The sequence below is a fragment of the Lutjanus erythropterus genome, chromosome 1, assembly GCF_056507025.1.
Source record: "Lutjanus erythropterus isolate fLutEry1 chromosome 1, fLutEry1.hap2, whole genome shotgun sequence".
NCBI lineage: Eukaryota > Metazoa > Chordata > Actinopteri > Lutjaniformes > Lutjanidae > Lutjanus > Lutjanus erythropterus.
In genome coordinates, this window is record NC_139317.1 from 37,204,569 (window position 1) to 37,343,986 (window position 139,418).

Genomic DNA, 139,418 nt, shown 5'->3' on the forward strand with positions numbered 1-139,418 from the left:
CCAAAGCCCTTTCCATCTGCCTTGTCATGTTGTGTCAATAATATCAGGCTTTACAAAGGCAAAGACATGAGGGCTTCTGTGAGTGGTAAAAATGCTTTCAGTGATTTTAAGAATTCAAAAATCCTTAAAATGCTTTTCACGCTGTGGGCCATTTGTGAGCAGTTTCCCTCATTGTTATCTACTCTACCTCCTGCTCTCAACAGCAATTAGACTACTGCACCTACGCAGGTGTCAGCAGGTTTTATCAATGGAACTATATTTGGCATCAAGAATTAATACCTCAAAGGGAACTGGATATGCTGTACACTGAGCTGACTTCATTCATAATGAGTGACGATGAGTTGGATCTTAGCATTTAAACCCAATAATGTAGATGCACACACTGATGTCAAATCAAGATAGTGCCTTTTGCTTAAAGACAAAAGTCACAACTGGGAGAGTATCTCCCAGTTTCAGAAATGTTTAAGCCTGACTGTCACCATCTGACTGGCCGCTGGACTGCAACATCAGGTTGCAATTCACCAACAGTTGATTCGGCTTCAACTTTTTGCCACTGCAGGGTTTTTTTTTTCAGCATCCCGTGCCTAAGAGACTGCATCTGTTCAGGAAGGCTGAGGAAGGCTTTGCCATTGCAATGTTTTGACCTCTATGTCAACATCAGCATGCTAACATGCTCAGAATGAGCAGGAATAATTTGTACTGTGTTTAACATCTTAGTTGAGCACAGCTGAGGCTGATTATGTCATTCATGTTGTATGTATTTGATCATGAACCAAGTTCAACAACTTTAATGGTCCAGATTTCAGATAAGATTTTCAGGTTTATTGGCAAAATGTGCTACAGCAAAAACAATATTCGTAAGTATGTTTTTCTTAGTGTATAATCACGTGAACATAAAAATTATTGTGTTTTCATTACCATGGATTGAGCCGTTTATATCTGCAGAGGGTGAGTGTCCTTTTCACCATGCTGCACTGCCGTGTATGTACAGTAGCTCAGAACGGACAAACCAGCCACTGACTACCATGATTCCTCCTACACATTTGGAAGGGGAGGGTGAAGAAAGGTGTTTGCAATCTGCAAGCTCATCCATAGATGCCACTAAATCCTACACACTGGTCCTTTAAAACCAAATTTCATGGCAAACTATCCAATAGTTGTTGAGCCTTTTCGCTCAAAACCACAATGTCAGCCCCTGAGAGGAACTAGCAGAAAAGTCAGGGGACAACAAGCTGTCAATATGGTCACATGAGTCATCACAGCTTAATTAATTAAGAGTTTATTTCAATAACCCAGTGTTTCAGTGTGTCCACATTTGCAGCAAAAGTCCTACATATACATATAAGGGAGAAAGAGAACTGGAAGAGAAGAAAAGCAGAATGGAAACATACTGTGAAGAAACGTCCTTTGGAGAAAGATTCTTCCTGGAGAGCTCTTTGTGTGATATGTGCCAGACGTGGGAAAATTGCTATCATGAAAAATGAACAAGCTGTGTTATGGTGTGAAGCAGAAGAAAAAGCCCAGAAAAATGAGTTTTAGAATGACCCTGTAAGAGACACTACAGTTTCAAACTTATTCATATACCTAGATCAGGGGTCTGCAGCCTTTACGATCAAAAGGGCCATTTTTGGCCAAAAAAGGGAGGAAAAAATCTGTCTGGAGCCGCAACTATTAAATACTCTCCTCAAGAAGATGAGCCACCGTCACAGTTTAGAGGAAAAGAGACCGAGCCATAGACATAGTTTTTGAAATTTTAGTTGATAAAATATTAACACATTTTTTAAAATGTGGTGGACAACATACTGCGATAGATTTTTTGAGTTTTGTGCCCAACTCAAACGTTTACAACCTTTCTGCTGACCTTTAACTTTTACTATAAATTTATCTAAGGAAGAATAGTAAATTACCTGGAGGCTCAGGTTGTAGACCCCTGACCCAAATAAATGTAATGAATTCCAATACAACTGCTCTGAAAAACAGGATGTATTCCTGTCTACATGAAATTTCTCTTATTTAGTTTTCATCAAGAGGGCCACAAACTTAAGGGAGCCACATAACTAGTGTGACTTTTTGTGTTGAGCGCTACAAAAAAAATTAAATGTAATGCAGCGAGACAGGGTGGGAGAGAGAGAAAGTGCACATGTAGTACAAGAAATGGAGTCTGTGAATATGGACAGAAGTGTTGACGTGATATAAAACCTAATGTAACTCTACAATTCTGCTGTTTACACTGCAGACTGGAGACTCTATTATCAGTGACAAACCGCTTGATCTGCCTTATATACCCTCATCTCTTCTATGAAATATCTGCATTGTCTGGTGTCTTTGTCTGCACTGTTGTTCATTTGTTGTCTCTTTCCATGGAGGACCATTTCTGCCAATGTGATGAAAAAACAGAGCCTGGCCTTACTGCCCTTGCATTTGGCCCTTTGCTCTCAAAAAATTGACAACACCTAAGGCCAAACCACCTTGCCCCTACAATGATGAATTTCCACGCCTGCCCCTCACACTTTGTACGGTGTTAAGTTGACTTGTAGCCATGGTAAAGCATGTTAGCTAGAAAGCAAATAGCAAGAAATCAAGCTTGTTATAATGACAAATATTTCAGCTAAAATGAATAAGACAGTAATTACTTTCTAACCAGCTTAAAATTATTGTGGTTAATTCATTCACTCATTCAAAATCAATTCCTGACATAAAGGTGGACAAAATAATAGTCATATCTTTCAAAAGGCACATTTTTGTGGCCATCTTTGTTGCATTGTAGACAGATGGTTGAAAGAGGACGGACCAAGGCCATCTATGTCAAACTGGCACAACTATGCCTTAAAAGAGGAAGTGGCCAACAACAACAACAGGTTCTTACAGTGGTATCCTGACATCACTCCCTGGAGGGTTTGTCACAGACTTTCACAACATTTTTCATCTTAAAAGGACAGTTGATGCCAAAATCAAAAATACATATTTTCCCTCTTACCTGTAGTGCATGAACTGCAGTTTTAGAGATATCTGTTTTCAGCGCTCCACGAGTGGTGCTCAAAGTGACAAAAAAATTAATTTGAAAAATTCAACACTGGTGTCTTTTTCCAGAAATCATGACCAGGTTACTCAGTTTATCCACAGACTTTGCTGAGAGCATATACGAACTTTCTTTCTAGTCGACTAAAAGTAGTTCCTGTAGATTCTACAGCAGAATCAAAGTAGTTCCCACATGAAACTGCTCACAACAAGGGGATTATTTTGAGCAACAAGGTGGTGATTTCTAAAAAGAGATACTGTTCTTGAGTTTTTTAAATGCATGTTTTGGCACTTTGAGCAGGATAAGCCAAGTGCCATTTGTTGCCAATCTCTTCTGTCATTCCCTCCTTCTCCCAGTTTCTCTCACTCATTGTCTCTCTCTGCCCCCCCCTCCGTTGCATTGTACACAAGCTGGTGCACTGTACGACATGTGGTGCAGAGAATGAGTCAGACTGCCCACCAGCTGTGAGCACGGCTTGCCAGTGGGGAGGAGTGAAGCTATTTCACGCAGGGCAGGCAACAGCCGACAACACTGGTGCGGGTGATTTACAGGGATATTAGGATGGACGCCAAAAACAAGCTACGAAAAATGGAGTTGAGGTGCAGCCTACACAGAAATATTCAGATGATTGTAATAACATGCTCTCAGTTAAACACCTACATATGCTCTGGCGCTACAAATCAACATCAATGAAACCAGCAACTCTGGAAATAAACGCCTACTTTTGCCTTGGACGTCTTTGAACAAAAAAATAATGAAGAAATAAAAAAAAATCAAAGCTTGCTTTCAATTTTATGTTTGTGTGGTTTCACTGGTCCTAGAGGCAAAGAGCAGGGCCATAACTACCAGCTTTGAGGACACTGAGGTCACATCCTCTGTATAGATGTTTTTCACAGCAGCCATTTTGAGATGAAGTAGTAAACACAGGTGTTACCAATGATACTTAATTAGAATCATTGGTAACACCTGTGTTTACTCTACTATTTCGTATCAACATGGCAGCAGCAGGAAAAAAAGGTCTATTGTTTCTTGGAGTTTTGAGAGTAGCACTGGCTTCAGCATGAGTTTACAGATTACAGTTACACACAAATGGCACTTTTAAAGGACCAGTTTGCAGAAGTTAGTGGCATCTAGTGGTGAGCTTGCAGGTTACAAACCCCCTACCCCTCCAAGTATGTAGAAGAAGCTACGGTAGCCATGATAGGGCAAAAGTAGAGCCAGTGTTTGGTTTGTCTGGGGGTATTGTAGAAATATGACTGCAAAGGCTGACTCAGGCTTTCTGAGGAGTGGAAAAAAACACACAAAAAGGGCACCAGTGCAACGAAATTCAAGATGCATTTTTGGTGAAACAGTTCCAGTCCCTGTGACTGTGTGACATAGGGAACTATTTACGTATTTTGCTATTTAGAGACAGGCCAACTAATTTTCTAACATTTCTTGCATAGAAATGCTAGAAAATTAGGGGGGGCAATCGCCTGTCCCAACCACCCGTACATTAAACTTAAATTAGAACCACTGTTGTCTGTCTACTCAAAGTTACTTGGGCAGATTCAGTGTTGTGACAAAGCATCTGTGCTAATTATAGACGTAAAACAATGCCTCGTCAAGTTTTGAAAGCCAGCATCCTCCCCCTCATTACGCCTCACAATGGTTTGGTCAACTGCCTAGCTACAGTCATGAGTCTCTTTTTACTGCCAAAATATTATATGATACATTATAAGATATGGATGAAGTGACTAGTATCAAATCTTGTAAGTTATTCAGACCATTGGGGGAAATGTGAGAAGTATACACATACCTATTATTTTGTAATTCATTCCTATACATGCTTTATTCTCAGTCAGAATTCCTCTGGCAGAGATTTAGTAATTAGTTACAGTTACTTGTTACTAATTGGATACTGTTACTTGGTTACAGTTACAAGTTGTTACTAGTTAATACTTATCAATTAGGTTGTAATTGGTTACAGTTACTTGTTACTTCTCTCAAAAGTATCTGAATTTCTTTGCCAATTACTGCATATAAAAGCACTTAGTTATTTGGGAAAGTACTCTTTCTACCTAACACGCCTTACTTTTGTTTGCTTCAATTATCTTTTTAATGCACACGTAATGCAGCGATATTGTTTTATTCTATTGTAGCTATATTAATGTAGTGTAGCTGGAATGTAGCGAAACCCCATTATAGCTACAACTAGGACATGTTCATACACTGGTGGACTTGGGGGGACCCTCTATATGACCTTCTAATCCTCTAGGTACCTTTCCAAAGGAGACACCAATGCAGTGCCATATAGGTTGCCCTATTTACTAGAAAATGATTTGGCCTCCATTGCCTTTAAATAGTTAAATAGTTCCTTATGTGTTTTCATCACAGAGTTGTAGTGGTTGTTGTTCAGTAAAACAAATTTAATCTAAACCAAGACCTGAAACTGTTTCACTTTAAATACATAATGATTTTTGCCCTCTGGTGCCAAACCACATGCAGGTGAGGCACCAGCCTTCTTTAATGTGTTTTTGCCCCTGCCCCTCAGACATCCTAAGTCCACCACTGTGTTCCTGATCCACCACCAATAGTAGCATGAAATATCTGCCCTTGATTGATACAGTTGAACACAGATGAGTAAACTTTTAGCCTCATTTCTAAGTGGATGAACTGAATTTACTGGAGTTTATCTCCTACGACGCGTCTGTCTACTTTCAATTCCTGGTTTGACTTCTATGAATACCTAAATCTAATCATGTGTTTTAACCTTTCTTCAGGCACACTTGCACCACTTGCGTGCTATCAGCCGCTGAAAGCATATTATCCAATTAGCGGCGTTAGAGAAGGGGTCGTCCTTGGCACGGCAATTTTCTAATTAGGCCCGAGAGGAGCACGTGCATTTGCTCCCCTACTTAGAGACGTGTAAACGGGACGGTCGTGTCTTCACAGAAAAAAAAAAAAAGACAACTCACTCTGTGTGTAAAATCTGTGTGTGTTTCAAAAAAAAAAAAAAAGAAAAGGGGAAACATGCACGCCTTAGTGAACGCCTTCATGCGCTGCCTCTCCTTCCTTTTGCCTCCCTCTTGGCTTTGTGTCAGCTTCTGCTTGTGGGTTGGGAGCGAGTGCGAAGAGACGACGCTGCCGCGGCCCAATCCCAGAGCTCGTTTCAAAAGCAGAAAGCCTCTTACATATGAGGAAGTAGCAGCAGCAGCAGCAGCAGCAGTAGAAGCCCGAGGAGGCTCCAGCCCGTTGGTCTCACCAGCTCCAGGCTGCGTCTCGCCGGCTGCTACAAGCCCCGCTGCTCCTCAGGGCCCTCCGTCGGGTCGGATCTGGATCGGGGGTCTCTGGCGAGCCGTGGAGCGCGTCTTCGGAGCCCCCTGGGTCCTCCTCCGCCATCGCTGGTGCCCGAAGAAACGTCGTGCGGCAGCTTTACGCACCCCGTATCCTGTCTGTGCCTTCGAGTCGAGCGAGATTAAAAGCTTCCAGGGAGGCGCTGCTGCTGCTGCTGCTACGACAGCCGAGCGAGGGAAGGGAGCGGGCGGAGAAAGGAGCGGCTCCACTTATCCGAGGAACATGAGCGGGTCCGTGGGGATCCCCAACCCGAACCCGGCGGAGTGCGCCTCGGATGCGTCAGCGGAGCGGAGCATCGATGAGGTAATCACCGTGGATCAGCACTCGCAGGAGATGGGGACGGTGACGATCACAGTGGCCATCCAGGCGGCGGAGGACGAGGAACCCGAGGAAGTGTCATCCAATAATATTGACTTTCTTGGAGGCAGCTGTAGTGAGGACGAGATCGGAAGACATGACAAGTCAAGGTTTGACTCATTTGATACTTTGTGTTAGTAACATTTGAGGTCATAACACCGTTTGTAAACTATAAGTACGAGTCAGGTACGTCAGTATTTGGGTAACAAACAATTTTCTTTGCCTTTGCAGACTTTTTACATTCACAAAATTGTCAAATAAATTGCGTAAAGTCCGTTCCGCAAATGCCAAGACAGGCAGACTGGGTTCATTGAGTTTGAAGGGTGAATGAAACGTTTGATATCAAGGTTGTTGGAACCCCTCTAGTCTATTTCTGCCTTGGATTTTATAGCTACTGTATTGGCCCGTAACCTGAGTTGGTGAGCTGCCAGCACACGAGCAGCGTGGGTACTGTTGGATTGTTTTGTTTCACTGAAAGAATGCCAGCTGTGTAGAAAGACACTGTACAAATGGACTAGAATAATCCTGTCAGGTGGCTCACACACAAGACAAAAGGCATCACAATGCGCGGGGAGGATAATAGATGACATACTTGAGGGATATTATTATTATGATTATGTTCTGGGTGGGATGGCGGGCTGGGGAAGTGTTGAACCACCTGTAGGCTGTATGACCAGACACCTGAGAGAGCCCGAGACAAAGATAAAGGATGGCACCTTCACTTTAATCTAATTCCCCTGCGTCATGACCTGCTATTTTTATCCTCTGGCCTATAAGTTCCACACTCGGACGACGTGCGCAAAGAGTGAGTCAGTGACAGGAGGAAGGCCAAAGGGGAAAATAAATCTCCATACCAGTCATTGTTTGCTTATAGATTACACCTTCAATGGCTCTGTGGCTTAAATAAAGGGTGTCGGTTTCACCTGCGCAGGCCGGTGCGTTAGACACGTTTTTCCACACAGGATGCATTTAAAGATCTTTAAACCTGATATGAAACATGCTGGGAGCAAGAGAGTAAAGTGCACTTTGTCAGTTGTCTGTACATGCTGTAGTTTCACCTATGTAGTACCTCAACATTCCTTCAGAGACTTGCAGTGTACTACTTATGGTGACTTGAGAAGAGTCAGACAGATATTAGTCAGCTGATACTGTCAGCCAATATTGGCTTGAGACATCTGTATCATTTATATCTGTACTGGTGTACATGTCTTTACACAACACAGTGCAAATTATCTTTTAGTTTTTGTGATTTTTGGGGGGGTTAAAAAAAATCTGAAATCGATATATTGGCCGATATTCTTATACAGAACAAATATAGTATACTTTAAGTGCATTTTGCGCAGTGAACCCTCAAATGTCGTTATCAAACATTACTTTATTGTCCAAAATGACATCAGGTCACCCAAACAGTGACTTTTAATTGGTATTTTTAATCATTGTAAATAACTATAAAAACAAAAATATGTATGTATCAAACTTGGGTTAAGAAGAAGATGCATAAAATGTTGCCTATAAAGTTAATGAATAAAAACGATTTGCATTGTTCTGTTTGAAAAAAGAAAATATGCTGGAGACACATGCTGATACAGAACCAACCAATGCGTCCATTGAGCTCTAGGTTTTTGTACAATTTTATGTAAGTTTAGTCTTTCATTTCCAAATTAAAATGTCTAAAAATGCAAACAATTTTCAAACGCAAAGAAATTTATTCAAGGTAACTGTATGTTTCCTGCTAGCCGTTGGTAGCTAGTTGCTACAACTTCCAGGAAAGCATGAACTAGATCAGAGAGTGAGAGAGGAAGTCTGTGAATGTAACTAAATATAATGTGAATAAAATTTAATATTTCCTTGTCCGTGAGAATTATTTCTGCTTGCGTTGTCAGATTTTCATCAGTAATGGTGGTTGTTAAACTGACGAAAACAGCTCCCATAATGCCACACTACTTCACGTCATCAAACTATATCTGTTATTATATTAATTTGAGCGAGACATCTAGTAGCTAACTAACTAACATATTGTGTTTGATTCAAGTGGTATTTTTTTTTTATTTATGGTTATTAAAATTGTCAAATAGTAGTGAAAGTTTCAGTGCTGATCATTTTTATCATTTTGTATTTTAAATAGATCAATAAAGAATAGTGGCCACTATATACCAAATTTTTTACTCTCTAATATCAGTATTTGCCCCAAAAATCCAGGCTCTACTTGAGAGTTCACCACAGCCTATTTATCTTTTATAAAATGCTCAGTATCCCTGACATCTCTGCTGTAATTTCTTACATTTACATATTTAAACGTATGCATGTGCAAACAGTGACAGTATTCTCTTCTGTAAGTGCAGTTTATGCTCGTCTGTGTCTGAAGTCGTGGGGAAGCAGTGGGCTCGTGCCAGCTGTGCGGTCAGCCTGCTGGAAAGCTGTTGACTGAGGTTGTGCAAGGGAGGGAAGGAGGGGAGGAGGCTGGAGGAGGTGATGAGTCATCCACAAAATTTCATTCAGACCCTCACTCTAATCTGCAAGGCTACCTGACTGACTGTGCCGCTTCACAGCGTCAGCCAGGTGTCTGAGTGAGAGCAAATTGTGCCTAAAAGCCTCAGCTAAGCAGTGCTGGTACCATTTTTTTTTGTAAATTGCGTGAAGCTGACTTGTTTAGCCACCATATTCTGTGTGGGAGGGAGAGCCTGTGACTCTGCACCCTTCAGATGGAGAGGTCTTGGCAGTTCCAGGATGGTGGGACACTGGTGTCGAGGTCTGCCGCTGAGGCATGGCTGGAGAGGCAGCTCGTCAGCTGCAGAGAGAAATGGCAGGATGACTGGGTATTCCTGCCAACAACTTGTAAGCCTCTGGCTTATTGTATTAATGAAAGTGAAATGTGTAACAGTTGTAATTTTGGCAGTTCAGAATATGAAACACATTGCCGTTTCAGTGACGTACTAGAGAATCTCTGTTGACTGTGATGCGTGTTGTCTTCCCACACACAGCGGGGCAGGGACCAGTGGAGGAGAGTTGGAGGAGGAGAGCTGGCAGCCCCCGGATCCAGAGCTCATCCAGAAGCTGGTCACTCAGATCGAGTACTACCTGTCGGATGAGAACCTGGAGCATGACGCCTTCCTGCTCAAACATGTCAGACGCAACAAACTCGGCTTTGTCAGCGTCAAGTTGCTGACTTCATTCAAAAAGGTAACTAGTGCTGCAAAGCACATGGGTATAGTCTTTAAACATAACGGGAAATAATCACAAGTTTTATCACAATATGATGTTATACCGATTCTTTGGGTGTCTGTCTGCAACTACCAATTATTTTTAGAATCTATTAATTTGTTTGTTTTTTTTTCCATTAATTGATTAATTGTTTGGCCCATAAAATGCCTGAAAATGGTTAAAAATGCCCAAGATGACATTCTCACATGTCTTGTTTTATCCATAAAGATATTCAGTTTACTGTCAGATGAGTAAAAAAAACACATTTAAGACTCACACACACTTTTTTTTTTAACTTTTTTGCATTTAATTGCTTATCAGAATAGTTTGCAATCAATAATCCAGTAATCATTGCATCACACCTTTAACTATTGTGCAGTTGACAAAAGTATAAAATTCGGCTTAATAACTTTCAAGGGTTATAGGGGGTGATGTTGTTTTTTGCAAGTCACCATTATTGGCTCAAGCCTATGACATTCTACAGTGCTTAACTTAGCCTACCAGCTAGCAGCCTTTTCCTCTACCCATAGCTTAAGAAATTACAAGTATTCAATGCGGGACTTCATTCACTGCATCTCCTGACAGAAAACGAGGGTTGAATTTCAGACTGCATGTACCTTTTTTTTGTTTTTTCAGCAAAACACTGAAACAGAGCAGCTAATGTTGCTGCAGCGAGAGCAACAAGTTAGCGGACAAGTTCTTATCTTGAAGATGGTGACATGAATTAATGTTTTCACTTTCGGCATAGATGATGTTGGATCACTAAAGTGACGATCCAGATTGCTGGATTGTTAGAAAATTAAAGCGAGGCTGAGGAAAATTGGTTTAAAATGGGAATCTGGATAAAGCTTCAGGCCATTTTTATTTCTCAGTGACGTTGAGGCTGAGAAACTGAGGACTGAATATCAATGACTGGCTCCTTCTAATATCAACATGACTAGTAGTTGGAGTGCAATGATATTCTCACATCGATTCACGACAGCTGGTGCTACTTTAAGCTCATGCATGCAGATTTGTTTTTCTGTTTATTCCACAAGTAATCTCAGTCCCCACGCTCCTTTTTATATAAACAATCCTTCAGATATGAGCTTGACAACACTGAGGTGACGCATTTTAAGCACGAGCAAATTATACAGCGGGGAACTGAGTATGCAGTGAAGTCAGGATGTTTGTGTGTTGAATCGGTTATAATCTCATCAGTACAGATATTGATTCAGGACGGAAAGGAAGGCAGCACACATTACTGAGTGAAATGTTTAAGTTATTGTTAAAGTGACTGTTCAAAACCAAATCAAAACTGCATATTTTTCCTCTTACCTTTGGTGCTATCAATCCAGATTGTTTTTGAGGGCTTTGGAGAAATCGGCCATAGAGATGTCTGCTTGCTCTTGACTGTAATGGAACTAGATGACTCTAGATTTGAAAAACTCAACACCGGTGTCTCTCCAGAAATCATGACCCAGTTACTTTAGATAATCCACACACCCATGTTGTGAACAGTTTCATATAGGAACTACTTTCTTTCTACTAGATGTATCTAGATGGATAAATGGCTCTATAGCAGGGCTGGCATTTGTCTTTTTTTGAGCAAGTAGGCCAGAAATTTACTTGCCTGGAGTCAATTGCTGGCTTATTTATCATCAGTTATCAAATAACAAAGATTCAAGCTAATTGTCATGTTTAATCTAGGGCTGCAATTCTATAATGTCAGAAAATAGTAAATAATGTCCATCCTAGTTTCTCAAAATCCAAGGTAATGTCTTTAAATGTCTTGTTTTGTCAATCCATAACATATAATAAACAAAGAAAATCAGGAAATCTCTATATTTGAACGGCTAAAACTAGAATTTTGGCATTAAAAAAATACTTAAACAATTATCGATAATCAAAATAGTTTAATAGCTTAAGTCTTTTTTTTCTTACCACTTGCCTGGTCAGGCAAGTTAGTTGCTAAATGTATGAGTCCGACATGGCATTTTACTTGACCCAGGCAAGTGGGAAATTCTTATTGTTGAGCCTTGCTACTGCTAGAAGAAAATTATGTATTTTTTTTATTTTGAGGTGAAATGTGCCTTTAAGCTTATTGTTGTTCAAAGAGAAGCTGTTGCAAGGATTAAATTTATAACTTAAAGGTCATGGGATGACCCTCTTAAACCACTTAACATCTCACCCATGTAACACAAGCATTGTCTCTTTGCAGGTGAAACACTTGACCCGTGACTGGAGAACAACTGCGTACGCTCTGAGACACTCAAAGATACTCGAGCTGAATGATGAGGGGCGTAAGGTGCGGCGTAAATCTGCAGTGCCAGTCTTTGCCAGCGAGTCCTTGCCTAGCCGCATGCTCCTGTTGAGTGATTTGCAGAGGTGGCCGGAGCTGGCTGCTCTCACTAAGGACAATGGAGCCGGCGAGGGAGGAGCCACTCAGCAGGAGCAGCTGATGAAGCTGTTGCTGAAGGCGTTTGGAACATACGGCACCATCGCCTCCGTCAGAGTCTTGAAGCCCGGGAAGGACCTGCCGGCCGACCTGAAGAGGCTGAGCGGCCGCTACACTCAGCTCGGCACTGAGGAGTGTGCCATTGTGGAGTTTGAAGAGGTGGAGGCGGCTGTGAAAGCCAATGAAGCAGTGGGGAGCGAGGATGGAGGGGCCAGTACGCTGGGGTTAAAAGTAGTCCTGATTGGCACCAAGCCGCCCAAGAAGAAGGTACCCAAAGAGCGACCACGCGAGGAGGGAGGGATGCGCAAAAGTCGCTCGCTCAACAGCAGAGTACGAGAGCTCCAGTACCATGGGGATGACTCAGCCTGCAGCTCCTCAGACACTGAGAGCAACCCCACCTCCCCTAGGCTGGCCAGGAAGTCCCAGTCCTGCAATAAGCTGAGTCCGACCACTGCGGGCATCACCTTCCAGAACAATCACCTGAGTCCTGCTATCTCCCCGCGGAACAGCCCCTGGTCGAGCCCCCGCGGCAGCCCCTGCCCTCAGCGCAAAGCTCCTCATTCCCAAAAGTCTCCTTTAGCCACTGAGGGCAGACTGAGCCCCGAGCCTGGCCGCCGCTGGGCAGACTACTCCTCAGACAGTAGCCTCACCCCTTCAGGGAGTCCATGGGTGCAGCGGCGCAAGCAGGTGGCGTCTCAGGAGAGCAGTCCGGTCGGCAGCCCCATGCTGGGTCGAAAGATCCAGAACGCCGACGGCCTGCCACCAGGCGTAATGAGGCTGCCACGGGGCCCTGACGGAACCCGGGGCTTTCACTGTGTCACTGTTGGCGAGCGGGGAAAGACTGCTGCCACTCAGACATGATATGTGGAGCGTCCTTATGCATTCCCCACCCCCAGAAATAAAATGATAGATGGGAAATATGCGCTGTTCTTGGCCGTGTCGCTCAGCCCCCACCCCACATTTGAGACTGTGTAGATATATTTTTGTTGGAGTGCATCAGTTTTCAGTCTTTGTTATATTTTTATACGATGTTTTGAGTTACCATGGTAACATTAGTGGTTTACTAATGGAAATTTGAGTGAATGTAAATTGATATTGCTTTGAAATGGACCACGTCATCTCCATTGCTGTCTGTTCTACATGGGGCGGGTTGGAGACGGAATTCCACTTTAGTTTTCTTTTTTTAAAATTGAAAAGTGTCCTCTGTCTTGTGTGTAAAAGCTCACAACATTGTCTGTGGATGGTGTATAAATGTGTACGTGGCATTGGCACATGGACTTGATAGAGATATCACCATATGCCTTTTCTGTTTTTGTCTACTGTGAGTTCCATTTTTACATGCTGTTTAAACTGAGGCCATAATCACTCCACTGCCATAAAAGGTTGGACAGTCAAACTTGGACATGATGTTTTTTAGTTTTTATTTTGCCTTTTTTAATTTCAGTATTTTCAGTAAGCTCTGGCATTTTGTTGGGAGGGGTATCCTCTAGCCCTGCAAGTGTTTGTTTGGCAGATAGTTGCTTTATTTATTTTTTTAGCTTTATTTTTATGTTGTTGTTTTTTTTTTTTCTTGGCATTATGTGTTTCCATCAGTCTAAGCTCGCAGTGAGGTTTGAGGGATCAGGTCAGGCAGAATTCTTGCATCTGAGCTGGGGCATTTGTACAGTGAGATTACAATTGTACAAATAAATCACTAAAATTGCAGTTGGCCTGACTTTCTCTTTTGTTTGTGACACATTTTGAGGTGTTCATGATGGTCTGAAACAACCTTGATCCACGCTTCCATTTTTTACTTCAGTATCTAAGCAAGATGTCGTTGCTTTGCCAAGACTGTAGAAGCTTCTCAGCCTTGTAAAGCAGACTTGGCACACTGGTGTGTTTTTGAAATGGAGTGCACAGATGGGTGGATGATAAGATTGTTGGATTATAAGATATATCAGCCCTCCATGAGGAACATACAACTGACAAAATGGTGGAGCAGACCAGTTGGCACAAATAATTAATTCAAATTTTCTGTATCTTAGTACAATGCCAAAAAGTGGTAGATACTACCCTTTGATTTGTCATGTAGAATATACTGTTAACTGTACGGCACAGTAAATGGTAATGTGAAAATATCTACAAATTATCCAGATTGAATTCAAATATAACACACCAAATAACTAGTTGTATAAGTAGTCAAAACTTTCAGACGATGTGTAGCAGAGGCGTCCTTTTGACAGCAGTTGCAGCTTTTAGTTTGAATGGGCCTGTGTCAGGTTTACACATCTGGACAGCCACCTATTTTTATTTTTCTCAACCCAGATTCTTGATTGGATTGAGGTCTGGGTTCTGAATTGGACACTGTCATTGTTGTGTTGAAAACAGTACATTCCTGTCTTAACTTTGGCTTTACGTCCAGGGTTGTTTTCCTGCTGGAAAATAAATCATCTTTCACAGTTCTCTTGCAGACTGCAGTGGATTTTGCTCAGATTTGTCTTGCATCAAAGGATTAAGTATGTATGATGGACAAAATCTCAGTTTTGGAGGGCTATCTTACTCTTTGTGTCAAAAGTCTCCCACATTCCCTCTGGAAACGCCTATCTACATGTGAGCTAGTTGCAGCTCTTGCCCTGCCATGTAATACTGTGGCTCCCTCAGTGTCCATAGACCTCTTGGTACTATTTGATAGCTTCACTGCAGACTTGTCTGGAATGACATACAGGTGATCTCCATTCAACTAATTATGTGCCTTTAAAAACAGTATTGGCTCCCGAAGTGCTGATTTTAAATAGCCACGTTTCCACCAGAACTTTTAGTGACAGGAACTCCACTGTGGTCTTAAAACCTGCAAAGATCAGGCAAAGTAGTCTGCTGATGTATGAAAAAGCGACAGCTATTTTTGCATTTTGCACACAACAACAACTATACAACAACCGTAACTCCATATAAGGTCAGTCCAACAGTCTTTTCTTTAACTCCATCACCATGTTTCCACTGCAGGAATTTTGCCTAAGGACTAAGATAGATAGGATAGTACTTTCCAAAAGCACAGGAATTTTGGGCATGGGGCTTGCAGTGCTGAACTTTTCTGATTGGTTGAATACCAACACAATTATCAGCATAGAGTTATGGAGGAAGTATTTAACAAATAGGCTGTCTTTAATAATTTTATAATTGTGTGCAAAACTGACTAATTTGCCTAATCTTCTCAGGTCTTTAGACTGTGATGGAAAAGCAGATGACAACAGGCTGAAGGAACCTTTTAGCTCATTGAAAAGTAGTTCTTTGGACCAAAAATTGTGAGTACTTTCGTTGGAGACATGATTGTTGTTGTGTTGAAGCACAATGAACAAAAAACAAACTGGTTTATGGATGCAGATTTTTAAAAACAACTGAAATAAAATGCTGCAAAAAAAAAACTATTACCCCCTGAGCAGGGACATCTCGAAGGTTAAAATAATGTCCCTGGAACTTAATTTAGACTCTGGTTTCTGCAGTGGAAAAACAGTTCAAGCAGAGGTTCCTAGTCTGTGGGGCAAGTTCGTGCAGTGGAAACACAGTGTAAGTCATAGCAAGGGCACTTACGCAATCAATCCTTTTGTGTTTTCTATTTATTCTTAATTTAGATCATAGTGTAGAGCTTTGTTTTCATTTAATCATGAAATGGTCCTCTCTGCTGATTACTGTCAAAATATTTAATGAGTCCATTGTGATTCAGTGTTGTGTTACGAAACAAAAAGCAAAGGTCCAGGTGTGGTGATCACTTTTTATAGCACTAAGATTTCTGTTGTGTCCTCAGGTGGCTTCAAATGCTCCTTAGCAACCATCCAAGTGGCGAGAGAAAGGAGCACACACTCGGATGCTTACAGAGTGGTTAGACTTTTGAATTCATGTGGTTACAGTATTGTGTTTATCCACTTCTTCTTGTTGGATATCTCCTGTAGGAGTGCTTATAATGGGAGGACACAATCTGTCTGGCACTGGTGAATACAGAGGGTCAGAACCGATGCTCCCAAATTCAGAGCTGCATTTGGACTAAGTGGGATTGCATAAGAGAGAGATGAATAAACTTTTGTTCTCTTCTCTGCATGATTAGCAATTCAAAATCAGGAAGTCGTGATACCATCTATCTTTGACAGACAATATGTTCGCTGAACTCCCAATGACTGTTCATTCTAACAGTGTGAATAACGACTGTTTGGGATAAATGCCACAAAATGAAATTATTATTCTCATCATACAAAGTGCTATGTAATTACCATTAAGGATGGTTTCATACGCACAGCAAATAGGGATATCATAAAGAGAGATAATGGCAAAACCAAATATCACTCTGGCCATTACTTATAATTTGGCAGTAATCACTGATGTATGAATAAAAAGTTATTTAGCACAGTAATTTAGCAATTTACTCCAGACTTGATATTCACAAACATGATGTGATCAAAGAGTAGAACCATCCAGCTTTGTGTTTGACTTTGGTATTATAGAAATTACTTAAAGCTTATACAAGGATTTTAACTGATAATGAATCAGTCTGAGTTTAATACTGATGCTTCTATATGACCTGCATAAGCAAACAAGACCATCCATAAAAGGAATGGCTATTTCTCTATGGTTCTTAATGGCTACCACTAGGTCAGATTTTCCTTGAAATCCGATGTGAATAGTACATTAGCCAGTTCAAAGGAAGAAGGAGGAGCTTTTTATTTACATAATTTTATATTTGCCATTATATTATGCTCTTATTATGGCAGAAACGTGATTGCTTTTTCCACAGGGGCCTCCAAAATCCTCCAACCCTGCTTAAATCATGGTTTAACCTTTATTTATGTTGTGCCAAACTTTTAAACTAGCTTGTTGTTAAGATTTATAATTTATATAGATTTATAATTATTAGTTTTTACGCTAAACATAGATGAAATGCAATTCTGTTGCACCAAAAGTTTAAACTCCAATTTAAAACATGACCCAGTGTTAACATTACATTTACCCTTGAGGAGTTTTTTTGTTGTTTAACTTTTGAAATAGCTGTCTTTTGACATGGATCGAGCAACATAGTTCTCTGCTGAGCCATTATGTGGACTTTAGCCCTACTGACCAATTTTAGTTAGCTAGCAAACAATGTTTTTTTTTTTTTTTTTTTAGCTATCTAGCAAACAATGCGAATTCTAAAGATCATGTAAAGAAAAAAGGGGGGTTAAACTGTTGGGCTGAGTTGTGGAGTTGGTCTGGTAGACTAGCATTCATGATGGCTATGGTCAGGATTTTTTGGGTGGGCCTGAAATATGGACTATATAAAACCCGTGAACCGACACATCAGCAACACCTCACCCTCCTTAATGGTAAGTTATGAATGTACCTTAATCGACTCACTCAGTCCAAATCAGCCAGCTGTTCACTTCAGTTCCAACAACCTGAAACAGATAAAAACAGTCTTGTCTTTGTCCTCTGGTTCTGGTGGCTCAAACGTCTGGATATGTTCAATAACAGAGCGTCCATGTTTCAGATCATTTTCAGGTCATAGTGGTGTTTGATGCTGAGACAGTGGAGCGGACACACCCCCAGTGTTTCAGAGCAGAGAAAGATTTTGAGATCTAATTTTATACACTTAATTTTTTTTAATCATTCAAATTTGGTTGGGTCGTTAGTAACAACATAATAATATGTCTCTAGTGTGACAAACTCAGAACACACAATTATTTTTGCTTTACACAATCTTCAACTGATTATGAAACTCAGTTTATTACTAATGCGTCTTTATGAACAACATAAACAAACAAGGCCATCCACAATAAGAGTGGCTATTTCTGTATAGTTATTCACCACTGGGTTGGATAGTCCTTGAAATCAGGTGAAAGGGTCAAACAGCCCACATTATGTGAGGTAGTTAGCCAGTTAAAAAGAAGCAGGGGAGGATTTTTATTCATATAAATTAATTTTTGCCATTATTTTTCATGGTTATGACAATGGAAATGCCACCGCTTTTGTTCACAGGATATGAAAGCTCCTTCCAGTAGCTGTAAGAAAAAAGAGGCAAAAAGTTACCTGTTATATATATATATATACATGTATATCATATATACACTAACTGTGTATGGATGTGGTATAATTGCTATGATTGCTCATTGTTGCACGGGAATGAATGCCATGGAACATGACCTCGCCATCCTGCGGTAAAAAAAAGGCGTAGTTGACACCACTGAGAAGTGGCAGGGTTCTGTTTTGAGGTTAATAAATTACATTGTATCAGATTGGTGCCTAGACTTCTGTACTTGCCAATACTGATATTGATACTGGTATTGGAACAACGCTCATCCCAACAGTACTTGAATTTATTTTTAATTGATTTGGTTAAGCAGGCATCTTCTATTTACAGCACTAAACATTAATAGTGTAACAGAACACTGCTCAATTTGAATGCTAGTTTTGCTAAACTCTGATTAGACCTAATCTAATCTAATTAATCGATTAAATTATCACAGTTATACTGGTGTAAGTACATGAAGCATGAATCAATTTATTCATATTTACATGCATATACACAGATGCAGCCTATGTACAAACACATGCATCAGAATGCATAAAATATTATGCCAAATGACACGTACTGCAAGTGAACGTGTTCATGCCAACACATAATCACACGGTATGATTCACACAAAGTGAGGTCATGCTGGGGCAGTGAGTGGCAACAATCACAGGAAGCATCTTGTGGATGCAGGATTACAAAGCCTGTTGTCAGTATTTAAATAACAGTCTTCCAAAAGGTGGAAAAAATCGGTTATGTCTTGCAGAATATAGGTAAGCATTTCGTGTCTCCTCCTCAGCTCAGAGTATATGACAAACACTTGCATCAGTCTGTGGGAGGGAGCTCTAGTGGCTGCGAGTGGGTGGCGTTAAATTTGAGGAACTAGAATTAGGGTGGAGTAAATATACAACAGTCTCAGTGAAGCAGCCAATTGGAAAAGTCGACACAAAAAACAAGAACTTACCAGAAAGGAAATGATTTTTTTTCCCTCGATTTCTTTTTTCCCTTCTTCGCATTATATAACATGAGTGCAGTCTACATGAATTGTTGAATTAAATAGTGCTGTTGTGTAAAAAAAAAAAAAAAAAAAAACTATAATTGATTTACTGAAATAACCAGTCAACTGTCACTCACTGTTAAACATGTCTAACCACTGTCCCTGGCATTTTCAGTGCCTTGTTCAAAAAGAGCACTTGTTTAGGAAGGGAGTGTTTCTCCTCGGCCACTAGGTCCTGACCCCCTTCCTCTGTCACACATCTGTGAGGAACATTGGCTTCTGGCACCACTCACTGTGTTCAATATGAGAAAAGGCACAGACATCTGTGAAAATGACCTCAGCTAATAATAGAGCTCTGAATTCCTGTCAGCTTTCAAGCAGAAGGCCCGAGCTCGTGACCCCGAACAGAGCACCTGTCCTGCACAAGTTCCCTCCACTGAGACGATGCTTGACCTCTGACCTCTTTTTAAATGTATTGATGAGACCTTTGGAGAGAGACAGAAAAAAGGGGAGGGGTTTTGAATGTGGAGTCATGGAAACAATTCTGCGCTCCTATCACAAACAGCCACATTAGTCATTATCATTTTGACCAGTTACGTCAATATTGCAACACTTTCCTGACTATGTGTGCTTTCACCACTATAATAAATGAATAAATAATTAGAAGCATGTGGATATCAGGGGTGTTACAATATACCTTTTAAAAATTACATACATAGAGATGTCATTTATCCGTATCTGTTCAACCAACAAAACGATCTGTCTCTGTATCTGTATTCGGAGGGACTTGAAGTTGGATGTGGTTTACACTTTTTGTACAGTTACAGATTCTCTCCACCTCCTTACTCTCGTAATTTGAGTGTAACTGTGTTTGTCAAAAGAGATACAAAACACACAGGAAACAAGGTTAAAGTTGAATCTGACTTACAGCATCATTATTATCTCTGGATGGATATTGCTATTCTTTTGGCCACGATAAAGATACAGTGAAAATCTCAAATGGTGGCAGCCCTTGTGAACATGATGACAAAATGGGTAAAGTCAAATAACGGAACAGCTAGGAAAACTAAGAAAACTAAATCCCTTTACTTTAACGCAGCCTTTAAAATCAGGAAATCATGATATCAAAGATCTAAGACAATATCTAGTCTCATATCATGATATCAATACTGATATATTGCCCAGCTGTACTTTTAGTATGTGGTTTCTCAACATACAGATCTAAGGAAAAAAAATGTGTTGAGTCTCTTCAGCTGATGGCTTGTTCAGTCTTTCTCATGCCTTCAAAATCCACTCTGGTCTTACTGCAAATCCTGACCAAATGGTGCACTGCACCAGTGTGAACCCATGAAAAACCACCATAAACCAAGGAGTCAATTCCAACATTTAGCCACGGTTCTTGCATATCCACTAACAATCCGTTAGTCCTGCAAGTACAATTAAATAGAGACATATGATATGTCACAGTTTTATTTACATAACTTAAAAAATGTCATTTACGGTGTTCAAACAGATTAAAGTGACCTGACACTGAAAACAGAAAACATATTTACATGGAGTGAGAGTTGAGACCATTGGTGTCACACAGTGCCAAGCAAAGATCTTACAGTGTTAGTACATGAAGATTTGTGGGTTGTTTTTTTTTACAATTTAAAGATTGATAATAAGTTTGAGGAAAAATATCAGTCGACTGCACAGGATATCTCCAATGCCTCCTCACGGGAAACCACAAGTAATTGCAGTTTGCTAGTGCAACACATTTGAGGTGCCGTGATGTTTATCATGTACAAACATACACTCACATACATACACTGTGCACATCCCTAAACTCTGACTACATGTTGCAGTGAGTGATGATGACAGAAATTATAGGTCTTGCCCCTGCACTTCTTTCTGGTTCTCTAAAAGCTCCAGTAGCTGCATGAACATAAAGTAGCTCTTACATATCTATTTATATAACATATGAATTTTAACAATAAACATTCATTTTCCAATATTTTTTGAGCTTTTGAAAAGCCATGGTATCATTTTTTCAACCCTCAGGGTAATGTTCTTACAGTTGTGGCCTGCACTGCTGACTCAATGTAGGAAAAAATAAAAGTAAAAACCGTTGGAATCATTCACAAGAACAGATCTGTTGTCAAAAAGATCAACTTAAAATGTTCCCTTCTGTGTATTCAGGACATAAATATGACCTTTCAGTGTGTCTATTGTGTTCAGTGTCACCATAAAAAGCTCTGTAGCTATGGTTACCATGTGACCCCCATTGATGCATTTACCTTGCAAAAAAGGGAGGAGCAACACGCGGCTCCAAAGCGGCAGGATGTCTGTAAAAGCGCCTCTCCACAGGAAGCCAAACCTATCTATACTATCAGCATGACAGAGCCTAACCACCAGTTAGGTCAAACCAACCAGACAGACATAATTACTGGCTCCTCATCCCCCTGCACAGCTCCATCTGCAGAATCTCAACAGGAGACAGACGCAGAATGATTGGGATTGATCTGATGGTTGTGTGGGTAGAGTCATCGTTGGTGTAATGAGGAAAACACTTCCTGTCTGATAGCAGATGGGATGCGGACGTGTTGCACAGCGAGCTTGGGCAGGCAAACGTGCTAAGAACACAGCATCTCAGATCTTCGATCTTTTGAGAGTGAGGCGGTGTGAAGCAGAAGAGGGCACAAACCATCCAGCCATGTCTCCAGAGCTTTGCTTCAGATGTAGAGCGAACCATCAGCAGGTCCCACGTAACCGACACCTATCAGGAGAACATCTATCAGAGTCCAAATGCCCAGGCCTCCGAAGCTAAACAGTTTGCCCAGACCCTCTCTCCACTGGCCCAGATAAAACCGATCTGCTCCAAAACCACCAAGTGTGATGCTACAGAGAGAGATGAGAGAAAACACAGATGATTCAAAAAGATTCTTTTAGATTGTTTCCAGCTTCTAAGGTGGTCAGAACTCCTGAGATACTAGTATAAGATTACCTGAGTGCTAATGCTGTCGACCACTTGTATCCACCAGTCCAGTTACAGAACAAACGTTTCTGGAAGCGTCTTTTACCTACAGAAGAAAAAGGAATTTGGTTGGCAAACAGTTGATGATGTTCAAAACATTTCCCAAAGAAATTAACAAAACTACAACCACAGTAACATTTCAGGAGAACAAATTAGCACAACTAAAGACACATTTACCTTGATGTACACAACATGTAGAAAATATTTTAAAAGTATTAAGGTTGTTATGGTTTGACTTTTTGATTTTAAGGTCACAATTCAAGTTAATTTTCTATTTTAATATTTTTTAGCACTGACAGCTACACCATTGTTCTGACTTGTAAATATGAACAGATCACTGTTTTATGACCTGACAATCGTTATTTATATTTCGAATTCTTCTTCCAAGCAATAGAAAAGTGCAGCTGCACACTAAAGTATTTTTAGTATTTAGTATTAGTATTAGTATTTAGTTTTACTTCTTCTCCAGACTCATAGAAGTAGGCAGGAGACAAAAAAAACAAAACAAACAAACAAAAAAACTGGGGGATTCCTCAGTCCAGCTTTTGTTTTAGATCATTTTTTTGATTTGGCAAATTTTAATCAATTTCAACTTGGAATTGAAATTTTGACATTATTTTTGTGAAATATTGTGTTTCTGGTTTCCATTTAGGTTCCAAGCTTGTGTAATATTGAACCTAATGAAATCACGGGCCAAAATAAAAGAAATACTTCAACACAAATGCTAGTTTCCTTCTAAGACTATTCATTAAGCTGCTGGAAGCCTCTTTAATGAAAAAATGCTCGGCAATTCTATCACCAAAGGCTTGTCTTTTTTTCTCATTCCAAAATTTACAATGTCTCCCGTGTCTAGTTGATGAGGGACAGGGGGGCAAACTCATAAAAATACTTACAAAGTACATAAACCGCTAGCAAATCAACAGTTACAATGTTAACTGTGATCTGCTTAATTAACATCTGGTAGACCTTAAGAGTGCAATTAGAAAGCATGTGGTCCTGTGGAAAAGGACTGAAAACAACACAGTAATCCTAAGTACTCTACAGTGTTACTTTTAGATATCACTTGGGCCGCGTGATATGGTAAAAAAAAGTCATATTGTGATTGTTTTGACTGAAATTGCAATATGATTAGTGAGAATGATCATTTTGCACCACAATTTTCATTTTTAGTGAAAAAAAAGAAAAGAAAAACAACCTAAAATCGTGATGATATAATATTTGTTGGGGTCGGTACCGAACAAGCATGTTTTCTTTCATCTGGAGAAGAAGGTTTTAGGCCACAGCATCTCTGCAGCACAGCAGTGAATCATTTTAATGCTGTTTTCTCACACATTTCACCTTTTTCACAAAAATGCAATTTGGTTGTGGTTCTGCAATTTGGATGCTGCACTTGGCCATATTGTGATTTTGATAATATTGCAATTAATTGTGCAACCATGATGTATTCAAATAACTATAAGGACAGAAGAACTCCATACATGTTGTGCAGGTTGAAAAATAGTTCATTATCACATCAATTATCATCCAACCAACTGCCTAAGCCTGCATAGAAAACTTAAAGGCAACCATGAATGGTTAGAATGATCACTTTTTCTTCTAGACAAAAAGGTTATTTGTAAACTGGCTGAAAAAAATCTGTAAAACGCCCTTTGCATAACAACTACAGTGACAGAGACACAGTTACCCCAGTGACAGTAAAGAAACCAAGCAGGTTTTACAGCAGAATTGTTATCGTACCTAAACAATGTACATGGTCTAACACGTCACAGGTGGCGTTGTAGCGCTTGCGTGGGCAGGACACAGTCATACAGTTGGTAGAGTTTGAGCAGCGGTACTGGGATGGGTCCAGCTGCCAGCAGAACTGGCAGGTGATGGAGAGAGAGAAGTTGGTTTGCTGCTGTCCAGACTCTCCCTGTAAACACACAAAAACAGCAGGTTAGTCATCAAAATAAAGCATCACAGCAGCTGATTAAACGGATAGTTCACCCAAAAGTGAAATTTCACTCCATATCTACTCACCCCTGTGCTGATGTGAGGATGGGTGAAGATCTCCAGTTCATAAAACACTCCTGGACCTTCAGCGGAAAACAGTGTTGCAGCCAAATCCAGAACAACTGAAGTGAATGGTGACCAGTTTTAAAATGTAAAAAAGAACAAACTACAGTATGTGTCCACACTGCTCATGTGGTGTAATCCAAGTGTCCATAAACTGCGACAAAAAAATCTGACCCAAAAAGACGCCATTTACAACATGTTTTTAGCCTAAATGTCAACTGTAGCGTCTCAGACCAGGTCCGCGTGCAGCCTCAGACAACTGAGAGAGATCTGCTCAGAAATAGTGACTTGTTACACGCAGAGCTGACTTTGCAAACTTTCAACAAAGAAGAAAATGTCAGAGGACTTTGACATAGAAAAGGAACATCATTTCTTTGCTGCATCCGCGCCGCTTCAGCAAGAGCCTGTGTACCTGCTTCAGGTGTGTGCATGAGGATCAGGTCTGAGAAGCTACAGATGGCATTTAGGCTAAAAACATGGTGTAAATGGCGTCTTTTTGGGTCAGATTTTTTGTCGCAGCTTATGGACACTTGGATTACACCACATGAGCAGTATGGAGACATTTGTTTTGTATTATTTACTGGCCACCATTCACTTCAATTGTACTGGATCTGGCTGCAACGCTGTTTTCCACTGAAGCTCTGGGAGTGTTTTGTGAAGTGGAGATCTTCACCCATCCTCACATCAGCACAGGGGTGAGTAGATATTGAATGAAATTCATTTTTGGGTGAACTATCACTTTTTTCTCTTGACAACAAACTATTTGTTTTTTTTTTTTGGTAGAAACTTCCAGTTTCTACAAGCACCATGTTTCAGTTCCCTTTTCAACAAGGAGCTAAAACAAGGTATAAACTAATACATAGAAATATTTCACTCTTACTCTACCTACGCAGAACAGACAATATGAACTGGTACTTACTATACAGTGAACCCCTTTTTTGGGTTTACAAGTAAAGGAGGCTGGTTTCTTGTAGGTGCAGTTATGGTGGTAATTGCAGTGAATGCAGTCAGCTGGCAGGCGACTACACAGACCCCCACTGGGACACTTGGACATGTAGCTCTCTTCATCTGCAGGAGACACTGCAGAACAGTAAACATGAAGTTATAGGAGTTATTTCTTTCCTGGTCTGAATAATCAAATCTCTGGCCAAACTGGGAAAATAAGGCTGTGGGAGGTAAATGACTAACACTGTGCCCTCAACAGAAAAGCCATCAAAGAGTACTTGAGCAAAGCCACTCCTGATTGCTTCATTATGGCTGCCCACTGGCGACAACAGAAAATTCTTGCAGCTTAGTTGGTATATTTTAACTACTGAAACACAAGAGTGATATTCTCTTAGATATAATACAGAGAAAGAAAGAAGAAAAGTTGAAAAACTAAAATATAAGATGTAGAAAATGCATTTAAAAGTTGATCAGTCCAAACTGAACAGGCAAACGCAGCCTCCCCAGTCTTGCTTACATGTTATGACATTGAAATTAAGTTTAAGAAAGATGAGGCCTAACTACTGAATCACTAAATTACAGTGGTGACATAACCAGATTGCCTGTATACAAACACACTGATTTGCATCTTATAATCCCAGACTATATATGAGGCATCTCTTTCTATAGGCTACTATAGTACCCCCCCCCCCCCCCCCCCCCCAATGTAGAAAAGTACTCTGGGGGTTATGAGCATTTATGCATGCTTTCAAATAAGCTAATCAAATCTGTGAAATTTCAACAAATTATTAACCTGAGACTTAGATTACCTACTACTCCCCTTGCTGCGTTATTTGTAGTTCTGTGCTACTACACAATCTAATACTCTAGTTTAATGTAATATTTAGGATCCCTGGAAATCATCATCACAGAGACACTGGCTTGAACATGACACATCTCCATCCTGGTACGCTCAGAAATAGCTGTATTTCTTCAGTAAACTTAATAAGAACTTGGTACAAGAATTTTGCCTTCTTAACTTTTACAGAAGAGCAATTGAAAGCATCCTGACTGGAAACTTCACAAACTGGCATCAGATGTGCATGGGACAGGACAGGAGGACAATGCAGCCGGTAGGGCTGGGTATGGGTCAGCAGTTTTCAATACTGGTACTGATACCTTTGCTTCAATACTGGGTCCAGGGTTAAAATGAAGCAACTGGTAGAATATCTATACCGTATTGCACTGTATAAAAAATATAAGTGCCTGTCAAACCATATCGAAATTTGGTATTTGATGGCAAGATATTTCTTGATACTAGATAGTATTGAAGCAGTTAAATTCAGTTTACTGTTTTTGAGAAATAACAAAGGCAAAGAATATTTACATTTAAGAAGCTGAAGTCAGACTTTTTTTTTTTTTTACATAAAAAATTAGTCAAACCAATAAATTGCTGATCAAAATAGTTGATGATTAATTTAATATGTGATTAATCGTTGCAGCTCTACAGTCAGTATTATTAATGTTGATTATTGACTGGTGTGTTTACCTGAGGCTGCAGCAGGGACGACGGGGCTGGTGATGACAGGTCCATGCTGAGCATCTCTGGTGTAGGGGGGCTCCTGCCCAACATGAGGAGAGCTCAGGTACCCTGACAATTAAAAAGACAATTAAGAAGGTATAGCACCACCATCTCACTCACCTGCTATGCTAATTAATGAAAAACCTACTAGCTTTATGCAATACATGTGCTGATTGCGGAAATAATGTACGTATTACATTACATTTAAGTGTCATGAGACAGACACAGTATTAACATAAATATCATATAATTGCACAGAATGTGTATTAAAACTAAAAATGCAGGAATTTATTTAATAAAACATCTTCGCTAATGTGCACATAACATAAAACATACTAACTGGCTCGAGACACTTCTAGCAAACTAGCAGGGACGGTTAGGTTCCTGTTAGCTCCTACAGATTGAAAATTAAACAATGGGTAAATAAATGCCTGTGATATCAGACAAACAACTGTTCAATCAGTGCTAGTCACTGTTTTAGATGCTAACTAGCTTAGTCCGCTAGCTAACCATTTAATGCTAACGCAGTGGGAGGAAGCTAACGTTAGTGCGCTTACAACAAAAGTAAACTAGCCAATACATGAGCCAAAATGGTGTAAATCCGTAACAACCCTCACAACCATACCATTAACACACTGTAAGACCATGTCCATAAACAATACGATAACAATTCCGTAGGTTTTGAAGCACCGTCCTCGGTCCGGTCTCCATATCTGACAGCTGGTAGCCATTGTTGCTGCAGAGCTAACCAAGGCTGCTTTCAAGTTCTGTAGGAAAAATGGAGAGTGAGCAATGCTGTGCCAGAGAGGCAAAGGAGGGGGGAGATGAGCGACTATAGGACTACTGTTTTTCCCTGTTTGTTTGATCAGCTACCTTAAGCACCCGAAGATGCCATGGAAGAAGTCCTAAGCCGTCACTAATTGCTAATAATACGTTTGTTACATTTTCCATTCATAAATTTATATAGCTTACGTCTTCTTATAACTAAGAACGTGGCAAAGTGACGTTTGAGAATAGATGTTACAGCAAAAACACTGCAATAAACATCAATCTCAAAATCTGTCATTTTGAAAATAACGGCATTGTTATTATGATTATCAAATTTTTATATTTTACCGTCAGTATTTTAACAACGTATGACATATATCACAGCTTCAATTTCAAGAAGTTAATTAAAATAGAGAACATCATCAAAAGCCTTGTTCTAAAATAGCGTGACTACACTTAACAAAAAGATGTGGAATAAGCGTTTCTGTGCGTTATCTTTCCCATGTCCTAGAAACATACCACAACAAGCAGCGTAACTTCCTGGTTCTCATCTTACCACGCCCACTGGGCTCCGCCCACAAAGCCCTGTGATCCGTATTGGTTTTTATTTAATGAAGTTTCTGGTCAGAATGTGAAATTCGGTGTTTGTAGGCCATAAATTCTGTAGACAACACTAACACTGTCCTCTCATAACCCCCAGAGCACTGATGTGGAGAAGAGGAACCATGGAGAAATAAATTTCACTGTGTGACACCGTTGTGTTTCCTTGGTGATAACTGTAAACCTATGCACTTCACTGGTAATCACTAACTAACAATTGATGCTAGGCTTAATGCAAGGACATTTCATGATGCAACAGTTCATGTTACTGAACTGGAATGAATAAACCATTCACGCATGACAAATTCCTGAAATTTTTCATGTCTCTACAAAAATATTTTACTGCTGTTTATCATTACATCTAGGTCTTGTTAAGACAGTCATTTTTCAGGGGTGAAAGACAAACAATTGCTCACATTCAGTAGACATATTTTATTTCTTGGGTTCCCCACAGAGCCCAACCATGAAAAATCAGTGCCAAATTCACATCAGCTTCATTGTGACAATGACCACATTGTTTCCTTCAATTATCCGGTTAACTTCCACTCAGACTGAAATTACTTTGATACAATCCAACACCAGATACAAAAAGCTGTCCTTCCCACATGATCGTGTGGGCATTTCACACCTACATTGCATTACTTAGAGTATCATCTCACCAGTTCCTTCGATATCTGCTCTACGTACATACTACACTTTTACTGTACCATTGTTACATGTGCCATCATTTGTGCCTTTACTGCTCATATGACTGTAGCTGAGGTATTCATATTGCAAGAGTCTGGGTTGTTGTTTGTATTAATTAGAACTCCTCTTCTGCATTTTGACAGCGGGACTGCTTGAGCAGGGTCAGGCGAGCCAGCACTTCAGCCACCGACAGTTCTCCGTGGACTTTGTTGTCCCTCGTGCGCACATTGACACCGTTAGTCATCTTCTCCTTCTCACCGACCACTGCCAAGACACAAGAAGACACAACAGGTTGACATGGGCCAAGTCACACCACACATACACACACAGCTACCCTAACACATTCCCCGCTTTGTTGTCACCGAACTCAACAACTGTGGGTGGTTAGTCAGCTTGGAGCTCTGCTTGGTTTATATTTAACCAGTTAAAGCTGTCGTAGGAAAATTGAACATGTAAAACCTTCAGCCTACTCTGTGCTGCCTTGTATCACTCTGTTAAGCTGGTCACACCAAATAACACCAGCTATAAGACTTACCACTACTGAGCCTTCTGACCAGCCCACAGTTAAAAAGTACCATAGCAATTTATGTTTAAACCCATTTACTAACAAGCCATACATTTTGTACATTTGTTAGCAGTGTAAAATATACTTTTGGAAAATGGATTAAAATGTTAAATAATTGGTATGGTCCAAAAAATTAAAATTGTTTCAGTTGCCTAATCGTCACTGATCTCAAACTTGGCATGGTGGGGTCCTTTAAGTTTACAGCCACTGAAACAATGTATAGTTTGCTGGTCTAGTTTGCAGTGCCTTCTAGAAATTACAAATAGACCACTTAAAATGAGTGGATTACCCAATCAGTTTTACCGGAGATAAAACTATTTGAACAATCTTAAAAATACAACAATAACCTTTTCAAAATAGATGAAAACATTGTTGGAGCAACCAGTTAAAGTACTTTTGAAGTGATTGCTGGCAACCCTCAGAGTAGCAAAAATGGGGCGAAATTGCTCTTATATCAATGCCAGTATGTGCTCACAGAGGTACAGCAGCCAGTAAAATGTTCTCACCCAAAATGAAGTTATATTGAGCCAACTGAGCATTGCGGATCTTTTTGTTTAGAAGACAGCTCGAGTCCAGGTCAGCATCTGCCATGAAACCAGCGTCTGAAAATTGCTTACACACCTGTCAGGTGGGGGAAAAACATGAGCATTACACAAAAATGAATGCCTCATATAACTGTACTGAAATGTGGTCAAGACGGGGAAGTGGAAGACTCACCCTCTTGGCATAATCCTCACAGGAGGGGTTGACAGGCACTAACATCGCCTGACGTGGAGAGAGCCACAGAGGCCTGGTGGAGGGACAGAGTATGTTGAAACAGTCTTCACTGTGATGTACAGATAATAACATAACCACCTCCCCTGACAAAAAGGAACTACTGGATGGTGAATAGTTTGGCATTTTAACAAGGTGTCCACTGCCCTAAAAATTGTACTGCAACACAAAATACAATTTTCTCCACTGAAACATCAGAGCAGAGGGCTGTGTGAGCATTTTCCCCATTTCTTAATTTAATTACTTTTTTTTTTTTTTTTTTTTTTAAATCAAATCTCTCAACAGCGAGCACAACAAGAAAGCACCTCACCATTTCCCTGCGTAGTTCTCTGTTAGAATGGCAATCATCCTCTCCACTGAGCCCAGGATGGCACGATGGATGATGACTGGTCGGGCTTTATCATCCCCATCTTTCCTGTAAGATAATGAATCAGAAATATTGAGGGTTCCTGTAAAATATGTCAGTATGAATGTAGGCTAGACTTTGTCTTGGCCGTTAATATTTATTATTATTTGTCTTTACAGGTACTATGTGGAATTTTTAGAAAATCCTTGTTATCGATGACACCGCTGGCCATTAAGTGAACTGCAGCATCAACCAAAACAGTGAGGTGAAATACTCTAGACTGAACGTGACTGAAGGACATCATGTTGATAGATGAGGACAGTAAAGTTAGGCTTGTGTTGTGGTGTGGGCTTGTTGTTGACATATGGACTCATTTCTAAGTTAATGTTAGCTAGTTTTGCACACTGTTGGCACTGGAGGGAAGCTGGAGTCTCACAGTAAAACAGAATTGGAGATATCACCACCTACCAATCATCTGGAGATTTCTAAACACAAGAAAGTTGCTTGAATGGTAGCGAGTACACCACTAACAAATCTAAACCCCTTGCACTTTTTCAACAACAAGCCTTACCAGACACAAGTCTCGCCCCATTTTTCCTTAGAAATGAGCACACGACTTCAGCATGTCACTGCCTCAATATAACAGACCACTCAAAAGACTTCGGACTGGTTCTGCAGTGCAATTTTTTTTTTCCAAACTCTTCAATTGTTTTGACCCAGTTTCACAAACAAAGGCTGGGAGAGATTGTCATCAGTCTCTATTAAAATCAGTCAACGGGAGGTTCTATGCAATCCAGAAAGATGGAGGTGGTCTCATTTTTTATGTTATGTTCACACACTGGTACTGCAAAACAATTAATACATGTGAATCGCCTAACATAGTGTGTTTAATGTAATTAGAATTTTTATTGTACAGCACCATTTAATACAAAAGAAGCTCAAAGTGCTTTAAATGAAAATAGTACGACATTTCACTATTAACACCACACTCACTCTACCTGTATCATCTGTATCTACCTTCTAGCTCAAAGAGACCGTCTGAAACCACAAGTCTCAAAATCTTCCTCACTTACTGATCTACTCAACCACCTCTTCCTTTTCCTTATATAATACTGGGCTGATTGGACTAAAGCACAAGCTGTAATTACTATTAACTACCTGCTGTTTACCGTGGTATAGGCTGTGCATCGTTTTTCCTGCTGGGTTTACAAATTCAAGTTCTCGGAGAGGTGATGAATAAATCAGCATGTCAAACTTGTGAAACAACTCTTCACCTCTAACAAAACATTACTCTGTGGAACAGAGTGCACAAGCTGAGACATCTTATTCAGGAGGGGATTAACATATAATCCTTGGTTCAGTAAAGCACATAGGCTCAGCAGTGTGTCAATGTTTTGATTAGGTGACTCACCCCACAAAGGTCAGGTCGAAGCGGATAGGCAGTTGGAAGTCCAGCTGAATGGTTGCACACTGGTGGTAACGTCCAATAGCATCTTTGATTTTAATGTCAATCTGGAACAGCACATAAAGTATTACAGTTATTTTCCAGACCCCAGAGAATTAAATTGATTTTGCTTTTGGCAGGAAACCTCAAGAAATGATCATCTGACCTTGGGTCCATAAAAAGCTCCGTCTCCAGGGTTGAGTTTCCATGGCTCCCCAAACTCATTCAGGCTGTTCTCCAGTTGCTGTCAAGAGTGGGGCACAGGTTTACATGTAATTTAAATCTAAACAATGGAAAGCCATTAACATGAAGCAGGCTGAGTCTTACTGCGGTACACAATTCAGTACAGAACACACAGTTCAGTCTGGACTTTGCACTGCCCCATCTACATTTACACTTTAAAAGGGTAGTTGGATTATTTGCAGTGGGGTTGTAGGAGAGAAGGAGAAAGGAGTCCCAGCACAGAAGCCATATGCTGTTACATATATACAGCTATGTACTGCTGAGGACATGGTCAGCAGCAAAGTGGATTTTAGTCACTTATAAAAGGGCCCAACTAAAAACAAAACAAAACAATATTTGTTTAAGTGTATGGTATATTTAGAATATTTTCAGCCAAATACCTCTGTTTTGCTCAACAAGACTCCACTGATGAACTCAGTACTGTGGGAGTTTCTGGTCTAGCGCTGCCATGATGTTTTATCAGTTAGGCAGTGGAGGACCAGCACTCTCAGATTCTGCAAGGCAAAATTACTAATTTTGACAATGGTGTCTGGTTGAGCGAGACAGCAATATTAGGATTATATAACAGCAGTTTCCTGTCAGAAGAGGTTGTCTAATGTCAAGTTAAATCAGTGAAATATAGCATACACTTAAATTAATTTTTGGATTGGGTCGGTATGCTTCTGCCTGTTGACTGGCATGTATTGTAGCTAATACAATGACTATCGATAACTGCCTGACGACCCCACTTCAAATAATCCAAAGCATCCCTTTAAGTGATGCCTTTATGCAACTTTAAACTGGACTAAAGTAGTAACAGAAATCATGTCAAACAAATGAACACGGGCTTCTATTGACAACACACCTCCTACAGAAATCCAAGGAACTTCACAATGACTCACAGATCTGATACTACTGTATGATCACACAGCAGTGAGCCAGCTCTTTAATCAACAGTGCCAAGTCAGTGTCAATATGAGTATTTATTTGCTAAAATTTAAGGTGTTGCAAAGTCCCTGCATTTTATCTTGAATGCCATCAAACCAGTGACTCACACTTTGAATATTTACCAGAAGTCAGCCAGAACATGGAGTTAGTTTTCCACCATACATCATAGCTACAATGCATGATGTAGTTTACCTTCTCAGCTTGGTTCCACACAGTGATGTTGCCCAGATACTTCTCTGGACGGGTGGAGAGGTGGAGCTGGAATGAGAATCCAAACACATCGTAAACACAGCGGAGGAAGTCGAGACAGCCCTTCATCTCTGATTCGATCTGTAGAAGAAAAACAAAAAGATGATTAAAAACTTGGGAAATGACTCATAATAAGTAGGTGCTTGTTTTTCAAAACTGTTTTTCACTTGTTCAAAGACCTAAAATTGGTGTGTGTAACAGCTGAAAACAACTGATGTGGTTACCTGATCCATGGTGCAGAAAATATGAGCGTCATCCTGCTGGAAACGCCGTACTCTAGTCAGCCCAGTTAGCGTTCCTGACAGCTCGTTTCTGTGGAGGACCCCGAAATCTGCCAGCCTCAGAGGAAGCTCCCTCCACGAGCGAGGCCTGTGACTGAACATCAGACTGCAGGGAAGCCAGAGAGCAGAAAATCAAATGACCGGGACACACGTTCAGTATTGCATGTGTTGTTTGATTTATAGCATTTGGGAAACACTTGAAATCTTTACTCTTAATTTACCAGTGCCCAGGGCAGTTCATGGGCTTGAGTGCAAAGATGTCATCTTCCACGGGGAAGGAGAACATGTTTTCGCTGTAGTGTTGCCAGTGGCCAGATGTCTCCCACAGTTTGCTGTTATAGATGTTGGGGGAGGCAACTTCCTGAAAGCCTCTTCTCCAGTACTCACCCTAGAAAAAACAACAAAACTACATAAACAAGCTCGATCTGCCAGTTGGCCGGCACAGGTATTTTATTTAGCTGAGCTGAATCATGACTTCTGGCTCGGGCTGCTGCATTGGAAATCCTGTGGGCTTTATTTATCCATTTGTTTTCCTTAAGAAAAACATTCAATGTCCAGTTGAGCTGTTTAGCAGCCAAAAGTAGAAGACTGGTGTTACTGGAAAGATCTCAACTGTGAATATGTGGAACTGTGAATATGAAACCACTTAAAAACATAATGTGTGCTCAGTCATCTTATCCTGAATTAACACAAATTAGTAAAAGAGAGACATAAAAACTAAATGTATACATTTGATTGATTAGATTTGGTATGCGGTGTGTGATGTAAGAGGCATGGCTGGTTGAAATAATCAGAAATGATGACGAACATGAAACACCCTGGACGTTAAGGTACAGTTAAAGAAGAGTAAATACATAAATGCTGTAAAATGTGACAGAGTGGAAGAGGTAATGTTAACTGTTAACTTTGTGATAAACAAAAAACTGAAAAACAAACCTCAAACTGGTAACATCATCTTCCATATGGTCAGATGATTCAGAGAAGTAGTGGTGCTTGAGTATACTTAAGTATGATTGATCTGCTGGTAATGTATACTTTATGATTCATTTGGTAACCAGTAAATACCAGTTGAGTATGTTACTATGGGATTTCCAACAGAGACAATTGACTGTAACACTTCCACTGCAGTCAGTATCCAGTATCTATAAATATAATCTGGGTTCCCTGCACAGCGACCTCTCACTGTTAGCGTGGAGGCAAATACGTAGCTTGTTTTTCCATCGCTTTAACCCCCTTCCTCCAACAGTGATAACAGATTTAGGTGACGTGATAATGATCTTGCACCATTTCTTTGCAATATGAGGTCTTCTTGGCTGGGTCTGGTGTGTTGGTGTGTGTGATGTGGAAGTCTTCAAGATGTCAACATGCTTCTCATCATCTCTCTTCAAATATGCCACAGAGATGAGTTCCTGTACAGTCACTCAACTCAAAAAGTTTAAGTCATTCTGAGAACTCAACTTTGCTCAACTTTGGACAAGACTGCCTTCGGCTCTTAACAGAGATCTTCCTCCTACTCTTGCCATCATTCAACCTAATTACCAAATATGGATATTTGGTGGTTTCCCAAACACTAGTTGTGTGTCTTTAAACCAGAATAACATTTAAGTTATTATCCCATGAAGCCAATCTGACAAATGATGTACCATGTTTAAGAAGACTGGCGAGTTGCTGACAAGCCCATTAGGACCACAAATCTTGACATTTTTGGTTTTGATTTTGACATTCAGGTTGTCACATATTTGGTGTTCGACATAAGTAAGCCCCCTTGAAAAGTTCAAGCCATAATTCAGACTTCATACAGCAGTCGGGACTGGCCCAAGCTTTTTCAGCCTTCTGAGGAGAATTTGAACCAACTGAGCTGAACTAAAATATTCAGCTCAATGTGAAACTAACATTTAATCTTTGAGTGCCTTGGTGATTGCGTGCTTTGCTGAAGCTAACGGTTAGTGGTCTGCATGTCAATGAGATGGCTATCACTGCAAGCACACCATCAGTGTTAAGTATAGCCTGCACCTCAAGACTCAGGTTGAGAGAGCTGTAAGTGTGTTTTTTGTGTTTGTTACAGCATCTCTGGAGAACTTTCTTTAAAACGATACACTATATAGATGCTCTTCCAATATAAACTGGTGCTCAAATTCCCAAAAGCAGTGTTTAAAAATGATAAAACAGTCAACATATATCACAATGTAATTATCAACCAAAGCTTACTATGGTAAAGAAATGCTTGTCAGGAAAGTTATGTTGGCATCAGTATTCTAAAACAATGAACAAACTGCATCTCTAGCATATTATAGGGTGGGAATTAATTAAGCACAAAAAATAGATGCAGATAGTTGCATGGTTATCAAAGTCTGGACCTCACAATCTTTCTTCTCATCTCTTGAGCTGTACTTTTATGTAATGTGTTATTGTAATGACATGGTAATATATTCAAATGAATATTAATATATTGCTTTTGGGTTACGGTGAAGATTTACCAGCCTCCAAAATAAGAAGGCGGCCATTATCTGAGGTTTCTGTAGCTTTTATCTACCAAAACTGAATGTTCTAACGAAAAACAGAATGGTACTTGGCAAACATGCTGTAAATAAAAGAGCCTCTGATAAGCATTTGGCTGCCACTCCTACCCTGATGAACTCTGTGAGTGTATTGTAGATGTGGGCTCCACGCGGCATGAAGAAACAACTGCCGGGGCTCAGATCATGGAAGAAGAACAGCTCCTGATCCTGTGAATCAGAAAAAGAAAATGTTTTAATGAATTCACATATTGTCGTTGTGTGGTGGTACAACTGAAAACAAACTCCTCCATACACAGTACGAAGCAGACCATCTGTCATTGTCTGACCGCTGAAAAAGCTCAATCAACTCCAAAAAAAGATACACATGGGTTTGGTGTTTTCTGGTAGCTGCAACGCAAGACAAACTGTTTCCTTGAAAGACTGAAGGCTTCTTATTCATTTAACCTTTTAAAAACACAGCAGTACAAGGGTGTCACTGGGTCCGGTAACTACTCTAAGAACCTTGAATGATAAACTTCACTAATTTTAACAGCAACAAGTCTTCTTGTGTATGAGTTTATAACACAGCCCCCCTCACCACTCTGTCTTTCCCTCATTTCATGCCACAGTAGTTAACAAATGAAGACAGATTTAAGGTAAGAATTCAACAGTCTGTCTGGCTCTTCATTGTCATTAGCCAATAAAATGACAAAAACCAAAAATCCAATTAATAAAACTGATGTCTAAAGACAAAACTGATGTGTGCAGTCACAAGAAGCACATACTACATATATCATATTAAGACTAAAATATTAAGGGAAAACAAACAAACAAAATTGCTGTGATAAAGAAAGTGAGCTTTTGCAACACGTTTTAGACCAGAAAAAAAACTCAGACTTTCACATGAGTACAGATGAACTCAGCTCCAATGTTCAGTTCAGTTCACTGCTGCTCTTTTCTTGGAATCATGCCACTGTGGGTCCCACCTGACTAATGTGAACTTTGGTTGATGCTGGACAGTAATTTAAATTTGAAACTATAATACTAATCGTTCTACGTATGAGATGCAGCATGACCTTTAAACAACTTTGAAATATCAACAGAACTCGAGCCAAGTAATTCATTTTATAACGAGCAGTAAGATAATTAGCATTTTCTAGAAACTGAGGTCATTAACTATCAGTCGGACTGACATAACAGCCCTGTCATGGTGTAAATAAATATAAATGTAAATATCTTCAGATTGGTTGCCTGCCCTTTGTTTTTTGTTTTTTTCAAGAGGAGGATTTGTGGAGGTCTGTTCCTTTAATTTGATTTCAAACCAAAGAGATATGAGCTCAGGTTTTTAAGAATGAGTGCAACTTATGTCAAAATGTGATAAATGACTAATATTCACAGTGCAGGAGGAAAGAGCAACCTGCAGAGAGGAGCACTGTTTCAGTCTGACACTGGTTGAGCCTCAATACTAACTTAACTAGGACAAGGCTAGTCTGGAGGAGTAGGTTTCCATGGTTACTTAGGTCTAGGTTACTTAAACCTCCTTTATGAAACTGAACATTACCCTGCTTTATGAAACACCACTCTCGAGGTCTTATATATATATATATATATATATATATATATATATATATATATATATATATATATATATATATATATATATATTTTTTTTTTTTTTTTTTTTTTTTTTTAATGCCAGTGCAGTCATTTCCTCTTCATGCATCAAAACTGGTGAGCTTTTGTGTGTTTGATCAGTTTTATCAAACCAATATGTCAAAAACGCAGATCCCTTCTGGAAAACTGGATGCAGCTCCGTGTTTTGTAAATGTTGTGCTTTCATTATGCGCCATGTAAATGATAAGGGTCGGCTTTGGATCATGCCACAGAGCACCATCTTTAAAACAACATGCCACTTTTGTCACCTCCCTCCAACTGGCATCAACAGCCATATCTTGACTCGTGGGTCTAATATGGAACTGTGTTGTTATCGGTGCTGATTGAGGTGCTTCCATCTGTGTCTCCCATGCTGGGAAACCAGCTGGGGTGCTCAGATGACTCACAGTTGTGCTGAACATGCCAAAATGAAGAAACACAGTGCCCTCAGCTGGTATAAAGTAGAAACAGTCGAATTATGGCAGAACAACGTGGTTTTCCTGTTGTTTCATGTTCATGCTTTGCATGTTGCTTTGCCATACTGGTTTTAGCCTCAAGTCTTTTCGATCATGCCAATTGGGTTATACTAGGAAGATAATTTGTTTGTATATTGTTGCATGTGTCATGTTACAGTTCATATTTGCCCGCAGGCTGTGTTCTTGGTCCAGGTTCTTTTCAGGGTTTCACCACATCTATAAAGCCACAAACCCAACCTCTCAAGAGGAAAAACTTCTACGAAAGCCTCAAAGGAGACATGTCAGCCATCGCATTACACCATCACGAATCATAATTCTCTTTGTAGTGCGTTTCAGTCTCCAGTTCTAACCCTCAGCCTGCTGGGTGGCCTTGGACATGACTGCCTACAGTGACTCACTTTGCCAATCTTGCGATGGTCTCTGTTCTTGGCCTCCTCCTGAAAGCGTTCCCACTCCTTCAGCATCTTTGAGTCTGGGAAGGAAATCCCATAGATCCTCTGTAGAGTCTCCATGTCAGAGCGGCCCTCCCAGTAGGTTGAAGAGTTCTGATGACAAAGTGAAAAGAAAACAGTGGAGTATTAACATTCTCACATGTTAGCATAAGATTACCATTCTAGAAGTCATTCTCAGAAATCAGGAGCTACAAAGTCATTATCTTAAAACTAAATCATTTGGTTTGGTGCTTGTGGATTTTGGACCCTTCCCCCACATACCTTATAGATCTTCATGGCCTTGATCTTGCCTGTATGTCTGACATGGGGACCTCTGCACAAGTCAATCAATGGCCCACATCTACCCAGGATTCATGAATTACACAACAGTTAACTTCAGAAAGCACAAAGACTCAAAAGTCACGCACATATCCTAATAAAATAAAAAATATCTTCTTAATATTCCTTCTTCTTTCTTATGAGCAACTTACCTGTAGACTGTAGTAGTGGGGGTTTTGACTTTTTCATTCAGAATGCGGCACTTGAATTTGTTGTACTGAAAGATACAATCACCTGATGTTACTAAGAAGTTATTCTGGGCAGAGGGAATATTCTCCACATACAAACTTTTGTCTTGATTCAAAGACTTCACTGTTTTTTGTTTTGTTTTTTTTCCAAATTCTACGCATGCAAATAATAACAAGACTAAATGAGACTGTATAAATCAGGCTGTGTCAGTTACTGTTTGGAAAACATTCTTCTCAGTTTGTCAAATGGTAGTGGCAAAGGACATTTGACCCTCACATATTTCCAGTTTTGAACATTTCAAAAACTGTTTAACAAATACTCCATACATCATTCTCCCACACAAGTAGCTGCTGACAACAGATGGGAGTGCTCTCTCTCTCTCTCTCTCTCTCACCTTAAACATCTTCAACAGCGTTTCTTTGCTGATCTCAAGCCTCTCAAAAGGCTGTTTTTCCTTCACTACAGCCTTACACAAAGTTTCCAGGTCCCCAAACTCAGTGCTGGACACTCCCCTGGAAACAAGAAACATGCTCAGTTCATTACAAGTGCTCATGCTCGGTGCTGCCCTGTCAAGCATCATGAAGTTTCTGTAATTACGTAATCGCATTTGACATGATGATCCTGTATTTTAACTTAGTATGTTTAAGGAAAAGACTGCTGTGAATTCTTTCTCTGGACCAACGACAAAACCATTAGTAATAAAATATATGATTAAGACTGAAATGTACACTCAAAAACACGTGGTTTGTGTGCACAGAAATGTCTTAGATCTTTTACTTCAGACAGTTTATTCTGTTCACAAATTTGTTAAAATCTGTGTTAGAGAGCAGTTTGAGAGTGTGGTGAGCAGTGGAGATAGAAAACAGTATCTGGTGTGACCATTTGCCTCACAGTGTGATACATCTTTGCTCAGAGTCAATCAGGTTGTTGATTGAGTTTGTGGGATTTTGGTTTAGCACAACAACGGGCCTCAATCGCATAATGGTATCTCTCTGCATTGAAATGATCATTCACTCATCAATAAAATGTACTGGTGTTCACTGTCAGTAGCTTATGCTTGCCCATACCATAACCCCACTGCCAACATAGGGCACTGTATTCACGATGTTGACATCAGCAGACTGCTCGCCCACATGATGCCAAATACAGCGTCTGCCATCTGCCCGTTACAGTGCAAACCAGGATTCATCTGTGGGGAGAACAGCTCTCCAAAGTGGCATTCAACTGCAGTGAATTTGAGTGAGTTTCTGACAGTTTGTGCAGAAATTCTCTGGTTGTGCCAACCAGCTGTTTTTGCTTGTAAGAAGCCAGATGTGGAGGTCATGGATTGTTGTGGTTACACAGGATCTGTGGCCAAATTCTCAAAAATTACTTTAGAGATGGCTTATGGTCGAAAATTGCAGGCAACAGCTCTGGTGGACACTCCTGCAGTCAGCATGCCAACTGTGACATTTGTGGCATTGTGCTGTGTGACAAAACTGCACATTTAGTGTGTCCTTTAATTGTGACCAATCCAAAGCTCACCTGTACAATAATCATGATGTTTAATTAGTATCTTGATATACCAGACATGTCAGGTGGTAGGATTATCTTGGAAAAGGAGAAGTGCTCACCAACACAGATTTTAGCAAATTTGTGAAGAAAATCTGAGAGGAATAAACCTTTTGGTTTCAAAGAATAAGTCTTAGATATTTTACTTCATCTCATGAAAAATGGGAACAAAAATAACACGGTTGCATTTATATTTTGTTGAGTGTATACATGTTTTCAGACCAGGATCATGTCTGAAAAATTATGATATTCAGAAAAAAAATCTAGAAATAAGGAAATCTGTCCAGAGGGGAGAAGTCGCTGATAGTGGAAATACTTGCTCACTTCTGTCCATCCAGGAACATGTCGTAGTAGAAACCATTCTCAATGGGGGGTCCATAACACAAACATCCCCCATAAAAGTGCTCCATTGCCTCCCCCAGGATGTGAGCGCTGGAGTGCCAATAGACCTAGGACACGAGATGAATATGTATATTATGTATCCAAAGAAGCAAGTATTAGTTAGGTCAAATCAAAGTAAGTATGTTATTTAGACAATATGGCTTGGAATTTTTGATACAACAAACATTTAGGTACGACTGTACATTACTTCAGAGAAAAAAAAAAATCCAATTTTCAATTAATTAAATAAAAAGATCTGCCACTGCACACCGAGATTTGCAGATCAGTTATTCCAGTACAACAGAATACATCATTAATTTATAAAGTTCTATCTACTCACAGCCTGAGCGTCGTCATTGTCAAAGCGCAAGATCTCAAGAGAGCAGTCCTGCTCGAGAGGTCTGTCCAGGTCCCAAAGCTCCCCATTCACCCGAGAAATCACAGCATTGTCAGCCAGGCCCTGGCTGAAAGATCAAGTGCAAGACTGCTGCCTTAGAAACACTGTGTCCACATTTAAAAGGGTGATTTCTACCATTATAATGAAAAGACAGATGAAGAACTATGTTTGGGGGGAAAGTCATGAGGGAAACAAGGTGTCTCCTTGTATCAGACAATATGATTTTTATAGGTAAATAATTAACTATATTGATCATATTGGCAGCTATTGTCATAGTTGATGATACAAGTGTAGACTGAACATCAGTGGATCTGCCCAGGTGTGTAAGCACTAACCTGATATCACAAGCCAACTGGTATGGTGTGGTGACCCAAGCCTTGCCCTCCACCTTACGTCCATCTGGCAGCTCCACAGTGATGGCTTTGCTGTCTGCAGCTTTCTTTGCCAGTAAGGCATCACTCTCCCGCTTCAGCTCCTCATACAAGCTCAGGCGCTCTGCAACGAATCCAGGCCAGGACTTCAGCTACAGCAAACGTATTAACAAAAAGGGGGGGGGAAAAAACTACCACAGTCATGAAGAAGGAAGAACATAAACATTTTTTCCTTGTTTATAGTAAACTGAAACATTCAAGGTGTGTCCCTGTTGGTACAATAGGTGAACAGGGGAGCAAAATATCTTCCAAGGTGCTGTGCTTCAAGACAATCACCTCTTTCACACCTCCACCTCCTTGTCCCTTATCCTGCTTCTTCTCCTTCTTGTTGTTCCTCTCATTTGGTGTGGTATCCGGGGTTGCCACCTGTCCACAATCAGAGAATGTGTGTTTTTAATCTTGAAATGTGCTCTCTTATCAGCACTCTCCTCTGACTCACATTATCAGCCTGTTGGGCCTTTTCAAGGCAGCCACATTATGAAAAGTAAGCGTAAATGCAGGTGTTTCCAATTACACTAATTAACATCCTGTTCCATTTAAAACAGCAGAGCCTTTGCAGTGAGCCAACATGCACAATAACAGCAGCATGATTCTGTTTGACATGGTCATTAATAATACATGTTCTTACTGTTTCATGTAAAAAACGGCTGCTGTGGAAAAAGTCTTATTAATATCAGTGATAATGTTCAGTATTGAAAGCGTGCACACGCTGTGACACTGAGTGGTACAGCTATTTCGGGAAATGAGGTGGTACAGTTTGTCATTTCACTGGATGGAGGCCCACTACTGCTACAACTCATCATATTACAAATGAAGCCATTTACACTGATAACATTTACTGTCGCAGGCTTTAACACTACCTTATTATCAGGCCGGTTGTTTGTCTGCTGTACTTTGTTGGTGTTATTCTCCGGAGCTTTGCCACACCTCACTCCTTGTTGCCCCCGTCCCCGTCCCTGTGCCTGCTCCAGCTCCAGCTCCGCCTGCAGACCTCGCCGGAGGTGCAGTAGCCGGTACCTGAGCTTCTCATTCTCGGTCCGCAGGCACTCCAGCTCCGGGGAGACCCCCGCCGCACTGGTGGCGTCCAGACCTCGGCTTAATCCATCACGGAGAGTGGATATTTCCTTTGTGAGGAGGCGAATTTGCTCCTCCTGGACAGCCAAACGTGCAGCCAGGCACTCCGCCATCTTTAAATGACCATTATGCCCACAATGACAGCTAACTTCCTGTGAGGGGTTTTCAAAATAAAACCGCTATCCACAATCAACCAGAATAAAAAACAACAACAACACGTGTTTAACAGTATATCTTTTGGCAAATGGCCACAGAAATAAACAATTTTAACAGATCAATCAAAAATATAATTCCTGCTTCTAAACTAAACTGGGATGTAATCTTTCTTAATGTTAAGGTAACTTAAAAGTTTGGCGGAACATAATGTAAAGTTAATGATTTAATTGCGTTTAGAAATGAATCCTTATTGGTGTGACCCCAGCCTTACTGTATAATATCACACGCAGTGTATTAGACACAAACTCAGCAACTCTTCTGTCACTTTGAATTGGTCATTAATACCCCTGATGGAAATGGCGAGCTGTTGGTTGTATCTGTCACACACCACAGTGTCTGTAGTGAAAACTCTAGCTTGTCGCATTATTGATCATTGATCTGAACAAACTATTCTTTTCTGGACATAGAATATCAGCAAATTGTAACATGCAGTCCATCCTTTAATATAATTGTTTTATTTCAACTGATTTCAGTTGAAGGTGGAGTTTGAATTTGTATGAAAAAAATAAAAAATATACTGATAAAATACTCTTCCGGGACGTATTCTTCTATATTTTTTGCCATCATCCGATAGACTGGAGGGGATTGGGAGGGTCAGTTTACGATTCCTGGCCTGGATCTTCCCACCCTCTGTGGAGAAAGAGAGCACTGCTTCACTGCTTCCAGCAGCAGGATGAATCTCTTGGAGAGCACTGAAGTGCAGTCCACACAAGTATGCCACTATAATGCATAAATTGTATGATTTGTTGGGCAGATAGTGTAGATTATCTCTCATACCAGGTTGAGTAGGTGCAGGTCTTGTGTCACTGCTGTATACTGTATGCTTCACCTGATTATCAATTTAGTATCAGAAATTATAAACGTTACTAACCATTATTTTTCTTCTCATGCTATAATATACTTAACCATACTTGTCCAGTACTTAAGATTGTCTTACTAAACATTATTTATTTTTCTCCGCTCTTATCTTCCTCTGCCTCCTGAGCTGCTACATATGCTACCCCTGTTTAGCTATATATTATCACAAATTCACATTGATCTTTATCCATATATTACTTGTAATTATTTAGTAACTCAGAGATCATTCATCTCACTTAACATGTTTTTTCTCTCCCCTCTTATCTTCCTCCACCACCTGAGCTGCTGCTTGAGTGTGAGCTCCTGAAAGACAATAGAAGTTACAACAGAAGTTACAATAGAAAGACATAGAAAGTAGGACACCCAGGGTTTTCTTAACAAGAAAAAGAACCTCTCTGCTTTCTGAACTTAACTGTTATGGTGTTCCATTCAACAAAACACTTGTGCATCTTAAAGTGGTACTGTGTATTGAGATTTTTTTTAAAGCTCTATGATAAAAAATGGGGTCATAAAATGTCTAGTGGTTTACCGTGATGGGGAGTATCATGAGCTAATGTATGACTCATGAAGAACTAAAACATGCAGGCATTCAGGTTGCAGACGGCTTGAACTTGAAATCCATGGCTTTGACCTATTATGTCAATTAACGTGTAAATTAACAGTATTAATTAATTCTCTCTCTTTATTGGTTGCTGATGTGGTAAACATTTATGCATATGATGATCAGTGCGTTAGTTAAGTATTAATTAATGCATATTGGTAGAGCAGTATTATTGTAGAATATTGTGCCTTTTCCATATGAACCAAATAAGGTTCCAAATATGGAAAGGTGCTTGTGTGATTTACTGCAGGCGCTCCCTGGAATGCCCTGACCAGGCCAGTAATAGTTAGGACCTCCAGGGCATCACTTAGTTCAAATTGTTCAGATGACCAAAAAATACTTTACTAACACTTCAAATACAACACTGGATTCAACAGGTTCAATGCCAGGATAGATTTACTGTATATCAGTGTAGATACAAAGTAACTGAGGACTATTCCATGGAAAAGTACACTAAATCCAAATCTGTGCAAAACTTGCTTTTATTTTCTGGAAAGCTCTAAATCTCCCTTACTTTCATATTTTCCAGACGCTATTGTTTCCCAGTACATCTTCAGACAGTTGACCTTTAGTTATAACATGTTTCAGACTGCTGACCTCTTGACACTGTTGTTTTCTAGGTATCTCCAAAACTTAATATGTTTCACAGTTTGCACTGTCTCAGTTTTTAGCTGAGACAGTGCAAGTTGTCCCAGACTTAACCTGAGCCGTGCTTTCACTTCTGCTACTGCAGTTCCTCTGTTGATTTAACATCCAACTGAAATAGCTACAATGATCAATATCAGCACTCAAAATCCATGATCGTTGTATTAAATAATCAGTCAAGACAGTCAGACACTGCACTGGTTTCTTCCCACAGTTCTTAATAAATTGAAGTCAAATGAATAAATAATTAACACTATTTGCTGTGAGTATTTGGTTCATTTATGTTTCATTAACAGGAATGACTCAGTTGGTAGAAAGTTGACTGTCTTAACCTGTTGAACAACTCAAAAAGGTCATCTTTATGTACTCTTTCCTGGGAAAATGGTTTCATACTGTCCAGGGAGACCTCAGATGTCTCAGTTTCTTGAGATATGTTTCTTTTGGATTACTGGTTCTGACATTTATCCATCCCGGCAGGAGATGCAGTTAATAATAATAATAATAATAATAATAATAATAATAAAAACAGTCAATATCATTAGCAAGAGAATAAAGTGAGACTTTCAATCAGTAGTAGGTTTGTGCATTGAAAATGAAGTGGTTTTAGTTTAAGTTTAGTTGACTTTATCTAAGTGGAGGAGCTGGGCTTGAAGCTCCAGAAGGTTTTCTGTCCACGCACTGTGAGAAATGTGTAAAAGAATGAACAACATTTTATAATGCAGTCTTTTAAAACTAATGATCCAAACTAAACAGATGATCCACAGAGACCAGTTGTCATTCAGCTGGTATTGAAAAGTTGCTCTCTTTGATGCTGACCTGCTTTTAGCTTTTGGCAGATATTACGCAGTTTCATCTCCCAAGAGTCCAGAATATGATGATGGATCATAAAATGCTCCTGAGATTATAAGAACAAATAATGGTTTCAACAATAAAACATTTTGTTTTTCAAAGGGAAGAAAATATCACATTTCACTGGCTTTGAAATGTTACTTACAAATCCCTTTCCTTTTCATTTGATCTGAACCCTTAAGGGGAGGAAAATGGGGATGATATTCTTGGCTAGGAGACCTTGTTATTGAAATCTAAATTAAAATTGAATTCAGGGTTGATGAGAGATATTTCTATAAATAAGGGTCCTGATATCCAAAACAGGAGTCTCTAGATCAGTCTGTGCCTCATTGCCACTCAGTATCCCAACAACCAAGGAGCTGGATTAGATGCTTATACCCGGACATTAAAAAAAAGCCTCTTAAAAAATGTGTTTTAAGGTACATTGTTTGCTAGCTAAAAAAAAAAAAGGTTAAGAAAATTATACTACTTCATACATACATACTTTACTATCTTCTTGAAGTTGTACTTAGGAACAATATTTGATATATTATACTCCACCACTTTATATAAATATGTCACCTTCAGCTCTGCTAATTTTTCATGTCTGGCATTTTAAAGACTTAATGATGATGTAATGATGATTTAATGATGAAAATGATTTTGATGTTTTTGTTTTGTGAAAATATAATAATTGATCCATAATACTTTACTTCACTTTAATACAAGTGCTTACAACTTTACTGACATTTTGTCTGAACATATAAATCACATATTCATATATAAAATAGCGAGGAGAGTACTAATGTGTTATTTAAATATAAACAACAACTGTACTGATGTTTAAAAAACAACAACAACAACAAAAAAAAACTTCTGATGTTCCATGACATCACACTCCAGTCACTGTGACATCACTGATAGAATGTTCCATCATAGCAGAGAACCCACAGGGCAGCCTGCATCTGAATCACTTTGTCCTCTTCAGCGTTGATAGTGTTCACAGTGTTTAGGAAAACTTTTACCCGTTAATTTGACCGTTTCACGAGGATTTCTCCCACGTGTTTTTTTTAGAGATTCGTTTCTTCGGCGTAGAAATTAGAGGTAAGTTACCTGCAGAGCTGCAAACTTCACACTTGACACATAAACTTGGACATTTTTCTCTTGTTCATAGTGATAATATGCACCATCTGCAGTGGAGAGTGTGTGGCTGTATCAGTCTGTGTTACGGGTGTCATGATATACGAGTATTGACGATAACCGTGCTATTTAAAAATGAAATATTGATATCATGTTAATAATATACATAAGATAATGTTGTGTCAATAATCCAGTGCCTCTTAAACACTCTGTATGCTCTTAAATCTTTTTAAATCATTTAAGTTAACTTGCTTCAATAGATTTTTGTATTTTGAGCAAAACTAAAGTTTTGAAAAAGTTTTAATAACTTAAATGTGGGGATAATAAACAAAGTTAAAGATGAAGTTGACTTAAGGCCTTTTTTCCCAAATTGTCCGTAGATATTTGTGATGATATGTTGTATCAGGACAATCTGGTCATGATATTCACATAGTGAAAATCAAAATATCCAGACAGCTCTAGTCGGTGTCACTGATGATTTTCTCGTTTGTCTTTCTAGCGTTCTATAATCATGCTTAGAAGGAGTCTTCGCTTGCAGGAGGGGAATTATTATACAGAGCAGGGATCTCCATCTGTGTCCTACAAGGAAAGGTTGTACAGGTAAGTTGCAGCAGTGTTTTGATGCCCATGTTGTACTATAGGTGCAAATACTGTGAGGTTACCACACTAAAAATCTTCATAGGTATAAAACAGTCTTTTCTAATCTCTGTTGCATCTTTTAGGGTCTTTCGGAGAAGGTTTAGTTATAATCGCAATAACCAAAGACAGAACGTTAGCAGTAACCATGAGCCACAGGGCCACGGCGACTACATCGCCCCCTACTACCACCAGTTAGACAACCAACAGGATGCCAACAATCACGCGACTACTGGGACACAGACCGTTAGGCCCAAAAGAAAAAAAGGTAAGTACTGCCTCCCACCTGTAAGAGCAGCGGTTTAAAAGAAAAAGAAAGGATTGGATCAACAAATATTAATTTACTCTGAGATTAGTTTTAATTAGAGTTTAGAAAATCTAAGTTTAAAATGAGTGAATCCAGATTCAACATTAAGCAGAGCTCTATTGCACCACTAAAATCTAATCTCAGTTTAATATAATCAAGTTTAACTGTGAAAACCAAAATTACAGTGTTGAATCAAATGCAAATGCTTTTAAAATAAATAAATAAAGAATAGTGTTGGGTATTTTTTTTTCTCTATTTTCAATCACTGAACACTGTATTTGTTTCTGTCTGCAGTCAAAACAACGCGCAGCTCTTCTTTCCATTTTGGTTTGCCTCTGCTGCTCCTTCTGGCTTTCGGTAAGTGGCTTCAGACTTTCTGCTAGAATCATTTCTAGTACACAAACATGCTGGGACAGCTGTTTCTATTTTAGTTCCTGGTCCAGGATTTGAGCGTTTCCTTGTAAATAAAAATCACATTTCTTCACCTTTGTGCTTTTTGTCCCTCAGGACTCACTCATATGTGGTTGCAAATGGCAGAGCTCAAGCAGGAAGTGCAGTCCCTTAAACAACGTTTGCACACAGTTTCTCCTCCGGCAGACACCATCCCAAACTTTGCGTTAAAATCACAAGGTAAGTCATCTTTTCCATCATGATACAAACCTGTGCATCACTGTGGACCTTGTTTGGAGGTTGATTTTTTAACTTTTTGTGTCTATGATTTGTGTGCATGCAGGTGCCAGCGTTATTTTGAGTTTATCGTCAGACACATATTGGCCCAACAGCTTGGAAACGATAATGGATAGTATATTCTCCTGGTGGTACATGACCAAACGACAGACTGGTGTGATCTGGGTATGAACTACACAGCCACATTACTACATTGTTTTACATTGGATTGTAATTATACTACATGAGATAACATGGAGAGTTATGAACAGTGGAGGCTAAAATATTGAATTTTGAAATGTCATCTCTATCTCTGATGTCCTGTCCTTATTACAATGCCTGACTCTCTTTACTTATGGCTTTCTCTTGTCTCTCAACAGAATCCGGACAAGGACGTCTTCACATGTGTCAAACTACAAATAGAGAACAACTGGGGAAACACAGACTTCACCTGCCTCTATAGCTTCAGGGTCCATGGGAACGCCCCCACCCAATACAACTTTTTTTAATTATAGCATTATGGTAATAAAAAACATCTTCCAGATGTTTCGAGGTTGATTCACCTTCACTCTGAGGGCAGCATGGTGGTTCAGGGGTCAACGCTCCTGTTCTCTCCACGTCTGCGTTGATTTTCTCTGGGTTCTCCGGTTTCCTCCCACCTACACGCCAGCAAAACTGGTGTGTTTGGTAAAAAGTTAGGAAATTCAATTTGAATTAGGGACTTGACTTGACTTGGGACTTGTCAGACTTGACTTACAAAACAGTGACCTGGTCCTTCTTCTGGGTCCTGTTGTGGAGGTAAATCAATCTCAAAACATCTTCCAGATCTTTTGAACTTGATTTACTTTCACTCTGAGGGCAGCGTGGTGGTTCAGGGCTCAACGCTCCTGTTCTCTCCATGGCTGCGTGGGTTTTCTCCGGGTACTCTGGTTTCCTCCCACACCCCAGACATGCCAGTTTAACTGCCGTGTTTGGTTTGAATTGGCATATTTAATTTGAATTGGCATATTTAATTTGAATTGGCATATTGAATTTGAATTGGAATATTTAATTTGATTTGGAATATTTAATTTGAATTTGTATTATACAAAAATAAAGATATTGAATTGGAACTATTTTGCTCTGTGTGTTTTATTAAATGATAAATGCACTCATCCTTCATTCATCTTACCATATATACAACAAGTGCTGCTACCTAATGTACAAAGTCTTGGCTCAATGTTCATTTTGAAAGGTCTACTGATTTATTAAACAGCATGAATTACTGGCTGTCCTGGTTGGACAAAGTCAATACAAACTTCCTCTTTTCTTATTTACACTGCTGAAATGGAGATGTTCCTTTGGGCAAAACTATTTGCAATGAAAATCAGTTGTAGCAGTTCAGACAGAATGCAATGAGGGTGAATTCAAATCAATACAAGGTGTATGGTACAGTAAATACTGCTGTATTAATGAGTTAAATTTAACATTATTCCAGAGTGTATTTGGTCCCAGTTGCAGCTGGTGTTAAAATGACTCTTGCCCTGTTGTTCAAATTTTATAGTCAAATTAACTCTAAACAGTGGTGGACAAAGTACTCAATCCCAGTACTTTAGTCAAAGTAGATACTCCTGGTCAAATATTACTCACCTACAAGTGAAAGTTGTTCGGTCAAAATTTTACTCAAGTTACAGTACTAGAGTACTTGCTTTTAAAAATACTTAAGTATTCAAAAGTACAAATTGCAAAGTACACTTTCTAATATCAAATGCCTCAGGACCTTCCCTTCCCTTACATAAATGCAGAATATTTCTGACAGGATTTGTCAGTAACTTGAGATTTTAGCTGGATAGAGTTGATGGATTCGCTCAGGACACGGGTCCCAACAAGGCAAGGGCCTGAAGGGGTTTGAATTAAGAGGCGCATCTGGATGACGTATTTCTGCTTTTACATCCATCCCATTTGAAAACTGGTACTGTGATTGGTTTATGGCCACAGTGTGTGGCCAATCACATTTTATAAAAGAAAAAACAGTAAAAACTGACTTCAAACTAACAGGTAATGACAACCTTCCTAGAACGGTAGTGGAGTCAAAAGTACAGTGTTGGTCTTTGAAATGTAGTGGAGTGAAAGTCAGAAATTTCCAAAAAAACAAATACTCAAGTAAAGTACAGATACTCAAAAAATGTACTTAAGTACAGAATTCAAGTAAATGTGCATTGTTACTGTCCACCACTGACTCTAAATGGAATAATTACACTGTGTAGCGCTCATTAAATTTAACACTACAGGCTAAATAACTCTATAGAGTGTAAATATTATTCTCTGTAGTGTTGATTTACTCTTCTGTGTTAACAAATCATGGGTTAAATTCCAGTGTTCATTATCACTAAATGGAGATATGAAAAGTGAACCCTGGAGGGTCAAATCAAGTGTTGATGCTATACCAGACTGTACTGATAATTTACTTTTATGAATTAATTACAATTAAAAAACACTAATATCCAATAACACCAAACAGTGTCACTGAAACTCAGCGCTATTTGTAAACTTATATCTCAGTGGTGTTAAATTTACACTGAATTTACTCTTTTGTGTCAAATTACATCTAACAAATTTTGTTTTCAATATTGCTTTTTCAAATGTACCATTTAGTGACCAAAAAATTAATGCAACAACAACTTCCATTATTGTATTGTTAAAAACTGTATTGTCAGGCCAAAAATGTCATGGAGAATACAAGATCACTTTAAAACACTGGCCTACTTAATTAATTAGACTTAATTAATAATAATGTAGGGGAGACACGGGACGGGTGTAACACTTGTTTTTCTCAGCACCTATAAGTTGCTGAATTTTGAAACAACGTACCCTTACTTATTACAAATAGCAATGTTTCTGACTTTTTTGGTTTTATTTTTGTACTTGTTTCCAGCCTTTTCCAGTAGGCTATGATTATTTTTTGAGATGGTTCTAGGTGGAGAATTGTTATTATTAATGTTAAAATGACACTTACAATTTTATAAAAATACATTTTCATTTATACAACTGTGTCTCGCTCTGAGCAGTTCTAGGTTAATCTAAACTTTGAGTCAGATCACAGATGGTTATTATCCTACAGAAAAATATTGCTTAACATATGCCATCATTATTACTACAAGCAATGGCATACATATTGGTAAATGAAAAATACATTTTACAAAATGTACAGTTAGTGTTATTTCATTTTGACTAGACAAACTAGCAGAATAAATGCATTAATCTCTTATTCTGGTATTTATCATGAGAGAGAATGGAGTTTGGAAGTCAAAGGTCAAAATTACTGAATTCTGGTACTTCTAGTGTTAAAAATAAAAAAAAAGGTTTTCTATTGAAGTGTTGAATGAATGATACTTGCCTTGAGGGAGAAACTACTCAGAAGAAAAACCCCATGAAACCATATGATTGTGACCCTGACCGCAATATTTCAATAAGCACCAAGTACTTTTATTTCCTTTAAGCTTGTGAAACTGAAACAACAGAGCGTCTCTTTGTTTCATGCTCTCATACCCAGTTCTTGAAAATTGGAATGGTTTAGTAGCAAAACCACAGCAATTACTACTATTTTGGATCATAGTATTATTTTTGGTGTATTATTGGAAAACACAAAATTGGACCTAATGGCCAGTGTTTTGCTTATTTGAGTGACGTTTTTCATAAAGACCCCACTAAGGTCTGACCAACATGGGATTTCTGAGGCCGATACAGACATTAGGCAGTAAAATAATCCTGATATTGGTATTTGATATTCTTTATACAGAATACATTATGCAGAATATATACATACACACATTTTTTGCAATGATCCCTCAAAAGAGAAGATTAACTGTTACTAAAATGTTAACAAAACATTATCAGTATATAGCAAGCTAAAATGTTTTTTTTTTAAAGCTAAAAATTTAACTAAACTTTCTACACTGATATCTCCAAAACTCTGCAACTCACACCAAAACAATCTGGAAGGATAAATAGCACAATAGCAATCAACTGGTAAATATTAATTAATTTCTCTATTATTAAAAATGTTACTCTCCATGTTTATTGAATTGCCGCTTTGTTCTAAAAAGTGTTCTTTTATAAAGCAGTTCTAGGAAATTACTGGGAACTATAGGACCTTTAAAAAAGTGCTGCCATAAAATGTTTGAGAAAATGTCCTTACTATTATTATTGTTATTATTTGACACTATCATTTAGAGATGATCATTCTGTTAATGCAACAGTTGTTAAAATTTCATGATAGTTAAAAAGTTAACCTTGTTATCCTACTGATGATTGCTCGGCAGAGAAACTCTAATTTTTCCTTCTTTAAGAAAACTGATTGGATAAATAAATGAAGCGATCTGGTTAAGTAACAGAAGATTTAAAATCAGACAACAGCACAGTGCAAGCACAGCCACAAGATGAAAAGCAAAAACCTTACAGTTTGCTAGCAAGCTAAAATGTTTGTTTTTTTAATCAGTGATGTGCTAGTTACTGAAAACCAGTAACTAGTTACCATTACTAGTTACTTTTTCAAAAGTAACTCAGTTACTTTACTGATTACTTACACCAAAAGGTAATGCAGTACTGTGAAAAGTAACTTTTTAGTTACTATTGTGACACTCAGCTAAGCTCTAAAACTTACATACAGGCGAACTTCAATGATGAAGCCAACAGTCAGTGTGGGTCAAAATGCCATAACAGGCTGTTTTATTACAATGAAGGATCACTAACATCAATTAAAAGGTTAAAAAATAGCATGTCTCGCTGCAGGGGGTGGTGGCACACCAGTCAGCAGGCTGGTGCACTGGTGAACACAGAAATAAATAATTATATACCAAAACTAGGAAACAAAATAAACCCTCTTTACCCCAACAGAAACACACCCAAACTAATACCAGTGCCACAGCAAACCTTAAAAGGATAGCATCACAAATCAGTGGGTGAACTCCCACTGCACCAGCTGCTCCTGTGACCAAAGGCCAACACCAGCTGCAGCACTAAAACAAAAAAAAAGAGCTATAGGTTAGCCATACTTACTAGACCCAATAAACAAAATTCAAATAATATAATAGGCTGTAAACGGCAACCAGCACTTTCCCTGCAAATTTAACAGAGCACATGTTAAGTCTCAGTCCACAGACATGCAAACAATGCTTGGTAACAAGGAGACATTCCCATACCTCGCCACCGGCACAATTCTGGGACTGTTAGGACCCTTTACAAAACAAAGAATTAATTATTGGCAGACCCACATTTTTACAAAGATTCCCTATTTACATAATATATACAAATAAATTACCTCAGGGTGCACTTTGCACCCCTACATTACCTTTAAAAACACATATCTCCAACAACAGGATTTGTTTGGCTTACCAAGGCAGCATGTGCACAGGAGTAATCTCAGTAGCCTGAGTGAAGCTTACACACCTGTGCTTAATGGGCCTCTTAACAACTCCAGTGCTCTCCTCCTGATTGGCCAGTTGTACCTGCCTCTCAGTATCCTCCTGCTACACTATGAAAAAAAGGTCTCCCATTAATGCCCTTACAGCCTTCATTCCAGTACTGTTTTAGCATTGGAGATCAATACAATAGAAATTGGCTGCATGTCTTCTACAACATACCCTGCAATGGCTTTATCAACTTTTTCCTGGTTAGCAGGAGCAGTCAGTCCCTCGGTTCCTCAGCCGCTGTTGCTGAGGTGGTGGAGGTGAAGTGGCATCAGAGTCTGTGTCTGTACTCTTAGCTACTAGCTTCGTCGCAGCATGTTGTTTCTGTAGGTGTTTCAACAGGTTTGAATTGCTATTTTGGGCAGTAGATAAGATCTTTGATCCAAGACACAACTTACATTTAACTAAAACGTTCTTGTCTTTGTGCAGGACTACACGGCTCTGGCTGCAGCTCAGTATCTAGCTGAGACTACACAAAAAATAACGTAAAATAACGGACAATAACATAACACTGTTTTTAATGTACGCTTTTTGCCAGATTGCTAAAAAGCTGATGTCTCAGCAGAGAAGCTCTAATTTCTCCTTTTGGAAAACTTGTTGGATGAGTTAATGGCGCGATCTAGTTAAATAACAGAAGATTTCAAATCAGACAACAGCACAGTTTGGGGGGAAAATTAATCTGGGTTTAGAGTAAAACCTAAACTGCAGTTTAAAGAGAGGTTAAACTTGAATCTTTCTTTCTTTTAAGCTGGTTTAAAAGTTTTCAATTTAAGTTTAATCATGATTTAATCAGGTAGAAAAATGAATCCTTGTTGGTGCCACCCAGGCTCAATCCTTCATCACATACAGTCAAACTCAACACATTTGGAAATACATGGTTTTCACTGGAGAGGAAGGGTATAAAAAATGTAATCTGAAAAGTAACTAGTAACTAGTACAACACTGGCAGTTGTGTTCTGTGTGCTGACACTTTCTGGTGTGTTTACAAACAGCAACTGACAAATCCTACTTGTTCTACCTTTAATGAAACATGAAATTGTATGCTAGCTAATAAGTTCTATTCAAGGCATATTGTTTATTAGCTAATTAAAAACTTGACAAAACGTTAGTTTTCTAGTAAGATGAAAAGTTTTTTGTAAGGCACATTATTTGCTTGCTAGCTCAAAAGTTAACAAAACACTGCAATTTTCTAGCAAGCTAAAACTTTTTTAAAGGTACATTGTTTGCTAGAAAGCAAAAAAACAAACAAACAAATAAAACAAAAACAGTTTTCCAGCAAGCTGAAACTGTTTCTTTTTTAAAAAAGAAACTAGAGGTAGTAGAGGACAAGTCGGTCTTGAAATCTTGGATTTTAATATCTTGAAGATTATAAAATTTTCAAAGAATCCCAACAGGATCTAGAGTGTTTTTCCCCAAATATTTATGTAATTCTCTTAGTGGCACTGATTTGTTTGTTGAATTGAATTCTGTCAACAAAATATTAATTAAACTGGCTATCATTCATAGGCAAGCTCTTATAGCTTGATCTTTAGTATGTAAACACTGCATCATTCCTCACAGATACTTTATACGGAATAACAAAGACATTTTATACAAAAATAAACCACAGTTTTATTGCTCATGGTCTATGGTCAGAACTGATTTGAATTCTTTTGGTCTTCCATCATGGTTATTTATAATGGGAAAAGGCTTTCTGTATTCTGAATAAATATTGTATTGATAATAAATATCAAATTTACCCTGCTAAAAAGTGGATGGAAATATAGAAGGTAAATATAGATTAACCTGCGTTTTTTTCGTTTGTAAAAAGAAAAAAATTATAATATATTCCTACTCATAAATATACAAATTGTGTGTACTGTGATTTTCAAAATCTGATTCACGTTTCCTGCAGGGATTTGCAGTAACGGAGGACCAACACTAGGTGGCAGTAATATATTTTCTCATCTCATTTTACTGTCAGCTGATCACTGCAGTGCAGCGTGCCGTCAAACCAAAGCAGTCAGCAATGTAAACACTGACTTTTCATTCACGTACTGTGGATTTGTTCGTCTACAAGTAAGTCTCAACTATTTATATATCTGTTTTAAAAACGTTTGCATGAGCGCGGAGAGGTCTAATGAACGTCTCCTCAGTTTTGTTTTTGGCTAAAGCTTGACTAACATTATAGTACTTGTATACATGCTAACTTAGACAGCTATTGCTGCGTTACGTAGCTACTCCCAAACCGATGTACACCAAGTTTAGGCCAGTTAATTCTCTGTTTACATTCTGACTTATTACTGTCAGAATATGACCTTTAACGAGCCTGCCTAAAATACGCTGTTTATTCGGGATAAATGAAGCCTCAGTCCGCATTAAACTTTGAATTTGAGCAACAGAGTAAGAGCATGTTACAGTAAACCCTGTAAGTGATTGTCAAACAAAATGGTGAAATAATTGACTGTGGAATTAAAGTGGAATTAGATAACTAGGTTGACTGTCAGTTAATTAGAGGGTCCATGTAGCCCCAACAGGTCGTATACAGGCATCACTGTGATCTTCTGCAGCTGAGCTTGACCTCTGACCTCCCAGCAGAAGGCCATATATTTGGATTGAACAGCATATTGATCTTACATTCCGGCCCAGACCGTCTAAGGAAATTTGATGTTGCTGTCGTTAGCATGGCTTCAACTTCCAGCTTTGCTCCACCGAAACTGGCGGACTTCATCCTCACTGAGAAACTGGGCAGTGGTACCTATGCTACAGTCTACAAAGCCTACAGAAAGGTGAGCTCGAAACTTGCTTTAGCAGTCATGTTTGCATTTGAGTTCAAAGTCTGACTCAGGTGAGCAGCAGTGACATTCCCTGTACTTGACTTGACTTTGCTGACCAACTAAGATATTACAATTAATGTAAAAGATATGTTCCATTATTAAATGTGCTTTCTAGACTCCCAATTTTGTCAGTACACAAGTATATTCACTCACACTGGTATTCTAAGTTCAGTCTAGTTTTGTTGTTAAAACTGAAAGTGAAAGTTGAAGTTTAGTTCTGGGCTGTGATCTTTCAGGGGGACAGTCGAGAGGCGGTGGCAGTGAAGGTGGTTGCGAAGAAGTCTCTAAATAAGGCATCTACAGAAAACCTGCTCACAGAGATTGAAATCCTCAAGACTATGCGTCACCCTCATATAGTGCAGCTAAAAGACTTTCAGGTGAGCTCATTTACAGCTTTTAGATTTGTGGTAGCTTAAACAATTGATATGTTGTGAATAATAAACATTTTTTCAATTCCGAACATCTATTTGACACCATTAGAAGGCACAACAGGAAAACATCTGTCTCCTGCCAGAGATGGTTATGAGTTTAGTGTCTGATGTATATTCTGAAACCATAGCACTAGTCTCTTTCCCAGAGTGTCTGAATTCTTCTCTTTCATCAGTGGGATGCTGAGAATATTTATCTGATCATGGAGTGGTGTTCTGGTGGAGATCTTTCCCGCTTCATCCGCAGCCGCAGGATTTTACCGGAGAGGGTGGCCCAGCGCTTCCTGCAACAGATAGGTGAGTCTTTGCCAGACGAGGTTACAACCAGCAGGGTTCCTTTGGGTGCTGGAAATCCTAGAAAACACTTGTCAAGGTCTGAGAAGTGCTTGGATGTTGGATAAAGTGCTTGAAACTATCTGAAGCTGTAATTACATCAGTTTCATAATAAATCACTTTAGATAAATAAATAAAATATGTTCCAGTTCTAGTAATTGCTAGTATAGTAAATGTTTGCGTGATTGTTTTATATTGGCTCAGTCTAGTTATATAGGATGCCAAGTCTACTTACAGACAGGTGACATATTTTGAAACATGCAACTTTGTTGTTCATTTTCATCCATTGTCTGGAACCGCTTATCCTTGATGGGTTGCGGGGGGGTGGAGCCTATCCCAGCTGACATTGGGTGAGAGGCGGGGTACAACTTTGTTGTGTTTTCCTTAATTTGTCACCCTGCTGTAGAGTGCCATCGTAAACCTTTTTTTTGGTTGTTTGTGGCACAATAACGTATGTTTTAATGTGATGAAGAAATTATATAGGGCCTAATCTTTTTGATCATATATATAAGGGTATATAAAGATGTAATTTACTATAGCTGTAAAGTGCTGGAAAAGCTCTAAAATGCACCTCAAAAATGCTTGAAAAATTCTTGAATTTTGCATTGGAAGAGGTGTAGGAACCCTGAATCTGTTTGCGCATACATTTTCTTATTTATATCTACTTTGATGGATAATTATATCTTTTATTAAGGAAACAAAGCAGCACAGGTCAACAGTTTTTGTGCACCAGTTAGTATTATTATTTTTTTAAATGTAGGAAGTTGTAAGTTGTTTGTTGTGTTTTAACATGTATTCTTATTTAATGCAAGTTGCAAACTTCAGAACTACATGATCGCTGTGTTTGTTTCATTGTGTGGTTGTATATGTGTCAACACAAACAGCCTGCGCCCTCCAGTTTCTTCATGAGCGAAACATCTCACACTTGGACTTGAAACCCCAGAATATTCTGCTCAGCGGCTCTGTCCTCAAACTAGCAGGTGATCTCATGCCCACTCAAACAGTCAAACAGTCAAATAAATACATACTGATTAGCATTTGATTCAGATCATTTCAGCTAGGCACCAGACTCCAGAAAAAGTGAATCACAATACTGTGCTTTTATGTTCGCAGACCAAGAAAGTGACTTTTTTGCACAGCAGGCCACATTTGCTTGTTCATGTTGTATTAACATCATACTCCTAAACTGTATAGCTTCAACTAAACACCCCATTGTATATTTTACATTATAAACATGTCATTTGGTAGAACTGTGCAGTAGTTGAAGACAATTTTAGGGCCATTGTACCCGCTAGAATCTCTCACAGTCTGATTTACATTCTGATTTGCCCTCAGATTTTGGGTTTGCCCAGTACATGTCACCGTGGGACGAGCAGAGTGTCCTGAGAGGTTCTCCTCTTTACATGGCTCCTGAGATGGTGTGCCAACGCCAGTATGACTCCAGGGTAGATCTCTGGTCGGTGGGAGTCATTCTTTATGGTGAGTGTCTTTTCATCTCTTTTAAATACAGGAAACCCTCAACATAAATTACACACTGCTTCAGACAATCTGTTCATTGTAATGCTGCTTCATTATATAATATTAATAATGATAATAATAATAATAATACATTGTACTTATATAATGCTTTTATATGTCAAAAATGACACCAAGATTGCAGTTATGAGGGGAGGTTGGTACCGTGGAGCCGTCAATTGAGAGTGAAGTTATGGGTGGATTTGGTGAGTGTTTTTGGTCTGATGATGGTAATTTTGGATTTGTCCCAGTTTAGTTTGAGGAAACTGGTTTTATTCCAGTGATGCAGTTTGTCAGGGTTGAGTGGGTGGCATTGGAGATTTTCTTGTTGGAGATGAGGAGCCAGATATCATCGGCGAAGCAGTGGAACTGGAGACCATGACTGCAGATTATGTGACCAAGGGGGAAAAGGTACAGAATGAAGGAGTGACTGATGGTGTTAAAGGCAGCGCTGAGGTTGAGGAGGATGAGGATGTTGAGGTTTTTTTGTTTTTTTTTGTTTTATTGTGATAAGTGGAGAAAGAACAGAAAAGCAGGCCTTGACAAGGCATGAGGGGATTGGGTCCGTGGTGCAGGTGGCAGGTTTGGGTTTCCAGAGCCAGTGTAAATCAGTTGAGAAAAGTAAGTGGTTTGGGCAGAGGAAAGGGCATCTTCGTATTGCTGCAGATGGTTTTTGAAGGTGTCCAGATGAACTGTGAGACCTGTGCTATTGCAGAGTCTTTTGAGTTGTTGGGCGCAAGTTTTCATCAAGTGGAGTTCGGGGGTGTACCAGGGAGCAGAGTGGGTGAAGGAGACTGTTTTGGTTTTGTGGGGTGCAAGCTTGTCGAGGCAGGAGGATAGAGTGAGATTGTAGTAGTCCATGAGGTCTGAGAGGTCCTGTGAAGGTCAATGAAGGGAGAAGTGGATATGTTTTCTGAGAGGGAGGACAAGAGGGAGGTAGGGGAACAGAATTTAGATTATGGAAGGTGAGTTTTGGCAGTGGGGTGGGAATGCCAACGGTCATGGTAATGGCTAAGTGGTCAGTGAACAAAACATATTCCCATTCACAGTATCTGGTGTTACTGTGCCTTGCTGTAGCATGATTCCCCCTTAATAATATTTTCTAACATCTCAGGTTTTATCAGTTGAGTAGACTTGGCACCAAGGAGATCATAAACAAAATTGTGCCATTAATCATTAAATTGAAGTCTGGTTAGTTCACTTTTTAGTTTGGTACAATAATTGATAGTTGTATAATTAGCGCACTACAGTAATTGCACTGTGTGGAGTGAATGACGTACAGGACATAATGGGAGGACTCTCACTGCCAGTCATGTAAGCCAATTATAGTAGCATGTAATTTTTGGCTGAAAAATTCTCATTACAGAACAACATCATTCATGTCAATGACAAGTTAAATGTACAGTCAGACATGGTTAAGGTAGATAATCTAAGATCATTTTTAAGTCCACTATTTTAAGCATGCATGCACTTTAACTTAATACACAATACATTATTTTTCATGGTTTAACACTTTGCAATCGCTGCAGATTATCCTCTTGAAGTGGTCTACATTGTTTTTTTCATTAACCTTGTTTGTGTGCATGCAGAGGCACTGTTTGGACGAGCACCATTCGCATCAAAGTCATACGCTGAATTGGCAGAGAAGATCCGGAGTAACCAACCTATCGAGGTACGTGTTGAGCAACAAAATAATTCCTCATGAATGAAGTGCTGTACTGAGACAGCTAGCAAGCCTTCTTAAAAATTTGAATGACTCACTGCTCACACTAGTGCTCTAAAATAGTGCCACATTGTGCTACATATTTATCATTCAGTGAATGCATGTGTTAACTATAGTCCAATACTGGCAAATACTATATTATGTCTAGAACGACAAAGTCCTGTAACGCAGCAGTGCTTATTTTTAGAGGAGTTGCCAACGCATGAATTGCTATATTTCACCGTTTGTCTCAGTAACACTTTGTTACTGAGTTATTATTTTTAAATTTTTATTATTTTTTATTTTTATTTTGTTGTAATTTTTGTTTTCATTACAGTTTAGTGTCAGTTTCCAGAGTAGGTTTGCTTGCTTCAGTTTATTTTTTATCGTTTAAATTTTTTTTTTAGTTTCAGTGTTAGGTTTAGTTTTTTTTCAATTCTAATATAATACTAGATTGTCTGTTCACATGGAAATTTGTCTGGCATCACAAGCTCTTAACAATCATTTAAGAAGTTCAGAATAAGTTTTACAACACAAACACAACACTTTGTGAAGATGTTTAACTCACAGTCATGTAGACATCCCAGTCTGCACCAGTGTCCTATCATGCTTGTTGACAAATTTGATCAAATTGATAAAGACTAAAACAAGGACACTTTTATTTGAATTTAGTTTTTTAAGCACAAAACATTGTTTAAATAAATTTTCAATTCGTATGAATCTTTATTTCAGTCAGTTGAGAAATTTTTCACTCATAATTTTAGTTTTTAGGTCATTACTAGTTAACTTTTTAACATCCAAATATACATTCACACATCACATCACTTTAGAATAAGAAAATTTAAAATATCAAGTGGTCTTAAGTCACCTCAGTTTGCATGTTATCCTTATATTTAAGTATTAATGCTCAAACTGAATGAAACCAAAATGCAAGAATCATTCCTTTTCTTGTTCAATGTATGTCCTACCATGATGTTGTTTATTAAACATTACCACATTAACACATTATCACTGAGTACTGGTTGATTTCTCACAATATTTGTGATTATTCACCATTTAGCCACTGGATGGCATACTTTCATAATGTACTTTATCATCTCCAGTCTAAAATTTAAAGGAACAGTCTGGGATGCAAATGAAATGAAATGATTTTACATGTTTGTAAACAGGCCAATATATTATATTTGATCATGACATGTAAAGAGAGACAAATTGGTGCCTTGTCTCATCTATAAGTCAGCCGATTTAATGATCTTTGTGTAAAAACTCCATAATTAATATGGTTTAAAATGCTAATTGGATGTTTAAAGACTTCAAACAAGAGTTTTGTCTTGAGCTTAATATGTTGAAATGAAATGATAACTGATTGCTGGCAATTTAAAGTCACAGTTGTGTCTCTGTCCTGATTCACTGGCTACACAAACCAAATGTTAATTACCACAACACAGCAGCAATTAAGGATAACAGTACTTTTAATGATGGAGGGCTTTCAAAACACTTGAATTCTTGTGTTGGACATTAGGCTGGAGCTCAATGGATTGCATTAGCACATGGTCCATTACTCAGGGATTCACATGGAGAGTTTTAAGGTCATCTTTTGATAAAAAGTAGCGATGTGAGACTAGAGGGTCTCTGGCAACAATCTGCTGTCCTTTTCCCTTGGATTGTCCTGTGGATTGAGTGTAACATAATAAGGTCGTGTTTTGTGCATCAGCTCCCTCCCGGGGCCAGGGTATCCAAGGACTGCCGAGACCTTCTCCTGCGGCTTCTGGAGAGAAATCCAGATGCCCGGATCACCTTTGCAGAGTTCTTCCTCCACCCTTTTGTGGATTTGGAGCACATGCCGAGCGCAGAGAGCCTAGTGAAAGCGGTAAGAGAAGAGGGAGAAAGGGGAGTGTGCGCTGGCATGTGTGCATCTCCTCCAGACGACCATGAATAATGTGTGTGTGATTGACTGAGCACATGTACACATGTGTTGGTAGGTTTGCGCTCATGCCTGCCCCACATGTGCCTTCACCCTTGACTCTGCATGCATGCATAAGCAATGGAGAGCTGCTGCAGTTTGCATTCAGTGATGCCAGTTCCTATTTCCTCCTTTCAGAAAGAACTGGTCCTGCAGGCTGTTCAGAAGGACCAGGAGGGGGAGAGGTCTGCTGCTCTGTCTCTTTACTGCAGTGCCCTTGAGCACTTTGTCCCCGCTATTCACTGTAAGAGCAACAACCACTCTCATATCCTGTCTGTGGCTTAAGCCCCTTCAACAATGCACCATCTTTGTTCCATCACAGTAAACTACCAAAGTAAACGCACTAAATGTAAAAACCAAAACATAACCATTCTTCTCTCCCCCCTCTCCTCTAGACGAAACAGACCGACAACGTAAAGATGCCCTCAGGCAGAAGGTACCCCTGAAAACACTCCCTGTATTCACGTTAGGATTACTTTCTATTTTCAATTGGTCTTTCTTTTCTTTTACACTCCAGTGGCTCTCACTTGGACTGAATTCTCCTCTATGAATACCATATGGTGTAGATGGAGAGCATATGGCGTGGTTGACATGATTAAGTTGAGTCAATGTAAGAGGACTTCCCACAGGTCAGCCAGTATGTGTCCAGAGCCGAGGAGCTGAAAGCCCTGGTGGCCTCAGACAACAGACTGAGCTTTGAGGAGGCCCGGACCTCCAGGGATGTCCTCCGAGGTAATGAACACAGCTCGGTGCAGAGGTGGGGCCACTGTATGTCAGCAATAGCTTAGTCTGGTCGAGAGATGTGTGACAGGGCAACTTTAGTAATGCAATGTGTGTTTTTTGTACTTGGTTTTCACAAAGTAATGTAATTTTTAAAATATTTTCCTGCTGTAAATTTATTATTCTTGGAAGTACATACATCCTCAAAATTGCTTTAAACTGCTGTATAGAAGAATGCAGAGATGAGTGATCCTGTCTTCCTCTTTTTAATGAATCCTGTGAGCAAAATTTAATTTTCTTTTCCTCTGCCTCAGAGGTCAGAGGTCAGCCAGAGAAAGGCAGTTCTGGGTCTCTCAGGGATTTGTGTTTTGCTCAAGGACACTTATGCTCTATTACCCCGTTGCTCTAAAATAAATATTATGAAATCTTAAGTATCTCAAGTCAACTAATATTAGAGTCTTAAAATAGTGCAGCTGGCATGCCGACTTACTTACAAGTATTCCATATTTTCTAGTAGAGCGCATTGATGGTGCCTTGAGACTGATATACAGCAGGACTCAAAGTTGTGTTTTTTTTGTTTTCTTTCCACTTCAGAAATGTCTCGAGACCAACCACGACTGCTGGCTGCGCTGGAGATGGCCTCTACTACCATCGCTAAGGTTAGAAGGGGGTTCTGCTGGGTGATGCCGCTGCTATTGAGATGCACACAAAAGCAGGGTGAAGCAGAAGTAATACAGCAGAAAAAAATACAAACCAGCAGGATACAAACCAATCCCTTTTCACAGATTTCTTTCCAAACCACATCTTTTAAGATCACTGGTGAACCAAAAACCTCTATTTTGCAGTTTTTTACTTGTCTGATGCTGTGTTAGTGAGGGAAACGTGTTTATATTTTTGTTTCTCTGCTGTTAACAGCCTAAAAAGTAAGAAAGTAATGAATAAAATATTTTTTCAATGCTGAAATGGCAGAACTATGCATGCACCATTGTAGCCCAAGTGTTTCTGTAGGCAGATATGAAACAACGTTTTGCCTCATTTCCAACCTTCCATTACAGGAGGAGAGTGGATTGGATGTTCGTGAGGCTCTGGATGGGTACCAACAGTGCTTAGGAGAACTTCTGTTGGCGTTAGCAGGTAGGTAAATATTACTCAGCTATCCTGTCCTTTATTACTGTTGGCTACTTGGGTTGGGTGATATGTTAAAGGAACTGTTCACCTCAAATCAAAAATGCATCTTATTCCTATAACCTTTAGAGTTACTGTGAATGAGTGGCTGTCAGTGAGAACTTGCTCGTTCTTTTGTGGCAGACTCTTTAGACCAGACCAAATCAGCAAAATAAAACACAAAGTGTCCCAAAGATCCCTCTCAAAAAAACCCAACAACCTGTGATGGACCCAGCCAGTCACAGGTTGTTGATGTACTCATTCAGTTGCCCAACTCCTATTGGCTAAAGAGCCAGCTTCACTGGAGCCAAAGGTTTAAGTGCCTTGCTCAAGGACCATTTAGCTGTAGTGGGTGACTGAGGGGGAAAATTTAAACCATATTATAGTCCCACATCTGCTACGTCTACTGCATTCAGAGACATCACCTCAGCCTTGGGCAGCTGTGTGTGTTTGCACACATTTGTATTAGAGAAACAGAATAAAAGAGACTTGAAGGAAAAGTCATTTTGTGAGGCAGATGGGCATGAGGGCGCATAAAGTGAACTAGAGAGTGGAGACGATGAGCTGACTCTGAGAGAAACTCATTTAGAGTTGAGGGCACAGCTAGAAACTGAGACAGGTCAAGAAGTGGCTGAACAAAGACAATGATACTCAAGGGACAGTCTGCAAAAGAGAGACAAAAATGACTTGAAGAGAGAGTAAAGACAGAGACTTAACTGGAAACAGAGAGAGAGACTCTGAACAGAGAGACTTTGAGACAGATTGATATAAAAAAGACTCAGTGAAAGTCTCAAAGAGATGGAAAATAACTCGAAAGTGATTTAGAAAGAGTCAAAGACAAACTGACAGAAAGACAGAGACAGAGTGAAGCAATAGACTTGGAGGGAGACGGGGACACTTAATAAGTGACAGAGAGACAGACAAACAGAGGAGCTACAGAAGAGACTCCAGTGACTCTGTGGCCTGGCGTCCATTAGGCCCGGCTCATGAGCTCATCTGGAAGATCGGCCTAATGGAAGAGGTGGGATAGAGTGATCCAGATGTGGCTTTGAGCCGGGATGAGACCCGGTGCCAGCACCCTGTGTGTGGTATGAGAGCCGCGCCATCTGCTTCCCATTCAGACAGCACACTTCACGTCTTTGTGTTATTACACACCAGAAACAAATAAAAACTATTATCTCTCTAATAAACAAGAGCTCTAATAGTCTAGCCGGCGTTATTGAAGGTTTGTCCAGTAGGGGTTAAATGGTAACTTCAGTATTTTTCATCCTGGACTTATTTTCCCTGGTTTTGTGTCTAAATGATTAATAGGGCCAACATTTTTTACATTTTTTTTTAACATTCTATAGAAATGTATATTATGACATACAAGATTTTAAGGTCCAGCACTTCAACAAACAAAAAACAGGAAAAAAAAAATTTAAACTAACCTGTCCACCTCCCCAGTCAGCCGCAGTGTTCAATTAGGTGAAATTCTATGGTGAAAAAATTACCACCTGATATCAATGAGACAGAGAAAGGACGAAGGAGAGGACCAGGCAAATTAATACACAAGACCAGAGAGGTGAGTCTCATTCAAGACCTAACACAGACAGGTTGTCAAAATATAAAGGGGACAACAATTTTTGAATTTGGTCCATTAGTAAGTAAGACCACTGCAGCCGACAGAAGCTCAGCTAAGCTACAGCGTAGTGCGTGTTTTTGCCCAATTGTCATTCTTGGTGTCTGACAAGATTATGGAAAGGACTGCCTCAGAGATAGGCTGCTTTTTAAGGAGTAAGATATGTTTTGTTTAACCAGAAACAGGTGTTTTATTGCTCTTGTCAAACTAACCAGACTTTAATTGTAACATTGTCATCTTCACTCACACTTGACAGAAACAAAATACAACTAATCAAAAATGTCTTGGCTTGTCTTTCCACTGCTCATACAACTCTTTAGTTGAAAGAAACCATTAATATATTGTGTTTGATGTGAAAGTATGAGGAGAGGAGTGAGAGGAAGGTCGGACATCAGAGAAGCAGTGGGGAGAAATGTGTTTACATCAATAATATTTTAACATCTAACACAGTCAGTAAAAGGTTTACTTCAACCAAACCAGAGCTGGTGATTGTAGGAACAGTGGAAGACAAGCCAGGGTGTTTTTGTGAGTTTTAATTGTTAATGGTTAAACAAAATCTATCATCCTGTTTTACAAAAAGGTCTATCTTTATAGCGATTCTTTCCTTATCGTTGTCAGACACTTAGAATAACAATCTGAGCCTGTCTGTTGCAAAAACAAGCTCAGTTTGGCTAAAGCTGGCTGCAGCAATCTGCCTCAATACTGGACCAATTTAAAAAAATGTTGTTCCCATTAGTCATTTAGACACAAAAACATGGGAAAATTGGGTCCAGGTTGAAAGTTTCTTTTTAAAGGACTGATACTTTTAGATTTCAGTTAATGGATTCTAGATGTTGCATTTATTGTCTTATGTGGATGAAGAAATAGTTAGCAAAAATGCAACTTAACAGTGGTATTTATTGTCAGTGGATCAGTTATATATGATTTACTGGTCCAACTAATCCCATGCCATCCTAACCAGCCTGTCTCTCATGTGTCAGCCTCGTTGTGTGGCACAGCAGATACCACCAGAGGGGATTGAGGGGAGAAAACATTGGTTCTTTGTTTGGCTAAGAGCTCTTTGTTGCCCAGCTTCCCAACATGCCTTGCCACCAGAGAGCTCTCCTCCTCCTCCCCTCTCTCTTCCCTCCCTGTCGATCTCCCCTCCAGGATGACTAACTGTGAAAACACTGGCCTACATTAGAACCATTTCCACCCTTGAGCCCCCAGTCTACACGCTAGCGAAATCCAATCTAGTAGTTGACCTCTTCTTGAACAAACAAGGTGATTAGGCAGTGGACTCTTTTTCCTTCCTCTCCCTCATTATTCTTTGTATCTTTTTTTTCCTCCTCTCTTTCTCATGGCGAGCCAGCCGAGCCCCAGGGCCGCAGGAGAGAACTGCTCCACAGAGAGGTGAGTAGGTGAGGAAGGGCTTCTGGTTGAGTGCTCACAGTAGGAGCAACTATCTGTCACCTCTGACGAGCCCTCGGCTGATCATCACATGACCCATGAGCCTTTTTCCGGCACTCACATGTGCATGTTTTCATGGTGATGGCCAAATAACGTAATCCATCATCTATATTACTGCTGCATACACATAAATCACTGTCCACTTTATAATTGGATATTTAAAGGTGTTTTTTTTTTTTTATCAGCAACACGACCACTTGTGTGGGAAAAGAGACACATTTAGTTTTCTGGTTTTGCTATTTTGGTTCACCCTCATTAACGCTTTTTAGCTAAATACCTATATAAACACACTGTTTGCTACCTGTCCAGGACCAAACAGCAGACACAGAAAGTTGATGACAAGTTGGTGACCGTAGGGGAGCATGTAGGAACCATATAGCCAGCTACTTTGGTGGAAACCAAAAAAGAGCTTACCTGAATATAACATTTATCCCATGACCATAAACACAAATAAATACACAAATATTTGTTACATTTTGTTTGTTACACAAGTATGTAACAAGCATGTCTGTTTGAGAGAGGACCCCTGTTAACTGTTACACTGCCAAAAGGCATGTTGGGTACAGCTCACTTGTTGTTGCTTGCTGCCCAAGAACAGATGACGAAAGAGGAGCCAGGATGTTACACTGTAGCAAAGTCTTGTAAATTAGCATTTTCTTTGGTTAAACTCAGTCATTTTAAGCACCAGCTATCAGGGCTGCACAATTAATCGAAAATTAGCTAAATCGCAATATATCCAAGTGCAATATCCAAATCACAGAGGCTGAAAGTTCTTGATAAAGGAAAAATGTGTGACAAAACAGCATTATAATGAAGGACTGTACAGATGCAGAGATGGCCTGGTCTACAAATGTTCTTCGGATGTAAGAAAATATTTTGGTTTGGTACAGAGCCCAACAAATGTCACATCATAATATTTTCTATGTCTTTATTTTTCAGTGAAAATGAAAAATATTAATACAAAAATGATCGCTCCCTCAAATCCTGAATCATATCACAACTTGAATATCTGTCAAAATAGTTACAACACGTTTTTCTTACCATACCATGTAGCCCTTTCAGCAGTGTATCTTTTGAAATGCTTTTGTGGGAGAAATAGCCTGGCATTGCTAAGGGACGCAACTGTGTCATGGCAGATGGACCCAAGGCGATGCAGTGTCGAGCGTGAAATTTCTTGAATGGGCCGTTCTCAAGAAAGCTAAAAGCAACAATACCGGAGGTCAAGCATTTGGCCCATTCCAAACGGGCACATTTTGAACAGTCGCTGCACAAGCTAATTTTAAATGTGGTAATATTGCAATATGACAGTATTTTGTTTATAGCTTGTTTGTTTTACCTCTAAGTGGCAAAAAAAATCAGTCATTGCAGGTTTAAATTCCCTCCACCAAATATTAAACTCTCACTGTCATTGTCATTGACAATCATTTCAGTTGAATCAAAGCTGACATTTAAATTTACAGACATGTGTAACTTCAAGCAGAAAATAATGTGTCTGTGATAACTGTTACAAAAACAGTTTAGTTTATATTAGATAGAAATAGATTTTGACTTCTAAATAATAAATCAAACAAATAATAAAAATTAATATTCAGCTCCAAGTAAGTCCTTCACTTGCCTTATTGCACTAATAAAACCTTTCCTGTAGAATACATACCTGCTTTTGGACATCAGCCCGAACATACTTTAATAAACCCTAAATTTTGATGGTCTAGTAAATTTTCTGGCTCTAACTTACAGGAATCAGGATCCTGCATTCATATTTTGCATGTCTGTTATTAATGCTCCAAACTCGTTTTTGTGCAATGTTTAGCTAGCAACTGAGCCAACAACAGACAACAGTATTTCACCAACAAACCCCAAGGGGGGGGAAGGGGGTTCGAGTGGGCCTCATAGACCTCCCTATTTGAAGTTTTATGGGTGCTTGTCTTAAGTAAATTCAGATGCGGCTGTAATAATCTAACACAGCATTAGAGAGGCGGGGGTGGGGGATCCGATGGAAAGCATGTGTGCATGTGAGAACACGAAAGAGCCAACACATGCTGCCATGACTGGCCTCCATGTGCGTTCATATCTACTGTAGAGCACACTTTAGCCTTTCAAAGCTGTAATTCAATATCCTGGTTTCTCACTGCTGAGCCACAGCTTTGATCCATGCAGTGCTGTTGATATCGTGTCATTAGGGCTGAATATATGTGAGGTCATGTTGTCCTGTGACCTGTGCACTCTTAAAACTCTGCAAGTTATCAATAAGTCCAATGAACCCTCCTCACCCATGTAGATTCATTCCACATTTATTGTACTTGTTGATTAAAGGGGCTGTGATTAAAGTGCTGTGGCTACATAAGGTTCAGGGTCAGGGCTGAATCCTAACAACCTGTGGTCAGAATGATTATTTACTGCAACAGATTGGTGTTTAAAAGGCAAATTATGGAAGCCATCAGTTTGGGTCCCCCATGATTATGACCCTCAGATGTTACTGCAGTAATACCCAAGAGGACTTGCTTTATACTATGACATAGTGGTGATATAACTAGGTATGAGGTACAGCCAAGAACCCTCATGATCACCAGAAGACTGATTACCACAGTAAAGAGCACCCTCAAGCATATGATGACAGAAATTACTGCTAGCACATGTGTCCCATATGAAATGCTTTAAAAAATAACAGACAGAGCAAGAAGTGCATTGGCAGTTTAATCTAGTTTTGACATGGAGTTTATCTCCCCACATATCTTAAAGTTATTTTGTTTTCTGCTGCACGAAGACGCCACAGTTTACTGTAAACAAGCAAAGCTCAGAACATACATTTGGAATAAAAATTTAGTTTTTTTAAGTAAAAATCAAATACACTGGGCCTCATGCAGGAACATTTTTGCATTCTTGTTTTAAAGTTCTCTTACTTTTTTCTGTGTGAAGGGCTCGTACGAACATGCCATGTCAGAGTCAGCAAACACTCGTATCTGCAGAAAACTCTGTAAATTATCCACCTGTGCATATTTGAGTGCATGCGCATGAGACTTGTAAATTAGCATAATTAACAACCCAATAATGATATATATGACTGCGCTTCCCTCTTCATATGTCAGGAAGTGCTCATTCATGAAAACGGCATTAAAGAGAAAAAAGAAGAACTCAACAAGTTTGGAGTTTGACATCCTGCTTTCAGAGATCCATGAAGTAAAATCTGTCATTTTAACAGCGTCAGCAGTGGAATTAAAAGACCTGCTAAAGCAAAGAAATGGGAAGAGCAAGTGCTGTTAATGCTGTGTTACCAGAGGCTTGGACGGTCACTGAAATAAAGAAGAAATGTCTTGTAATGAAAATGACAAAACGAAGGGTCACAGTAAGGGGCGAGTGATGACTGCAGCGAGAGGATGGGGTTAAAGCAAAGTTTTCATCACAGAGACAAGGACAGAATAAGTGAGGATGTTCTCCTGGACAGAGACTTCATAAACCTGCATGTGCAGATACACAGCCAACACACCTGACAGCAGGTAATGATACATCATTGAATGAATGATGGTAGGTGTTACATGGAAATTTATAAGTATATCATAATTTGAAATGTAGTCAAACAGGATAATATAAACATAATTAATTATAATTATAATTAGCATAATTTATTTTTCAAACTCAAAATGTCTTCAAACTAATGAAATATACAGTCATTAGTGAAAAACTGTGGTTTGGATACTGACTGACTGACTGCACATGACTCTCTGACAGGTCTGGACCACTTGTAAATTATGTTTGTGTCTGAAAGAAAATTCAAAATACAAGAAAATTGATGAATGCGACAAATTCTCTTAAATCACTCGTGCGCACCACTTAAGAACACACCTGTTCGTACAAGCAGTTCTTGCATGAGGCCCATTGATCCCTCTTTATATTCAACCTAAAATACGTGGGAATCATTATAGTCTACCAGTTCAAGAGCTTTTACTGGCAGTTATTGTAAAACAGTTTTCATGGTATCTAAAAAAATCTGTTTTTGTCTAGTGCAGATTAGAATTGTCTATCAAATATCAGATGATGCAATATTTAGATTCTTAGTAGATCTTCATTGCTTCCAAGCAGGATTCATGCCATCTGCTTACAGGAGAGACTAACTAAAAGAGCATTAATGTTACATATCTGTCTTTGAAGATGTTACTTCCAGGCACACCTCGGCTGAGGTGTTGATATTTATCTTATCTATCTTTGTATACATGTTCCTCAAAAGTAGGAGTTATCTATTATTTATTAGGTGTATTAACCATCAGGGTCATGATGGATCAGGATGTCTATGATCTTTTCACATAGTTTATTAAGTTTTCACAAAAGTGACAGATACAGAGAAGGTGAGTCGTACTCATCTCCCACCCTGACACACTCAAGCTAGACTTAGGAGCAGTTATCATGCAGTATTCTGAGGCACAGCAGTGCTTTGAGACAAATGCTAATAACAACATGCCAATATGCTCACAGTGAAAATGTTAACATGCTGAGATTTAGCAGGCAGGTGTAATGTTTACCATGTTCATCATCTTTAGCGTGTTGGCATGTAAACATCTGCTACTTAGCACTAACCACCAAGTATGGCGGAGGCTGATGGGAATGTGATTAGTTTTGCCCTGACGATAGGAAGTTAAGGGATCATGAAATTTCATTGCAATCCATCTAATAGAGATATTTCACTACTCACCAACATAAAAAACTATAAATGTCAACTCGGTGATGGTGATGGAGGAAAAGACAAGGGAACACCAAAGTCAGTTGGAAATCACTATTGTCTGTACATTATGACAGTCTGTCCAATAGTTATAGTTGTAGTTTTGAGTTTTATTTGTCTTGTACTAATCAATCAATCAGAGAGGAAACTACAACTGACAAATAAATCAACTTGTATCCTTGATATATTTCAGTCTGGACTGTGGACAAACCAAGCCATCCCCAGAGCCATACTGCAAATGGGTCTAAAAAAAGAAACCCCAGTAGAACACCAGTTGTCAGTACACACTGGCTGAAAACATGAACAAACACTTGTGTTGACAGTGTTAATTGTACTTATATTTATTGGAATTTAATGTCTCTCATCAGATTGAAAGCCTTATGACCAGAGCTGAATACATTAAAAAGCATATCAAGGTAAGAATAAATTTCTTCCTTCCACTGAATGAGTAAATTCATCAGTAAGAGCACAGAATATGTTTAATAGACTATGGGTAGGAAAAAAATGTTGATGTAACATAGTTACATCATTTAAAAATCTTTCAGTCCCTACAGTATATCTGTATTGATGTTTTTATGTATGTGTTTATTTTTCAGATGCAGGAGACTCAGAATGACGTGTCTCTGGACCGAGAACCTCTTGCAGACTCTGTGAGAAGCTGTGAGTTTCCCTGCTGGTGTTGTATAAACTGCTCTGTTGGTCATGAGAGTGTGTTTGCGAGAACTTTGCAGCCATGTTGATAAGTGATTATATGGAGGTTTGGTTCGGGAAGGTGGTGAGGGTCAAGCGAGGAATTGCCGCCTCAAGATGTAATGAAATGTCCTTTCATTAAAGGCTTTTCCACCAGTAAAATATGAGCCATTCTCTTGCTGTGCTGGCCACCCTGCAGGACTGTCTGGCTCTTTGATTTCATTTCAGTGGAGCCCTGGGCCGCTCTGTCCTCTGCCCTCTTGTAAAGCCGACCTTGTGAAAGTTAGACTTGGTGCTAGCAAAGAGTTACTCTCCTAACACACAAACACTAGAAATGACAACAGCACACACAGAGACTTCATTCCTTTAACATACAATAATAATAATACACTTTATATTGTTTATATTTAAAGAATCTGTGTATATTTAGTACATATCAAATCAGAAAAATGGTATTCAAAGCTGTGTTTCAATAATATAACATTTAATATACTGAAACTTCTCTCAACACTATATAAACAAACTAAAAAGCAATGTATTATTATGATACATTACATTTTAATACACTTGAACTTCCTTAGCTCTAACCTATATATTACAGTCTAATTCCCAATATTTTCTAAGCTGAGCTCCTGGATGGATAGTGAATACCTAAAGCCCAGACAATATCCTGTTCTCAGCAAGAAATTCCTAGGGAATTGTGAATAAAAAAATGGGGATGGGGGAAGGGCACCGATGACTCCAGAGGCGGCTCAAGTTTCACGAAGAACGTGGCTTCTTATTCTGCTGCTGTTATTTTAATAAAGCCACACTACGCTCAGCCGTACTGGCTGGCACTGATCCAGTAGCAGCTGTGCAAGAGAGGGTCGCAGCAACGCCCAAGTCTGTCTGCTGACCTTAGACTACACCAACACACGCAGCAAAATTTTGCTGAGAACCATCACGCTATAACCAGACATTTGTCCCCCTTAAAGCCTGAAGCCACACACAGACTTTTTTTCTCACCTGCATGATTAGTGTGAGGGCCAGACCAATTTTTCCATGACTAGTTAAGTGCAATGTCCATAATTTACAGAAAGATCAATAATAATTGTTCTGTATATTGTTGTAAATGCTGTGCATCCTCCGTAATTTATTCAGATGTCCAGTTTATGTCACAGCAAGTGAAAAATGAGGGCTAACTTTTCCTTTAAGGTCAGAATTTATCCTGATATACAGCCCATTGAATACTATAAAGGATGGACTAAGGTAAACCTTCAGCATAGAGGCATCACTCTCATGATTGACAAGGAGCACAGGAGAAGCCCACCTACACCTCATGCTGTGGAACACAACAGGATGCCAGTAAATACAGTACATGTGTGAAGGTGTAAAATGAGGCGGGAAAACTAGTTATATATTTATTACAACCCTGATCCCAAAACAATGGGATGCTGTGTAAAACAGATAAACCAGAATTTGATCATTTGCTAATCCTTTTTGACATATAGTCAGTCGAAAAAAGGAAAAATACAATGTATTTTACGTTTTACTTCATCAACTACATTTATTTTTGTAAATATATGCTTATTCTGAATTTGATGCCCGCAGCATGTTACAAACAAGCTGGGACAAAAGGCTGGGAAAGTTGTGGAATGCTCTAAAACATTCCACAGGTAAACAGGTGATGGTATCATGACTGTGTATGAAAGGGGCATAATGCACGGGCAGAAAAAGTTTCTGCAAATGATTGTATTCTGTTTTTATTTAGGTTTTACACAGCATCACAGCTTTCTGGGAACTAGGGTTGTATTATGAAAAAAAGGATTACATTATTTTAGGGTTATATTAAAAATATGTTTAATAAAGGTACTGTTTATCTGTATGTTTTTCTGAAAGATAGTATAACCCTTTCTCTCAGCAGCCATATTGATATGAAATAGAAGGGTAAACACAGGTGTTACCATAGGTACAAATTAAGGTACCATTCCATTTAGTGTAGCTGAGCCTTTCCAGTGAGCTAACATACACTATAACAACACCCCTGTCATGAATGGAACAGAACCTTAATTAGTATCATTAGTAACACCTGTGTTTACACTGTTTCATGTAAAAATGGCTTCTGTGAAAAGGATCCATTTTAAAGTCTTATAAGATATTCATACTGTGACATTTTTGCATCAAAACATGCTTACTTTCTGCAGTCATTATCAATATTCATCATTTTTTGTGACAGTACTTCAATGTCAATTTCACTGAACTACTGTCATCCTAATGTCCATGAACCATTTGGCCTGCCAGCCATATTTAAATGACCTTAATGTAAAATCTATTTAAATGTCACCATATTATGGGAACTCTGTGACTGAAGTAGAGGTTGACAGAATAGGTTGAGAGAAATGAGAATGTAGGAAATTTTAATTTAATGTAATATACACCACAAGGCTAGAAATGATCATTAATTGTCTGTATCTAATATTGTTGAAAATGTTTAGTCCGAGGATTAGTCTCCATTGACCATAGAAGTATCCAAAACATATTTGGAATATATTATTCTGTGTAATCCTAAAAGAAGACTGGAGTTGCCTCAGCTTTATTATTTAAAATATAGTAAATTTAAAATTAGAAATGTGTTGTAATCTTGACAAAGTGAAAGCTAACACACATCAATCACCTCTGTTTTCTCAGCTTGCTGTTTGCAGTAAGGCCGACGGCCATCGTGGGAACTGGCTGTGATGCCCCACAGAGCCACAGACTGCCTGTCAGTGTTCAGCTTGGATGCAGTGCCTTCACCTGACGACCAGGTTTCTGTCAGGGGCCAAATCAAACCTGCATCACACTTCACTCTAACCAACTCAGAACGCTGTCCGGGTGGGATATTACAGTCAGCAGCCAAAATGTGGTCAATGATCTGGTTGTTGCTGGAAAGTTGATGATTTGGCAGTTTGAGAACTTGTGTTTATTCATTTTGAGGGGAAAAAATGTTGGCTGGTAAAATACTGAAAGTAGCTCTTGAATTTTTGGACTTGCACACTGGTGAATGTGAAAGTTAGTTCCCTGTTCTTTACATGGTGTTGTTGCACTGCTTAGCCTCAAATCCCTCCTCCTGACACACCATTGATATGTAAATGCTGGACAGCTTGTATGACAATACCACACTGTCATGGTAAACGAGTTAAACTGAGACTGTTGCATTTTTTGTAGTGAAAAACATTTAACAGTGTGCAGCACCCCTAAAAACTGTGAAAACCTGAAAATACAATCAAAAGGGAGCTGTGACGTCGAGGAGTGTCACATCAGTTTTCAACTGTAGTATTAAGTAAATTATATCGAGGCCTCTGCAAACATGCACGTACTCCCTCACCCCCCCACGTTCCCCACTGCCTTTACTGTGGCTCAACCACAGGCTCACTATGCTCTCTCCGCTGATGGAGCCCTCTCCACCACTATGAGGGGAAAACTGGAGAGGTGCGGCCTCTGCCTTATTTACACTAGACTTGCATTTTCTTAGGTTTGGCACCAGCCGGGTATTTGAGGGATACAGTGAGTTGTGGCGCTCAAGCAGAGCCTTCATAACTAGGCCTCTGTGAAACAGTAAAAAGCTTAACAGGCGGTGGCAGGCCGATAATCCTCGCTGTTGTAGGTCTACACACACTGTTTTGATTTCAAACAGGTAAAGCGCTTGAATCTTCCAACATGGAGCTTTACTCTGTGAATATAATTTTTAGGACAACTGGAGGAAAGACCTGAAACAGGACTCAGTGGATACATGTACAAATATGTCTGCTGGCAAGATGTCCACACTGCTGTTTTGTTTTATTTTTTATTTGAATGTTTATACAGCTGTGATTTTTATATTATATGTATTTATTAAATGAGAAAATCAGTGGAAAATAAAAAATGGCAGTCTCTGAAGTCTCTATAGTCTGGACTTTTTGTCAACAGCACAAGGCAAACACTCGTGTTTCAGGACCTATGGAAAGATTTATGTGCTGTCGTGGGAGCAACGCTGCTGGTCGCTGGCCATCGTCATCATCTGGAAGGCCGCTCTGCAGAAACAGCTGGCTCGTGTCCACAAGAGGAGGAGAGAGGAAGGCAGGCATGGGAAAGTAAGAACATTCCATAATTATATGATTCATATAGAAGTCTGGAACACTGAGAAAACTGAATTTGAAATTTACCAGATCTAAAAAAAACTATGGGAATTCCACAAAGAATTCATTATAACTATATTATCTTCTTTCTGTTTATTGCCCATATCACTTCTGCCATGCTCGACAGATCTAACTCTTTTTGCAGTAATACAGTCCTCATGCACTTGCACTCTTTGCAGTTTTACCGCACAGAGGTAGAAATTAAGCTTTTCAAAAACCTGAACCATCTTAGAAAGGTGAAGCACTTAAAAATACTAGATTAGTGCCACCTGTGAAAACAGTTATAAGGTTTTCTGTGGTGCGGGAGGAGTTTTGTGTCGAAGAAAGTAACACTGTTGGTGTCATAGTGATGTCATCAAGGGTATCTGGGCTTAGCACTAATTTTTAACAGAAAGCCTGTTTGCAACCTGTAAGTGTGACTGGTATGGGTGTTAGGCTGCATTCCCTTTACCTCGGAAGATGTAGCTAGGAATGACACACCCGAGTCAAACGCATTTGGAAAACAAAAATGCACACCTCCAGAAAAACCTCTGATAATAATGATAATATTGCATTACACGGTATTTTATGCATACAAACACCATAACAAGTTGACAGAAGTTTGACGGTAGTGTGCATATGACTGATTTAAAAGATAGAACAAGCCCCTCTTCCAAAAAAGTTGGGACATTCTGCAAAACATACAGTAAATAAAACAGAATGCAATGATTTGCAAAAAAATTTCGACCTATATTCAACTGAATACAGTACAAAGACTAGATATTTAATGTTCAAACTGAATAAAGATATTGCTTTTTGTAAACATACGCTCGTTCTGAATTTGACACCTGAAACACATTCCAAAAAGTTTGGGAGTTTCCGAGTGTTATACATCACCTTTACTTTTAACAACACTCGGTGAGTATTTGGGAACTGAGGACACTAATTGTTGACGTTCTGCTACAAAGCCATGCTTTTGTAACATGTGCAGGACATGTCTTAGCATTGTCTTGCTGAAATAGCAGGGGCGTCCCTGGAAAAGACGTCCCCTGGATGGCAGCATATGTTGCTCCAAAACCTGTATGTACCTTTCAGCATTAATGGGACCTTTCTGGATCTGACAGTTACCCATGATTCCATTGCCACTAACACACCTACATACCGTCACAAGTGCTGGCTTTTTAACTTTGCGCTGACAACAGTCTGAGTGGTCTTTTCCCTCTTTAGCCCAAAGGACATGACAAGCATGATTTCCAAAAGCAATTTCAAATGTAGACTCGTCAGACCACAGCACAATTTTCCACTTTGTGTCAGTCCATCTCAGATCAGCTTGGACCCAGGACAGGTCAGCTTTATTATAACTGGGGTTTGTATATTACTACAGCTTTCACTACTGTTGATGAACAGAGCAGCCATGTTCTTGTGAGTCCCTCAACTTAATGGAAGTATAATGTGAAATGTCTCTTGAGGAACCCTTTAAAAAAAGACTTAAAATACAATAAAATCTTGGGAAGATCGTCAGTGAATCTGGGAGAAATATGTCTCCTTCTCCTAAAAGCTGTGAAACAGAGTGCGCCTGTAGTTGCCTTAGGTTTAGCAAGTGGTTTTCAAATCTGCCCAGGACTCACAGAAATGTTTGTTTTGTGCCGCACCAGCTGGTTAATCACATTCACCTGGCACGCCAGGTGTAAATCACTCCCAGACTGTATGGTTAGAACAGAGAGCAGCACGGCCCCCCGAGTCCTGGAGCAACAGGATGGAGAACCACCGGGTGCTGCATTTGCGGTGGAGTCGGGGGCTCTAATTGGCTAACAGTGCCCGTGGTGTTGGCTCAGCTTCATTGCTTTAATCATGACATGAGCATGTTGCTGCCAGGAAAACTGTGGATGCAATTTTGACCCTTGTGCTTGCTTTGTTGCTTGTTTGTGGGAGTCCTGCCAATATATATTACCCCCAAAAAGTGCAGAGAGAATATCCGTGAAGTAATGCAACCCAGAAAGGAAGATTCTGAAATGGAAACCTCATCCTCCAAGACACCCCCCAGTCTCCTTTCCCTAACCACAACCTACGGCATTGTGGCTTTAATTGGCCTCCATTTCACTGCAGCTCCAACAACACTACTTATTGGCCTATCCCTTTCCAGGCTCCCTGTCTCTCTCCGGCACTGTTGATGCTGTTAACGGGACAGCAGTCAAGCTGCATTGGCATCAACGTCACCCGTAAAGAGGGGTCTCTATGTTCAAGACCTGAAGGAACCGGGTGCCCTTGACTCCAGCAACCCCCTGCCCTGAAAACAGAGAGCGGGTCAGCCATTCACTGTGGCTCGATGGTTATCATGAATGGAACATTGTACCTACGAGAGACAAGAGCCTCCTAAATCCCCGGGTCACTCCCACTTTGGAGCGGTGACGAGAAAGTGGGGGTCGGGGGTTTGTTTCAGAGAAATGTTGAATAAAGATAATTTAGAAAATGGGCTCCAGCACAGTGCTGCCTCTGTATCCCCCCTGTTCCCTCCACACACACTCAACTCCCCAAGGCTGCTCTGCTCGTGTTTGTTTTGATTTTGCTCCCAGAATCGGGGTGAGGGGGGTTTTGAAGGGGACGGGCTGGTTATGTTGGAGGACTTTAAGATGCATGGCAATGGTTAAGACAGATTGGACCAAAGACAATCTAACTAAACTAGAGGGAGTCATGCTATACGGTAACTGCAGGCCACTTTGTTTCTCTATCTCCCTGTTTTTTATGACACAATAGACAGTTGGAAGAGCTGGAGGATTCCTGTGGTTAACAAAAAATCAGGAGAAGCTGTGCAGAAGTTTCTCTCCAGGCATGGAGATGGTGAAATTTTCCACCTGTAACTAACAAACTTCTAACTGCTCATCACATGGAGGTCTATTTTGTCACGCAAGGCTAACTGGGGACACCCTGACAAATATGACTCATAGAAATATTTCTTTTTTTTTTAATCAAAGGTTATTAGCAGCAGTTGACAATAAATAGAAATATGCAGTGCATCTGACTTGTGTAACTAAATCTCTTCCCTCTTGTGCTGGAAAACACTTTCTTTCTCTCAGTTTAATTTTCTTGTCTTGCCACTGCATTTTTGTACCTTTTGGATGTGACAAGTGACATTTGCAGAACAGGTGTCCACCTCACACCTAGCTGTAATGCTAAATGACTCTTTTACAGGTTGTTAATGACTTGTAAATACCAAAGTAAGTGTAGAACAAGCCCCAAATGGTTGCTCACTCTAAAACTGTTTTTTTTTTTTTTTTTTTTTTTTTTTGAGTTGATCTTTGCTGCAACTAACAATTATTTTCATTATTGATAAATCTGCTGTTTATTTTTATGAGAAATTGTTTGACCTGTAATTTGTCTTTTGTCCAACCAACAGTCCAAAACCCAAAGACTCATCATTTACTGTCATAAATGACAGCAAAGCAACAAATCCACACGTTTAAGAAGCTGAAACCAGCAAATGTTTGACACTTTTGCATGAAAAATGACTGAAACGATTAATCCATTATCAGTATAGTTGTAAACTAACTTTCTTTTGAACTAACTTTCCCTGACTGTCTCAGTGCCTTCCTCCTCTAAAAATCATGGTGGTTTAATAAGCCCTTTTTCGCAGCAGCCATATTGACGTGAATAACAGGGTAAACACAGGTGTTATCAATGATACTAATTAAAGTAGTGCCAGTGTAGCAGAGCCTTTCCAGTAAACTAACATGCCCAATAGCAGCAGGTCTGTCTGACCTGAATGGACCTTAATTAGCATCACTGGGAACATCTGTGTTCCTGCTATGTCATGTAAACATGGCTGCTGTGGAAAAAGGTCCATTACAACTTGGGCTTAAATTGTAAGTAGTATCCTGATTTGTCTTTTTTGTTCCAATGAAGATTTATTGTGCAGCGGCTACACACTTCAAATTCCTCACCAGGTTTCAGTTACACTGACCTAATCCCTTAAATATTAGACGTTGAAACACAACCACATGCGGTGCTTACTTTGGAGTCACTTGGCTGACTTGAGAACGACATTTTCAAACAGTAACCTTTGCTTTTGTCTTTCAGATACTCTATAAAGCACTGTAAAAAAAAAAGGCAATAAATATGTAAAGTAAAACTCACATGGGGAAGTAATTTGGAAAAATATCATTGTTTCAAAATGCCATAATATGGAATTAAGTGGCACTTGGCTTGTGGTGCTCAGAGCACTAAAAAATAAATAAATAAATAAAATATTCAACAGCAATGTCTCTTTCCAGAAATCAGATCCTGGTTAGTTAAAATAATCCACAGACCTCGTGAACAGTTTCACGCAGGAGCTAGTTTCTGTCTACCAGACTACACTTCAGAAATAAGTATATTTCTACTCATGGATGAGAGGCCCGCGCTCGTGACAGTGTGGGATGTTAACATTAATAGCCTCCTCCTTGGCTGAGATGTAAAGTTGGCATCACTAAGCAGCCGGCTCAGTGATATTGTTGGCGGGTGTCAGTCAGCAGAGAAAAAATAGGTGCGACATAAAAATACACACAACAAGCTCTGTGGATTATCTTGGGTAACTGGGTAATGATTTCTGGAATGAGACATCGCTCCTGAGTTTTTCACATGTATTTTTTGGCACTTTGAGCCTGACAAGCTGAGTGTCATCTAGTTCTTTTTTTTTTTTTTTTTATCATATATGGTTGAAAACTCAGTAACTCACACCAAAAAAGAAAGGAAAATATGTATTTCAGATTTTGAGGTGAACTAACACTACATTTGTAAATGCTGTGATAAAATGCAGGGTATATGCAGGTACTCGAACTTCCCAAGCCACTGAGGCATATATTTAAACAGATCATAATCATATTCATAGGGTCATGAAGGTTCCCCTGAACTTCTGAAGACTTTGGGTTCATGTACAATCACAAAAATGCAGGACTGAGATCTGTACTGACACAGTGACGTGTATTCAAACTAAAAGGGCTTGTTTGAGTTGGTAGAGACACTTCCTTGATCTCTCTGTGGACAAATAACACCATTACACAACTTTAGCTTGTAAACTTTTTATTATAAAACTCCCCCTCCCACATGGAAGACATTGCTCTGAAGTGTTTACTGCTATGTTCCCTCAAGATGAGATGAAAAATTGAAAACTCTAAATCACATCAGCTTTTCTGGACAAAGTCTGAGCTAGGTTTGTGTGCTTATATCATATTAAATGCAAGTGACGGTGGGGGGAAACACTGGCTTATTTTACTGCATATAACTGTAAAATATATACACATTCTTCATATTCTAGCTTCATAATTTAACATTTATCGACATTTTTCAAGACTTCATAACAAAACAAAAAGATTAGTTTTGACACAATTTCAAGTGGCAAGACACAAATTGGCAGCTTCAATACAGGTGATCAATACTAACAAAAATGTTTTTGCTTTCCCTTTTTGCTAAACAGCTTAATGTGGAGTAAAGAAAGAAGTGAGACTGAAAGGCTGCAGGTTTAAATCCCTTGACTACCGGTGTGGACCATCAAACAGGTAACGCTGGCCCTGTTGCTGCTGCTCAGTAGCTATTGAGAACAAAAATGAATGAGATACGTTTTTCTGAAACACTTAATCTCAAAACACACAAAATAAAAGTACATTTTCTGAGAAGAAACCCCTTATTAGGAATTTGTGAACTCATCTTAATCTCTTGTTTTAATTAGTTATATATGTATTTGTGCATTTCTTTACACTGTAAAAAAAAAGACAAGTTGAGAAATTTTTAAAAAGTAAGCAACCAGCTGCAAAGCCTTTTTGGGTTTTAATTGAGGGCTAATTTCGTGTGTTATTTTAGGTTAAGAAGTTCACTTTAAGCACACTCTTAGGTTTGTCAAACTTAACAAACATACATCAGCAACACTGCATAAACAAATCCATTTTGGGGAATATTTGTCTCCTTGCACTAATAAAATATTGTGAGTAGGGCTGCTGCTTATGATTATTTTCATAATCAAGTAATCTGCTGGTTATTTTCTAGATTAGTTGTTTGGTTCAGAAAATAGTGAAAAAGTTGATCAGTTTTTCCCCAAGCCCAAAGTGTCAATGTCAAAGACATTCAATTTACTATCATGTAGTAAAGAAACCAGAAAATATTAACATTTTAGAATGAGCAATTAACCGGTTATCAAAATAGTTTGGGATTAATTTAATTACTGATTAATTGTTGCAGCTCTAATTGTGGGTTTGAATTCATCAGCTGTACAAGCAGCAAACTTATAAGCTATAAGTTTGCTTTAAGGCATGCATTACACATAGACTTATACTGTGCTGTAGTATACAGTATAAGTCAAATAAGGACATACAGTTTACAGTTCATCAAGTTAAGTTTCACAAACTTAAGAAGTGAATTTGAGTGAACTTGCATCGATTGGAATTGTACTTTTACGTTTCAGAAACTTAAGATAGCGATTTGGGTGAACTTCTTAACCTAAGTTGATAGAACAGCTCCCTTAGATGAGTAAGCTCAAAAGTGCTTTGCAGCAGGTTACTTAACTTTTTTAAGTTAACTTTTCTTTTTTTTTACAGTGTAGAAAGCGCACTATGACAGTCTTGCATGTTGAAAGCACTCTTCATGTAGCCTACACTCTCAACACTGTGTGACACAAAATAATTAACATACATTCATCTATGTTTGACCATTCATGCCAGATTACTGCTCATGAGTGAATACATAGTTGTTTCTGTTCACATACTGATTATTGTGTTGTTGCTGCAGTGTTGATACACTGGACTTCCAATAAGGCAAAGCATGACCTGGTGTTTGGTCCGGCCATGTTTAATATCTATAAAATTTACCTACTGTTTGTTGAACTCGTAAACTTATTGCAACAACTTCCAAGTTTAAAGTGTTGAATCTTATTCAGCCTTACATAACAAAGCCTGGTGGGTAAACCTGTTCTCATGAGCAGTGTTGTGGACAAACTCCAGGTATGATATGTTGACCTATTGGCACCAGCGACGGACAGCTTTTCCTGTTGCATCGGTGTGAAAGCAGTAATAAAGAGACAGGGGTCTTTTAAAGGCGTGAAAGGAGGCAGGCGGTAGAGAGAGGAGGAAGAAGAGGTGGTGGGGGTGTCTCAGGAAAAGTTCAATAAAACAATCTGATGTGGGGGAGGGGCCCCAGACAGAGTGCTGAAGAGGCGCTTCAGTTAATTTCAGTACTTGATCCCACACCCTTGCCTGTCCTTTGACTGTTCCCACAAATATTCGAAGTGTGGTTGCTGCAACAATGCAGAGGCCCCTGAAATGGAGAGCAGAGCAAACAGAGACTGGATGGGTCCAATGTTTGTCTAAAGTCTTAATAAAGCCACACTCCAAGTACCATTGAAACCAAACCAAACAAACAGGAGCTGGTTAAAGGCACACAAACTGGCAACAAAGTCCGGCGTGGGTTCACTTCCTCTCATCATCACCTGAAAGCATTTTTGCCATTTGTGACGACAGGCAGTTCACTCAGAGTGCTGTAAGGCCATCTATGTGAATCACAAACCAAAGGAGGCAGTTTTCCTGAGTGAGATGTGCACAATGAAGGATTACTAGGCAACTGTACGGTTGTGGAAAGTCTACACAAATCACTACTGTGTTCGCTGACACCCTGCAACTAATGGTACGTTTCCACCGCAGGGACCAGGGTCTAACTTCAGTTCTGAGGACTTTACGTTAACCTCCAAAAAGTCCCTGCTTGGGGAGTATTATCTTCCTGAAGAACAGGAAGCTTGAGCATGGGGCTTACAGCTCTTGGCATTTCTGGTAGGTTGAGCATTTTAAGTCACCCTCCATTTTTAAAAATCTGCAAACCTTAAACCAGAAGTCTGGACCAACGACAAAGTCCAGGCCTTACTTAATATTTATGTTGAGAACTAAACCCAGCAGGAACTGAAAACTGTGATGTTCTTGCAGTCTTGAACAAACACTGATGCCTGTCTGTTGCTTTATTTGGTGTCATTGTTTTTGTATGGTCATGTGCAAAAATGATGTGGAAAAATCACAAATCCCTTTTTCATATGTCAGTGGGTCTTTAGACTGTTGTGCAAACACAGACAACAACTGGCTGAAGAATCTTTTAGGTTCTTGAAAAGCAGTTCCTTGGTCCAAAAGTTCCAGGTATTTACAGTGGAAATGCAGCCCGAGTTGGTTTGTTGAAACAGAATTAACAAAAACACACTGCTTTACGATTACAGGTTTTTAAAAATGGTGTGTGAAATAAAATGCTGCAAGTCCTTGACCAATCAGCCTTACAACTAAAGTTCCTGTAATGGAAATTACGTTTTGTGTAAAATGGTGTTCCCAGAACTTAATTCAAATCCTGGTCCCTGTGGTGGAAATGCATAGTTCCTCCAAAGGTTCCTAGTCCCTGTTGAAGGTTCCTATGGTAGAAACGCATTGGCAGGCCAAGGCTGTTTATTTGCTCCAGCAGACCTGGGTTCAATCAAGTCACCAATTCCAAACCAACTTAGAGAGACAATCATTTATAAATCCAAAAAGTGTTTCATCGTCTCAGTACAATATCCGTGCTAGAGGAAGAAACAGGAGCGTTGTACAGCTGGGCAACCTCTGGGAAGCAGAGGAGTTATCAGTGAACACCTCCTCTCTGTCAGTTTTAGGGTCATAGTCTTCATCCTCGTACATGTCATCCACATCAGGCTGGTCTGAGATGACAATGTGGTCTCCTATGGAGCAAAGCTTGCTCATGTTCTCCTTGACCACTTCACAGAAAGGCCTCTCCACCCCATCGCAAACACAGCGGTTGAGCAGCATGCCATTGGGGATGAAGAGCATCTGTTGAATGGTGGCTTTACACTTGGAGGAGCACTTCCTGCCGTTGAACAGCTGCCCGCAGTATGACAAGTAGGCCGTGAGGGAGGTGTGGCAGTTGCTGTCCTCCTCGCAGCGCTGCCGGGCCTCCATGCACCCAATCCCGCCAGCATCGCTCGGGTGTCTGCGGGGGAGGCAGGGCTCTATGGCTCGCTTGGCGCTCAGGCACTCCAGATCCTGGGCGCAATCGCAGGTCTCCAGGTCCGGCCCGCTGCGGGTGTGATTGAGCCTGATGAGCGCGTTGATGCAGTGGCTGGGACACTGCCTCCTGGTCCCCCTGATGTTTCCTTCACATGCTGCTAAGTACTGACTGTAGGCGAGATCGCACTCGGGTTCGTCGTGGCACCGGAGGAGCGCCTGCCAGCAGATTAGCTGGGCATCTAAGGCCACCAGCACCCATGGGAGAAGTGCCAGGGCGCTGCACCAGCATTTCATGCTTGGATGGAGTTCTAGCTCGGTGACGTGCACTTTCTCCACCACGATTTACACATTGAATCTAGCACACTGAAGTTCACAAGTATTCCAAACAATGCGTTTCGCAGAAAATATATAAATTATCCGCAAACTTGCGTGAAAGTTGAGTTCTCCTCCTCCCGGTGAGTTTTGCAGCAGTGCAGCACAGGATCTGAGTCAGGGAAATCACCACGCGTGGCTGCAAAAAAGAGAAACAGCGCAGGAACAGTCATTCCGGGAAGCATGTCCGTCAAAAAAGTGGGATATCAAACTCCAGAGTGCAGTCTCCTCCATGCCACCGGCGAGGATCCGAGGTGGAAACGCCGAAAGGCGCTGCAGAGGACTACCCAAAGTAATCACGCATTCCTCCAACCGCAGTTATTGTCCACTTTAAACAGTTTGTACACTTGAACTCATCTTTCTTGCTATGGTTACTTTCGACTCCAACTTTCAGCTCTACAACTTCTAACATCCATCCACGCATTTCGGACTTTTCGCTCTTTTTTTTTTTTTTTAGCTGGAAGAGGTTTCTATCGGTCGCATTTTGTCCCGCTATGTGCGTCTTTGTCCCTCTCCTTGCTGTTACGCTTCACGGTCCGCCGAGCATTTCCCCACAACACCCCTCCTTCTGTCGAAAAAAAGAAAGAAAAGTTTTCCTTCCCCCCTCTCTCTCTCTCTCTCTCATTTACAATCCTGGCCACCGATTGGTCGTCATTGAGGAGTCAGCCGTGGGACCCATTTCCAGGCCTACAGCAGCAGCAGCTCTGTGCACAAATCCTCCCAGCACATGACTAGATAGATAGATAGGCTGGATGAAAATGTTTATGATTTTCCTTGCATGAAACCCCAGGATCTGTGTGGTCCCCTCTTCTTGTCTTGGAGCAAAAACACAAGTGGAAGAGTCGGGGGGGGGGGGGGGGGGGGGCAGGAGGGTGGTCTTGCAAAACGCATTCCTTTGCAAGAAGCTCACATCTGCAACTTCACTGCTCCAATCTTCAGCGCGGACAAACAAATCTGTTCCTTTTTAGCCATAAACAGAGCAGAGGGAAACCTCTGTGATAACTGCCTCGTCAGTTGAGGGTTTGCACTTAAAGGTTCTCGCTAATTGTCGCTCTTTCCCTCCTCTCCCGGTCCTGCCTCTCATTCTGCACAGTTTGTAAGCCCCGATTGATAGAAAAGAATGGGAGAGAATAGTATTTTCTGGCCCGTTTCACCCCAATTGTGTCAGATTGGCCATGCAGTGGCCCAGTGTCTTTCCAGGCTGCAGATTGTCCACGCACTGCGGCCTATCAATGGAGAGGGGTTTCAGCATCAATATATTTTACAGCTATCCCCTTTCACACCACACTTGAAAACTACCAATAGCCCAGGCTTTTCTACCATTCAAATGGTAACTAACTTGATTTTTTTTTTTTTTTTGCTCTGCCCCCACTGAGAGGCTGTGCCAGTTCTGCATAAGCTCCACAAAAACAGATGGATGCCCGACCTGAGATCTGTTCTAGCCTACAATATAACATATAGCTGCTGGTAAAACTGCAGCATCTAAAACCTGCATTAGATCTACAGTAAACATAAGTGTATACCGAGACTCTATGCACTGTATGTACAGCAGGTGGACAAAATAACAGACACAAGATTATACAGTAGTTCAACACAACATCACAAACAACAGCTTCTAAAATGAGTTGAGTAAAATTCTGTATCACACTGTAGTGTTTTGTTACAGTAGCATATTGCTACCATGCCAGAAAATGAATAACAGATCAGTATTATCTAATCATGTGAAGAGTTTGTTTTTATAATAAGATATTTTCAATTTATTACAATGTACAAATGTATCATGTTATGCCAATAAACTTTTCTTATTATACTATTTCTCTTGTTATACCAAGAAACCATTCTTCTTCTATATCATCTTTCAATAATAACATACTATTTATCTTATTTTAACTTAAAATGTTTCACATTATATCATAACTTAGTGTTCACAACGTGGTGTTATGAAAGTTAACAAAGTTAAATGTTTAACAATGGAAGTTATCATGTTAAAATTTGAAATGTTTTATGCTATAAGATAAATAGTTTATTTTATGACTAGAAAGGTTTTTTGTTATAATATGAGAAATCTATATGTCATGTAAAAATATCTTGTTATAATGTGTAAACATCTTTTGACATCTTTATAACATGAAAAACAATAATCCAACTTATTGGTATAACATGAAACATTTCACATTATAATGTGATAAGTTTGTAATAACAAGAATCTTCTTTCTATAACAATATACTATTTATCTTGTTATAACTTAGATGTTTTAAAATATAAAAGATATAAGCTGTCACATTATAAATTGAAATGTTTAATGTTATAATGTGATAAGTTTACATCTTGCATTAATGTGAAAATATCTTGTTATAACATGAAAAACATTTTGTTATAAGAACAAACTCTTCATGTTATAAGCAGTAGTTGGCTGCCATAGTTTTATATACTTGTACCGTATTTGTACTTTTTCTATTAAAAAGATGATTCAGTACATCAGCTCTATTACATTCTACCTCTATGAACTTTATTATGCTCTGTTTGTGTTGACATTGTCAAAAGTGTAGATTAAATTATATATTTATTAATGAAGTCATAGTGGTATTGTACTGTGAACAAAAACTGGAAATACCATGACCTTCAGGCTAAAACACATAAAATGTATAATTGAATTAAGACATTGTACAGGTACCTAATAATAAAGTGGCCTCTTTTTGTATATACAAACATGCATGAACATTTCTATTTATGTAGGCTTTTAGTCCATGCAGATTATTGGCCTCATTCCATTACTACACCATTGCCACAGAATGAGGTTGTTTTCCCCCATATGAAAGGCTTAATTGTATAATTCTATCTGTTAATACTAACTGACCGTAACGTCCCATTACTGACATGTCAATCATGTCTTCCACATGTCTTCTATCTGCATCCTCTTGGGTGCTTCTATAGATTTAAGTGTATTTTTGTCTCCACCTGGTGTCCTGCTGACTGCAAATGTAAGACTACTGACGCATCACCACATATACAACGTATAGCAGCAGTCCCTGTGCAAAAATAACACAACACAAAGGAAGTCTGTTATCCTAAAAATCAGTTTATTGCAGTTAAAACTCAAAAATCAGAGAATTTCAGAGACAGAATGATAGAGAGATACTGTAAAACAAACAGCCAAAGAACCAGAAGAAACTGCGTGTCGTGGCAGCCATTTCCTGAAAAATCAGTTCCACAGGATGACAACACAAAAAATTTACACTTGTATATTATTATAATTATTGAGTTATTGAATTATTATTTCAAGTCACACACACTCATACAAAGCAAATGGTTTGCTTTATGGCTTCTGTTCCACCCATTGATATTATCTCATGAACCAACATGAGAAATCCTAGGAGCTCTATTATAAAAGGACTTATTGCAACTTTTCCTCTGCTTTATATTATTGAATGTTATGAATATACAGTTCATCTATCACATGACAATAACCACTCTACTGCAAATGTGTTTTCATTCAGCAGTATTGTGGCACCTAAAGTAAATTACCAGTCATCTTAGAGAAAACAGCCTCTAAAGTCAAACATTTACTTGTAAATTGAAGACCTTTGTAATCATCAAGTACTCAAAGAAAAGCAGGTTTTGGCAGTAGAGCTATAACAGGAATCAAAGTGGGCACAGATACGAGATCAAAGCCGACATCACCCTCACTGCTACATAAAATCAAACACTGGCAAAATGTAGCGTATATGGGTTTAACACAACATCAACAACATCCCCTCTTGATTCGCCCGCGCCGTAACTTAACGCTTGGCTAGAAAACAGCACGGACAGAATACTGAGTAATGCAGTAAGCCCACAGTGACCACGTGCTTTGTCGCAGCACCCTCAGTCACAGGACAATGTTTTTGTTTTTGTTTTTTTTTTTTACAAAGACACCACTTATCATGACATATCACACGTCGGCTAAACACCACGAATCCACCAGCACAAAACGGCACCACTGAGACACAGGGGTCAATGAGATGGAGGACAGGTCAAAGGTTCATGTGACAGTCGACGACACTACAAGAGCTGATGAGAACAGAGCGAAGGACGACCCGCCGTCGACAGCAGATACATTTACGTCTTATACAACATAAATATTCATATGTGGATTTATACTCACTCTGCGGTGACACAGTTTGACATATTCATGCCATCTCCTTTATGTTGGTCGGTCGAAGTGTTTTCAACAAAGGCTTTGGCATTCAACATCTAACACATTTACATTTCTCTCATCTGAGCAGCTTTTGTTTTTTAACCTCTGGATGCAGCAAATCTATCCTTCCCTTTAAGGGAAAATTTACCACTCTTCATGAGGAAGCCCAGTCAGTGTTGGTAAATGTAGTCAATTGAAGCAATGAATTTCTTGTGCTATAGTGCATGCTATATTGGCAAAATTGGCAAAATATGTTGTTCTATCTTCGTCCAGTGATGTCACAGTGGTGTCACTGGATGCAACTACAGGCTATTTCAGCTTGGATTTCTAGTCTCTCCCTCAGGTTAGCCAGGGGGCATCATGGATGAGTATTTTTGTCACATAACACTACGATTTGGCCAACAAAGCAATAGCTATAGGCTAGAGTGGTGATACACACCAAGATAGGTGTGGGCGCAATGCATTCTGGTACGTGTAGGCACTGCCGGCACAGCTCTGTGAACATGAGAACTCAGCTTTCATGGTCAATATAGCAGACACTGTGGAATTTATTGCTTCAATTGACTACATTTTACCATCAACACTGACTGGACAGCCACATGAAAAATGCCAAATTCTCCCTTTAAGTAAGACACAGTTACTGCCTGCTCACAAATAATTTGTTGCTTTTAATAAAAACTAAAAGTAAGAAATCTCTGCGGAAACAAACAAACAAGAAGGCTAATCTTCGTTAAAAGTAGCTTGCAGATGTTGGAGCTCCTGAAAAGACAACCTTGTACGGACGTCCAAGGCACACTGAAGTACGGAGGGAAAAAAAAGCTTTTTATAATGATATGTCTAGGAAAAGATTTAAATAAGATTAATCGAGCTCTCAGAGAGCCTTCACCAGGGGCACCAGGGGGCCAATATTAGTAAGCTACTTATGACAAAAATCAGCCTCATTTGTCGCTCTAAATGAATATTACCCATCTCTAAGATTTTGTGCTTTTTTGATGTGGAATATGAACACCCTCACAACCTTCTCCTTCATTTAATATTTCCCAAAATAAATGCTCAATTTTCCCAAATTCAAAATGACACACATATGGTCTCCTCACATGAGCCAGCATCAGTCTTGTGTACGTGTGTTTTTATTCCAGCCAAGCAGCTGATCTCACTGATCCTCTGTTGTTCATCAGTGAAATCATCTGCTGTGTGTTTGGAAGCATTGAAAACCTGCACACACACACACCTGAGACCTCAGCTGCACTGCTCATGTGAGGTACAGAGAGTGACGGAGGGTTGGGAGTTGAGGGAGTAAAGGATTAAATAGGCAAATATTTCTCAGAGGAGGAGCTGCTCTGCAAGCAGAAATGATCACATTGGTTAAATCTCAGTGGGAGGAGCCAGAGAACCGCAGTCTTTAAGAGTGCAAGTTTGGTACTTTCAGTGAAAACATGAACGACATTCATAATTTTTACGATATCAGGAAAGCTAACAAAAGTAGCTCACCTAGATGACACTATGGCTAGATTTCTTTGAGCCCCAGTTTTCATAATATCTGCGTCCTCATCTTTTACTTTCTTTTCTGCAGGGCCTCTGTATAACTGTGCACAGCTAGAAAAACTGTTATTATGTGGCTCTGCAAGCTGACATTCCACCCATGCAACAAGAATATTTCGACCTCCAGAGCAGCTCTGCCTTTGAAAAATATTTGTACAAGTAAAACTCTAAATCCTCTGGGACTTTAGAGTGGGCCGAATCACATGAGACTGCAGTTCTCCGTCTGCTTTTTGAGGTCTTCCAGTGTGGCCTGGGCTTTGTCTTTCAGCTGGTCGATGTCCACGTTCTGGATGTTGGACAGCTGGCCCAGCACTGACTGCTTGTGCGTTTCCTCCTGGTTGTCCTCAGCGATCATCTTAGCCAGCTCTGTGGGCAGCACCACGTCATCCCCCGCCTGCTGGATCTGGGTCTCGTCAACCTCATTCTGAGGTAGATACATGCGTACGTGTTGGTGTTTAGATGCCCAACAGGACAGGAAAAAAGGACAACAAATTTAGAGCACTGTAGTTGCGGAAATAAAGTACTTGGCTGCAAGTAGTAGTGCTGGTTTTTACAAAGGTGGCAATTCTTTTTATGTGTGTTATGACGTGGCCAGCCCTTCAATTCAAACATGCATTGTCTTTAGAAAAGCAGAGCGGGATTAGTTTACCTTTGGTAGTCTGTACTTTTCCCGGAAATGACTTCTAACTGTGGCTCTCTCAGCTTTCTTCTGGGCAAAATTGGCCTCTCGTTCTTGTCTGCAAGAAAAGAAGAAAAATAGTTTTTTGGCAGAATTTTCTCAGTCCCTCAAAATTGACAAATTTAGACTCAACTCGGTTTCCAACCAAAGCCAGCTCAGAAAGATCTTTTTTTAATCTACTGAACACACTCTCACCTGTGGGAAGCTTTGGAATAGCAACCCTAAATTCAAGCACCGCACATTTAAAGGGAAATATCCTCCAATGCTCATTATTGCCTTTATATTGTATCTATGTTCTAAGAGACCTTTGAGTCCTTAGAGCTTAAAGGACCAGTGTGTATGATTTAGTGGCATCAACTTGCAGATTGTTAACACCTTGCCTCACCCTTGACTTTTAGAGTGCGGGAGAACCAGGAGTCCATATCTAGAGTTAGTGTTTTGTTTGTTCATTCTTGGCTACTGTAGAAACATGGCTGAAATGACTTATTCTAAGGTAACAAATACACACTCATTTATATTTTCAGGTGATATACACTAATGAAGACATTTATTGTTATATACTGAATATTATATTCCATTCCTGCCATATTCTGTCAACAAACCCTTGAAATCTTACACACTGGACCTTTAGAACTTGCTTGATTTGTATTTTGGAGCATAGCATTACCATGTCTCCTCTTAACACTAACTACAGGATGTAAAGCCAACAGAAGGTGGAGCAGCAGCAGTGATGCCGTTGGGGAAAAAAGGAGGAAGAGATGTTCTGATTATATGTAGGAGCCCCAGATGCAGCATCCTGCCAGTCCAGCGCTCCTTTGAGGGATTTCAGTCCTCTTGGGATGTGAAACACTCGAGGTAACCTACTAACTCTCACAACTGTCACCCCGTCTCGTACATTTCCTGGATTTACCTCACATTAACTCATATTGCAGTCTACCTGCCGAGCTGCACTTAAGTGCCTGACTTTCTAGGTGTTCTCATGAGAGCTTGATGGATACAGGATTGTTGGGGTCAATACTGATATTAGGATGTAAAAATCAATATATCAGCTGATATCCATTATTTATATATATGTAAAATCTAAAATGGCATCATGGCACTGAAATAATAAACTTTACTGGTATTTTTAATAATTATAAAACACATATAAACAACTTGAATTAAGAAAAGGATCAAATATACATAAAATGCTGCCTATAAAACAAAATGAATAAATAAAAACAGTCTGCAATATGTTGTGAAAAAAGGTATTGGACGACGTATATGCAAATACTGGTATGGCCTAGTAAAGCTGTCCTTGGCCAATATGAGGCCAGTAATATGAGCTGACCAATATATTGGTCTGTCTCCAGTTTTCATCTTTTGAGGCTGAAAACCCTCCAAAGAGTGTCATTTTGCATGTTTGCAGTTGAGCCAGATCATCTAAGAAATGAAAGATGGCACTCCAACCATTGTGATAATTACCTTAAGTCTGACTCCCCATACGAGAGAGGTTTTGTCATTTCTAAAATTCTATGCGTCTGTCATGGGGAAACCAAATGTTGGGAGATGTCCAATATTTATCTGTCTGCCCTATCAGTCTGTTGTTGTTTGTCTCATGAAACTCGTGTAAACAATCCAGTCTACAGTTTGTGATGCCTCCAGCAGAGGGCAGAGGCTGCTGGCAGTGCTCTCTCCACTCAACGTCACTGGAATATTTATGGCTTCAATGTAGTTCATGATTGTTCCTCGTAAATTGCAAAATTTGCTCCGATGCCTTCAGTATAATGAGTCAACAACATGACATAATGCTTAACAAACCTGCTTGTATGGCCTGAGGCCAAACATAGCATGACTCTAGTGAGAATAGACGACATTTTTTAGTGTCAGTGAAATACAGTAGGTGCTTGTAACAGAATCAACACCTTCACACAGGGGCAGAGGTTGCACCATGCGCCTAGAAGGATCAAATCAGCAGAGTAATGTAAAGGCAAGGGGACACTGGAGGACCACGGGCATGGTTTACAAAGTGTTTGTACCCAATGTGTCAGACGAAGGTCGTTTTATCTGGAGATTCAGCATCCGTGGAGCTGTCCGTGTGTGAGTCTGAGTTCACTTTGCATTAACATGAACGGGCCAAACACCAAATGGCACATGGGCCAATGCAGCGCTCACTTGCAGCCAATGAGTCGAGCTTTGTGTCTTCTCCTCTCAAGGGCATCAGATGACCAGGGTTGTCACTGTGGCCCGGGTGCTGAGGGTGATAAAACGTCTAGATGTGACATGTCAATGAGACCTACCCAGCCTCCCCCCTCCAACCTTATTCTGCTTCAATCTGAGCAGTATGGGCTTCTCAGTGATCTATGCTCATGTTTAGCGCCTCTGACTAATAACTCACTTCAACTGAAGGTCATATTACGGCAGCAGGGTGTTAAGCATCTTGCCGTACCTCCTGTAGAGCTCAGTGGGCTGAGCAGAACGTTAATACTTCCAGAGTTAGGACTAGCACTTCCCACTCTTGCTTAAAATGTTTACACATGGTGCTGTGAGGCACTTCGGAGAAAAGCGTTGATGAAATTTGTGCTGATGAGCTGGGGATCGGAAACAATAAGCTTCTCCCAGCAAACTGCACGTAGTGCTCCTGTAGATGCCTGTGAAACAACTGACACATATGATCAAAATCTACCATTTTTCTGTAAAACTGTGGTCTGAATTCTTTATTCCACAGTATTAATTGATAGTAACTTATTCTATGACCAGGACCACAAACATCTAATATGAGATGTGGAGTCTTACTCTTAGGGAAACATCACTGTCTGCTGGGCGTACTCTGTTTGCCAAATGACCTTGTTGTTACCTTATGTTGTCCTCCAGTGGCTCAAGAGATAAAGACTAGACCTGGAACAATTAGTCGATTAATAGATTAGTTGTCAACTATTATATTAATCACCAACTCTTGTGATTTTGAGTCATTTTTTAAAGAAAAAATGTCCAAATTCTCAGATTTCTGCTTCTCAAATGTGAGTATTTTTTGGGTTCTTTCCTCTTCTACAATACTAAAATGAGTATATTTGGGCTGTGAACAAAACAAGACATTTGAGAATGTCACCTTGGGTTTTGGGAAACAGTGATCAACATTTTTCACCATTTTCTGACATCTTATGGACAAGAAACCTGATTGATTAATCGAGAGAATGATCAAGAGATTAATTTATAATGAAAATATTCATTAGTTGCATAAACACCACAACAAAAAAGGGTAAATTAGGAAAACCAAACATTAAAAAAACTCACTTGAGCAGGTGAGTCTCAAGCAAACTATAGAATTAGAAGGTGCACATCAACTGCATATATGACAAAAATCAACCAAAAACAAAATTTAGGGATGAAGTAGAGGTTGTGCCATTCTACGTTGATTATTTTAAAACTTTTTTAGTTGCAGCACATTTCTTATAATGTAACTGGTTGTAACCATCGTGAGCAGCAACTTGTATATGAATGATAAAATTAAGCTAAGAAAGAAAAAGTGAATTAATATTTCTGTTGGTTGTTTGCCCTCTGATGATATCCAAATAGAGGTTTTACTTCACCCACTTTATTTACCACACAGTCTGGTTCATTATTCAGCCGCACGCACAGTAATAGGAACATGTTTCGCCTCAGGCTCCAGTCCCTGTAGACATTTCCGTGTAAGAATGGTTCCAGGAATCCCAAATTAAAAACGGCGCTACACAATTTGCCGAAACTAAGAGACAGAGAGGTCCCTGGGCGAAAGGAGCAGCTGTGTGCGGAGCGTTCGTGTTTACGCACTGGTGCGTAAATAAGCGCACGGCGCAATGGGAACGCTCTGCTATTCACACACACACACACACACAAAGGTCGTTTAAATACGCCTGATACATGCTTTAGGTTTTCATCACAACTTCACACTCACAAGCTTGAATCATTGCCTTACTTTTCTTCTTCTAACTGTTGCTGATACTGTTCAAATTCCTCTTGAGTCATCCCCTGCGCGGCCGCTTCTGATTTCTCCCCTTCGGGTTTCTCCTCCGTCAGCCCGCCAGTCAGGTTCTTCAGCTGTCCTCCCACCATGTGTTTTACCATGAAAGCCATGGCTGCGCCGCGGAGAGTCCTCTGTTTGATTTAAGAAGTTGAAGGCTTTGACGCGCTCTTGGATAGAGCGGTGGCGGTGGATGAATATCCGTCAAATGTCGCTTAAACCAAACGTGTGCAAGTGTTACACAAGAGCAAATAACTTTCAACGGCTCTGAGAGAAAAATCAACTAAAAAAGAAAGGGCAGATTATTCCAGCGGCGCGTCGGAGGCTGACAGTTTCAGCACCACTGGCCCTGGACAGCTCCGCGCCGTGGAGGATGGAGACGAGCTGCTCAGTTATGAGTCAACAAGTTTGGCGCTGAACTCTACCAATCCTGTGACTCCGTCCGCAGCCACCACTCCCTCCACCCAATCCCAGGCACCGCCGGACTGGGTGTGCGTTTGCATGGCGCGCGTCGGCGTCGTGGGCTGCTCCCGTGATTCGCCGTCTGATTATAACTCACGATGGAGTCCGGGAGGGACAAACAACACGTGACGAGCCTCAGTGTCTCCTGGCTGTTTTGGTGCCTCTGTGCCTCTGTCAGGGTCATCTGCGCGCTGGAGCCTATATAACACAAAGTATGTCAACACACAAAGAGTTTCCTAATTGCAAATTAGTCACATGGTGGTCTGTTAACCCACGGCGGGAGTCCGGTCTGTTGGACTAATCACTTAGAAATTGATGAGTCGCTGTCTTCTCCAGCAGGCTTTGTTTGATGCTTATTTCCACAACATGAGAGGAGACTGACATGACGGAGCTGTGTGCGCAGTGTAGTGTGCAAGAAAATACATCTTTACAGTTTGAGCAGATCCTCGTCCTCCATCTGCGTTTATTGCTGTAATAGGGGAGACTGGGGATGGTAGTAACACTTTTTGTTTAAGCATCAGTAACTCAGTAGTTGTTTGTAGATCCCTCAAACATTGATACATGGTGTCTATATTTTTCCACAACAAATAAAACTCAATCTATTAAAAAAAAAAAACCAACTGAGTCTTTAACCATTTAAAAGCATCCTAGAGGGCTGGGGATAGATGTAACAGGGGTAATTAAGATCCACACTATCCAAATTATGAAAAAACTTTATTAAAGAATATAGGATGCACAGTTTTGATCAACCAAATTCAGGTGACAAAAAACACGTTATGTGTGTGGACCATGTTCATTAGGGCAGTCATTATGTAGCTAATTGTTTTAGCATGTGGGCTTGAAAACAAACCATCAGCAAGCCATTATATCTACAATACCACGAATATTAAGCAAAATAATAATAATAATAATAATGATCTTGATCAAATTGTTTTACTGTCTTTCCTGAATTTCAGTTTTTTGGTTGTAAAATCCACAACTTTGCTCACAGAGACGTATGTATTTGCCAGGAGGTGATGGGTTGGGTGGTGGGTGTACATGGTGTTCACATCTAGACTCCTGCAACAAAAGTGCTTGGGTTAGAGTAAGGATATATCGTCATTTTTGACAGATTTAGACAATAAAAGCACTTTGGGGAGGTTTAGGCATTGATTGTGTTTTGGGTAGGTAGCATGTAGTCTGCCTGTCTTGATTCGAGGTGAGTGCTCACTCCCGCCAGCTGCTTCTTCTGTTGCCTTCATGCAAGCGCTGACACAGACAACAGACCACAAATTCAATCTTGGGCATAATTACAGCTAGGGTTAGGGAAAGATAATTTAAATTAAATATTAATGGAAAAACCTTATATCATGCACACTACTGTTTAGAATAATGCTGTAGTTACTACGAGTGGAAAGTGTTTTTCAAGATCAAACAAATTAAAGACGTTCTCAGTGACATTTTTTTGCGACTTGCCAGGTATGTTGATAAAGAACATGTCCTCATTGTGAAACATATTTCAGTTGGCATTATATTTCCCTGAAAAATGTGTTTGATGTTGCACATTAGTTGCTGGCAGGCCCTCTGGTTGTTCAAACTGACTGTTTTAAAACAAACCCAGGGTTACAACCCTCCCCGGTCTCCCCTAAATGTCACAAATATTAAAGAGCTGAAGCTGACATCCTAAAATTAGAAATTTTAGTTATGTCACCACAACATTCGTATAGTGACTCATGTGTCTGTAGTGAGTTTATAATATCAGTGTCTTACGTGTATTAAGCCTCCTATAGGATTTTCTGTGCTGCGTCCTCTCATGTGTCTTTGTGTGTTTGATGGTGTAGGCGGGTGAATAGTTCAACTTCCATCATCAGAGAAGATGATTTATTAAAAGGCGGTTGACACCGTGTGACGCAGTGTTCAGCTGGAAAGCCTCACTTCTAAAAATATGACCCACATGTGTGTTCGTCTGTGTGTGAGGCATATTTTAAGTCTCTCTTTCTCTCTCTGTGTGAGCTTCTTGACATCCGAAGTGTGAAAAGGAACTTTGATTACAAGTCAACAACTCCAGCGTCCTGATCCTCGCAGCAGTCTGACACCGAGCCTGGCCTACTTTCCCGGTCCCTGTGGATCAGGAGAGATGGAGCACGTCTCAGTGTCTTTTTGTCACAGGCTTAGCGGGGCCCTGTTAGCCTATACCTGGCTCGTGTTTTAAATCTCTCTCCAACTTCAAAGCTGCCAACGGTGAATAGATAGAAACGTAACGCAGTGAATAAGATCAGAACTGTAATCTCTGTGAAATTTAATAAAAGGGAAGAATTTGCCTAACCAGCATGTTTCAACATGAAATTATATATCTTGGCTTTTGATAGTCACACCCATGCGATCTGTTCCCAGCCCAGGTCTCGCTCACTTTTTTTTTTATGGATTATCACTCAGCACCCTGACTACAGGTGCTTGAGCAGGTACACAGGAGGAAGTTCTAATCCAAGATGATGTAAATCACACACGCATGGGCTTAATGGTGAAATTCCTACATTTCTGCAGCCCTCACATGACGACATGATGACAGCTGAGCCACACAGAGCAGTCATGTTGGCCTGAAAGATGAGAGAAGAGTCCTCCTCTTTAAAAGCCTGTAACAGAGGTGTAAACCAAACGATAATACATCAGCTGTTTTCTCTCCTTGCACATGTCTCTGCATGTTATTATTACAGTGAGTATTACAGAGGGTGAGTGGAAGGCAAATAGCCAGTAGAGCAGACTGTTTTCAAATGTAACGTGGTGAATTAAGGGTTTATTTCTACCAAACCAGAGTTGGTAATTGTGCCAACAGTGGAAAGACTGACTCCTGTTAATGAGTCAATTAAAGCTCATCTTAGTTTAAGAGAAACTTGAATCATGTTTAACTTGTCTTTGTTCATTTTGACTGGCTATGGCGGCTGGTATGCGATAAAGCTTCAGTTTTAAGCCACTATTACTTCAGTTCTGGCACCAGCAACAGAGTGAGATGACATTTTCTCTTGTTTATGTGCGTCTACTACTCTTCTACAGTAAAATGTCTAAAAATGCTTGATGTATGTTTTCTATATATTGTTGAGATGTGTACTTACATTATTCCAAATGTTTCCAACAAAGGTCAAAGCCAGAGAAATATGTAATTTATTCATGGTAATGGTGCATTTCCCACTAGTTTCCCGCTAGTTGCTATAACGTCCACAAAATCACAGGATACGTCAGAGACTGAAGAAGGTCAGCAAATGTGACCTCAGATTTTTTTTTTCACTTAACTCGATAGGCTACTGTCATAACTCACCCAACGTTTGGCCAGTTCAACATGTTGTTATCTAGAAAACATGCAAACTACAATGCATTTCAAAACTCCATTTTCCATTCAAAATGACTACATACAAGTCAAGTGAATTTTCCACATGAAATTCGTGTCCAATGAAAGTTATGGCAATTATATAGATCATTCTATCATTTTGTTCTATTAAATTGCAGCTTCACCAAATATTAACCAAAAAATGTGAACATAGACACCAATTAGTAAAAAAATGCTTCATAAAAAATATTAGATACCGAAATAAGACAGATTTAACACTCTTGAGGTTGCTCTCTCTAAGAGAATATGTCACCGTCAGTAAAAATGTTCCACAATGTTCCACATTTCAGGATATATTTGAGTCCTTTGCTCACAAAACAGAACACAATCAGCTGTTCGTTAGATAAGAGCATAATGGCATAGGAATGAAACCTTCAGGGTCAAATACAGACAGAAAACAACATTACTCACAGCACCTGGTTTAAAAATAGGCTCATGTTAATGCTGCCTGGCTCCTACTTGTGCTCAGTTAATTTTACTGCCTACTCAGCTTTGATTTATGCCTCACTGTACTGTGAAAATGAACAGTTCCGGTCTTTTTAAGCATATATGAAGCATAAGTGCATGCAAAGCCTTCACACAGATGTTTACTGCAAAAAGCCACGCATGGCTGCACATGAACCTGACAAGTTATATTCCCTTACAGCGTAAACATCTGTGATTAGTGTTCAGACGTGCTGTTTTTTCTGCTATTGGTCAAAATCTCATTGGTGTGCATATGAGATTGTAAAATTTTGGCCTGTTTGAGCCAAAAGCAACAAAGGGTTACAGAAGCGTGATGTGCCGTGGTTGTTGTGCGGCAGGAGTGATCACGGTGTGAGTCAACATAACCGAAAGCATCACACTGGCTCCCGCCCAGTCACACTTCCAGCCTAGTTACACTTGATCTTCTAGGATTAGGAGCGTGTGTGGGATTGGGAGAGATGGGTTTATGTACACCATCACACACACTCGCTGATCCTCGGCAGCCGAGTGTTACACCTTTGTTTCTCTAGACGTGAGATGACAAGGGATTAGACTCATCAAACAAACGTGGCCTGCAGCAAACAATACGCACATTCAGGGAGTTTTTAAATTCACACAGGCGGAGATGACGCTATTAGCAAGTCACTAGGACGCCTGTCTTAAGGAAAGCAGCGTGTGAGTGACGACCCCCTCTTGAGATGACAAAATATCATGCTAATCCCATTAGAAGTGAAAAGTGCTCTGTGTACTTGATGACAGGACTAGTTTCTGTATCAAGAAAGAATCTGAGGCTGTTTGGACGTTATTTCTTCCGTCGTCAGGTCCTGACGACAGATTGAACAGACAGGTGGGGTCACAGCAGCATGGCACCATATGGTGGAGAGCGAGTCACCCCAGCAGTGGTGGTTTGATGCCCCGCAGGCTGTCCAGGAGGTGTTGAACTACACCGCATGTCAGCATGGCAACTGTCCCCCTGGCTAACATCAACTACTTCCTCATAAGCTGAATATTATGACCCTGCAACAGAGCAAACGAAGAGCATTTAAACTTTTGAACTTGACATTTAAAGCTGCACTAAACTGGGTTGGCGACCTGGGTTATGTAAAGGTCGCCCTTAAAGGGAAGGTTCAAAAAACAGAGTAATGGGTAGAGTCTCTCTGGAAAGACATGATCATGTTCCTAAACAAATTTCCATTCCCCTCTATTATATTGGGTTGTTGTCCTCGAAGATGGATATTTTTTGCATGCTGGGAAAATCATGCCAGCGTCTGTCTGCAAATGTCTTTGTTTTGTCACTAATTTGCACACAAATAAGACAATTTTACACTTTTAAATTGCATGATAAAAGTTGTGTTATTTGTACAGAGGTTTTAGAGAGTGGGCTGAGATACCACATAACATAAAGGGTAAGATATGATTCTTTTGTATCTGGGTGTACTGTACTAAAGCTGGTTTGAGACTTTTAATTATGGCCTTGAGATTCGATACTGTGACCACAGATTTAATGGCTTTTGTTTTGCAGCTGCTTATATTAATACTGAATATTTATTGGAGCATGTGTTCAGCAGATGCAATCTTTCTCTCTTTCCCAGCTCATTTCAGTCAGCTTTGATGAGAAACAGTCTATTCATCCCTTTTAGTGTTTAGACATTTGTATTATTTCTCAGGAATCTGGCGCAAAAGAACAATACACCACTATGAAATGTATTTCTTTATCCTTTCATGTTAATGACTTTACACAAACATAAAGTTGTGATAAGGAGATCATAAGGACGAGCTATTGGCTGGGGACACTGATTTTTTTTTACTGTTTCACTGGTATCTCCAGTGGATTGTGTATATATGGAGACTTAAAAGGCAAATGATGAGTCACTTTGTATGGATGCACTGACTGGATAAAAGAAGTGAACGTAGTAATCCATTTGTATAATAATCTATGAGAAAATTACCCTAATTTATTTTTTATGTCTGTAAACAGTTAACTAAGGAGTTTATGGTCTCAGTGTTTAGTTTCAAGTCTTCTTCAATACAGCATGATGTTCATTTTATTTAGAGTATGTTCTCATTTAGAGTAAAATAGATAATAAAGCAGGGTGCTTTAGGGTGTGGCTATCTTGTGATTGACACGTTGCTACCATGACAACCAGTTAGTCAGTATAGAGGCATATCAATGCATATCCACGTCCCTGTGTACATTTAAAAGGCCATAACCTTGTTTTTGGATGTTGTCTGTGTTTTCGTCTAAGAACTTTGATCCTCCTTTCACAGTGAGTTTTCAGCTTTCAGTTTGTATTTTGTGATTTCAGGCTTAAGATGCATGCTTTCACAGAGGGGCAGTCGCCTCTTTCCACACAGGAAAAATACATTTACTGGAAAAAGTGACAACTGAAAACAGGAACCCAGGCTGTGTTTCAAATTATACATTGGCATGGTTGAAAGTGTGAAAAGAAGCTGCTAAGAGACACACTTGGTGACAGAATTCACAGCAGAAAACTGTGCAGATCAAAAGTGAGAAATATGAAACACAAATGTTCAGAGAATTGGCTGAAATAATGAAAGTTATAAAATTGAGTGCAAACAGAAAAAAGGTCCAAAACAGTCTGAAGCATTTCAGAGCAGCTGCTTCTCTTGCCAGTAACATAGGACTGGGACTGCACTGCAGAAAGACATCACTGAAATAAATGCAATATCTAAGTGTTGATAAGTTTGATCAAGAACCTACACGAATGTCTGGGAGTTAACCAAAAGAGATGCTCCTAACCATCTAACCAGATCACAGTGGACCCGCTTTTACACATACTTTCCTCTGCTTTAACCAGGAGAATGTGTACTGAACTGAGCTGAACCAGACTGCTGTTTAGTTGTTTGGACTAGGCCACTTAGTTCCATTTAATGGAATCCGTAAAGTTATAGCATACCATGATATATTTTAAGATCAACTTTATTGTCACATATACGACAATACATAGCACAGCATGCAGTGAGATTAAGTCTCTGCATATAATCCATCTGTATTAGAAGCACCGCGCAAATGCTGTGCAGGGCCAGGGACAGCGAATTTAAACAATTGCATCTTCCAACTTTGTGACAGCATTTTAGGGAGGCCCCTTTCCTGTTCCAGTGTCACAGTATTCTAATGTACAAAGTAAAGACATGGTTTTCCTAGGTTGGTGTGGAAGAACTTGACAGGCCTGCATACAAGTTTGAATCAAACCCTACCTTTGAGATGAACTGGAACACTGACCGCGCCCAACAACAATGGCTGACGGGTTCCAAAGTCTGTAGTTGATGTTTTTGGAGCTGCGTGATGGTGCAGTGGTTAGCATAGTTCCTCATAGCAAGAAGGTTTTGGGTTTGAATCTGCTCACCACATGGGTCTTTCCTTCCTGCTCCAGCTTCCTTGCGCAGTCCAAAGACGTGCAGATTAATCGGTGCAAAACGTTATTTGTTCCAGTTTGTCAGATCAGTGATGAACTGCTAACATGTCCAAGGTGAACCTTACCTTTCACCTAATGTCAGTTGAGATCAGCTCCAGCCAACAACGACACTTCAAAAGCTGTTGGATGGATGGACGGATGGTTTTGGAATTAAATGTTCATCAATCAGAAATGTGTGCAGTATTTTGTTGTCTACATATTTTTGGCAAACAGGTGTATTTTACCACTATATGCACTTTAAAGCCCAGACTGACAGTCTTCAACCTCTTCATCTTCTGTGCTTTCTGGTCAGCCATTTATTTAATTTACATTTTTACTTACCCACAATCCTGTACTTTGTGCAAACTGCAGTGCTGTTATAATACTCTCATTTACACACACATCTCCTTTAGAGTCTCTGACCCTCTGCCTCTGTAATATTTCTGTTTTTCAACCCATGCTTGTCATTTAATCCATGTGCTGTGCATTAAGTGTTCTTTATTTTCTGTAAAACTGCTGCCAACCTGTTAAAACCACTTTAAAGAAGCCAGCCAACATCAAATGCAGCCCCTATCTCCATGTATGCACGGACTAGTATTAATATTAGCATGCTCCACTTCTGTGCATTCAAATGCATGAACTTGTATTAGTATAAGTAGCTCTGGTGGGTTTAAACCTTATAAGCATTGCAGCTTTATTGCCATGCTGTACCCGCTGGGCGACAAAGTGGGCTAAGTCGCTGTACAGAGAGACAGTCTGTGATATCATCTGTGTGCTGGACGTCAAGTGATAAAAAAAAAAAAAGGAGGGGATTTTTATCCACATTTTAATTAAGTGGTTAAAATGACCCTTAGCTGCAAGCTCTTATCCTGAAGAAGAATTAAAAGCAACTAGTAGTAAGGAGTGAAAATGAAATTTAATAGCAAAAATACGATATTAGTCTGTTATATAAGGAAAACTGTAATTTTACAAGAGATGTCTTCATTTTAAGGAGACAGGAAAGAAGCAGGAAAGGTCATGGGTCAAATTTGAGTCCACATTATGAGCATATGGCTGACTGCTGAGTGTGCTCAGGCACTTAAACGTCTCTGCCTCTTTAGCCTTCCTTGCCCCTCATACTTATGTTACACCTCTCACTCACTGCTCTCACACATTTTCTTTACTCTCCGCTTTTCCCCTCTTCTAACCTTTCCTTCTTATCCTCCTTCCTCACCCACAGCCTCCCTCATTCCTCCCCTCCCTCAAATCCCTACCATCCTCCCTGCCTCCCTCCATCCTTCCATCCCTCCCCCGTCTTCCCTGCCTGATTTAGACCTCTTGCCTGAGAGGAACATCACAGCACAATGGGTTAGTGCTGGCTGAGCTTAAATGGAATGAGAAAACCGGAAAATTCTCTTTCATGAATAGATGCAAACAATCAGTAGTGTGAGGGTGAACGAAGGAGAGGAGGATATGAGATAAAGCATGCTGGGAAGTAAGAGCAGAAATACAGGGATGGAGAGAAATGGCTGGACATGGGGTGAAGGTCAGTGGAGAGGGGGAGGTAGAAAAATACAGAGAATGATGGGTTTTCAATTCTAAAAGCCATTTTGAAAGCAAATTGTGTTGTAACTGTGGCTTAATAATATTCTACAAATAATCCTGTCCATGGACATTTTAGAGAAATGCATCAATTTCAGCTTTAAGTATCTTGATGACATTGTAAACATAGTGGTCACATTAGGTTGGATGCTAGTTAGCAGTTTGAGAGGTCGTAAATGATAAAATTCTTCAACATGGGACACGTACTTCTTTGGCAATGAAGTTTGGCTGTTTGACATAAGCGGCCTTTTATTTCACGGTTGGTAAAAAGTAAAAGACAAGTAATCAAATTAGTAGCTAACATCACTGATTAACTGACATTAGTCTGTTTGACTTGATGTGATTCTTCTCTCCATGTGCTATATTTAACATGTCGAACATAAACATTTCAGTTGCTTTATTACAGTAAAACAATAAGTACCGTATTTTCTGGATCATAAGTCACACTTTTTTTCATAGTTTGGTTGGTCCTGTGACTTATACTCAGGTGCAACTTGTATAAATTAAAATATATAATTTCACATGTTCTTAAATGTTATTTCACACTGACCGACATGACCAAGGAGTAAACATTACCTACAGCAGCGAGAGAGCACTCTAGGCTTGTGACAACTACCGGTATCTGCTACTCCTGTACCACTGAAAATTAATTTAAACATTAACTTAAAGACAACTGAGAAAGACTGAACACAAATGCCCCCCAAAAGAAAATCAGATTCTGCAGATTACAAGCTGCAAGTAGTGAAATATGCAGCCGAAAACGGTAATCGAGCAGCAGAAAGAAAGTTTGGTCTGAGCGAGAAACTTGTGAGGGACTGGCGAGAAGTGGAGGTTACTCTTACTGCAATGAAGAAAACAAAGAAAGCTAATCGCGGGCTAAAAGCAAGATGGCCACAGCTGGAGGAACAAGTTCACAGATGGGTGCTTGAACAACGTGCTGCCGGGAGAGGCCTGTCAACGGTGTAGGTACGTCTCCACGCCCTGGTAGTTGCCAAGGCAACGAATATGAATGACTTTGCAGGAGGACCTTCTTGGTGTTACCGCTTCATGCAACGCAACCGCTTATCTATCTCTATATACGGTTAAAATAAATTTCCCCCAAAAAATGCGATTTATAGTCCAGTGCGACATATGTTTTTTCCTTCTTCATGATGCATTTTTTGACTGGTGCGACTTATACTCCGGAGCAACTTATAGTCCGAAAATTACGGTAATAAACATGTCTTGCACCAGAACACATTTGTTGTTTTGTGCTTGTGGGTCCATTCATTCTCAGAAAGTCATGTGGATGTGAGAGACATACAGGAGACTGTGTAACTTTTGACGAAGAAATAATAAGTTCTTGAATTCATAAGCATGCTGTTTCATCCCTATTTTCCCTGGTAAGATCATTAGTCCAGAGCGGCTACAGTTAGCTAATGTTAGAAAATTGTTGGCATGTATCACATAGGAATACATGCTCATCTGTATCAGCTGATAAAGACTTTAATGAAGTATCTAGACAGGCCTGAAATAAATATTTTTGCTGTTTATAACAGACTGATAAGATGCCACTTTAATTATTCACATGTGATGCGAGTATGTCTGCAGTGTGGAGGGTTTTTGAAGTGATATGGATTGTAAAGTTGCTACTAGCAGAGATTGCTCAGTGCTGGTCATTCAAAGAGGCACTAAATCATCATATGAACTATCATCATCTTTGAAAAACAAAGAGGAACAGGCACCAGTGTAAAAAAAAGTTAGCATTATATTTTTCTTATTTTGCCCATTTTGAAAAGCATTGCATTTTATGTCTACATCTACCAGTCGACCATCAAGATAAGAGTAGGCATAATCATATGCTCATTTCACCATAAGAGAGACTTGATGTTCTCTGCATATAGCTGGAAAAATATATTGGCATCGGTCAAAACGAGTTGGAAAATATCAGCATATACGATATTGGAAAAAATCCAATATTGTGCATCCCTAGTATCACTGTGTAACTAACATTGTCATGTCACAAGTCAGTTATCTGACTTTATGGCTCTTCTCATCTTGTGCAACTGTTACATTTCAATCTAGCATTGTATTTGTCACTTGTGGCCATTATGGCCAAGTTAACTAGTGCCTCTGCAGTCAGATGGTTCGACCTCTAGATCTGTGTCTTGAGTTAGTTTGAAAACTTGTGTATTAAAGTGTTCATTTTCAGTTTTTTAATGGCTGTCAAATGCTGCCAATTAACATCCAGTGTGACTTGACTCAACTTAGTAGCAGTGTTTGTACCAGTATCTTTCATCAGAATCCACTTTTGTCTTCTGCTATTAGGCAGAACTGATAAAATGGAGTCCTGAACCTGCAGCACATTGCAATTCTCAAAGCACTCATTACACAGTATACTTCATATTTCCCATGATGCAGCATGCCACATCTTCTCTACACGTCTTCTCATCTTGTCATGACCCTGAGGTCTGCCTGAAGCCTCATACTCCATCTGTTTCTTGTGTGTTAGAGATTTACAGCTACGTTTCTCAGCCTGTCTCTCTCTCTCTCTCATGCACACACACATGCGCATACACATACACACACCAACAGACTAACAAACAGTCACAGATGCACACAAACAAGCTTCAAAAACATCTTCTGGCAACTAGCTACGTTAGCAACGGCAGCTACGATGGGGATATTGGTGTTCAGAGGATGCTCACGTCTTCATCTGCTGCCATAGCAAACACACACACACACACACACACACACACACACAGTTTTCCCATCTCCCCACATGCGCAGCCATGCCAGCATCATGCATCCTTTTCTCCTTGTTACATAACTCCCCTCCCCCACCAGCACAATGAGAAGTTATGACAGAAGTTATGACCCCAAGTCTGTAACACGCTCCTCACTCCTGTTTCTCCTGCACACACACACACACACACACACATCCTCACACGCTTACATCCAGGCTTTGCTGTCACTGACACGATGACGTTTCCCTGCACAGAGTCACATGCAGTTGAGTCACAGCAGAGCTCAGCTTGTTTTAACATTCAAATAAACACGGTCTTGGTGTGTTTACACTGTGAGCACCGACTCCCACAGTCTGACCTCAGAGAACCTGCATCCTGGCCTGTCTTTACCCTTTTCAACTCCCCCGAAATGGCCGAATTCTAGGATTCAAAGCATACAAAAGAGAGGAAAGCAGAAAAGAGTGCATCTGCCTGAGGAATGGGAGCGATTGTTTTTTTTTTTTTGAATTTCTGAGACCCTTATGGCATAGATGTGCCGCCTGCAGCCCTCGCTGTCTGCCACACTGACCCAACTCCCGCCAAATATCTTTGCTGTATGGATTCACGGACCATGTGAATCTTTGTTTGCCTTTGCGTGAAGCCTCTCTGTCTGTCCATTCACTGGAAGTTTGTGAGTGCCGATGTTTACACGGCCCCAGCGGACTTGACCAATCTGAGAGCAGCTGAAGCGCCGCAAACACGAGGCCTTGTGGAGTCTGGACAGATCGGAACGGGGGCATTCTCATGTGCTATAAATAGGCGTCCGAGATTTGTTTCCACTCATGCAAATGGTGCTTTATGAGCTTGTTAACAGCAGCATAAAAATTGTGCCCTGATGGAAAATAAATATACTAATATATTTATTTATAATTTGTTAGTATATTAAATTTTAGTCTGCTTGCAGCCAGACTAATCATCAGTTTAGTGTGTTAATGATCACATAAAAGAGCAATATGTAGCAGTTTTGCTTGCAAAAATGAGGACTGCAGTCCAAATAGCAAGTTGGAGCATTAGACTGTATTATTAAATAGGATGAGATCCTGTTTAATATATCATGTATTGTTTTCCCCTGCCCTCTCCTTCTCAGACTCAGGGAAGCTCAGGCAGGCAGCAAGAACACTGCAGGAGTGCAAGATGTGCATTGAATGTGAATTGACAATAACAAGGGAGGACAAGTCCTCCACTGTAAGTCGATCAGCTGGTAATAACTGTCAGTTTTCGGTCAATGTGAGGCTAAGCCTGTTGCCTGCTTTCTCATACTTACTTCTTTAGTCATAAACAGACACTTATTCATTTGGTGGTCAAACCATGTAAACAACAATAGTTTCTTCTGACTCGGAATAGAAATTTTAAAGACTGTGGCTATAGCATTTTTTTTCAGAGAAGTGAGAATTTGCAACTTAGCATGTGTCCTTGATCTCATGATGTCATATCATCGTCATTTTATGATTTATAACAGTAAATATATTACAGATTTCTCTTTTAACGAGGAGTTTGTTATTTTGGAACAACTGATTTTGTTCTAAGTATGTTTTAATTGTAATTAATTGCAGAAAAGCACAGTTTTAAGTAAATTTAGTGTACTTTTATGTGTTAATGTGGTGTATGGCTGTGTATGTACTAATATACATGCTCGATCAATGAAATTAAAGTTGACTTTGTGCTACTTTTTCAAAGTACACTAAAGTACATCTTAAAAAAAACTTACATTGAAGTGCACTTTTTGTAAGCATACTTAAATACACTTTTAATTAAGTCAAATGAAAGTACACATAAATATAAAATACTAATAGTGTGTTACAAAGGAATTGAAAAGTCCATATAGTATTACTATACTTCTTTTCAAAAGTAAAAAGGGATGGGGAAAACAACTTTCTTTAACTATAGATTGTATATTAAATAGGAATTCAACATATTTAATGTATAGTCTATGGCTCCAACTTACTATTTGGACAGCAGTACTTATTTTTGGACATGCAATTGCTATATATGCTCCTTTAAATTAAGCAAAAATAACTTAGTATTATTAATGTATATTTTTAATATACTAAAATATACTTTTTTATGTGGTTGTGTTTTGACTAACTCATTATGGTCTGAAGCATGTCCACTTTTCATATTCAGACAGGCTAAACTGATTAAACACCCGACTCCACCCTCTCAAAGAAGCAGATTTATCTAATTACTCAAGTTTTGATCTAAAAAATCTATTTGGTGTTTTTTGAACTCTACATTTTTGACAAATCTTGTTTCTACTGTCAGCAGACACTAAAATGTCAACATCCTGACATATGCTGCAAGTAAGAGCATCCCCTCCCCTCTTCTCTTGTTGTGTGTCTCTCAAAAACACACAGCTGACTTCATCACGGAGCTGCGGCTCAGGACAAACTCCTCTAAGCTTGCCGTGCCTGATGACCTCGTCTGATCTCAGCCCTCACACATCACTGCCTCTGAATCCCAGTTATCCTTAGAGGCCTCATATCTGTAAACACCAAATATACACACACACTGAGTGATTTAGTGAGAGGCTGTGTTGTTTTCCATGTGAGGAACGAGTATGAGTCAGTGTGTGTCCGTGTGCACGTGCAGTGGGGTGGGTGGAGGTGGGGCTAATCGTCCTCATCCTGTCACTTCCTCTGTTCCTCTGTCTGCTCAGGTTCTGGGACGACTGTGCAGATAAACAACAGACTACAGACACACAGAACAGGTTAGAGATCAACTGACGCATGTATCGCATGTGTCTTTTCTTTTCCAAAAAGGACATTTGTTAGATGCGTCAAAACACCAGACGTGCAAAGAACAGAACAGTGGAAGAGGCCTCGTTTGTCTGATTACCACTGTGATAAAAACAAGAGTGCAGTGAATAGACCTGTACTACCCTGACAACATAAGATTAAATAGACATAACAAAGATATTTTTAATTATCATGAACACTAAATTCCTTACTGGAGATATCAGGTGTTGTGTATTCATTAAAAGGTCAGTTCACTGGAATTATGACAAAACATCCCTGCCTATATTAATATTTAGCCATGCAAATACAATAGCTTTGCTTTTATTTCTCCTGAGAATTGACTCAGATATTTGTGCCCCAACAGAATAACAATGAAAATCAATAAGATTCCATTTGTTGTGCTTAAGGCACAAAAAAAAAAAAAAAAAAAAAAAGAAAGAAAGAAAGAAACAAACAAACAAACAAACAAACTACAATTGAAAGAATTTACAGCAACAAATAATTCCAGAAAGTGCTGGACAAAGTACTCAACCCCAGTTCTTGAATCAAAGTATAGATACTCCTGATCAAATATTTCTAATATCAATACAGTGTTAAATTGATTTCACAGTGCATTTACAGAAGCTTGTAACTCTCTGAAACCACCTAATGATGCACTGACTTGCCACAAAAATACACAAAGCCTATAGAAACACCTATAAAAACTTCAGCTTAACTGAAATTTCTTTCTGGCTTCAGGAGCAGTATATACATTAATTATGTGGTATTTTTCACCCTGATGAAATCAGTCCAACATAAAAAGTCTACCTTGAATTATTCTTCTTTTTCTAATTATTGTAACATCTTTAGATTTAATTGGTCTTTCTCTTTCGCTTTACAGAGTGTGTCTGGATGATGTATTTCCGCTTTCACATCAGTCCCAGTTGAGAGCAGGTACTGTGGTTGGTCTCCTTCTGTGAGGAACACAGCGTGTGGCCAATTGCATTTTAGAAAAGAAAAAACAGAAACAACTGGACTCAAAGCTACACTTAGCCTAAAAGCAACGAGTAACGACAGCCTTCCTACAAATGTAGTGGAGTCAAAAGTACAATATTCTGAAATCTAAGTGGAGTGAAATTCATAAGTAAAACAAATACTCAAGTTATGTACAGACACCCAAAAAATGTACATAAGTATCGTACTCAAGTAAATGTACTTTGTTACTGTCCACAAGTGGAAATGGTGCCAAAGTGAGACTGTGAGCCTCCCTTCAGACAAAGCTTGGAAAAAGGCCCCTTTTTAGTTTACTTGCTCTGTTTCACTCAATTCCTTCATGAATATATGATCATGATTATGTTATTTGATTGCATAGACACTGAACAGTTGAGCCAAGATAGCCTAATGTTGCTGTTTGACATAATACTGACTACACTAAATACATAAGAAAAGAGTATCCAATGGAATTTATTACTTTCTGACTCTAGAAAATTGGGAACAGTGAAACCCCCCCAGTGCTATATCTCTGAACTCTGATCTCTTTAACCAAATCACACACATTTAGGCTACAGTATGTGATCTTCTCTTGCTAATTAATGTAATAAGAAATGTAATGTTCCATTCAGTGAGCCTCCCATGAAACTGTTTGGAACCACCTTGGGGTGTGCCTCCCACCTCTGCTCGAAATAATCCTCAGACCTCAAGGTCAACAGTGTTTGTAGAGACTATTTTTCAGTATAAAGTACTTTTGTGCAAGGCTCAGTTGCAAACTGGGCACAGTAGGCATTTGTCCTGGGAACTCTGTGGGCCCTGAAGGCCCCAGGTTGTCAGTGCAACAATTACTTTGTAATTTGTTGGAAAGATGCACCACTGAAGCATAACAAAAACTGAAAAATCAAGGGCCTTAAGGTGGCTTGTGCAATTTTACATCATTTCAGTCTTGTAGAGTACAAGATGTGTCAAGATTTAGTTAAACACTTAAGATAACTTGTGTTATGGTACATAGTGCATATTGTTACACAAATAAGTGTACTGTAAAACATAAACTAAAGATAAGTTGAGAAATTCAACTGCAAAGCCTTTTTAAGTTCACTCAACTAAGAGCTGGTTTAGAACCAGAACCTCTCCTGCTGTTTAATGATTGGTAAGGAACTTCAAAATGCTGTCTTAAGTTAGTCAAAGTCAGATGTACTTATGGTAAGAAAACTTAAATTATTACAGATGATGAACTGAAAACTGTGCGTTCCTATCTGACTTATACTGTACTGTACTACAGCATAAGTCAACATATGTCTTAAAGCAATTTCCAAAGCTTGTAAGTCACATATGTATGTATGCATAAGAACACACAGTTTCCAGTTCATCATATTTAATCATTTCTTTTTAGTTCTCTTAACTTAGGGACATAAGTAAATCTGAATAGTCGTGTTAAGGTCGACTTAAGATAGCACTTTGAGTGAACTTATTAACTAAAGTTGACACAACAAATTCAAAAAGGGATTGCAGATGGTTGATTTACTTTTTAACGTTTTCTCAGCTTTTCTTTTTTTTTTTTTTTTTTTTTACAATGTGTTTAAATTGATGACCACAAGCTACGTGTGTGCTTGGAGCGTCATTAAATAACATATTGCTTCTGAATTTCTGAGTATAGTTTCATTTTTGTGAGTCCCACAACATAAAATAAATTTACGTACCTTGGACTGGGGTGGATATCTCAATATCTTGACAAATGACAATAGAACAGAGAATATGCACAGAGTTAGAGAGCTCTAGAGTGCAACTGCATGCTGCTCTTTTAACTGTCTCCTGTGGCTCACTGTAGTTTTGACAAAAAAATAAATGTTAATAATTTTCATTTTCATTTTCCATTGTTGTAGGCTCACAGTGATTATGTTCTCTCTGTCAAAATATGTGGTCTGTGCACCGAATTGCATCATAGCCTATAAGTATACGGCTCAGCCTGTGGTCAGTCATAGGCTCACTATGAATGCCAAAGCCCAAAAACGAAAAATCTCCAAGAAAATTTAATAGTTGCAGCTCCAGACAGATTTGCTTTTCTTTTTTGTCTGCAAAGGGCTAGAAGAGGTTGCTGTCCCCTGCTCTAGAGTTAAAACAGTTTGTTTTTCTGTAATCCGGGTGTAATGACCCTTCAAAATGTTGTCAACAGAAAAACAAAAGGCGATAACACTGAACTCTCCTTTTACCTTCTAGCCAGGTTTCTCTACATCACTCGGTCAGTACAGCACAAAGAGTAGTTACATAAGATCCTGTGTATTGGTAAATGTCTCTGGCCGACCTCACGCGGCCTCTACCCAACCCAGACAACATGAGGCCAGTGCTGATGAAACCCGCTGAAAACGGCTCGTATGCTCTACTGAATCAAGCCCTCACCCCAAAGGCAAACTCATCATTTCCATCCCTGCTGGAGCGCTAACGTCCCGTCCTCTCCTCCGTCTTCCCCAGTGTCAGACCTTTGCTCACCGAATTCAATTAACTGCGGCTCAATCAGAGCGTCTCTGCACGCGTCACGGCTGAAGGTGAAGGTAAGGTGAGCTCCTGAAGTGGGCCGTTGACGTCTGAGAAGTCAGGGTTGAATGCTGGAGCCATCAAACTTCCGGAGGCTGGACGGGATGTGGGATTTATGTGACAGGCTGCCTTAAGATGTTAGCATTTCTGGGCGTCATGGACCTCGCCAAGGCGATGGCCTCCGCGCCACGTGACATAGACGGCTGCACATTGGCTGTGCAGACGTGTCCCTCCCAGCCAGGGGAGATGTGTCCGTCATGGTTTGTCCCCTCTAACCATGCAACCTGTCACACTCCACACCTGGCCGACACATCACAGGAAACACAGCGGTTATATTTAACATCAGAACAAGACAACACGCTTTGGTTTGGTTTAACTGCACAATAATCAAATGAAGATGATATGAAAACTGTACCAGTGAATCACAACCCCTCACTCGAAAAGAGAGAAAAACAAGAAAATTAAAAATGTACAGGACATTTTAAGATTAAATCAACAATTTCAACCAGCTTGTGACTCTTTACACAAAACAGTGTCTGGTTGGGGCCACTCATCATATTTTAGATGTCTGTGATTTGTTAGCGGTTCAACCACAGATACATTTCCTGTCTGAATTTCTCAAAGATAGGAGGTAACTAATTTAGTTTTTCTGACAACTTTTTAGTTTTACTCTACATTTTAACACAAATATCTGTACTTTCTACAACTTACATTTTCAAAACAGGCTTGTTACTTAATTTTAATTTAATTTTAATGCAAGACAACATAAAAAGGTGTTACAAAACAAAAACAACATAAAAGGTTAACAAGATTAATACAATGTAACTAGACAAAAATGATGGTTTATACAACAAGATGAAAATTAAATAAAAGAGGTAACAAGTTGAAAAGACCATAATACATAACAAGACAAAAATTAGAAAAAATGTAACAGGACGTAACAGGCTAAAAAATTATGTAAAAGATATATATATATATATATATATATATATATATATATATATATATATATAAACAAGGTAGCAGATGTATTAGGAAAAAACAAACAGAGAGGGAGACTTGACTGCAGAGAAAAAGTGAGGTTCAGTTAGTTTCTTTGCACAGAAACAGTTTGCATTAAATATTAAAATTTTAAAATATTATAAATAATATTAAAAAAAAAAAAATCCCCCTATATCAGAACAAGTAGAATTCAATCTAGAGGGACTTGGACATAAATGGACATGTTTACAAACCGCCTTAAGGGAAAAGTTCATTTTCTGTAGATCACTAGAACTACTCTAGTAGGACAATAGATCAAAACTTACGGCTACCAACAATGTTTCATAAAGCATCAGCGTGGACTGAGTTGCATCGTTGTATAAGTAACAATGGCTGTAAAAATGATATGTGAAACATATCTGTACATCTGACAAAGAAACTTGGAAGATAATTCTTCACATTCTTTGCCATACATCAGAGAAGCCAGAGAAGGATTTTTTTTCCCAACACATTATGCTTCACACCTCAACAAGCTTAAAATAAAAATGGGTCTAATTAAAGACAGTTTATGCTGGAAATGTAAAACAGAACATGGTATGTACATGCACATATTATGGGAATGTCCCGTGGTTTTTCCCTTATGGAGGAATGTTCTGGGATACATGGGTGAATGGTTAGAATGTGAACTGCCCAGATCACCGAGGTCGTGTCTCGCTGGTTGGAATGTTGGAAAGAGCCTCAAACTCCTACACTGAAAATGTGGAATGAGCAAATGATGGAAATAGCTGCATGTGAAAAGATGCTGAGAGGACTGAACTAGAAAAATTATATGGTTAAAGAACAATGGGACAGCTTTATTGGACATATGTTCAGAGGGAGCAACCTAACCTTGACAAGAAACTGATGGTGTAGTACAGTATTATGTAATCGTTGTTGTGTACCAATGCCCACCACACTGTTGGAGCCGCATAACTGCCCTCTTATATCAATGCTCTGTGTGGTTACCGGTTATGTTTTCCTTTTTTCTGTTTTGATGATGGATATTCTTGTAAAACTCAACAAAACTTCAAATTAAAATTAACTAAATTATTTCAAATGAGGACAAGAATTCATAACTTCAAACGATTAAAGAATGTCTTATTTAGTCACAATTCATTTACAGTAATTTCATCCATTTCCTCTCCCTACTGTTCTTTGCATGATCATGGACTCTACATTTTGTCTGTCCATTTAGGGCGCATGTGTGAAACTCAAGGTCCGTGTACTAAATCCAACCCAGTAGTTCCTTTAATGTGGCCCGCAAGAGCATGAAAAGATTAGAGTTTCTGTGAAGCACGTTGCATTCACATTTTTTTATCTTAATATATCATATAGCTGTTTCCAGCAGTGGCATTTTAGCCAACTGGTTGTAGCTAGTAGCATTAATTAGCAGCCAAGTAACGTTAGTAGTACTAACAAGCAAAATGCCGTCATTTGATTTTTTAAAAAATATAGCCTGCAGTTTGGATGTGAAACCAAAGGCTACATAAACTAAAACAAACTTTATTGTAACTACTTTTTATACTTACTGTAAATAATGTATAAAAATGTATTTATAATACTTAGCAGTATAGTTGAATATTATTACTAAACCAAAAATCAAATGCTGAGGGAATGATGTAACATGATAACTCATAGATACAGATACATTTCTCTAGAATCAAGTATACCATCCTTCTGATGTCCTCCATTGTTCTTGTGTTCATGTCGCGTTGAAGATGACATCATGGCAGTTTCATGTAGCCGTGCCACGACGATCTTGCCTGCATTGAGCACGTACTATAAAAGTACTGTACAGTAATGGAAAAGTACCTGATATCAAAACCAAGCAGGGTTGAGTCGAGTAGAGTCTGTAAGATGGAAATGTGGCTTCACACTTACAACCAGCCGTTTGAGGGCACTCATGTTGCTGATGTGGTCCAGGGTGAAATTGCGTTTGACACCCCTGGTTTAAGGAATTTGACATGGCGACATTTTTGCCCTGTTCATGCATCAGTGCAGTGTTCAGGTGGACCAGACTGATGCAGGGCAGGACTGGGTATCCATAAAACTTCTGTTAAGTATCAGCCTCAAACCAGGTTCAGTCTTGAGGTTCCAGATGTGATGTATGTAATTATTTTTTAAGACTTCAGTTCAAATTAATTAAATGTAATGCTGTATCTGTACTTTTTTAATGCCATTTTTTTTAAATATACAAATTGTGTATATTTATAATACTTTTTTGTGCTTAAGGAAAAACATAGGCACATAGAAGCCTGTGTGTGACAGAGCTGCTGTAGTGTATGTAATGTGATTGACAGCAGAGCTTTCACAGCCTATCATGTCACATGTTCTCTGAAATGATGGACATTCTCTCTTTTTCTCTTTCTTGCCATTTTTCTCTCAACTCTTCCTCGGGTTTTAAAGCTGAACATTTGACCCATCTGCTTTCATCTTCCTTCAGGATAGAAATTGTTCTTATTTCTAAAGTCACAAAGGACGACGTAGTTTGGTGGCAGAGGTAATAACCAGCAACAGTTTGATATTAATACATATCTATTGTGTCTATAATGTGCCACAATAGTGATTCAACCCGTGGCCAGTGGTTATAAGCTTCTACATTCATAGAAAATGAACAAGAGAAATGTAGGACAACAAAGAAGCGATGTTTCAAGAGAAGCATTTTGCAATAAAAGCAATCATTTGTTGGAAATGAAGTCCCCTAAAGTCTCTGAAAACATACCTTAGACTGGTCAGCTGCAGCTGTAAATCCCTGGACTTGGGGGCAAACTCTGCACAAGGAGCCTAAATGACAAACACTTTAAATCCTTCAACCCGTCACTCACGACTCTGAGGAGCTCTTGAGCAGGACTACAGCGCCTGAGTGCTGCAGTGGTGCTGTTAACCGACCAAGGACAAATTAACTGGTTGAACTGGGCAGCTCTCAGTGGATGAATGTGGATCAATATATATGGTTCCAAACAAGATGATTCACCAATAAAATTGACCAAGGTCAGGGTAATGATTCACTATGAACGCAAGTAAAGTGTGTTTCTCTCCAAGGGCTACTCAGTAGCCCTTAAAGTGCCACAGACATCTTACATCTTCCCCCAAGTTTTCACCTAATAATCTCTTCTTGCCAGAGCAGAGTTAAAATGAACATTCTTGGGAGCCACGTGAGTCATGCATGGCGTCGCTGCCCACGTCTGTGTGTGGGGGCTGATGAGTAATCCAGCTTGGACTGAGGCAGGAGGCGAGGCTTTGAAGCCAAGTCTCAGCGGAGTGGAGAAATATTGAAGCACAGAGCAGGCTAAACACACCGCTAATACAAATCTAATGCCAGTGATGGCACACACAAGTGAGTTAGTCACCTCGGTCAAAATTCGACTGCATGATTTGATCCCATTCTGGGTTTCACACTTCAGTGTCTCAGTGAAATAATAATGATAATGGGGAAGTATTCATTAAAACAGCCAGATGACTCACTTGACCAAAATGTTACCATTATTGAAGGAATAATCCGTGGCGGAGTGGCTGCATGAAAAAGAAAGCAGTGATGTAAAAGTGGCCTCAGGCTGCAGGAACAACAAAGGTTGGATGTAATTCTTATGTAAAGTGTATCTGTGGACTGAGGTTACGGTCAGCTGCACTGACATTTTGGGGGTGACCAATTATAAAGAATAAAATTACAAATACATATTATTTCACTATATGCTCATACAGATCTTTAATGCTCAACAGATTTTCACAAAATGATCAATTCATACAACAATGGTCTTGAGAGTTCACTATTTTTACATTTATTACCAGATCAGGCAACAACAAGGAAAGCAATGCCACATTGTGCTTCATAGAAGTCTATCACATGAATAACCATTCAAAATGAACAAATCTTTACACAAAATTGAAAAAAGGCAACCAATTTTCCTTCCAAACCCCAAAGCTGGTCTATGTTCAGTTGCAACAATCAAGTGCCTTTTCCTCTTCTCATTTTATTCTCCATCCTTTCTCTTGCTCTGAGAAGTCACATGCAGTTGTGTCACTTTTAATTGAGATTTGATGCCATGCTATATAAAAACTAAAACATAACATTAGAACAAAAAATAGGAAAAAGATGCCTTTCAAAAAGATGGCAACCAGTTCAAACCACCAATCATCCAGTCTTCAACAAGAGGAAGCAAGCACCAATCACAGATCAGAATTTTAGATTTGACAGTTGACAGCAATCAGTTAATTGATTGGTGGATTGACAGAAAAAAAATCTGAATTTTTCTAATAATCCATTAAGTTATTTTTTTTTTTTAAACAAAAAAGAAGAACCTTTACTGGTTTAGACTCCTCCATTGTAAAGATTTGCTGATTTTTTTTTGTTCTTTCTATGATATTAATTTGAGTATTTGGTGTTCTTTCGACTGTTAGTCAAACAAAATAAGCAATTTGAATATGTCAACTTGCATTCATGGGCATTTTTCACTATTTTCTGATATTTCATAGACCAAAATATGGATTAATGCTAATGATAATTGGCAGATTAGTTGAAAATAATCAGTAGTTGTAAATTTAATTGGATTGCAAAAACAAGGCAATTGAAAGTGCTTCACATAAGACAGAATGGCAGTAAGAAAAGAAATACAAGACAATATAAACTAGTCTGACAAACACACGTAAGATTTTCTTCACACAAATAATAAGATAGTAGGTAAAATAAGCTAAAATAGAATAAGACAAATCGTGAATAAATTATTACCGTGAAGTGGCGCAAGATGTGAATAAACAGGTGCAACTTTAACTTGATAAAATAAAGCAGCAAATACAAAAGTTTTACACCCTGATTTAAAGAACTGAGAGCTGGTGCAGATCTCTGATCTTTGATTTCAAGTCTTCTGGGAGTTTGTTTCAGATGTGGTGCATAAAAATTGAAGGCTAACAAATTGCTGCTGAGAAATACTGTCAGTCTTTCAATTCTTGATATATTCTTTGGCTAATTTTGTAATTGTCCTAATACTGATGTTAAAATGTAAACTTCCATGACTACACCAAGATTTCTGGTCTGGTTTGTCATTTGCAGTTGGTGGTGGGAACTGACCTTTAATCATTCAAGACAATTAATTGTTTTATCTTTATTAACATTCAATCACTGATTTGTTGAATGCACTTAGTGCTTGTATGGGACCAGTCACCTGGTGACATCTTTATATAAACATCTGTGTGTTTGCTACATAATTATGATCAAATACTTGGTTGTTATCTCTAATCTGAGCCAGATGGAGCCTCCCTCTAGCACTCGGTATGGAACAGAGGAGGTCCAAGAATAGATCTTTGCAGAGAGCTTTTCTTTTGCACTCAGATGTGTACAGATCAAGAAAGAAATAGTTCTTGTCCTTCTAATAAGAACCTAACCCGTTTAGCACTATGCCAGAAAGTCTGGCCCAGTTTTCCAGTCTGTCTAGTAATATGTTTGGTCAACAGTGTCGAATGCAGCACTGAGACCTAATAAGATCCAGACTGAAATTTTTCCACTGTCTGTGTGGATGTCATTGACGACCTTAACAACAGCGTTCTCACTGCTGAGGGGGGTTAAAATCCTGAATGGACACATCAGAACAGTTTTAGGGTCAAGAGAGTGTTAAAATGTTCATTTGAAAAGGCCTTTTAAAATCATTTTACTTAAAAATGGAAGGTTTGATAAATGCTTCATTTCTCATTTGGATTAGTTGACAGCTTGTCTAAGTTCATTTCATGACAGAGGATACAACTTCAGTGACTACTGACACAGATGGAAACATCTGTCAACAGTTGAAAATATGGCATTATTGTTATTTTTGGCAGTGATATCAGAGACAAAGGACTACCTTACACTTCTGAGTTTAAAATAATATAAAATGCAAATGCAAAGTCTCTCTTTACAGATGTCGTAAGACACCTGGAGATTTGGTTTTCGTCACCTGCATTCAGCTTTTCCACGCTCTCTTTTATTAATGTTTACCAGTGTGGCTTTTCTCCGTGGTGCTTTTTTCTTGCCGCACACTACCCTAAACTTAGTAGGGACAATGACATCAATACCATTTGTAATTTTAGAACTGAAATTACTTACATGATCACTGACTGAGACTCAAGCAGGGGTGGATGAGGAAGAGAAAGTCTAAATGAATAATTCACTGATGTTTTCAGTGATGTGCAATTTTCTGATTAATTCTGATTAAACATTTTTCTGCAAAGAGATAGTCCTCTCAAAGAAAACACAGGAATGATCAGAAACAGCAGCAACAGTTACCACAACCTTGTTAAGACTCTTGGAGGTAATTAAGTGTGACTGTGCCCTCTTATAGTGTGTGGGCTCCATCACATTCTGAGTCAGTCCATAGTGCTGCTGTCCCACAGGGTGTCAACATGAACGTTAAACTCACCAACAATAATTACACGGTCAGAGTCAATGCAGGTGGTAAACAACAGTTCAGCAAAGTCATGAAAAAAGCCATCAGAAGTTGAGTTACTCGTAAAACTAAAGTTAGGAGGGATTGATTCAATAAGAAGTGCTGCCATGTTATTTTGAACAACTTTATAAAACAGGTTTATGATAGAATTTGATCTAAAGTATGACTCATGTAGAAAACCACATAGGTAACTATAAAAGTAATTATGTATTGTTACTGCTTATGTACAGTGGTGGACAAAGTACTCAAAGTACCCCAGTACTTGAGTCAAAATATAGATACTCCTGGTCAAATATTACTCAACTACAAGTGAAAGTTGCTCAGTCAAAATTTTACTTGAGTTAAAGTACTAGAGTTCTTGCTTTTCAAAATACTTAAGTATTCAAAAGTACATGTTTTTAAAAATACTTAAGTATTCAAAAGTACAAATTACAAAGTACATTTTCTAATATCAATACATGCTGTATTGTTTTCATGATGCATTTACAGAAGCTTGTAACTCTCTGAAACCATCTAATGATGCACTGACTTGCTTGTAGAACCACTCTGCTACACAAAGCCTATAGAAACACCTATAAAAACTTCAGCATAGAAATTCAATCAAAAACAAAAAGGACAGCTATTGTCATTTTCTGATGTAACTGTATTAAAATCACTGCATAAAAGCAGATTGAAGCTAACTGTAAGGAGTTCTCCAAGTCTGTTAAATAATTGAGATTTCTTTCTGTCTTCAGAGGCAGTATATACATGAATCATGCTCTATTTTTCACCCCGATAAAAACAATACAACTTTAAAAGCTACCTGGAATAATGAATAATTATAATAACATGCTGAGATTTAATTTTGTCTTTCTCCTGCCGTCACCATTACCACTTTTTGTTTGATGAAAGAGGGAGAGCTTGCTTGTGTTTGTTACAGAGCACATCTGGATGACGTATTTCTGCTTTTACATCAAGGCCAGTTGAGAGTGGGTACCGTGATTGGATTCCTTCTGTGAGGAACACAGCATGTGACCAACTTTTAGAAAAGAAAAAACAGCAACAGCTGACTTCAACAATGTGCTCAGTCAAAAAGTAACAACAACCTTCCTAGAAATGTAGTGGAGTGAAAGTCAGAAGTTTCCAAAAAAACAAATACTCAAGTAAAGTACAGATACTCTAAAAATGTACTTAAGTGCAGTACTCAAGTAAATGTACTTTGTTACTGTCCACCACTGGTTATGTAGTTGTATTGCAGTTTGGGATGCATATTTGTCAAAGTCTGCGGTGAGCTTTGCATTACCTTTATGAACAATCTGAGAGGAATCATCAATTAAATTTGTCAGGAATTAGTTGCAACACTCTCCCAAGATATGTTTGACTTTGTTTGTCAACCCACCATTGTGTCTGCCCAGTAATACATGATGCCTGGCCTCAGTCTCCTCTGGGTCAGTGTGATCTTGTCATCCAAAAAGTTCTCTTCTCTCAGAAGAGCCACATTGGGAGTAGTAGAAGTGAGGCATGGACCCCATCTGTCCTTGTCCATTTTTGTTTGTCATCTTCGTTGTCGGCAATGTTGGTGTTTCAAAGGCAAACTTTGTGTCGGTGACCAGGGGGGTGAATATAATGACATCATTAAACAGTGTTTCAGTTTTATACAAGAGGTAAGGCAGAAGAGGGGAGAGACTGAATTGAGGAGGAATTCGTAGACTGATCTGATTGTCATCATACTGACACTTGGTCTGTGGTAGGGATGCACCGATACCACTTTTTTTCAGGCTGAGTACAAGTACAAATACTTACATTTGGGTACTTGCCGATATCAAGTACCACTACGAGTACTTAATAATGTCATTAAAGTTTGTACAATAACTTTTAAAACATGTTTTATTTTCTTTAGACGGCCACTTTCTAAATGTAACAAATCATTGTTGCTGTTTCGTGCTACAAGTGTAACCATAGTTACTATACACATTACATTTTAAGGTTATTTGTAGTAAGTTACTTTACTGAGTTTGTGTTCCTCATTAAGCTGTGCAGTTTACTGTGTATATATCAGTATAATAATTTCACAACATTATTATGGACTTGCAGAATTAAGTTTAGTATTATAAATGGTGTTATATATGATAATTATTTCATTATCATTTACAGCATTTTACCTAGTATTTTAATTGAACATTTACATTACAGTAATTAAGTTTCTTCTTCATGTCTCTCTTGTCTAAGAGATAATTAGTTCCTACCTGTAATTGTTTAGGGGGGACAGGTATGAGTGTGGTGCCATGTGTGCAACACTTTTGTTTACCCTGCTGTGAACCTCAAAGAGTGAAGTTGTGTGTTCTGTGCTGTCAGGCTGTTTTGGTGAAGAATAAGTACACAAAGAGAAGTTGTAGCAGCTTATTATGAAGAAAAGGGCAGTGGTGTTTTTTATTCATCTGCAAATTAATTTTTTTTTTTTTCATTCAACTAGTTTACACCCGCCAGGACTTATTGGACAGCAGCTGGCTGCGGCCTACAGCTGCACTCTGTGCATTTATTTCAGTTTTACATGGACTTACATGGAATTTTACGGACAGTTTCCAAAGTCACTGCAGTCATTAGTGGATGATGTTGAGGACAGGACTGATGATGACGATTCAACCAAGAAAAAAGGGTAATTCAGCAAACGTCTTGAACTCTGCGCTACAGTGGTTCATTAGATGTTTGCTTGTGTCGAGCAGCTACTTTTCATCACGTGGTACTGGGTGTGGGGTATTGGAATAGTTTTATATAGCAGAATCTTTTTCACAGAGCAGGTCTAGATGGTACTCTTTATAATGCTATTAAAATATGCCCGTAGTTTCTCCTAATAGCAAACTCCAAGAGCAGCAAGAACAGTCTTGCACATACAGAAATCCCACAAAGCTGTGCTTAGTAGAAAAGTAACAACAACCTTCCTAGAAATGTTGCGGAGTCAAAAGTACAATATTTGTCTTTGAAATGTAGTGGAGTGAAAGTCAGAAGTTTCCAAAAAAAAAAAAATGTATGTATGTATGTATGTATGTATGTATGTATGTATGTATATGTAGATGCTTTGGCCCATTGCTGTGATACGTCAACATTGCTGCCATACTGGTCCAGTAAAAAATGAATGTAAACAGGTTCATTAAAACAGCTGCTGTTTTTCTAGGTAAAACACACTACAACGTTTACATTTCTCAGCCAGTTTCAATGAGTCATATTATATTCAAGTGGCTATGATCTACATGGTGAAGGACAAAAAGTTTTTTTCTTTCGAACTTACTTCACACAGATCAGAACCCTTGAATACAAAAATGACTAATTTAAATTGCCTAATAAATGAAACGTAATGATGCTTTTTATCCAGCAAAAACTACAGATCCTTTGAATGTGTTTACAGGCCAGTCTTAGTCCAGTATAGTGGTGACCTTGACATAAAATCTAGAGCTGCAACGATTAATCGATAATTAGATTAATTACCAACTATTTTGATAATTGATTAATCAGTTTTTTTTAAGAAAAAAAAAAACCAAAATTCTCTGATTACAGCTTCTTAAGGTGAATATTTTTTGGTTTCTTTTCTAATCTAGGACAGTTAACTGAATATCTTTGGGTTGTGGCCAAAACAGGACATTTGAAGACATCATGTTGGACTTTGGGAAATGCTTATCAACATTTCTCACCATTTTTTTTTGACATTTTAAAGACCAAACAACTATACTCAAGAAAATAATCAACCAATGAAACGACTATGAAAATAATTGTTAGTTGCAGCCTTAATGTGATCCAAAGGCCAATGTGACATCTACCAATGTCTACAGTTCAGAGTAGATAATTGCAGTTGTTGTGAATCATCCTCCAAATGATTTAGTTGTAAAAGGAAACCTCCTTCAAAGGCCAGTGTGTACGATTTAGGGTTACCTATTGACAGAATATGGCAGAAATGAATGTTTTCATTTGTGCATAATCACCCGGAAATAAGAATAGCTATTTTTGTTACCTTAGAGTAAGCCTTTCATATCTACAGAGGGCGCGGGTCCTCATTTATGGAGGCCACCATGTTGCACTGGCATGTTTCTGCAGGAGACCAGAATGGACAAACCAACTACTGGCTCTGGATACAACCCTTTTTGTGAGTTTGTGGACACTGTAGCTTTTCCTACATGCTAGGAGAGGGAGGATGAGGCAACATGTTTGCAATCTGCAAGCTCACAGCTCTACATATTGGTCCTTTAAATGTCTTGAAGTTTGTGATGAAGGAATACAGAAAATATAACAGCTATGCAGAGATCAAGCAAAAACAGTGTCTGCACTGTAGCAAAGCGGAAAGGGCACATCGGATTGGATTGGATAAGGTATTGGTTTAGGTTGAAAATAGGCAGGGCATGAAGAGAAAATTCTCAAAATGCTGTACAATAATTACGGTTGGTAATCATAATCATTATATTTTACAGTGTAGTGAGGATAGCAATAATCATGCAATTATGTAACATCTACGACACACACAAAAGGCAGTGGTGGTAACATGCTGTGATGATCAACAACATGATTGTTAATAGCTGCCCTTTAATGATCACATTATTACAGTTTCCACACAAAGCACATCTAATAACGCAGCAAAGATGTATGAGGCTCACAAATCATGCAGCACAGGAACACATCAACCATTATAGGCAAATGAATCAGTGAATTAAATGGAGAACACAAAGGAACAAAGTGAAAGGGTCAAGCACTGCCCTGTGTGTAGTTCATGTACGACCTACAGAGCATAACAGCAATGGGCTCATCCATATGAACACAACATGCTTTCATACACTCCTCAACAAAAAGCTACTCTATATTGCCTTCTGTTTGCTGATCATGGCGAACATGTGTGCTCGCTAACAGCTTGCCTTGCTGCGGCTATGTGATTATACATGTCTGTTCACATGTGAGTTGCCATGATGCATCAACTTAATTAATGTGAATGTGCTCGGAGCAGCCTGGAGTCATTCCTGCCCACGGTAGAGAGGCTGTTACATCACTCACACACAGAGCAGAAAACACAGGAGCTATTTGGAGACATTTTGCTTCCTGTATATATGTGGAATAATAGTCTCCTTGTAATATCAGACAAATCCCTGTTCATTTGTTGTACTTGGTTAGCTATTCCTGCCTCTTTTGCCTTTTATTTTTCTCTTCAGAGCAGCTTCAGTGAGGTAGCCTGTGCCACGGCGCTCCAGCTGCTGAGCCACACACTGACTTCTGGCTGCATTCATTAGCTCCTGTGTTTCGACGAGTGTCTGGCGAACAACCCTGTGCAAGCTTTCAGCCCTCATCTGTGTCTCTCCTCCCCCTGCCCTCCGTGCCAGGCTGCAGGAGGAAAGCTCAGACGGTGTGTGTGGTCCCCCCCCCACCCCATGGGTGCACAGGGGCACTGGGTGGGCAAAGGGAGGGGGTTCTGGGTATTCACAGAGCCAGTGGCAACTTCTTTAGAATGTTGTTTTGCAAAAATTTGTCCCAACAAACAAACAAAGAAAAATCATTATAGGGTTAGGTATCATTTGGGTTTTTGTAAAATGGTACCAGTGCCTGAACCGATACTTTTTTAAAAAGAAGCACAAAGTGAGAGTCAACAACATTAAAGGAGCAATATGTAGCAACTGTATGTGCAAAAATGACTACAGCAGTCCAAATAGCGAATAAGAGCCGTAGACGGTATATTAAATAGGTTGAAATCCTATTTAATATATGATCTGTGGTTGAAACAAGACATTTCCCCCTGCCCCCTCCTCCTCAGAATCATGGAAACCTCTGCAGGCTGCAGGAGCTCTGCAGGAGCACAACATGCATAGGCAACAAACTGCGATGCACTATGTATTCTGACACCTTTGTATCAGAACCTTCCTTGGACCACTTTTGATAGATACTGACCACCGCAGACCAGGAACACCCCACAAGAGCTGCAGTTTTGGAGATGCTCTGACCCAGTCGTCTAGCCATCACAATTTGACCCTTGTCAACCTCGCTCAAATCCTTACGCTTGGCCATTTTTCCTGCTTCTAACACATCAACGTTGAGGACAAAATGTTCACTTTCTGCCTAATATATCCCACCCACTAACAGGTGCCATGATGAAAAGATATTCAATGTTATTCACTTCACCTGTCAGTGGTCATAATGTTATGCCTGATTGGTGTAAATTCACAATAAAAAGCAACAACAAGTCCTAAACCTAAACTGTAAATTGATCAGCTGTTTATAACTGTCAGTTGTCTGTCAATGTAAAGTTAAGGCCTTTATCCAGCAAACAAAAGCACACTGCTCCAAAAATACACACTCAGGACGTGGAGCTGATGGTAACTTACCAGCTGCTACAGCCATGTGTCATGTATGGGGCTTTTCCAATGGCACTTTTGGCCATACCGAATCAAACTGCATTGTGCTGATTTGCATTTCCATGTTTATCGTGCTGAGCTGTGGCAGTCCGGCCCGAGATGAACCTTCTCTACAGTCAGGCCAAAGTGAGTCCCACTTTTCTCCAAGTGTACTGCGGTGACGTCTCAGCGACCCAGCAACCCCCCTTCCTCCCCCTCATCCAACAGTGTTTTGTGATACTCAACTCATGTCTGTGCAGGAGAGCAAGACAGACAGACCAGTCTAGAAGTGTCTGTGTCTTTGGCTTTCAGCTCATCAGAGGCTAATCTCAGTGGTTTGAAATTTAGTTTCTCTCCTGTCGCTGTTTTAATGTTCAGGTATCTGCTCTCAACAGTATAGAAGTCGTGTCAAGTTACTGCTGATGAAAACCAAAGGTTCCTGCTTCATAGTAAAAGCTTTTGAATTACACACTGACTTGGGACTTTTACTGTGAAGCATTTCTTGGAAGTTCAGTGTTAATTTGCTGTTTTACAGCTGCCTGACTTGAGCTAAGCTGCTCGTCTTCAGTTAAAGATGCACTTTCATGTAGGCAGCCCTGTGAAGGAAATGCAAAATCCCTGCCGTGCTTGGCTGACGTGCTGAATCAAATTGAGTCAAGCCAAGCCAGCGCATGTTACGGAAAAGGGGTAGGAGAGTATTAGTGGTTTGGTAATGTGTCTGTAACGTCCACACTAGAGGGCAACCATTTCAATTGATAGGTCAGGTGGATGAAACCAGAATCTGTGTTGCGATTCAGTCTGGTAGGTACAGGTCATATAGGACCCAGTGCCATATTAGCACCGGGTTTCTGTACCGAATCCTAAAGAGCAATCTTAGTTAGTTAACAAGCCATTTTTTTTCCTGAATAATTTATAATACTCACAATCATTTCTGCTACTTTTGTTTAGTATCATGCAAGACTTTGTTTCAGCCTTTGATATAATCCAGCCCAGTTTTTTTTTTTTTTAGTAAATGTTGCTGCAACAGTGAGTTGATGTGCTCTCAAACATCCCCCGCCCCAAAATCCAAGAATGTAGCTGTGAACATACAGTTGTGACAAGCCTTTGACTGCACATTTTTATTTGCAGTCTCCAAGGCATTTCATGAACCTTAACATTACTCACGGTTGGCTGCAGTTCCTCATGTGTCACAACAGTTTATAGTCTGTCCCCTGTGTATGCTCGCTAAGTCGCCGAAACAAAGCCTGGGTCGTTTGTGAGGGTGGTAAACCCGAAAGACAGAACATTAATTTCCATTTCTGAGACAGGAAATGTTCAGACGTCCTCTCATCTTCTGTTTATCACTACAACTCTACAACTGTCACGCCATGCATGTCAGGATGTATAGTGTAACTCTCTGTGGCCACAGTGGATTCTTGCATGTTTGCTTCACATTGTGATTATAGTCCGTATAAATTCCTACTTCTAATTGTGGAGACTGGCACAACCTGCAGGTAATCCCTAGTTTCTGGAAGTTCCTGTATGTTCTCACCAATTTCTGGTATGGTGAGGTGCAGTGTAAAGTTTAGCACCCTGCTATAAATGGTACACAAAAATGCTGTCTGCTCAGGCAGGCTGCCACCAGCCCGCTGCTCAAATATAAAACGCGAAAACAAACTCCTACTTCTGAATGACAGTGAGCATGACGAGTCTACAGTGTCAGACTGTTGCTCTGACTCATATGGCGGGGATTCATCAAACCTCACATCATCTGCCAGACCTGTCAGGAGAGAAGAATCTCTGAACCAACAAACTTTGCACACTAGCGTCTCCAAATGGCAGCGAGACGTCTCTGAAAGCTATTTAAACTTCAAAACCCAGAAATCCTGTGAGGTGATGTCAGTAAACTGCAGTCAGCCCGTTTATGTTTACCAACCTAAACGATATGTGTTGCATATAATCAGGATACATAAAAAATGGAAGCAAAAGGTGTAGTGTTGGTGAATCTGAGGATGCAGGTCTTGGAGATTTGCTTTTCTGTTGACTTTCATGTCATCACTTCCTCTGAATGGTGTTTATTTTATCATGTCCCAGAGCCCATTATTCCAAAATCCTAATAGTCTCAAAAATGCCTCATTTGTCTGACATCCCATTATTTCAAAACTAATGCCCACTGCTTTGAACTTATGTACGTAAAGTTTTTATAAAGCAGGGTTAGAGTTTGTCACGTCACAGAAACATGTTTTTAACCATCCAGGCAAATTTGAATGATTAAAAAAGTTTTTAAAATGTTTTCTCTGCTCTGAAAGGCTGGGGGTTTGTGTCCGCTCTGTTGTCTCAATGTCAAACACTACTATAACCTGAAAATGTCCTGAAACATGGACGCTCCATCTAGAAAATGTATTTATTTTTTGTTCTGTTTTGGTCTTCACTAGCCTCTGAGAGAAAGATCTAGATGTCAAAATGGTCCACTATGTTCACCAGTTAGTTTGTGGATTAATCAGAGCCTTTTCACTGAAAATGCTGAGTGTTGTGGTTTGAAAACCAAACCAAATAAGTGACTGGACTGAATCAAAACATTAAAGTTGACCACAGGGCTGAGGGGAACTGCAAACTTGCATGATAATTCTTACTATATCTGTGCTTTTAGCAACTTCTTTTACATTACACATAATTGTTTGATCCATCAACATGAAAATATTTAAAGAAAGTATATTTAATGTTTACATTTTCTGATTTTACTTTCTTCTCTGATGTATCTTGATTTGTAATTTTGTGATTTCATGTTAAAGTCTTTCCTGTGCTGCTGAAATGTTCATCTCTTGTTTTGCCATTGTCTACATTTTTAAGACAGTGAGGAAGATAATGTGGGTAGAAAAGTTACTACGTGGAGAGGAGTGGTATCATAATGGTGGCTCCCAGGGGCCACAGGGCCCTTCACCTCCTCCTTATTGGGATGTGTGTTGGCATGGTTCCCCTCCCGCTGGCAACCAGCAGGCCGGGTGCCCGGGGCAGGGGGAGGTGAAATGTCAGGAGCAAAATGCAAATTCATGCTGACAAGCGGTGCAGAAAACATGTTCTCTGCGACTTAGGGAACCTTGATATTTCACAAAGTCAAATGAACATGTCAGCCAACACTGCAGGGCAACTATTGGGTTATTTAAAGAGGAGGTTCAGAAAGCAGGCCGGTGTTACATCACAGGCAGCAGGGACTGTTTACGTGCAGCTCAGCGGACAAGGCTAGCCTTTGTTGTGGTTGTTATCCTCCTTCTCCAGTCTCCCTCTGTCTGTGAGCCATCACCGACTCTCAGAGTGGGACACAATGAGGGTGGGCTGATAGACAAGACACATACTGGTTCACATTAGTCCGTCATTACATCACTGCCGCTCTCTCATCCGCCAGATCCACTGTCAGACCCGGTCCCCATGTGTTGTCTATCTCCAGCACTGAGCTCCCAAAAACACTCTGTGGCTCAGAGCCTGAGCTTTGATTAGCAGCAGGACACCTTCAAGACTGGAGAAGCAGATTCAACCTCAAACATTATTAATTCAGGCTGCCGTTACTGTTGAACGCTGTTAAAACAGTGTGAGGATGCTCTGCTGGTGGCTACGCCAACTGTGAACCAGTTCACTTTTTTTTTTGCATTGACTGGATATGACTTTGTAAATATCATAAAACCTTCTACTGTGATCATGTGATTCTGAGCGCGGTCAGCTGCTCTAAAGGTCATCTCTCTTGCATCACCATGAAAAAAAAAAGCTGGATGCCAGTGTCAGTTTGTCAGTCAGTCCACCATGTTGGTCCAAAGTGAATTATCTTAAAACTATTGCATTACCAGCAGATGAATTCTGATGACTTTGGAGATCCTCTTACTTTTCCTATAAGTTCCATTTATACAACTTTTTGATTCTGCTTAGAGGATTTGCTTGCTTTGGCTGAGTGTTAAGAGTATTTTTGTTTTTATACACAGAACAAAGACTGTGGATTTTGTCCTGTATCTATTACTTTAACTTGTGAAGCAGAGAGGAGAAATTATTATAACCACCACAAAGTTTCAATGCTCCTATGAGCATGCAGATATTGTTTTACAATAGACTGGAAAAAATGGCAACCTTTTCTGTAAGGGGTTTAATTCAGTTGTGCAGTATGCACCAAATGTAAAGCACAGTATTTCTACAAAACATGTCTGAATAAGTCATGAGTTCATTTTGCCTTCATTTAATACATAGCTGAATGTCAGAACAGGATGCTGTGATGACGCACTCCGACTCTGTGATGTCTGAGGTCGTGTTCCTTTTTCTCTTGAAGTCTTCGGATCGACGCTGTGCTGATGAGCAGCTCTGCTCATGCCTCCCGCAGTCAGACATGAAAAAGAGCTGCTGCTGCAACTGAGAAATGAGAACTTCCAAATGTGAGGTTAAGACGTCAACATTTACGTGACGCTGTATCAGAGCAAATAGAGCGTGCGGTTGAATAAACTCCATATGTTGAATATGGCCAACAGGGAAGTGATTCAGGCTGCTAAAACCACCAACACTACTTCACTGCTGTGACACAGTGCAAGGGCCTGAATGCAGTGCCCCACTCAAGGACAGAAAAAGTGGCACCCATGTCTGAAAGGCTAACAGCCCTGTCTGAGCGACTGTCCCCAAATAGCAGCTAATTGCAACAGGAAACTGTATTTTAAGCTGTTCAGCAAAGTGGCGAACTCAGACAGAAGAAGGCATGTGATGTCTCCATGTGAAAGGATCTCTGTCACTGAGCCCATGTGCACATTTGACACAGACGGCCGCGAGTTGGCCTGATAATGTCAATATCATTTCCTTCATCTCCTGTCAGCTCGACGCCCGCTCGTTGTCACCGAAACGGGCTGAAAATGGAGAACTCCCACACTCAGTCAGTCACACCGCTGGAGCTGTAAACAAACCCCTCACTGTCAGTTAATTCAGGGGTATCCAGACTTTGCCCCTCCAGTCTCCTGCATCACTGACCTGTCTTTAAAGGAATAGTTCAAGTGGACGTCGTTTACATACCTTTTGAGATACAAAATAGCGTATTCTCACCTTTTTATGGTGTATGGTTCACACACTCTCTCCATTCTTTGTACAATCTGTTCAAAAATGATTAAAATAGATCCTTGTACCAGAGGCAATGCCACGCAAGTTAGGGTAAATATGAAGTTATGGCAAGCAACCAGTAAGCTTAGCTTAGCATGAAGACTTAAGAGCTAGCCTAGTTCAGGGGCCTAGCTCTGTGGTGCTCTGCTAGGGGGTCTGGGAAAAGTTCAAAATTATCATATTGACAAAAAAAACAAAAAAAAAAAACCCCCAAACCCTGATCTATTAATTTACTTACACAAGGCTTCACAGTTCAGCAAATAATAATAATAATTATAATAATAATAATGATAACGACATCAACAATAATAAGAATAAGAGTATATGTATATGTGTGTGTATATATATTTATATATATATAAATACTTTTTAAAAATATAATTCTTATAACCAGTGACATGGTGCAAGTATTTTTAATACGTCTAATATCTTTCTAATTTCTCGTGTGTTGTTGTGTCGAGAGTGAAAAAATAGTCTTTGTCAAATTATTCCAAGGCACATACATGAGGGGGTCCCTGGTTTGTCTTTATTATCCTTTAAGGGGTTGAGAGAAAATGGAAAACCTCTGGCCTAGCTCTGTCCACATAAACATCTCTTTATGTACGGATTAAACAGACTGTGTATAATGTGTTAATTAGTGAGCTTCAGGGGTGCTGGCAGGAGGATTTTGTTTCAATGGACAAAGCCAGGCTCGCTGTTCGCCCCTGTTTCCAGTCTTAATGTTAAGGTATACTAACCGCCTGCTGCCTGCTTGCTTCATATTTAGTGTCCAGATATGAGACTGGTATCTATTTATCAGACTCTCTGCAGGAAAGCAAATATGCACAGTTCCCAAAATGTCAGACTATTCCTTCAGTCCCTGCGTTAGTTTTTTTTTATTAATGGCTACACCGGTACAAAACCTGGTTTGAAGGTCTCTGTCAAGAGATGAGATTTGACAAGTTGAGGTTCCAGGGAAAGCAAAGAACAGTGACCCCTCAATTAGTGACTACTGTTCTGATGCCCTTCAGAAATAAAATAAATAAATAAAATGTTTTTATTCAGTGATGTGCCCATAATGGGTGTGAAAACATGCAGTGGTTTTGGTGTTAAACGCCTGAAAAACCTGGGAAAGTGTCAAATGTGCTCCCTTCTGTCACTGTGGTGCTGTTGATCAATTTTTGCAACCTCCAGCTGCTCTTGTACAGCTCTGGAAAAAATTAAGAGACCACTTTCACAAATGTTTCTTGAATCAGCATCTCTACATGTGTGGCAGCCGGTCTGTTCCAGTGTTTCCAGTGGATTCCAACACAAGACTCCACATTCTACTTAATGAGACATTGATTAGATGATCCCCTGAACCAAATCTTATTTTATGAAGAAGATTATAAAAACCACTGCTGTGATTTAAGATCATCCCACCAATATTGATTTCTAATCTCTTCCTAAATTAAAATATTAGTGTTGTGTTGTTTAAAAATATGAACAATGATAATATGATGATAATATGAACATGTTTTCTTTGCATTATTTGAGGTCTGAAAACACTGTATCTTTTTTGTTATTTTGACCAGTTGTCATTTTCTGCCAATAAATGCACTAAATGGCAATATTTTAATTTCAAATTTGAGAGAAATGTTGTCTGCAGTTTATAGAATAAAACAAAAATGTTCATTTTACTCAAACACATACCTATAAATAGTAAAACCAGAGAAACTAATCATTTTGCAGTGGTCTCTTCATTTTTTCCAGAGCTGTATAACTGACAGGTTGTACTGGTTAGTTTTCAGATGGAACTGGTCTGTCTGTGCAAATAGAACTGGGCAATATATTGTTATTTTATCCAGAGCGAGATATGAGACTAGATATCATCTAAATGTATATGTGATCTGATTATGTGGTTTTTTATCTGTAACTGTAAGGGAATACAGTTACCTGTATTTGTAATCACTCAGCCACATGTGCAAATATAAGGCAGGGTTGTGATGCTTTGGGAAAATAAAAAGTCTCCCCCAACACTGATGGTGAAAAACAGTTCATGCTGAGTGATCTGGTCCAGAGACGACGCACAGATCCGTGTCTTCTTGGTGAGTCATGTGGCTTCAAGAAATCTGCCATCTTATAACCCAGCAACAGCACGCGGAGCCTGGAAGTAAAGAAGGAATGACCTGAAACCCCCGACCTCGCCACCTCACCCTCATTCTGTCACACATGTAAATCTGTCAGGTCCGGCTTGACACGCAGGAGAACAAAGCACATGCCAACTCCAGAGAAACATGTGCCGCCCTCTCAGCATCTTTCTTGGACTTGTCCGCCCCCCCTCTGCCAAAAAAAAAAAAAGATGTTGGTGTAATCAGATTAATTCAGGAGCTAATTTGTTGCTGTTGAGTGTGCCTGGCTGCCGTCACTCAGTCGCAGAGATCCATAACTTATCGAAAGCTGATTAACACATCAATCCTCCTGCTTGTGCCTGCTAAGAACGCCGAGCTGTGTGGTTGTCAGGATTACTCAAGTGTGAATGGAAGACCAAGGCATCCAGACGGCAGAGCTGTGCATTGACTCTCACTCCTGTCATCACACACTCTCATCACAGTGATACCTCAAGTTGGGCTTTACATTTTAAAATATATTATTAGAATTCACCACATTTCATTAAATTAAAATGGTTTACTGTGCTAGGAGTGTACAAATGAAAACAGGATATGGTGATATGGAGGCAGATGGCCTGGAGGCGAGACAGAATCACAACATTGTGTCTTAGCAGTGGCCACTGTGTCCAGCTTTGACAAAACACCCTTGAAGAGGGCTCTGAATGTCGTTAAATGATGCAGCTGCCTTCGACCTCTGACCACTCATGTGGAACGCGCACATATCCAAACTTAACGTCTAATATCTCGAGCAACTGAAATGCAATTTAATCTGTTATTAACGCTCTGTGTTGCTCCTTTTCAGCTCCCTTGGGATCTCAGATTGTACGATGCCTCCCGGTGGTGACTTTTAGCAGTCAGGCGACATCCAAAAATGTTTCCCCAATCTGCTAATGAGCTGTACTTTCTGCCACTGAGCCGAGGAGACAAACTGAGAGGGAGGGGGATCCCGTCTCGTGCAGCCGTAGCAGGATGGTAAATCGGAGATGGCGTGATAGGTCCTGACAGCAGCACAGTCTTGGCCATGAGCACTAACTGCCTTGCTTACATAACCGGACCATTGTTGCTGCCCGGTCACTGTCGTTAAAATTCATGGGAATCACATTAAATTATGCCCCAAACAACTGTTTGCTGTTGCGGCGCAGCAGAACATACAGGGTTTGGTCAAAGCAACAAGACATGACGTGAACAAGTCAAAGGGATAGTTTGGATTATTTAATGTGGGGTTGTATGAAGGACTTACCTATAGTCAGTGTATTATGCTACCTACAGAAGATGGCGGTTAGACCCCCACTGAACGGGAAACGGCTGTTAATATAAACCAGATATCACTCTGTCCAAACAAACCAATCATCAGTCATTTTACCTGGCAGAACACAGGAGTTGCTGTTGTACTGCTGCCTTAATTGCGTTATTGTGTGACTTCACTGAATCTGAACTATCATTTTAAAACTCAGAGGTGAATGAGGCAGTGGGAGAGCAGGAACTCCCATGTTACAAGGAGTAAAATGACTGATTTCACCTGTGGTGTTCGGTTGGTTTGGAGAGAGCGAAAATTTGCTTATGTAACGGTGGTTTCCCATTAGACTGCTCCCATACTGGTGCATCTCTCTGCTTCTCTCAGTTTGGGGCATCCCAGCTGCCAAATACTGTAGGTAACTGACTATCTGCAAGAACCTTTTTACAAACCCACATTAATAATCCGAACTCTCCCTTTTAAGTGGTAACAAAAGACACACGGTCAAACAAAATTCAGCGAGACTAGAAGACTGCTGGTCTCACCAAATCCTTCAAGTCACTGCACCGGGTGGACGAGGGGACGAGTGAATTAGGGGCCACTCTCCAAAGAGCAGAGGTGACACAATGAACCCAGTCTCTTGCTAACCGCTGAGAACTGCTCAGCTGACAGAACACTAACACTCCTTCACACCTATAAGGCTCTGCTGACACTTCACCACCTGTTCACCACACTTGTGCTATCAAAAGACGATCACAGGAGGATTATTTATAGCCGTACGTCTGCGAAGAGATTGGGCTTTGAGACAGATGCAAGATACAGTTCTTTTCATCGGTTCACAGTCATTTTGTCTCGTGATCCTCACCACGGGTTGCTCACGCAGTACTGAAGAAAAGAAGAATCGTTTTGTCATTACAGGTTGTTTGATGTGATTTGAGGAGGCACGGAGGCTAAAAAGGAGACAAGCAGTTTAGAGAAACACTGGAAAACCTGTTGAGAAAACAGCTGTGATCTTAAATATCTCTGTTCTATCACAGAACACAAAGCATGTTGTAGTTTCAGGCATGAAAACTAGCTACAACTAAATGCTCATTTCTGATGACTTTTACTATTATTCTGGTGCTGGTCACAAGTTTATAGAATTACACTGAGCAAAATTAAGTGCAACTAAATACACGTTATGCACAATGTGTATTTTTTTGTCTGCTGAGAGAGATTGCCACTTAGTGTAATTTATCATTATTCTGTTGTTCAAGTGTGATGCAATTTTGCAAAGAAATTATTACTGTTAAAAGATGAGTTACTGTGTGTGACACTGGGTTCTACTGAAATGGAAAACCTGAAAAGAA

The 139,418-nt window shown here is 39.6% G+C and overlaps 7 protein-coding genes across 9 annotated transcripts; 3 read left to right on the top strand and 4 right to left on the bottom strand.

Annotated features, from left to right (window-relative positions):
- Positions 1–6,016: 6,016 nt before the first annotated feature.
- Positions 6,017–14,054, top strand: larp6a (La ribonucleoprotein 6, translational regulator a). Its single transcript, XM_084721136.1, has 3 exons — positions 6,017–6,822; positions 9,694–9,892; positions 12,114–14,054. The coding sequence occupies exons 1-3, from the start codon at positions 6,032–6,034 to the stop codon at positions 13,209–13,211; spliced, it is 2,088 nt and encodes a 695-aa protein (XP_084577262.1). The 5' UTR covers positions 6,017–6,031; the 3' UTR covers positions 13,212–14,054.
- Positions 14,055–20,814: 6,760 nt separating this feature from the next.
- Positions 20,815–27,930, bottom strand: tm2d3 (TM2 domain containing 3). The gene is made up of 6 exons (XM_084721158.1): positions 27,563–27,930; positions 26,905–27,006; positions 25,351–25,511; positions 24,114–24,288; positions 22,347–22,422; positions 20,815–22,240 (listed from the first exon to the last, which is right to left on the bottom strand). Exons 1-6 carry the CDS (start codon positions 27,666–27,668, stop codon positions 22,075–22,077), a joined length of 786 nt encoding a protein of 261 aa, XP_084577284.1. The 5' UTR covers positions 27,669–27,930; the 3' UTR covers positions 20,815–22,074.
- Positions 27,931–28,717: 787 nt separating this feature from the next.
- Positions 28,718–43,381, bottom strand: tars3 (threonyl-tRNA synthetase 3). The gene is made up of 19 exons (XM_084721146.1): positions 43,028–43,381; positions 42,444–42,533; positions 42,072–42,259; positions 41,680–41,803; positions 41,283–41,407; positions 39,802–39,919; positions 39,371–39,435; positions 39,162–39,240; positions 38,847–38,993; positions 36,449–36,547; positions 34,043–34,209; positions 33,765–33,927; positions 33,484–33,621; positions 32,288–32,365; positions 32,089–32,189; positions 30,642–30,746; positions 30,275–30,347; positions 30,064–30,178; positions 28,718–29,256 (listed from the first exon to the last, which is right to left on the bottom strand). Exons 1-19 carry the CDS (start codon positions 43,352–43,354, stop codon positions 29,108–29,110), a joined length of 2,451 nt encoding a protein of 816 aa, XP_084577272.1. The 5' UTR covers positions 43,355–43,381; the 3' UTR covers positions 28,718–29,107.
- A 4,659-nt stretch (positions 43,382–48,040) lies between these two features.
- On the top strand, positions 48,041–49,647 carry LOC146333229 (uncharacterized). The gene is made up of 6 exons (XM_084725087.1): positions 48,041–48,129; positions 48,252–48,433; positions 48,767–48,829; positions 48,980–49,102; positions 49,206–49,324; positions 49,519–49,647. The coding sequence occupies exons 1-6, from the start codon at positions 48,041–48,043 to the stop codon at positions 49,645–49,647; spliced, it is 705 nt and encodes a 234-aa protein (XP_084581213.1).
- A 6,900-nt stretch (positions 49,648–56,547) lies between these two features.
- On the top strand, positions 56,548–77,591 carry ulk3 (unc-51 like kinase 3). Of its 3 annotated transcripts, none has more exons than XM_084721170.1 (17): positions 56,548–56,643; positions 57,209–57,353; positions 57,638–57,778; positions 58,006–58,126; positions 59,047–59,142; positions 59,498–59,641; positions 61,267–61,349; positions 63,094–63,249; positions 63,481–63,586; positions 63,738–63,778; positions 63,972–64,074; positions 64,657–64,721; positions 65,118–65,196; positions 68,199–68,239; positions 73,376–73,423; positions 73,604–73,667; positions 76,365–77,591. In XM_084721170.1, the coding sequence occupies exons 2-17, from the start codon at positions 57,249–57,251 to the stop codon at positions 76,379–76,381; spliced, it is 1,410 nt and encodes a 469-aa protein (XP_084577296.1). In that variant the 5' UTR covers positions 56,548–56,643; positions 57,209–57,248; the 3' UTR covers positions 76,382–77,591. The 3 variants fall into 3 exon arrangements, with proteins under 3 accessions (XP_084577296.1, XP_084577315.1, XP_084577305.1); XM_084721179.1 differs by having other exon boundaries at positions 56,564–56,643; positions 57,093–57,353; XM_084721189.1 differs by lacking the exon at positions 57,638–57,778.
- An 8,611-nt stretch (positions 77,592–86,202) lies between these two features.
- On the bottom strand, positions 86,203–87,959 carry LOC146333231 (growth arrest-specific protein 1). The gene has a single exon (XM_084721204.1). The coding sequence runs from the start codon at positions 87,094–87,096 to the stop codon at positions 86,344–86,346; it is 753 nt and encodes a 250-aa protein (XP_084577330.1). The 5' UTR covers positions 87,097–87,959; the 3' UTR covers positions 86,203–86,343.
- Positions 87,960–90,238: 2,279 nt separating this feature from the next.
- cplx3b (complexin 3b) lies at positions 90,239–98,078 on the bottom strand. The gene is made up of 3 exons (XM_084721216.1): positions 97,508–98,078; positions 93,544–93,631; positions 90,239–93,318 (listed from the first exon to the last, which is right to left on the bottom strand). Exons 1-3 carry the CDS (start codon positions 97,663–97,665, stop codon positions 93,094–93,096), a joined length of 471 nt encoding a protein of 156 aa, XP_084577342.1. The 5' UTR covers positions 97,666–98,078; the 3' UTR covers positions 90,239–93,093.
- Between the last annotated feature and the right edge of the window lie 41,340 nt (positions 98,079–139,418).

What these genes read in the sequence shown, in the direction of transcription:
- ulk3 (XM_084721170.1), top strand. Translation starts at nt 57,249, where the DNA reads ATGGCTTCAACTTCCAGCTTTGCTCCACCGAAACTGGCGGACTTCATC. An exon ending in GGTGGGAGTCATTCTTTATG is followed by an intron (nt 59,642 to 61,266) that starts GTGAGTGTCTTT and finishes GTGTGCATGCAG; the next exon opens with AGGCACTGTTTGGACGAGCA. An exon ending in CCTCTACTACCATCGCTAAG is followed by an intron (nt 64,722 to 65,117) that starts GTTAGAAGGGGG and finishes CTTCCATTACAG; the next exon opens with GAGGAGAGTGGATTGGATGT.
- LOC146333231 (XM_084721204.1), bottom strand. Translation starts at nt 87,096, where the DNA reads ATGAAATGCTGGTGCAGCGCCCTGGCACTTCTCCCATGGGTGCTGGTG.
- larp6a (XM_084721136.1), top strand. Translation starts at nt 6,032, where the DNA reads ATGCACGCCTTAGTGAACGCCTTCATGCGCTGCCTCTCCTTCCTTTTG. An exon ending in GGAAGACATGACAAGTCAAG is followed by an intron (nt 6,823 to 9,693) that starts GTTTGACTCATT and finishes TCCCACACACAG; the next exon opens with CGGGGCAGGGACCAGTGGAG. An exon ending in TGCTGACTTCATTCAAAAAG is followed by an intron (nt 9,893 to 12,113) that starts GTAACTAGTGCT and finishes GTCTCTTTGCAG; the next exon opens with GTGAAACACTTGACCCGTGA.
- LOC146333229 (XM_084725087.1), top strand. Translation starts at nt 48,041, where the DNA reads ATGCTTAGAAGGAGTCTTCGCTTGCAGGAGGGGAATTATTATACAGAG. An exon ending in GCTGCTCCTTCTGGCTTTCG is followed by an intron (nt 48,830 to 48,979) that starts GTAAGTGGCTTC and finishes TTTGTCCCTCAG; the next exon opens with GACTCACTCATATGTGGTTG. An exon ending in GACAGACTGGTGTGATCTGG is followed by an intron (nt 49,325 to 49,518) that starts GTATGAACTACA and finishes GTCTCTCAACAG; the next exon opens with AATCCGGACAAGGACGTCTT.
- tars3 (XM_084721146.1), bottom strand. Translation starts at nt 43,354, where the DNA reads ATGGCGGAGTGCCTGGCTGCACGTTTGGCTGTCCAGGAGGAGCAAATT. An exon ending in GTGAGGATTATGCCAAGAGG is followed by an intron (nt 30,179 to 30,274) that starts GTGAGTCTTCCA and finishes CCCACCTGACAG; the next exon opens with GTGTGTAAGCAATTTTCAGA. An exon ending in TCAATATAACTTCATTTTGG is followed by an intron (nt 29,257 to 30,063) that starts GTGAGAACATTT and finishes GTGTCTTGGCAG; the next exon opens with TGGTCGGTGAGAAGGAGAAG.
- cplx3b (XM_084721216.1), bottom strand. Translation starts at nt 97,665, where the DNA reads ATGGCTTTCATGGTAAAACACATGGTGGGAGGACAGCTGAAGAACCTG. An exon ending in CAACAGTTAGAAGAAGAAAA is followed by an intron (nt 93,632 to 97,507) that starts GTAAGGCAATGA and finishes CTTTTCTTGCAG; the next exon opens with ACAAGAACGAGAGGCCAATT. An exon ending in AAAAGTACAGACTACCAAAG is followed by an intron (nt 93,319 to 93,543) that starts GTAAACTAATCC and finishes TATCTACCTCAG; the next exon opens with AATGAGGTTGACGAGACCCA.
- tm2d3 (XM_084721158.1), bottom strand. Translation starts at nt 27,668, where the DNA reads ATGGCTACCAGCTGTCAGATATGGAGACCGGACCGAGGACGGTGCTTC. An exon ending in GGTCTTACAGTGTGTTAATG is followed by an intron (nt 27,007 to 27,562) that starts GTATGGTTGTGA and finishes TTTAATTGTCAG; the next exon opens with GGTACCTGAGCTCTCCTCAT. An exon ending in AGACCATGTACATTGTTTAG is followed by an intron (nt 22,423 to 24,113) that starts GTACGATAACAA and finishes TTTCTTCTGTAG; the next exon opens with GTAAAAGACGCTTCCAGAAA.